General features: G+C 44.1%; 1 protein-coding gene across 2 annotated transcripts; it reads right to left on the bottom strand.

Moving 5' to 3' along the window:
• Positions 1–33,195: 33,195 nt before the first annotated feature.
• Positions 33,196–133,151, bottom strand: cnksr3 (CNKSR family member 3). Of its 2 annotated transcripts, XM_033025037.1 has the most exons (14): positions 132,812–133,151; positions 104,464–104,627; positions 80,524–80,726; positions 79,422–79,509; positions 70,604–70,645; positions 69,110–69,229; positions 58,425–58,484; positions 56,860–56,928; positions 53,647–53,793; positions 52,965–53,089; positions 40,263–40,468; positions 38,364–38,453; positions 35,989–36,224; positions 33,196–33,618 (listed from the first exon to the last, which is right to left on the bottom strand). In XM_033025037.1, exons 1-14 carry the CDS (start codon positions 132,861–132,863, stop codon positions 33,601–33,603), a joined length of 1,620 nt encoding a protein of 539 aa, XP_032880928.1. In that variant the 5' UTR covers positions 132,864–133,151; the 3' UTR covers positions 33,196–33,600. The 2 variants fall into 2 exon arrangements, with proteins under 2 accessions (XP_032880928.1, XP_032880927.1); XM_033025036.1 differs by lacking the exon at positions 33,196–33,618 and having other exon boundaries at positions 35,331–36,224.
• Positions 133,152–144,179: the final 11,028 nt, after the last annotated feature.

Raw genomic sequence — 144,179 nt, 5'->3', positions numbered from 1 at the left:
TTCAGGTTTTGGCTTATTATTGCCACGTGTGTTGATGTACAATGTAAAGCTTTGTTTCGCATGCTATCAGTCAGATAATACTCATCATCATCGGCAGACACTGGAAACAAGTATGACTGTCCTCTCCTGATAATGCCTGTGCGTGACTTTGTTTAACGTGGGGAGACGGGTGCACAGATAGCCACCACACGGTCCTTGACAGATCTGGGTCAGGATCCAGTGGCATGGAGTCCAAGATGACCGGTGACCCTTTTCTGCTGCAGCCTTCATCCGCCTTCCCAGCCGTTGTGACTCTCCACTAAAGTCAGCCATCGTCCTCCTCCGCCTGTTCCACCGTTGAGGTCTTGGTTGGATTGCTCTTTGTCCGAGACCTCCCCCTTGACCTTACCGGTCAAGGCATCGCTCTCAGGACGGCACAAGCTTCTCCACCACGACAAGGTGACAATCCACGGAGATATACATAAACACAACCAAACAGAGCAAAGGGGAAGATAGAGAGCAGGATTTTGTTCTCAGCATTGTAGTGCACCAATATCCAATATAAGCAATGGGGTAGATGTGAATTGGACAGCACCCGGGCTTATGGAAGGACCATTCAAAAGCCTAACAACCGAGGGGAAGAAGCTGTTTGCAAGTCTGGTGGTACATGCTTTCAAGCTACCTTCATCCTGACATGAATCAGGCTGGGACAAGGCTGGTTGCTTTTCCTGAGGAGTAGCAAAGTGTAAATGGAGTCAATGGTGGGGAGTGGTCTGTGTGATGGATTTGGATACATCCACAACACCAGCCCATTGTTAGTGGTCTCAGGCAGAGCTGTTCCCAAAACAAGCTGCAATGTAATCCGACAGCATGCTTGTGTAAAGATTTTTCAAAGGGCATTAGAGATGTGCCTGACTAAATTAGCATTGGTGTGCCTTTAGTGTAGTTTCAAGTCAAGTCAAGTCAAGTTTATTTGTCACATACACATACGAGATGTGCAATGAAAGTGGCAATGCTCGCGGACTTTTGTGCAAAAGACAAACAACCAAACAACCAAACAAACTATAAACACAATCATAACACACCTTTACATAATAAACAATGGAAGGAAAAACGTTCAGTAGAGTTAGTCCCTGGTGAGATAGGCGTTTAGTCCGAATGGCCTCTGGGAAGAAACTCCTTCTCAACCTCTCTGTTCTCACCGCATGGCAACGGAGGCGTTTGCCTGACCGTAGCAGCTGGAACAGTCCGTTGCAGGGGTGGAAGGGGTCTCTCATGATATTGTTGGCTCTGGAGTTGCACCTCCTGATGTATAGTTCCTGCAGGGGGGCAAGTGAAGTTCCCATAGTGCGTTCGGCCGAACGCACTACTCTCTGCAGAGCCTTCTTGTCCTGGGCAGAGCAATTCCCAAACCAGATGGTAATGTTCCCGGACAAGATGCTTTCCACCGCCACTGCGTAGAAGCACTGGAGGATCCTCGGAGACACTCTGAATTTCCTCAATTGCCTGAGGTGGAGGAGTGTCCGGGGGGGGGGGGGGGGTGATTGGCAGTCACCGAGGTATATTGTTGAGTAGTGTGACAGCCGCAGGGAAGAAGCTGTTCCTGGACCTGCTGGTCCGGCAACGGAGAGACCTGTAGCACCTCCCGGATGGTAGGAGGGTAAACAGTCCATGGTTGGGGTGAGAGCAGACCTTGGCGATGCTGAGCGCCCTCCGCAGACAACGCTTGCTTTGGACAGACTCAATGGAGGGGAGCGAGGATTAAGGGGGGTGATGCGTTGGGCAGTTTTCACCACCCTCTGCAGTGCTTTCCGGTCGGAGACAAGAGCAGTTGCCGTACCATACTGTGATGCAGTTGGTATGCAGGATAGTTTTTTGCAGCAATACATAGAGGTACCTACTAGAGGAGGGGCAGTGCTGGACCTCCTGTTAGGAAATGAGACGGGACAGGTGGCGGAGGTATGCGTTGGGGAGCACTTCGGGTCCAGTGATCACAATACCATTAGTTTCAATATAATTATGGAGAAGGTCAGAATTGGACCTAGGGTTGAGATTTTTGATTGGAGAAAGGCTGACTTTGATGAGATGCGAAATGATTTAAAAGGAGTGAACTGGGACATTTTGTTTTATGGGAAAGATGTAGAAGAGAAATGGTGGACATTTAAAGGGGAAATTTTAAGAGTACAGAATCTTTATGTTCCTGTTCGGTTGAAAGGAAACAGTAAAAATTGGAAAGAGCCCTGGTTTTCAAGGGAAATTGGGCATCTTGTTCGGAAAAAGAGGGAGATCTACAATAATTATAGGCAGCATGAAGTAAATGAGGTGCTTGTGGAGTATAAGGAATGTAAAAAGAATCTTAAGAAAGAAATTAGAAAAGCTAAAAGAAGATATGAGGTTGCTTTGGCAAGTAAGGTGAAAGTAAATCCAAAGGGTTTCTACAGCTATATTAATAGCAAAAGGATAACGAGTGATAAAATTGGTCCATTGGAGAAACAGAGTGGGCAGCTATCTGCAGAGCCAAAAGAGATGGGGGAGATATTGAACAATTTATTTTCTTCGGTCTTCACCAAGGAGAAGGATATTGAATTATGTGAGGTAAGGGAAACGAGTAGAGTAGTTATGGATACTATGAGTTTCAAAGTAAAAGAAGTACTGACACTTTTGAAAAATATAAAAGTGGATAAGTCTCCAGGTCCTGACAGGATATTCCCTAGGACATTGAGGGAAGTTAGTGTAGAAATAGCCGGGGCTATGACAGAAATATTTCAAATGTCATTAGAAACGGGAATAGTCCCCGAGGATTGGCGTACTGCGCATGTTGTTCCATTGTTTAAAATAATAATAATATATCTTTTATTGTCATTGCACGTCAGTGCAACGAGATTTAGTGTGCAGCTCCACTGATGTCCAGGAAAGGTAAATAAATACAATACATAAATAAACAAGCTGAATTGATTGACGTGACCATCTGAGGGAGACTGTCCAAAGGGGGTGGGTGGGGGGGCACTCATTAGGGCCGGTTCAGAGCCGCTATAGCTCTTGGGATGAAACTGTTCCTGAGTCTGGAGGTTCGGGCGTAGAAGGCCTTGTAACGTCTGTCAGAGGGAAGTAGTTGAAACAGACCGTGGCAGGGGTGTGATGAGTCCTTATGGATGCTGAGGGCCTTCCTGAGGCACCGCGTGTGGTAGATGCCCTCCAAGGCTGGTAGCTCTGTCCCGATGATCCTCTGCGCTCTGTTGACGACACGCTGAAGAGCTCTCCTCTCCGCCTCCGTGCAGCTGAGATACCACACAGAGATGCCATACGTTAGTATGCTCTCTGTGGTGCAGCGGTAGAACGTTGTCAGCAGCTGTTGGGGCAGACCAGTCTTTTTTAATGTCCTCAGGAAGAACAGTCGTTGCTGTGCCTGCTTGACCAGCGCGGCGGTGTTTGTGGACCATGTGAGGTCTTCTGAAATGTGAGTGCCCAGAAACTTAAAGCTGGGCACTCTCTCCACACTTTCCCCGTAAATGGAGATTGGGTCGTATTCTCCAGAATGGGACCTCCTGAAGTCAATGATCAGCTCCTTGGTCTTGGAGGTGTTTAGTGTCAAGTTGTTATTGGCGCACCAGTCCGCCAGGTTCTGCACCTCCGCTCTGTATTTTGTTTCATCACTGTTGGTGATCAGCCCAATCACTGTTGTGTCGTCTGCAAACTTCACGATGGTGTTGGTGTCGAATGCAGGGACACAGTCGTGAGTGAAGAGGAGTAAAAAGGGTTCTAAGAGTAAACCTAGCAATTATAGACCTGTTAGTTTGACTTCAGTGGTGGGCAAATTAATGGAAAAGATACTTAGAGATAATATATATAAGCATCTGGATAAACAGGGTCTGATTAGGAACAGTCAACATAGATTTGTGCCTGGAAGGTCATGTTTGACTAATCTTCTTGAATTTTTTGAAGAGGTTACTAGGGAAATTGACGAGGGTAAAGCAGTGGATGTTGTCTATATGGACTTTAGTAAGGTCTTTGACAAGGTTCCTCATGGAAGGTTGGTTAAGAAGTTTCAACTGTTGGGTATAAATGCAGGAATAGCAAGATGGATTCAGCAGTGGCTGAATGGGAGAAGCCAGAGGGTAATGGTGGATGGCTGTTTGTCGGGTTGGAGGCAGGTGACTAGTGGGGTGCCTCAGGGATCTGTGTTGGGTCCTTTGTTGTTTGTCATGTACATCAATGATCTGGATGAAGGTGTGGTAAATTGGATTAGTAAGTATGCAGATGATACCAAGATAGGGGGTGTTGTGGATAATGAAGAGGATTTCCAAAGTCTACAGAGTGATTTAGGCCATTTGGAAAAATGGGCTGAAAGATGGCAGATGGAGTTTAATGCTGATAAATGTGAGGTGTTACACCTTGGCAGGACAAATCAAAATAGGACGTACATGATAAATGGTAGGGAATTGAAGAATACAGTTGAACAGAGGGATCTGGGAATAACCGTGCATAGTTCCTTGAAGGTGGAATCTCATATAGATAGGGTGGTAAAGAAAGCTTTTGGTATGCTAGCCTTTATAAATCAGAGCATTGAGTATAGAAGCTGGGATGTAATGTTAAAATTGTACAAGGCATTGGTGAGACCAAATCTGGAGTATGGTGTACAATTTTGGTCGCCCAATTATATGAAGGATGTCAACAAAATAGAGAGAGTACAGAGGAGATTTACTAGAATGTTGCCTGGGTTTCAACAACTAAGTTACAGAGATAGGTTGAATAAGTTAGGTCTTTATTCTCTGGAGCGCAGAAGGTTAGAGGTCTTTAAAATGATGAGAGGGATAGACAGAGTTGATGTGATCAAGCTTTTCCCTTTGAGAATAGGGAAGATTCAAACAAGAGGACATGACTTCAGAATTAAGGGACAGAAGTTTAGGGGTAACATGAGGGGGAACTTCTTTACTCAGAGAGTGGTAGCGGTGTGGAATGAGCTTCCAGTGGAAGTGGTGGCGGCAGGTTCGTTGGTTTCATTTAAAAATAAATTGGATAGGCATATGGATGAGAAGGGAATGGAGGGCTATGGTATGAGTGCAGGCAGGTGGGACTAAGGGAAAAAAGTTGTTCGGCACGGACTTGTAGGGCCGAGATGGCCTGTTTCCGTGCTGTAATTGTTATATGGTTATATGGTTATTAACACCATCCTATGTTGACAGATCTGGGTCAGCTAGGGACAATTTTTACTTGTAGACCAAGCCAATTAACCCACACACCTGTACGTCTTTGGAATATGGGAGGAAACCGAAGATCTTGGAGAAAACCCACGCAGGTCACGGGGAGAACGTACAAACTCCGTACAGATAGCGCCCGCGGTCAGGATCGAACCCGGGTCTCCGGTACTGTACTTGCTGTAAAGGCAGCAACTTTACCTGGGTGGGAGATTGCAACCTTCACGTATCCACCCTGTTTTGACTAATGCAATCAACCCGACGTGCAGAAACAAATAGATGTAGTGTTTTGTTAAGGGGCTGTCCCACTGCGGCGACCTAATTGGCAAGTTTAGAAGAGTTTAGGAGAGTTTGAAAATGTGTCATCTTGAAGACCTCCTTCGACTATGTAGAAGACCTCCTTCGACCTCTTTTGACTATGTTGAAGACTAGCTTCGACTAGCTTCGGGAAAATTGGACACCGAATAGTGGAGAGAGAAGACAACCTCCTTCGATCTCCTTCGACCTCCCTTGTTGAAGACTGTCTACGACTACCTTCGACTGCCCTCGATTACCTACGAATAACATGTCAACTTGCTACGACCTACTTCGACTAAACCTACGAGTAAAAAAATATTAATTTTTTCCATGACGACCTTTCTTTACTCGCTGGCATTTTTCAGCATGTTGGAAAATACGCCGCGACCTAGCTGAGACCTCGAGTACACAGGGACTACTCTCAAGCATGAAGGAGAGTTACAAAGACCTCCTAGGACCTTGTGTCGACCATGCTGAGAGTACGAGACGAGGGCAAACTCTTCTAAACTCTCCAATTATGTCTCCGCAGTGGGACAGCCCCTTTAGGCCGTGCACGCCATACGCAAGAAGAAGAAGCAACTCTACTGCTGCGCCACCATGCCACCTTGACAGATCGCTAGTAATACTATAATCAGAACTGAAACTTCAATCCTGAAGGTAGACAAAAATGCTGGAGTAACTCAGCGGGTGCAGCAGCGTCTACGGAGCGAAGGAAATAGGCAATGTTTTGGGCCAAAACCCTTCTTCAGGCTATGTCCTGAGGTCCTTGAAGTTTTGCGGGACTTCAAACAAACTCCCGAGAACAACACACCGACCAGCAATGCCCCAGCTACACTAGTCCCACTTGCCTGCGCTTGGTCCATATCCCTCCAAACCTGTCCTATCCATATACCTGTCTAATTGTTTCTTAAATTAGTCCCAGCCTCAACTACCTCCTCTGGCAGCTTGTTCCATACACCCACTACCCTTTGTGTAAAAAAGTTACCCCTCAGATTCCTATTAAATCTTTACTCCTTCACCTTGAACCTATGTCCTCTGGTCCTCGATTCTCCTATTCTGGGCAAAAGACTCTATTCCACTCATGATTTTGTACCCCTCATCCTCCTGCGCTCCATGGAATAGAGACCCAGCCTACTCAACCTCTCCCTATAGCTCACACCCTCTAGTCCTGGCAACATCCTCGTAAATCTTTTCTGAACCCTTTCAAGCTTGACAATATCTTTCCTATAACATGGTGCCCAGAACAGAACACAATATTCTAAATGTGATCTCACCAACGTCTTATACAACATGACCTCCCAACTTCCATACTCAATACTCTGACTGATGAAGGCCAATGTGCCAAAAGCCTTTTTGACCAACTTATCTACCTACGACTCGACCTTCAAGGAACCATGCACCTACACTCCTAGATCCCTCTGCTCTACACTACCCAGAGGCTTACCATTCACTGTGTAGATCCTGCCCTTGTTAGACGTCCCAAAATGTAACACCTCACATTTCTCTGTATTAAACTCCATCAACCATTCCTCCGCCCACCTGGCCAATCGATCCAGATCCTGCTGCAATCGTTCACAACCATCTTCACTATCTTCAAAACTACATATTATCAGCAAACTTGATAATCTTGCCATGTATGTTCTCATGCAACTCATTGATGTAGATGACAAACAGTAACGGGCCCAGCACCGAACCCTGAGGCACACCATTAGTCACAGGCCTCCAGTCCGAGAAGCAACCTTCCACCATCACCCCCTGCTTCCTTCCACGGAGCCAATGTTCTATCCATTCAGCTATCTCTCCTTGGATCCCATGCGATCTAACCTTCCAGAACAGCCTACCAAGCGGAACCTTGTTGAACGCCTTACGGAAGTCCATGTACACAACACCTACAGCTCTGCCCTCGTCAACCTTTTTGGTCACGTCTTCAAAAAATCAATAAGATTTGTGAGACATGACCTCCCACATACAAAACCATGCCGACTGTCCCTAATCAGCCCTTGCCCATCCAAATGCCTGTATATCCTATCCCTCAGAATATACTCTCCAGTAACTTACCAGCTACAGATGTTAAGCTCACCGGCCTATAGTTCCCAGCATTTTCCCTGCAGCCTGTCTTGAAAAGAGGCACAGTCTTGCGGCACCTCTCCTGTATTTAAGGACGACTCGTAAATTTCAACCAGGGCTCCCGCAATTTCCTCTCTAGTTTCCCGCAATGTCCTTGGATATATTTGACCAGGCCCTGGAGATTTGTCTACCTTCAAAAACGACAGTACCTTCAGTACTTCCTCGACGGTAACCCTGACTGCTCTCAAGACACTTCCAGCGACTGCTCAAATTTCCTCCGTCCTACTGTCTTTCTCCTCTGTAAATACAGAGGAGAAATACTCATTAGTGAATGCTAAACTTTTAAACCCCAAATCCAATACCACTAAAAGTCAGTAAATAGAACAGCGAGCAAACATATGTGCAGGAGAGGTTTTAATTGTGCAGATGCTGGTTTAAATTGAAGGTAAACACCAAATGCTGGAGTAATCGAAGGTAGACACAAAATGCAAGTCAAAAGAAGGGTCTCAAACCGAAACGTCACCCATTCCTTCTCTCCAGAGATGCTGCCTATCCCATAGGGAGCAAACATATGCTGTTGTCAATGTATTTTACCTTTACAAAGTAGGGGGAGCAGTTGTGACTCATTTTAGAAAAATTAAACCTTTTATGTATAGTAGCACAGATGAATATCCTTATTTTGGGAGGAACCTGTGAATAGCTGACTGTTCACATTGTGTAGAAAGGAACTGCAGATGCTGGTTTAAAACGATAGACACAAAGTGCTGGAGTAACTCAGCGGGACAGGCAGCACCTCTGGATAGAAGGAATGGGTGCCTGTACCACGCGACAGTGAGAGTAGGAATGGAGCGAGGTGGAGGATAAATGCGTGGCTGAAAGACTGGTGCAGAGGGCAGGGATTCAAGTTTCTGGATCATTGGGACTTCTTTTGGGGAAGGTGGGACCTGTACAGAAAGGATGGGTTGCACTTGATCCCGAGGGGGACCAACATCCTGGCGGGGAAATTTGCAAAGGTCACTGGGGAGACTTTAAACTAGAATGGTTGGGGCGAGGGACTCAAATAGAGAAAGCTAGTAGACAGAATGGGAGGCAGGAAGCAGAAAAGGGAAGCACTCGGACACAAGAGGAGAAAGAAAAAAAAGGAAATAAACAGAGAAGAAGAGACAGGGGGTTTCTTAAATGTGCATATTTTAATGCTAGGAGCATTGTAAGAAAGGTGGATGAGCTTAGAGTCTGGATAGACACCTGGAAGTATGATGTTGTGGCGATCAGTGAAACATGGTTGCAGGAGGGCTGTGATTGGAAACTAAATATTCCAGGATTTCGTTGCTTCAGGTGTGATAGAATTGGAGGGGCAAGAGGTGGAGGTGTTGCATTGCTAGTCAGGGAAGATATTACAGCAGTGCTTTGGCAGGATAGATTGGAGGGCTCATCTAGGGAGGCTATTTGGGTGGAACTTAGAAGTGGGAAAGGTGTAGCAACACTTATAGGGGTGTACTATAGACCGCCAAATGGGGAACGAGAATTGGAAGAGCAAATATGTAAGGAGATAGCAGATATTAGTAGTAAGCACAAGGTAGTGATTGTGGGAGATTTCAACTTTCCACACATAGACTGGGAAACACATTCTGTAAATGGGCTGGATGGTTTGGAGTTTGTAAAATGTGTGCAGGATAGTTTTTTGCAGCAATACATAGAGGTACCTACTAGAGGAGGGGCAGTGCTGGACCTCCTGTTAGGAAATGAGACGGGACAGGTGGCGGAGGTATGCGTTGGGGAGCACTTCGGGTCCAGTGATCACAATACCATTAGTTTCAATATAATTATGGAGAAGGTCAGAACTGGACCTAGGGTTGAGATTTTTGATTGGAGAAAGGCTAACTTTGATGAGATGCGAGATGATTTAAAAGGAGTGGACTGGGACATTTTGTTTTATGGGAAAGATGTAGAAGAGAAATGGTGGACATTTAAAGGGGAAATTTTAAGAGTACAGAATCTTTATGTTCCTGTTCGGTTGAAAGGAAACAGTAAAAATTGGAAAGAGCCCTGGTTTTCAAGGGAAATTGGACATCTTGTTCGGAAAAAGAGGGAGATCTACAATAATTATAGGCAGCATGAAGTAAATGAGGTGCTTGTGGAGTATAAGGAATGTAAAAAGAATCTTAAGAAAGAAATTAGAAAAGCTAAAAGAAGATATGAGGTTGCTTTGGCAAGTAAGGTGAAAGTAAATCCAAAGGGTTTCTACAGCTATATTAATAGCAAAAGGATAACGAGGGATAAAATTGGTCCATTGGAGAAACAGAGTGGGCAGCTATCTGCAGAGCCAAAAGAGATGGGGGAGATATTGAACAATTTCTTTTCTTCGGTATTCACCAAGGAGAAGGATATTGAATTATGTGAGGTAAGGGAAACGAGTAGAGTAGTTATGGATACTATGAGTTTCAAAGTAAAAGAAGTACTGACACTTTTGAAAAATATAAAAGTGGATAAGTCTCCAGATCCTGACAGGATATTCCCTAGGACATTGAGGGAAGTTAGTGTAGAAATAGCCGGGGCTATGACAGAAATATTTCAAATGTCATTAGAAACGGGAATAGTCCCCGAGGATTGGCATACTGCGCATGTTGTTCCATTGTTTAAAAAGGGTTCTAAGAGTAAACCTAGCAATTATAGACCTGTTAGTTTGACTTCAGTGGTGGGCAAATTAATGGAAAAGATACTTAGAGATAATGTATATAAGCATCTGGATAAACAGGGTCTGATTAGGAACAGTCAACATGGATTTGTGCCTGGAAGGTCATGTTTGACTAATCTTCTTGAATTTTTTGAAGAGGTTACTAGGGAAATTGACGAGGGTAAAGCAGTGGATGTTGTCTATATGGACTTTAGTAAGGCCTTTGACAAGGTTCCTCATGGAAGGTTGGTTAAGAAGGTTAAACTGTTGGGTATAAATGCAGGAATAGCAAGATGGATTCAGCAGTGGCTGAATGGGAGAAGCCAGAGGGTAATGGTGGATGGCTGTTTGTCGGGTTGGAGGCAGGTGACTAGTGGGGTGCCTCAGGGATCTGTGTTGGGTCCTTTGTTGTTTGTCATGTACATCAATGATCTGGATGAAGGGGTGGTAAATTGGATTAGTAAGTATGCAGATGATACCAAGATAGGGGGTGTTGTGGATAATGAAGAGGATTTCCAAAGTCTACAGAGTGATTTAGGCCATTTGGAAAAATGGGCTGAAAGATGGCAGATGGAGTTTAATGCTGATAAATGTGAGGTGTTACACCTTGGCAGGACAAATCAAAATAGGACGTACATGATAAATGGTAGGGAATTGAAGAATACAGTTGAACAGAGGGATCTGGGAATAACCGTGCATAGTTCCTTGAAGGTGGAATCTCATATAGATAGGGTGGTAAAGAAAGCTTTTGGTATGCTAGCCTTTATAAATCAGAGCATTGAGTATAGAAGCTGGGATGTAATGTTAAAATTGTACAAGGCATTGGTGAGACCAAATCTGGAGTATGGTGTACAATTTTGGTCGCCCAATTATAGGAAGGATGTCAACAAAATAGAGAGAGTACAGAGGAGATTTACTAGAATGTTGCCTGGGTTTCAACAACTAAGTTACAGAGATAGGTTGAATAAGTTAGGTCTTTATTCTCTGGAGCGCAGAAGGTTAAGGGGGGACTTGATAGAGGTCTTTAAAATGATGAGAGGGATAGACAGAGTTGATGTGATCAAGCTTTTCCCTTTGTGAATAGGGAAGATTCAAACAAGAGGACATGACTTCAGAATTAAGGGACAGAAGTTTAGGGGTAACATGAGGGGGAACTTCTTTACTCAGAGAGTGGTAGCGGTGTGGAATGAGCTTCCAGTGGAAGTGGTGGCGGCAGGTTCGTTGGTATCATTTAAGAATAAATTGGATAGGCATATGGATGAGAAGGGAATGGAGGGTTATGGTATGAGTGCACGCAGGTGGGACTAAGGGAAAAAAATTGTTCGGCGCGGACTTGTCGGGCCGAGATGGCCTGTTTCCGTGCTGTAATTGTTATATGGTTATATGGTTATATGGGTGACGTTTCGGGTCGAGACTGAAGGGAGTCTGGAGAAGGGTCTCGACCCGAAACGTCACCTTCTATCCAGAGTTGCTGCCTGTCCTGCTGAGTTACTCCAACATTTTGTGTCTATCTTCTGTTGACTTTGTGTCTTAGCTTCTGCACAGGGGCAGCGAAAAGCGGACGTTAGCGTTGTACAAGATGAACGCCTGTGCATAGGAAGGTCCTGCTCCACAGCTGTAGGTTCACCATCAAGACCAGAGGCAGCACGGTACTGCAAGAGACAACACACGCACTTCACTTTATATCAGGGGCAGCTGACAAACTTTTGAATGGGACTCTGCGGGGAAAAGGCAAGGGCCTTGATATAAGTATGTGATGTGTTAAATTTCTACAATGTAATTCTAATTTAACATTGAAAAATATCAGACTATTCAAAGTTATTTGAATAGTTTTAACATCTACTGGAAGTGTTAAAAAGCATGTTAATATTGGCTGTGCTGGGGAGTCAGGGTATAGGCGCCTCCCAGAGCCCACCCTCTGATCGGCGCCATTGCCACCTCTAAAGTGGCCCGGGACGTGTAGACATTCAGTGTTTCTAGCTCTCTGCATTGGCTACAAGTAACTCCCAGTGGTGGAGAGTGTAGAACACCTGGACCTCTCTACAATAAGGTAAGAAATTGTTGTTCAACACTATCTCTGTGGCGGCGCGGCTCTGGCTGCAGCGGCTCTCCGGCAGTCCTGTTAGTTTTGTGTTTTTTGGTTTGTTTATTTTCGTTTTGGTTAGTCTAGTTTTGGTTTTTAGTTTGTGTTTTGGGGGGGGGGGGGGGTTGAAACGGGGCTTGCTGTCTCTCCCTGCGGGGGAATGCGACTTTTTTGTCGTATTCCCCTTCTCTGCCTCCGTCTGCGCTGAGGCCTAGTGGCGGAGCTGGCGACCTCGAGGCTCAGGAGGCAGAGCCTGCCAGGACTCGCACTGAGCTCGCTCCCGTGAGGACGGCCCGGCTCGGGGCTGGAACAGGGCTTTCGTGAGGGGCTGTGACGGCCGGCCCGAGGAAGGAACGGTGCTCCCGTCGGAGTAGCCGAGCTCGGGGAGGTACAGCGTTCCCAGCCTGAGGGAGGAGTGGCGCCCGGTCGGGGCGGCCTGGCGCGAGGGAGGAGCGGCGCCCGGTCGGGGCGGCCCAGCCCGAGGGAGGAGCGGCGGCCTGGCGCGAGGCTGAGACGGTGGCAGTACTCACGTGAGGGCGATCCGGCTCGGGGCTGGAACGATGCTCCGGGGGCTGGGACGGCAGTTCTGGTGGCGGTGGCCTGAGACCGGGGGTTCGGCCGCGGGCCAGCGGCTGCGTCAGCAGGTTTGGTGAGCGGCAGCTTCGACTACCCCGGGCCGCGGTGTTTGAGCCGCAGGACAGGTTTTAACATCGCCCGGGGGGTATCGCCTCAGCGCAGAAGGAGAAGAGGAGGGAAGAGACTGCAGCCCTAAGACTTTTGCCTCCATCACAGTGAGGAGATGTTGGGTGGACTCACTGTGGTGGATGTTAATATGTGTTTATTGTTGTTTTTTATTGTATTGTATTATATGTAATGACTGCTTAAATTTCGTTCAGACTTCGGTCTGGATGACAAATAAAAGGCAATTCAATTCATCTGCAGCTGTTGAGATTCAAGCATCTGACTGATGAGATTCTAGATCAGTTCTGAATCTTTCATTTAGCACCGTAGTGATGTGTCCATTGAGACTTCAGCTTCATAGGCATTGTGCTGTGGTCATAGACAGAAGCATCTGAGAGATAGAGCTTGTTTCCGTCACAAACTGATGCAAAAGAACCCTGGCAATTATGTTGTTCTGATTAAGCCAGCTCGATCAATTTGTGCTCATGTAACAGGGCACAGCTGACAGACGTCTGGACTGACATCTTCAACCTGTCACTTGCCCAAGCAGTTGTCCCCACGTGCCTTAAAACCACCTCCATCGTGCCGGTGCCAAAACACTCCACTGCGGCAAGCCTCAACGACTTCCGCCCAGTTGCACTTACCCCCATCATCACCAAGTGCTTCGAGAGGCTGGTCCTGGCACACCTCAAAGGCTGCCTACCCCCCACATTGGATCCCTATCAGTTTGCCTACCGCAAGAACAGGAGTATGGAGGATGCCATCTCAACGGCACTTCACTCCGCCCTCTCCCACCTCGACAACAGAGACACTTACGTAAGAATGCTGTTCATCGATTACAGCTCAGCATTCAACACCATTATACCCTCTAAACTGATCACCAAACTCGGTGACCTGGGCATCAACCCCTCCCTCTGCAACTGGATACTGGACTTTCTAACCAACAGACCCCAGTCTGTTAGGTTAGACAAGCACACCTCTTCAACCCTCACCTTGAACACCGGCGTTCCACAGGGCTGTGTGCTGAGCCCCCTCCTCTACTCCCTCTTCACCTACGACTGCACACCTGTAACAACAATAACAATAACAATAACAATACAATTTATTGTCATTTGAGCCTCAGTGAGGCTCAAACGAAATTCTGTTTCCACAGCCATACAAACAAAGACAATTCCTAGACATACACACAATTTAGTTCACACAAACATCCATCACAGTGGACCCACTGTGATGGAAGGCAAAGTCTTTTCTCTCCCCTGTTCTCCATGTCTCTCCCGATGTCCCATGGAATGTCCCGTGGAATGTCCCACGGCCATGAAGCCGCGCCGGGCGATGTATGACCCCGCTCCGGGTCATTCCAACCCCGCGACACGGGCTGGAGAAGTCGCGTTGCGGGAGCTCCGGGAAGCTGTCTCTCCCCCCGGACCCGCGAGCTCCCGATGTCCCAGTCCACCGGACCTGCGGCTGCGTTGCTGGAGCCTCCGAGCCCCAGGAGTCGAGTCGCAGCAGCGAGTCACCACCGCTCCCCACGCTCCGAGGCCGGCCAGCCCCACGATGGTGAGTAGTCCGCAGCTCCGCAGTCTCCCGAGCCCCCGGGTCGTTCAGGTTGGAGGCCGCTCCACGGTGCTAGGCCCCAACGACAACGGAGACCCGACAGGGAAAAGGTCGGGTCTCCCAGACAGGGAAGAGATTTTAAACGGTTTCCCCCTGGCCCCCCCCCGCCCCCCACATATACACATTTAAAACCAGTGTTAAAAAACACCAAACACTACATTTAACTAGACAAAAAATAAAAAAAAGACAGACAGGCTGTAGGGGCCGCTGCAACGGGTGAGTCGCGCCGCCAAAAAAAAATGGTACATGGTACTAACACCATCATCAAGTATGCAGATGATACAACGGTGATTGGCCTCATCAGCAACAACGATGAGTCGGCATATAGGGAGGAGGTCCAGCTCCTAACAGCATGGTGCGCTGACAACAACCTGGCCCTTAACTCCAAGAAGACCAAGGAGCTCATTGTAGACTTCAGGAAGTCTAGGGGCGGCACGCACACCCCCATCCACATTAACGGGGCGGAGGTGGAACGTGTTTCCAGCTTCAGGTTTCTGGGTCAACATCTCCGATGACCTCTCTTGGACCCACAATACCTCAACTCTGGTCAAGAAGGCTCACCAGTGTCTCTTCTTCCTGAGGAGACTGAAGAAGGTCCATCTGTCTCCTCAGATCCTGGTGAACTTCTACCGCTGCACCATCGAGAGCATCCTTACCAACTGTATCACAGTATGGTATGGCAACTGCTCTGTCTCCGACCGGAAAGCACTGCAGAGGGTGGTGAAAATTGCCCAACGCATCACCGGTTCCTCGCTCCCCTCCATTGAGTCTGTCCAAAGCAAGCGTTGTCTGCGGAGGGCGCTCAGCATCGCCAAGGACTGCTCTCACCCCAACCATGGACTGTTTACCCTCCTACCATCCGGGAGGCGCTACAGGTCTCTCCGTTGCCGGACCAGCAGGTCCAGGAACAGCTTCTTCCCTGCGGCTGTCACACTACTCAACAACGTACCTCGGTGACTGCCAATCACCCCCCCCCCCGGACACTCCTCCCACCAGGAAAAAAAAACTATGACTGTTTGCACGTAAATAGATTTATTTATTGCTCATATTCTATGTCGCTCTTCCAGGGAGATGCTAAATGCATTTTGTTGTCTCTCTACTGTACACTGACAATGACAATTAAAGTTGAATCTGAATCTGAATCTGAATCTGAGGGATCTCCTAACTAGAATTCATTGTGCAGGAAGGGGCTGCAGATGCTGGTTTGCACTGAAGATAGACACAAAATGCTGGAGTAACTCAGCGGGACCAGCAGCATCTCCGGAGGGAAGGAATGGGTGACGTTTCGGGTCGAGACCCTTCTTCAGACTGACACTTTGTGTACCTTTACTGAATTCAAAACTTCAAACAAGTGGCGTTCAAGTTGTGGTTGTTCCGATTCAGAGCCAAGGAAGGCTGTGTTCATCCCACAGACTTCCATCATCTCTGGTACCTCCCGGGCCAGAGGCGCCCAGGCGTGGTGACGCAAGGAGGCCTACACTGGCGGCCACAATTGCGGAGCTGCCGAGCGCCCGAGCTCTGTCTGTACCGCATCCTGCGCAAAGCCGCCGGCACGGCCGCGCACCTTCTGTGTCTGGGCTTCACTGTCGGGATCGGGGTTGTCAATAGGCCGGGGACGAGTGAGTGTGAGTATTTGAGCCACTGCCTTCATGATCGTGAGCGCCCGTAACTCGGGGCCAGTGCTATGGATGGCATCCTCGAAGGGGCGTGATCCATGTGAACACGTGATTTGATGCATGCCCTCCGGGGTGGGATCTATGTGAACACGTGGTAGATGTGGCCCGCCATCTGCTCACAGACATGCGTCCTGGCCCCTATGCAGAACAAGGTTGCCCACCCCTGATGGAAACGTTTCAAGTCAATGACCGTTCATCAAAAAAAAATTCAAGCAATCTAATTTGCAGAAAACACATCCTGAATTTGCTTATATGTTCTTAAAATGCCTAAACCTTGCACCCCACAATATGGACATCACATCCCATTTCAGATTGAAGGTTCAGTAAGTTGAATAATAACTGATAATTATTGTTATTCTGGAGGGATTATAGTGTAATGGTTAAACAGACATGTAAAATGTAAAATGGAGTTATCAGCTAAATTGGCAGCCATGCATTTCATAGCTCCTCGAAAACAAGATTCAGACACACCGTTTCGCAGACAAGTGGCAGATAGTTTTCTGCACCTGTCCATGCGTGGGAACGTACAATGCCTGAGAAAGTCTGACTCTTTCTCACACCAACGTAGCTTTTTTCAGGCCTTTCTATGGGAAAGCGTAATGTTGGTGAACAAAACACAACAGCAATAGTTGGGTAAACCATCCGCGCCCCCTGCCACTAGTAGCGCAGTAACGTTGCAGACAAGGGGGAGCTTATGATTGTCTCGGGGAGCGGGCAGTGAGGCAGTCTGCTCTGATAAGAAATGCCATAAAGGATGGTGCCGGGCGCACTTTCGGCAGAGAGAGTCCCAGCTTTAGACCCTGTCGTGAACAGTGCCAGGTGATCGAGAACAGATACATCATGTAGTGTGCTCTGCTGTGTATAAGGGGTATATGGGGATGCATGAGTGTATGTGCCTTATTTAGTTTAGTAGTGTAATAAATCACTTAGTGAATCAAACTCTGTTGTCTGAATCCGGTGATTTATCGAACACAACAGGGATGAGTGTGTAGATCAAATTGGGGATCAGAACATGATTTTTCTCTGAGAACTCTAGCTTTCACCCACATCCCAAAGATGTGCAGGTTTGTAGGTTAATTGGTCTCTGTAAAATTGCCCCCATTGTGTAGAAAATGGATGAGGACATGTGGGATGACATAGAACTAGTGTGAGTGGGTGACTGATGGTCAGCATGGACTGGGTGGGCCGAAGGGCCTGTTTCCATGCTACATCTCTAAACTAAACAAAGTGTGCAGATGGGGGGCAGGGACTGGTGTTGAGATCTGGGATGCAATGGGCTTGGGTAACTGGAGTAGAACTGGGAGTGTGAGCTAGTAGGGGATGGAGGGAGGTAAGGGGCAGGGACTCCTGGGAACGTACGTGTGTGTACACGCCAGTCTAATATCTGCCCTGCAAATTTGTGTTCCTTTTCTCTCTGACATGCACTTTAGCTTTTATGGTTCCCTACTTTCTCACTTTCTGACAATCTGCTTATCTCTGACTAGCGTCAACTCTGATGAAAGGTCATTAACTGTAAATAGTCTGCATTTTCCCTCTATGGTGTTTCCAGTTTAGTAAGTTTAGTAGTTTATCGCGAGTTTAGAAAGCTGTCCTGGAGCTCGCTTAACCAGTAGTTTGTCTACACACGGCTTGATGTCTTTCAACCAATGTGCCAGTCTCTTCTACTTCTGAGAATTGTACGGGCATTAATTGCGCGGGTATTAATGCAATTGGCCAGAAATAGCTGATTATAGAGCAAGGTCGATAGAACAAAGAGAACTCCTCCAATCTTGTCAAAATTAGTTAGTGATTATTGCCACGTGTACCAAGGTACAGTGACAAGCTTTTGTGCTATCCAGTCAGCAAAAAGACAATACACAATTACAATTGAGCCATTTACAATGATAAGGGAATGATGTTTAGTGCAAGGCAGAGCCAGCAAAGTCCGATCAAGGATAGTACGAGGGTCACCAAAGAGATAGCACTACTCTCTGGTTGTGGTAGGATGATTTAGTTGCCTGATAACAGCTGGGAAGAAACTGTCTCTGAATCTGGAGGTGTGTGTTTTCACACTTCTGTACCTTTTGCCTGAAGGGAGAGATCAGGAGTGGCCAGGGTGCGACTCGCCCTTGATTATGCTGCTGGCCTTGCTGAGGCAGCGTGAGGTATAAATGGAATCAATGGAAGGGAGGTTGGTTTGCGTGGCGGTCTGGGCTGCGTCCACAATTCACTGCAATTTCTTGCGGTCTTGGACGGAGCTGTTCCCAAACCAAGATGTGATGCATCCTGATAAATACTTAGTGCATCTCTCAAAGGAGACTGACTGATCCTTCTGCGGGACATCAGTGCCAAGGTGGGAAAAGACACAACCCTCTGGTAGCAATGTTACAAAATTTTGAGATTTAAAAAATCAAGTCTGCAATTTATCCCATCAGATAAAGCATAAACATAAGTTTAATTTGACACCTAATTCACTTTCATATCTTCAGTATTAAAAAAGGTATGGCCATTTTCATACTCGGATTAGCATCTTGTTACCTATTGCTTTTCCATTGACTTAACACAAAAGCTGTGATCGAGAACAGTCAAAAGCCCATAACTTTATTAAAAATTAAGAAAACTGAAAGAAATGTTCAGTTATTATAGATTTAAGCATTCTGAAACAAATATGAAACAATCTTACATGGATGACCTGAAATTAAAGCATATAATTAGTTAGTTACCTAATTGTAGCTAATTACATAATTCAATTACTAGATCTAAACATCTATCCATTTCTTAAGAAAAGATCAACATTTTAAAATAGCATAAGTGTCCAAATAACATACACACAAGAATTCACAATATAACATGATTTTTAAATCTCATTTTCATGGATTTATAGGCCAAATGGAAGGAATTTAGTGTTTAATACCTGCAAATTAATGGCCATTTAAATCATCTTGCGAGTGGGATTTTCTGGAACGCGATCATTTGGAACGTTGCGGTTACGGTGAATTTGAGCCCCATGTCGGCAGGAAAAATACTGCCGGTTCGGAGGGGCTCCAAGTCACCTTCTCGCAACTTAAAATTTTGATTAAAGGGATCTTAAGAAGCACTTTTGAATGTAAAAATAAACAGCCTACCTTGCCTTGTCCCCTACATGAGATCCGTCCCGTTGTCGGCGTTCACGGCTTTAGAAGATGATTTTTAATTTACTATAACAATTAAATTATCTAACTTAGTTTAAAAATAATAGCTGAGTCTCACGTTGCGAGTTGACACAAGAGGTACCCCGAGTTAAAACTCGTGGTAATAACATACGATTAACGTACGGAACTCGTGGACGCAACTTAGAGACTCGTGGCGCTAACGGCAGGTACTCGTGAATCTTGTCAACTCTTGCAAAAAATCAAACATGTTTAAAATTTTCCCTGAGCCAATTTTACTCTTGTGGTTTAGAATTGAAACATTTTAACTCGTTGTAAGAACGTAGTGGCCCGTGCGTTTACCTTAGTGTATCGTGAGTCTACCGTGGGAATTCTTTAACTCAGCTGGCAGGCAGCAGCAGATTGTCGCTCCCTTCAGTTTCCCAGCGACAATCACCTGCCATAACGCAAGAGAGATCATGCACTGTTGTAGGTCTCCTTTGCACGTCTGTGTTTCTGTTTTTCTCCACTCATTGTTGGCCCTATCTGTCACCACCCCCACCTACAGCCCTCTGCTTCCCGGCCAAGTGTCAGGACCAACGGGACACCGACCCCCAGGCCCACCAGGCCCACTGCAAGCACGGAGAACCCAGAGACCCACAGCGGCCCATCGGGGAGCGGGTTCCTCTGGAGTTGGAGCGGGGCTGGGCTGGAGTTGCTGCTGGCTGTGGGTCTCTGGGTTCTCCGTGCTTGCAGTGGGCCTGGGGGTTGGTGTCCCGTTGGTCCTGACGCCTCCGGCCACCCCCCTGGACAGGAGCTGAGACTGGGAACTGTACCGCCCTTGTCCCCTCCCTCTGCAACTGCAAACAACCCCACTCTCCTGCTCACCTAACCCACCCATCCCCCCCCCCCCCCCCCCCTTCCCTCCCAACTCCAGTCCCGTCCCGACCCCCTGGGAAACTGAAGGGGGTGACTGCCCCAGGGCGACTGGCACTGACCTGCTGGCATCGCCGACGTGAAGACAGTGCAAAGCCCACGCGCCCGGTGCAATGGGCGGGGAGCTGGAGAGGGGAGGTAAGGGGTCACACACATGGCCGGGAAGCAGAGGGCTGTAGGTGGGGGTGGTGACAGATAGGGCCAACAATGATTGGAGAAAAACAGAAACACCGACGTGCAAAGGAGACCTACAACAGTGCATGATCTCTCTCGCGTTATGGCAGGTGATTGTCGCCTGCCCGCTGTTCCTGACGCTAAAGCCTTGGGAGCGTTGCCCTTCGTGTTGGCATGGATGGGGAGGGGGGTATTGTGCTGTTTGATCGCCCCTTGCTATCCCAGGGACAGGGAGACACAGCGGCTTTTGAGAATGGTGGGCAATCACTTCCAAAGTGTCTGCCCACACAGTCAGTACACCTCTCCTACACTTGTCTCCCGCACTAAGATCATCCCGCAGAGAATGATCCCAGCCTAACCCAAGAGCCATGTCGCCCCAGACAGATTAATGACGCCCCTCCCAACCTCTCTCCACCTCAACTCACGCCTGGGCACCAAAGCAGCTCAGGAGGCGAACCCTGAGCTCCGTCTCACAACAATCTGATGTGCACATCCGTCCACATTCAAAGATTTAATCTGCCGTCTCCCCGCAGTGTGTAGACATGGCAGTAAATTCAATTAAATATATCAAACCTGTGTGTTTCAAACAAATCATAAGTACAGGTGCACAACCTTTTATCCGAAAGCCTTGGGACCAGACACTTTTCGTAATTCTGAATTTTTCGGCTTTCGGAATGGAAGATTTTTAGCGTAGATTTTAACGGCTGGCTCAGTGGTAGAGTGCTCGGCTCATATCCGCAAGGTCGCGAGTTTGCGCCTCGATCCCGGCAGTTACTCGATCGCGAGTTTGAGTCTTCAATGTAGTTTTTTCTTGCAGAATAGGAGAGAATAGGGAGGGTTAGGCTGGGATCATTCACTGCGAGATGATCTTAGTGCGGGAGACAAGTGTAGGAGAGGTGTACTGACTGTGTGGGCAGAACTTTGGAAGTGATTGCCCACCATTCTCAAAAGCCGCTGTGTCTCCCTGTCCCTGGGATAGCAGGGGGCGATCAAACAGCACAATACCCCCCTCCCCCTCCAACTCCAGAGGAATCCGCTCCCCGATGGGCCGCTACGGCGACAAGTGGCAGTTCGCCCACAGCCCGAGCTGCGCCCCCTCATCCGCCACCCCAAGAACAAGACTACCTTGCACACCATCAGCTTCTGCCCCTACGGGGAGCGTGTTCCTCCGGAGTTGGAGCGGGGCTGGGCTGGAGTTGCTGATCTGGGATCTCCGTGCTTGCAGTGGGCCTGGGGGTCGGTGTCCCGATGAGGGGGCGCAGCTCGGGCTGTGCGCGAACTGCCACTTGTCGCCGTGGCGGCCCATCGGGGAGCGGCTTCTGGTGGTCCTGACGTCTCCGGCCACCCCTCTGTACAGGAGCTGAGACTGGGAACTGTACCGCCTTTGCAGGTGAGCAGGAGAGTGGGGTTGTTTGCAGTTGAGGAGGGAGGGGGCAAGGGCGGTACAGTTCCCAGTCTCAGCTCCTGTCCAGGGGGGTGGCCGGAGACGTCAGGACCAACAGGAACCCGCTCCCCGATGGGCCGCTACAGCGACAAGTGGCAGTTCGCCCACAGCCCGAGCTGCGCCCCCTCTTCCGCAACCCGGGTTCCTCTGGAGTTGGAACGGGGCTGGGCTAGAGTTGCTGCTGGCTGTGAGTCTCTGGGATCTCCGTGCTTGCAGTCGGTGTCCCGTTGGTCCTGACGTCTCCGGCCACCCCCCTGGACAGGAGCTGAGACTGGGAACTGTACCGCCCTTGCACCCTCCCTCTGCAACAGCAAACAACCCCACTCTCCTGCTCACCTGCAAGGGCGGTACAGTTCCCAGTCTCAGCTCCTGTACAGGGGGGTGGCCGGAGACGTCACAGCCCGAGCTGCGCCCCCTCATCCGCAACCCCAAGAACAAGACGCACCTTGCACACCATCAGCTTCTGTCCCTACGGGGAGCGTGTTCCTCTGGAGTTGGAACGGGGCTGGGCTGCTGCTGGCTGTGGGTCTCTGGGATCTCTGTGCTTGCAGTGGGCCTGGGGGTCGGTGTTCCGTTGGTCCTGACGTCTCCGGTGACTGGCACTGACCTGCTGGCATCGCCGACATGAAGACAGTGCAAAGCCCCCGCGCCGGTGCAATGGGCGGGGAGCTGGAGAGGGGAGGGAAGGGGTCACACACATGGCCGGGAAGCAGAGGGGTGTAGGTGGGGTGAAACTGAAGCGAGCGACAATCTGCTGCTGCCTGCCCGCTGAGTTAAAAAGTTCCCACGCAAGACTCACGATACATTGTGTATCGTGAGTCTACCGTGGGAACTTTTTAACTCAGCGGGCAGACAGCAGCAGATTGTCAATTATTAACCCTCCCACGCAATATACCCTCACCTTCTCTTTTATGAATGGGGATTTAGTTCCCCTTTCTTCGAGGACCGACCGGAGGTTCCGCTGTCACCTCTGCGGGCCGCCCTCGGCGAACGTCTTCAAGGACCTTTCTTCAAGGACTGAAAAAATGTCCGCTATTCGGAGCTTTTCGTTATTTGGAATTTCGGATAAAAGGTTGTGCACCTGTATAACTGCTCTGGCACTGGATGGTGCACATTTTCCCTTTGTAGGTCACATCAATAGATGCGGCCGCGCTGAATTCTATCTTTAAAACAAAGCCACAGGATGGAGACGTCATCTTTTACACTGTTGCTTATTAAAACATAACACTGTTGCTTATTAAATCAAACCTTCAATCAGGATTGGCTCAAGAGTAACTCGGGAGACGAACTTGGAACATCGCAGAAATTACAAGTAAACGGGAAACTGCCGTCTACCCGTGGGAACTCGGTTAAACTCTTGATCATACACTTGCAATCTCGTACACAACCACGAGTTTTTCACTCGGGGTACCTCTTGTGTCAACTCGCAACGTGAGACTCAGCTTTAAGTTCAGAGACGGCAGTCGGAGCGATTTTTCTTGAGCAATTAAACAGGTTGATGAACATCGATTTCAACCACCTGGAGGAAACGGCATTTTAAACCCGCCCCCCTCTCAAAGGCGCCAAAGTCGCGCACACGGGCAGTGACGGAACTGCGGCGTCGCTGAAGGTAAGTTTTGCACCATACCTACCTCTGGCAAGTTTGATCAGGAAGGTAGGAGCTAACACCAATTCCACTGGGGTCCATGCCAAACTACGTGGAACACAACCTTGTCATAATGAACATTGTCTCGGACAGTCAAGCATAAGATTTCATAGCGACATTAAATGGAAATCAAAAAGCTGGGACGTTCAAATGCAGAATACACTTACAGGTCAGGGTAGTGGCAGTGTCTGACGAAAGGGAAAGCGTGAACAGTTCAAAGACCCTTTCCTTCTTTGTCCCAGAATATTTGTAAGAATCTGCAAAAAATGCAATGCCCAATGCAATTGGGTAGAAACGTACAAAAATAGATCACACTCCAGCAAAATTAATACCGTCTGTTTGACCCCGCTCGACATTCAAAATTGTGGCTAATCTTCGGTCTCAGGTCCATTTTCCTGCTCTATCCTTGTATCCACTGTTCCCTCAATATTTAAATCAGATTGAAATTTCTGAATGAATTCATTCACTACGGGTGGCACACAGTGCTCATTTTATAGGTGCCGGAGCTGACAAACAGGGGCGTCATTTCAGGTTTTGCTTTGGGTGGGGGGGGGGCAAGCTCGTCTCCCAAGAGGGTCAAACAAGATTATAGCCTATCATTACATCCCAGTGTATAGCTAGTACAGTAAAACATATAATACTTAATTTAATAATATGACAAAATATGCACAGTTGCACTCACTAATTATCATGAAATATAATTATCAAGAAAGTAAAGAAAAAGACGGTGATCATGTATTTTTACAGAGGTGGCGGCCCAGCACCAACTCACTCTGATTCTGCTACAGATCTGGGCTTCACACACACACATGCACACACACATTCACTCACTCACACCCACCCACTCACACACACACACCACCACACACTTAAACACACAACACCCCACACCACAAACACAACACACTCACACCCCACACCACACCACACACCACACACACACACACCACACACCAAACCAACACCACTCACCACACACACACACACACACACACACCCACACACCCACACACACCACACCCACACACACCACACACACACACTGAGCACATCACACACACACACGCACACCACACCACACACACCCACCCACACCACCACCACACACCAACACACCACACCACCCACCACACACACACACACCACCACACACACACACACACCACACACACACCCACACACCACACACACACACACCACACACCCACACACCACACACACACACACACACACCACACACACACCACCACACACCACCACACCCCACCACCCACCACACACCCACCCACCACACACACACCCACCCACCCACACACACCCACTCACACACACACCCACTCACACACACACCCACTCACACACACCCACCCACTCACACACACCCACCCACTCACACACACCCACCCACCCACTCACACACTCACCCACTCACACCCACCCACTCCAGAGTGGTCCCACCACCGACACTCCTCGACTCGACCGCCCACAGGCCAGACAGAGTTCCATCGCTGGCCCGCGGCGCCACCTGCCGACCACCACGAGGCCAAGATGGCCACCACGAGGAGCAGCAACAACATCCACCGCCTCTCTGACCCTCACCGCCTTCCCGGCCAAACCCAGGCCCGGAGTCGGACCACCGAAACTGCCGCCCGCGGCTGCCGACTCTCACCGCCTCCTTGGGCGGGGCCACCGCCGCTGTCGCCGACCTTCACCGTCTCCCCGCACACCGATGCTGCTGCCGCCGACCCATATCTCTACACACGGGCCTCCACCAGCGACTCCGCCGACCCTCGCCGCTCCACCGGCCACCAGCGGGCCAGAGCCGCCTCTCACCTCACCAGAGTTCCAGGCGCAGAACTAGGCCCACAACCTCCACCCTCCACGATGTGGCTGACTCTGCTGGGTCCTAGTGCTGTCTATCTGGTGTTTGCACGTTCTTGCCGTTCTTGGTGGGTTTTCTCCGAGATCTTTGGTTTCCTCCAAAGATGTGCATGTTTGTAGGTCAATTGGCTTGGTGTAAGTGTAAATTGTCGCTAGCATGTGTACGATGGCGTTAATGTGCAGGGATCGCTGGTCGGTGCGGGCTCTGTCTGGTTCCGTGCTGCATCTCTAAACTAAACTAAGCTTCCACAGAAGAGAACATTTTAAAGATTCACCAATCCAAGTATCAACATTTCTCCTCATCTCAATTTTAATGGCTTACTCCTTTGAAACTTTGACCCTGGCTCTAGAATCCCCATTGTAGAGAAACATCCCCACTGTGTGGACTATGTTGAGCCGCAGGCATTCTCTATGTTTCTAAGAGCATCACAGTGGAGCAGCTGCTGGAGCTGCTGCCCTACAGCACGAGACCAGGCTTCGATCATGACCTTGGGTGCTGTCTGTGTGGAGTTTGTACGCTCTCTGTGTCCACATAGGTTTGCTCTGGGTACTCTAGCATTCACTCAACTTGCAAAGATGTGCAGGTCTGTAGGTTTATTGGTCTCTGTAAATACAATACAATACAATTTATTTGTAATTTGAACCCGATTGAGGTTCAAACGAAATGTTGTTTCTGCAGTCATACACACAAGAAAGAACCAAGACACAACACAATTTACACAAACATCCATCACAGCGCATCTCCTCCTCGCTGTGATGGAAGGCAAAGACTTATCTCTCCCCTGCACTCCCCATTCCCCTCCCGATGTCAGAGTCAAAGTCAAAGCCCCCGGCGGGCGATGGTAATTGTCCCGCGGCCATTAATGCCATGCCGGGTGATGCAAGGCCACGCTCCAGGTCTTGGTGTTGGAGCCCCCGGCGGGCGCTAGCAAAGTCCCACAGCCATTCCAAGCCGCGCGGGGCGGTGATGTAAGGCCCCGCTCCAGGCACTCTTCAACCCCGCAACTCGGGCGGGTGAAGTCGCCGTTGCGGAAGCCCCAAAAAGCGATCTCCCAGCAGGGACCCGCGGGCTCCCGGTGTTCCTGTCTGCCAGACCTGCGGTTGGAGCCTCCGAATCCCCGGGGTCAGGTCGCAGCAGCGCGCCACCACCGCTCCTCCCGCTCCGAACTCGGCCAGCTCCACGATGGTGAGTAGGTCCGCAGGCTCTGTGACTGGAGCCCTAGGTCGTTCCTGCTGGAGGCCGCTCCACGGTGCTAGGCCCCAACGACAACGGAGACCCGACAGAGAAAAGGTCGGGTTCTCCGTGCAGGGGGTAGATTTTTAAAAGTTCCCTCCACCCCCCGTCCCCCACACACATACCCACACACATACACACCCACATACACAAAACAAATAATAAAAACTACATTCAAACGAGACAAAAAATAATAAAAATACAGACGGACTGCAGAGGCCGCTGCGACGTGAGTCACGTGGCCATTGTGTGGGAAATGGATGAGAAGATGGGATGACTTAGAACTAGTGTGAATGGGTCAGCATGGACCGGGTGGGCCAAAAGGCCTGTTTACATGCTCTCCAGAGATGCCGAGTTACTCCAGATCTCTAAACTAAACATCACTTTTCCATTCAAAAATGCTTGAAATCCTCAGAAATGCCAGCAGAGGCCACTACAACATCCAGCTTTCGATGGCTTGCAGTTCAGGCAGAAATTGTGAGCCATCAAGTTACTGAAAATAGACACTGGAGAGAAGGAATGGGTGATGTTTCGGGTCACGACCCTTTTTCAGACTAGTCAGGGGAGAGGGAAACGAGAAATATAGACAGTGATGTAGAGAGGCACAGAACAAATTAAATGCAAAAAAGGTAATGATGAGAAGGGAAACAAGCCATTGTTGGCTGTTTGCTAGTAAAACATTTTACCGAAGGTTCTGTTCTCCACATTTACTCTGATGAGAACAAATTTAAACCTGTTAGCAAAACATATCAAAGCACATAGGATTGTCTAATACAAAATGGTAATTGTCAAAGTAAATTGCAAATAAACAATATTATTGTATTGTATTCATATTACAGTTTACCCATTGCACTGAGTATTGATTTCTGCAGATAGACACAAAAAACTGGAGTAACTCAGGCAGCATCTCTGGAGCGAAGGAATGGGTGACGTTTCGGGTCGAGACTGTACATAGGCTTGGGGTTCTCAAAGCATGACCGAGATTGATCAGGATCGGACGGTCCTTCATCTCAAGGGCTCCAGACACTGGAGCAGGGGGTAAATCACCTAGATTCTCCTTACATGTGGAATGTCTAATTGCATACAAGGGCAAGGATCCACAAACTCAATTTTAATGTAGCAAAGGCTGCTTGGAAGGGAGGTTATATATATTTTTTCTCGTTAGGTCTTTGTTTTAATTAAGAGATTAGGTGGTTTTGTTAGGCGATTTAAAAAGTTTTAAAAAAATGAAGATGACTGGTTTGAGAGCAACTGAGTCTGAGACAAGGGAGAATGCATGCAGTGGGCCCCACCTAGTAAAAGCCAGGCGTTTAGTTTAGAGATACAGCACAGAAACAGGCCCTACTGCCCACCGAGTCTACACTAACCAGCGATCCCTGCACACCAACACTATCCTACACACACTAGGGACAATTTACATTTATACCAAGCCAATTGACCTACAAACCTGTACGTCTTTGGAATGTGGGAGAAAACCGAAGATCTCGGAGAAAACCCACGCGGTCACGGGGAGAACGTACAAACTCCGTACAGACAGCACCCATTGAACCCGGGTCTCCAGCGATGCGGCACACTGCTGTCCGTTACACTACAAGGGGCCATTCTGAAAGCACTCTGCTGCTATTGTGCTCCTTCCCCAACAAGGAGATTGAAAGAATTACTCTCATCCTCTCATAATCTAACCACTCAAAATAGCCAAACCTGCAATGAGATATACATACACATAATATCCAGGGCTCTCACTTACCATTTTTCCTGTTTCCAGACGGGCAACCTCGGCAGCTTTTAAGGTTGCCAAATGACAGTTTAGGTGGTCATTTAAGACGGCTTGCATGACACGTGCAATAATGTGCTCGGACGAAGTTACCAGTCAGAATTATGCTCAATGAAGCATTCACTTATTATTTCTGCTTCAAATAAAGTCACAAACTAAACATATTCACCAATCGAGGCATGATATATACCACAATGACATGCAGCAAAATTATAATATAGTATCTCATCTCTTTTTACACGTTGCAATGAATGCAATTTCTTTCTTTCCACTTGCAAACAAAAATGTGGGAGGAAACCCACAGGTTTGCGGGGGAGAATGTGCAGATTCAACACAGATAGTGCCCGATATCTGGCATGTGAGGCAGCAAGTCTACCAGCTGAGCCACTATATTTTGTTTTCCAACACACAAAACATTATACGTTGATAACTTTGGTTATTAAAAAAAAAACTATCAATTTTCAGACTTAAATCTCTAAGTGACGCTATATCCCCCTTTACAGCTACTGTATGTTTTAATTCAATTCAAGACTATGGGGCTGTACATCGCATTGGATTTCTTTGGGTGCTCTTGTTTCCTTTCACATTCGAAAGGTGTGCAGGAACCTTTTTCAGACCCAGCCCAAAAAGTTATATTTTTTCTGTCTGACCTGTTGAGTGACTCCAGCTTTTTATGTCTATCTTCAGTTTAAACCAGCATCTGCAGTTCCTTCCTACACACGATACTATGCAATAGAACTTTATTAAGTGTGTGTGTGTGTGTGTGTGTGTGTGTGTGTGTGTCTTTAAATTAAATTAAAAACACTAAAACTAGAGGGAGTGTAAAGAAGTGTCCCCCCTGAAACGTCACCCAATTTGTGCTATTTAGAGATGCTGGCTGCTCCATGGAGTTCCCCCGCAGAATTAAAGCATGGAATATTCTTCACCCTACCATAGTTACCCAACCAGAAGCAATACATTTTAATGTAGCTCTTTTTCCCCAAGAACCTTTTTTGCTTAAGTCCCAGTCAAGAGTCAAGAGAGGTTTATTGTCATGTGTCCCAGATAGGGCAATGACATTCTTGCTTGCTGCAGCACAACAGAATATGGAAACGTAATACAGAACAGGAGATAAATGTTCAGTATGTCTATATACCATAGACCATATCTACATGCACAATAAATAAACAGATAAAGTGCAATAGGCTGTTATTGTTCAGAGTTTGGAATTTGGTGATGGACCCTTCATCACCTCCAGTTTAAATTCCATTTGGAATATTTTTGGAGGACCAGGAATTCAAAAAGCAAGAGTTACTCCAGGGAGCGACTCCAGCTCTGGGGAGTGATTCTGTGTTGGGTTTCCTGTGTGAGGCAGCGACCGGACAGCAATGGTGGCCAGATCCCCCACAATGCAAAGGGAGGCAGAAAGTGCCCGGCGACGACCAGTTGCCGTGGCAGTGCGCATGTGCTGGCGGATGAGGAGCGTCCGGAGAGCGGGGACCCGGACACGGATGGCGGACGGAGACAGAGAGTGACAGAGAGAGATAGAGAGGGGGCCCTCTCAGAGTTGAACGGCAGATGTGCCAAGCCGGGCAAAATGGCACAGCTTTTAGGTTGCCCGGCAGGACTTTAGGTGGCCATTGGCACCCGGGCAGCCGTTAATTTCGAGCCCTGCATATATATATATATATATACACACACACACATATATATATACACACACACACACACATATATATACACACACACACATATATATAAATACACACACACACACATATAAATACACACACACACACATATATATACACACACACACACACACATATATATATACACACACACACACATATATACACACACACACACACACACACACACACATATAAATACACACACACACACATATATATACACACGCACACACACACACATATATATACACACACACACACATATATAAATACACACACACACACACATATAAATACACACACACACACATATATATACACACACACACATATATAAATACACACACATATATATATATACACACACACACATATAAATACACACACACACACATATATATACACACATATACAAAAAACACATCCACACACACACACACACACACACACACACACACACACACACACACACACACACACACACACACACACACACACACACACACACACACCAGCAAGTGATTTCATAATCCAATACGTACAAATATCTTAGTATCTTCAGTAATAGACACAATAAATAGGTTTGTGAAAAAAAACTGTACTTTTAATTAGTTGTACTTTGTTTCAACACATTTTGAACAAAGGTAAGGCATTCATGATACAATTATTTACAATGAAATTGTTTTTTTTTACATAAAATTTCAAATACTAAACAGTAAACTTTTTTTCAAGATTAAAAAATGTTCATAGATATCAACTCCCCGAGTAGCACTAATAAACTCTCCCATCTAAAAACTGTTGAGAAGTTTATTTAAAAAAAACAGTAGACAACCAGACAAACTGCATAAAAATACTGGTGTGTCTTTCCTGTGCAAATTATGCCAGTTTAAACAAATGGGGATATCATGGATTCAGTGTTTCTATCAATGATATACAATGCTTATACAATGATAGTCAAGTTAGAACTTTTGAATACTGTACATTAATAACAGTAAAAACTCAGAACCGTAAAACATTTCATATAATTAAATACTCTATTAATGTCAGAAGAGTTGCAAATGATTAATCCAGTACTCCAGGTGCTCAATTGTCTAGTTTGGTTAAAAAAAAACTGCCCATGCAGATATGTGTAAGAAAAAAAGTGCTGGAGGAACTCAGCAGGTCAGGCAGCATCTGTGGAAGGAAATGGACAATGTATTGGGTCGGGACAGAAGCTAACGGTCCTACTGAGTTCCTCCAACAGTTTGTTATTTTAACTCAGGATTCCAGCTTGTACGGTCTCTTGTCTACCTATGCAGATTTGTGTCTCATTTCGGAAATGAATTTTCAGACTTAATTCTTCAAGGGCCTATTCCACTATCACGACCTTTACAGGCGACTGCCTCCACCCGGCGACCAGAAAGATGCTACGACTCTTTGGAGACCTCTCACGACCATAGGAGGCCTCTCACGATCATACAGGCTGTATGGTCGTGAGAGGTCACCCGCGACGTGCCGCCAGGGGTCGCCTGTATGGTCGTGAGGGGCCTCCTATGGTTGTGAGAGGTCTCCAAAGAGTCATAGCGTCTTTCTGGTCGCTGATGAATTTTGAACATGTTGAAAATTTCGACGACTTGTCACGGGTGCCGGCAGTCGCCTGTAAAGATTGCAATAGTGGGACAGGCCCTTTAAGCTTGCCATCATTCTAGACGTCCATACAGCCTTCAACGATACAAATTAACAAATGTTTATTTTCTGTACATTGCATAATTATTCCAGTGGGATGCCTGGAGACAGTTGCTTAACTGGTACTTCTAAACTCACTGGCTTCATTAGACAACAAGTTCAATATAGTCACAGCACACTCCATAACATTTGGGATAAAGACCCATCATTTATTTATTTGCCTCTGTACTCCACACTTGAGATTTGTAATAGAAAAAATGACATGTGGTTAAAGTGCACATTGTCAGATTTTATTAAAGGCCATTTTTAAACATTTTGGTTCTACCATGTAGAAATTACAGCAGTGTTCATACATAGTCCCCCCCCCCCCCCCCCCCCCCCCCATTTCAGGGCACCGTAATGTCTTTGTAATTGCTCAGGTGTGTTTAATTACCTCCTTAATGCAGGTATAAGAGAGCTCTCAGCACATAGTCTTTAGTAGTCTAATGACCACTGTCCACAGAAGACTTCATGAACAGAAATACAGAGGCGACACTGCAAGATGCATACCACTGGTTAGCCGCGGAAATAGGATGGCCAGGTTACAGTTTGCCAAGAAGTACTTAAAAGAGCAACCACAGTTCTGGAAAAAGGTCTTGTGGACAGACGAGACAAAGATTAACTTATATTGTATTGTATTGTATTGTAAGAGCAAAGTATGGATGAGAGGAGGAACTGCCCAAGATCCAAAGCATAGCACCTCATCTGTGAAACACGGTGGTGGGGGTGTTATGGTCTGGGCATGTATGGCTGTTGAGGGTACTGGCTCACTTATCTTCATTGATGATACAATTGCTGATGGTGGTAGCATAATGAATTCTGAAGTGTATAGACACATCCTAGCTGCTCAAGTTCAAACAAATGCCTAAAAACTCATTGGCCGGCAGTTCATTCTACAGCAAGACAATGATCCCAAACATACTGCTAAAGCAACAAAGGAGTTTTTCAAAGCTAAAACATGGCCAATTCTTGAGTGGCCAAGTCAATCACCCGATCTGAACCCAATTGAGCATGCCTTTTATATGCTGAAGAGAAAACTGAAGGGGACTAGCCCGCAATAACAAGCATAAGCTAAAGATGGCTGCAATACAGGCCTGGCAGAGCATCACCAGAGAAGACACCCAGCAACTGGTGATGTCCATGAATCGCAGACTTCAAGCAGTCATTGCATGCTACAAAATACTAAACATGACTACTTTCATTTACATGACATTGCTGTGTCCCAAACATTATGGTGCCCTGAAATGGGGGGACTATGTATAAACACTGCTGTAATTTCTACATGGTGAAACCAAAATGTATAAAAATGGCCTTTATTAAAATCTGACAATGTGCACTTTAACCACATGTGATTTTATTTCTATTACAAATCTCAAATTGTGGAGTACAGAGGTAAATAAATAAATGATGGGTCTTTGTCCCAAACATTATGAAGGGCACTGTAGCAAACATTCACAAATCTTTGGTAGTGACAAATGGCTTACATTTTTTTTTGGCATTTATACACTTTAACTACTTGATTAATGAAGTAGCTGTGTTAGAATATTACATTACAACGTTTATTACATTTGGTATAATTGAGGGAAACTAACGTTTTAAATAAAATATGCCTTAAATAATCAGGTATGATAAAACATACTCTTTCCAGAGTAATATTTTGATTGTTGTCTTTTATGAGGTGGAAATGAGCAGTCATTAATCACAACTCAGGACAATCAATAACCTTCAGAGGAATTGAAATTTGGATATGGAATTTCCGTGATCAAAATTCTTCAGGTACCTTTATCCAAAGAAAAAAAAAACGGTCCATGAAATAACTTTGTAATGCCCTTGGTTCATACATCCAAGCAATAATTGTCTACAAAACCTACCAAAGGCAGGGTGACTGAAGGTCCACGTAGACATGAAAGGCAACTCAGCAAATAAACAGTTCAGCACCTGCTGAAATATAGATAATAACAGAAGGGGAAATAGAAAAGTTGACTCTATAAGCAAAATTATTGCAAATTAAAATGATACTAATTTGCACAAACCCAGAGAATAGTTTCAAAATGCGTGGTTTTGAAGTAAGTTTATTTGATAAGGAAATTCAAAGCAAAAAAAATAAAAAAAATTAACTGCAACTTTGTTGGGATTATCAAAATATATTTCCAGCACAACAAAGAATGACCAAAAGGTGGGAGAAAAGTGGAATAAAAATATTCCAAAATACTCCAAAAACCCATGTAACAAAGATATGGAAATTGTTTGTCATTCTGGTAAGTTGTAGAGTTGCAGAGTATAGAAACAGGCCCCCTGGCCCAAGTTGCCTCTACCGACTAAGATGCCCCATCTATTCTAGTCCCACCTGCCCACGTTTAGCCCATACAGTTGCTCAGTAAGACTCTAAGGTAGTCATTAGTAGCTTTGGTTGTATTGCAAGTTCTAAGTTGCAGTGGTGCATCTCTCTGCATTGGTTCCAACTGCTTCCTGCATTTTAGTTGCTGGCTATTTTGATTGTGTAATTTCCTCAGACAATCAGTGAGCTCTTGATCACATCTGCACAGGCTGGGATACCCAATCTACCCAATGAAGATGGCTTCAAGACAAATACCATCTGTGAGGAATGCCGATTACTGTTGGTGGGACTAGTGTAGCTGGGACAAGTTGGGCAGAGTGGGCCAAACGAAATACAGTGGGCGGCCTGTTTCCATGCTGTATTACTCTATGGAAAAAAGGTTTAGCAGTGTTGGACAATCTAATGTGTACATTGCGATGTACCTATACAGATATGTTCTGATAGAATAGTTCTGCCTCAACATCTTTAAATTTGATAGATTAATACTCAACCTATACAGCAGGGTTTGAAACCATGATATAACATTCAGTCTTGATGTCGGATCTCTAGTCCTGATTGTCAAAGAGATTTAAGGGCCTGTCCCACTGTACGAGCTAATTAATTCAAGAGTTCTCCCAAATAAAAAAAAAAATCTACCTCGTGGTAAGCACGTAGAATGTACGTAGCAGCTACGTTGGAGCTCGGGACGTCTCTTAGCGGCTCGTAACGCTAACGGCAGGTACTCGGGAAACGCGGTAAGCTCGTGAAGATTTTTCAACATGTTGAAAAATGTCCACGAGAGCCCCGAGTACCTACGAGCGGCTATTACCGTAATTCTCCGAGTTCGAATCAGGGGAAACTCGGGAGAACTCTTGAATTACCCCGTACAGTGGGACAGGCCCTTAACTGTTGCATGATTCCTATCCTTTATGCCAGCTTTTAAATGGGTTCTTTGGCTTTAGCTGCAATTAACCAAAAAGTGATACAAATATGTAGACACCTTTACAGTGACGAACTTTTGAATACAAGCAAAATTTCATCTCTGGAGGGTTACATACACATGACTGGTTGGGCCCTGGGTAAAAGGATATTTGGCTTTATTGCTGGTTTTAAGAACAGCAGCATCTACTTCTGGTCTCCACCACATCAACAAGACCCCAGCTCTCCTTGGTGTGTGTGTGTGTGTGTGTGTGTGTGTGTGTATGTGCAAGGCTGCACAGTAACTTTCCACAGACAGACCCACCCTCAGGAAGGCAGTTAAATGGGCATGGGTCCCATAAATGCAACAAAGTACAAAAAATGGGTTGCTTGACCAGTGAATTGCATCAAAATCCACCCTAAAATTCCACATGCACTCCTCTGTTGTTCAGTTAACAATCTGCATAACAATCGCATTTTAAATTCCACCTTCAAGAATGTATATAGATCCATAAAGTACCATCAAATTCCTTACTCTCAACCTAAATTAGTTTTGACACAAAGCTTTTTACGCTGCTCAATCCACTCATTCTGTACTCAAATACACTTACAAACCTTGCTTACGGTGCCAAGATGTACCAAGTATTTGTTCTATCGTACTATATTACTGGGTGATTTAAACTTGGAACAAACAGTGAAAACTAGGCTGCATTTGCCACCATTTGCATAGTAGATAAGGCACCATTCAAATGAATTTTTGGTTGTAATGCAAAATTACATAAAGTACTTCTATATCTTTCTCAATTTTTACATGAAATGTGTAGCTTAGTATGCTGCCCTCGGGCCCAATGTGAAATGACTCCAGCGGGAAAATGTTCACTGACTTAATAGTTTAAATCTTGTAATCCAACTGACCGGTGACGAGTGTTCTGGTGAGTTTTTTCTTGGTGAACTGCAGGTTTGCTTGGGCCCATCTTGCTGAACAGGGAATGTCATTCTGGTGAGATGTTCAGGGCTAACAGATTCTTTCCCACTCCTAGCTCTTCCAGGGTACATGCTAACCATTGGTCCAGAAATCGGCGAGGCAACATAATCTTCCTTAATCGGTGGAATTCTATCATTGCTGAAGTACCTATAGAAGCAGTCCTCATCTGAAAGAGAACAAACATCTTTTTAGAGACAGGAACTTAAGGGAAGATTAAATTACAGTTTATTTTATTGTCACATGTACCGAGGTACAGTAAATATTTTTTGTTGCATGCTTTCCAGTCAGTAATTGTATGAATGACAAAATATACAAGCCTTTTGCAGTGGTTAATGTAAAATCAGCACATCGAATATCCGACTTTAAGCATGTCCATTTGAAATTATCAGCAAGTATAATCCAAATTCATACATTTTTTTTGACACAGATTACAATAAAACAAGTGGACATTTCTAGTACAAACTGCACACTGTTAATCAAAGGTTCCTCACTGATTGCTTAATAAGATGCACGGTTGCTTGACCTGTGCATTTATGGATGGTTATCCATTTGCGATAAATGTGTGCACATTTGGCCAAGAAAGGTCCCATTGCAAAAGCCCACAGAAATCCCATGGGAAATGTGCAAGAAACGTTGCTTTGTCATTGTCTGAGGATCTGATCCCTCTCAGATTGTTGAAACTATTGGGACAGAGTTGGCGCCGACCTGTAGGGGGTATGGCTGCCTAGCCTGCAGCTGTCTGTTTTTCATTTCTTTTTTCTTATTTTTAGTTAGTTTAGTGTTTTGTTTTTAAGGAGTTCTAGCTTTTTTATGTGTGGGGAGGGGGGGGGGGGGAAGGGGGAAACTAATTTTCAGGGTCCCTACCTGGTCGGAGATGCAGCTTTTCTCCGGGCTGCACTTTCGACCCGTCCTCGCGGCCTACCAGCGGGCCTGGAGCGGCATTTCCTGAGGGGACCGCCCGGAGCGTCGGCATCGGCGGCGGCGGCTGCGGAGCTGCGGGTCCGAGGAGCGAGGGGACCGCCCGGAGCCTCGGCATCGGCGGCACCGGCATCGGCGGCGGCGGAGCTGCGGGTGTGAGGACGGCGGTGCAGCGCTGGAGCGCCATTGCGGGGCGGGCGGTGCCTTGCCTGGGTCGCCGCGCTGGAACTCCGGTGAGCTGGGACCAGCGTTAAAAACATCGCGGAGCTGCGGGCGGCGGCGCCAAACTTTACACCGGGAGCCTGGGATCTCGCGACGAGATCGCCAGTTGAGCTCCATTCGGCGCGGCCTTGTCGGCTCCGGAAGCCGCGGTCTCGAGTAGGGAGGCGGCCGTTCCAGGGTTCCCATGCCGCTGAGAGGACTCTCCCGACGCCGGAACATCATCACCCGGCGAGGACGGCCTGGAACATCGGGCCTCCGTAGAGGCAACTGTGGAGGCCTCAATAGGCCCGACTATGGGTGGACATTGGGGATGGGACTGGACTTTGTGCCTTCCCCCATAATGGGAACCATTGTGGGGGGATGTTTTTATGTTAAAGCTATTTATTATTGTTATGTTTGTATTCTTTCTTATGTGCTGCATTGGCAAAAGGAATTTCACTACATCTAGGTGTATGTGACAATAAATCAACTTTTGAACCTTTGAACCTTTGAATATGAAGAGAAATGCATCCTGCATAAATGTGTTACACTAAAATCCAATAACATTTAGCGGAATTCAAGCTGGAAAGGGTACAGAGAAGATTTACGAGGATGTTGCCAGGACTAGAGGGTGTGAGCTATAGGGAGAGGTTGAGTAGGCTGGGTCTCTATTCCTTGGAGCGCAGGAGGATGAAGGGTGATCTTATAGAAGGGTATAAAATCATGAGAGGAATAGATCAGGTAGATGCACAGAGTCTATTGCCCAGAGTAGGGGAATCGAGGACCAGAAGACATAGGTTCAAGGTGAAGGGGGAAACATTTAATAGGAATCTGAGGGGTACATTTTTCACACAAATGGTGGAACAAATGCAAGAGGAGGTAGCTAAGGCAGGGACGATAAGAAACAGTTAGATAGGAATATGGATAAGGACATGTATATTTGAAGGATATGGGCCAAACAGATAGATGGGACTAGTGTAGCTGGGACATGTTGGCCCGTGTGTGCAAGTTGGGCCGAAGGGCCTGTTTTACAAAACAATCAAACTTTATTTATCCCAGGAGGGAATTTTCACACTGTATGACTCTTTGACTCTATGAACTGAAAGCCAAAACACAAATGAATTTGAAAACTATGAATATTGCAAACACATAAACGGGTGAAAGATTTGCATAGCTTCTGACAAACCTTGCCTTCCTTGAACTCGGGGCCTTGGACAAACGTCAACTCCTCCCATCCAGCTCCGACCAACAGGCATTGACAAGGGTCGAGGTCTTCCTGTTAATAGCATAAACATTTTTTAAATTTGAGAATTCCACTTTCTGAAAATATCTAACAATTTATTTGAAAATTATCAACGTGAAATTAAGGATTTTAGGAAAATACAAAAATTAAGTGAATATTGATCTTTTGTCACCTGGAATCACAGCACTGAAACAGGCTCTTCGGCGTAATTTGTCCATACCAACCACGATGCCCCATCTAAGCTAGTCCCATTTGTCCAGGTTTGGCCCAATCTTTCCATGTTCCTGTCCAAAAGTCTTAAATATTATTGTACCGGTCCCAATCACCTCCTCTGGCAGCTCGTTCCACACACCTACTGTCAAAGTTGCCCCTCAGGTTCCTATTAAGTCTTTCCCTCTAATCTTAAACCTATGTCCTCTAGATCTCATTTCACCTATCCTGGGAAAAAGGCTGTGCATTTGCCCTATCTCATGATTTTACACAACTCTACAAGATCGCCCCTCAGCCTCCTGCTTGTCCAGAATCTCCCTTTAGCTCGGGTCCTCAAGTCCTGATAACGTCCTTGTAAATCTTATCTGCGCTCTTCTCCAGCTTCGTGGCACATTTTCTATACCAGTGATCAAAACGGAATGTAATATCCCAAGTGCAGCCTCACCAACATCTTGTACAACTGTAACATAATGACCCAAATCAAACCTGCTTCACCTATATCCACCTATCACTTGCCAGGCTTTATCATGCCCCTAGGTCTCTCTCCCCACTACTACAGTCTGAAATGTCCCCACCCAAAACGTCACTTATTCATGTCCTCCAGAAATGGTGCCTGACCCGCTGAGTTACTCGAGCACTGTGTGTTTTGCTTGTGATCCCATATTCTGCAGTTCCTCGTGTTCCAGCTTCGCCGCTGAATTCTTTGACCGATAAATGGCATCATGCTGAAGGCCTCCCTCACCGCCCCATCTGCCTGAGACGGCACATTTCAACAGTTGATTTCTTCTGCTCCCATACAAGTGCCACTGTGATGCACGATTTACAAGAACAATCCCAACAACAATCTCTGCAGGGAGGCACAGCGGTAGGGTTGCTGGCTTACAGCGCCAGAGTCCCTGGTTTGATCCTGACTACGGGTACTGTCTGTGTGGAGCCTGTACGTTCTCCCCGTGACCTGCGTGGGTTTTCTCAAAAACCTTCGGTTTCCTCCCACACTCCAAAGAAGTACAGGTTTGTAGGTTAATTGGCTTGGCATGAATGTAAAATAGTCCCTGGTGTGTGTAGGATCGTGTTAATGTGCGGGGATCGCTGGTCGGCGTGGACTCAGTGGGTCAAAGAGCCGTGCTGTATCTCTAAACTAAACTAATACCTTGATTCAAATAACATTACACCTACTGAAATACTTCACATTGATGCATTTTATTTTCACACCAGGTCACCCTGCCCAATCTGGAGGAATTAGATCACCATGAAACAAACAGACTGTTAGCAGGAACTTAGCAGGTCAAGCAGCATCTGTGGATTCTGCCTGAGTTTCAGTGAAAGTCTATTTTTTATGCTGCAAATTCCAGCATTTGCTATCATTTGTGACCAAAATGCCTCCTTTTCTGGAATTGAAGAACATCTACTTCCGCAGCGAGTTCTTTGGTCACACCCTTGAACCATCCTCCTAAGCTTTGGTGCAGTTGATTCACGATATCCAAATCCTCCACACATGGGAGACATTCTCTGCAGACAGTCGGAATCTTTATAGCAGACATCTACCTACTGCTGGTGTAGTGGGAATTGAAAAAAACGGAGGAAAATAGGCACCTGCAGTGTTCAGAAGAAAACAAAAAATTGGAAACAAACCATATAAGCGTGTTTTGTCTCGTATTCTCGTGGGCATTGGCACTTCAAATGCATATGGAGGCAACTGATCATAATCTGCAATGGTAAACCGCCGTCTCTGGAATTCCTGATCGAGGAAAGAGTTGGGCGACTCTGATCCCTTGGGTACTGGCCTGATCGATCCATGTTTGCTGACCTCTTCATAATCAAGGTCCCCTTGGTCATTCCTGTGTATTAGAACAAAGCATTAATTTGATGTTATTTTTCGATTTGTCAACTAATTATCGCAAAGTAAAATGGTCACAATTATTTCAATTACAGAAACACTGTTCGTTAGTCTAAAGAACTTAATTGAAGGGCGGGGGAAGAACTTGCATTATAATTAGCTTTGTCTAGCTAATGTGTGTTTTATACAGCTCAAATTACATGTTATAAATACCATGTGTAAGAAGGAACTGCAGATGCTGGAAAATCGAAGATACACAAAAATGCTGGAGAAACTCAGCAGGTGCAGCAGCATCTATGGAGCGAAGGAAATGGGCAACGTTTCGGGCCGAAACCCTTCTTCAGACTGAAAATATCATGTTGGGATAACACTTGTGCTCATTGTTTGAATCCTTAATGTACAAAAGGGCAATGAATGGAACTAGTAAACACATCTTTAACATCTGGACCAAGGCTTCCAAATTGAAATGGTGCTACATATATACATATCTACAGCTAATATAATGCAGTAGACGCAGAGTCTCCTTTTTGTGTAAAAACAACAGCCTTTTCAGACAATAAAAACAAATCCTGCACTAATAACAGGACTTGAGGGCCTGAGCTGTAGGGAGAGGTTGAGCAGGCCAGGAGTTTATTCCTTGGAGCGCAGGAGGATGAGGGGTGATCTTATAGAGCTGCACAAAATCATGAGAGGAATAGATTAGCTAAGTGCACAGACTCTTGCCCAGAGTAGGGGAAATCAAGAACCAGGGGACATGGGTTTAAGGTGAGGGGGGTGATTTTTATTGCATAAAGGGTAATGAGTGCATGGAAAAAGCTGCCGGAGTAGATCGTCGAGGCAGGTACGATCGCAATGTTTAACAAACATTTAGACACGTACATGGATAGGGTCAGTGTAGAGGGATATGTGCAAAAGCAGGCGGGTGTGACTCGTGTAGATGCAGCATGTTGGTCGGAGTGGTCAAGTTGGCCAAAGGGACTGCTTCCACGGTGTATGACTCTAATAATAATAAAGTGCTGGAGTAAATCAGCATCTCTGGAGTAAATGGATTGGTAACGTTTTGGATTGGGAGCCTGCTACAAGTTTAGTTTGCTTGTTTTGAAGAGCATAAATCAATATTCTCAAGTTTACACTGTGGGAATTTGCCAAATTAAACCAATTATTCTAGTAACTTCACTGCTGTACAGAAAACATTAAAAAACCTTCAAAATCAAGCCAAACCAAACAATTTGTATTCCCTGCACATGTTAAGGCATCTGATAACATCAATGACAAAACAGATTAACATTATTTGCTATTGTGCTGACTTAGATGGGGATGTACCAAAGTTTCAATTTGAAATGAAAGGCAACCTTCCACTGAGCAAGTACAACTGGAAAAAAAACTTTGAAAGTCCTTGTTAAATCACAATTAAACAGATACTAGTTATAGACTTTATTGAACTATGTATGAATACTCAGCAGAACTAATAAGTATTTTTTATGAACAAGCGATAAATACTAAATTAGGATTCCAGGGATAGACACAAAATGCTGGAGTAACTCAGCGGGACAGACAGCATCTTTGGAGAGAAGGAATGGGTGACGTTTCGGGTCGAGTACACTTCTTCAGACTCGAGTCGGGGAAAGGGAAATTATAGAACAAATAAATGAAAGATATGCAACAAAAAAAAAGTCACGGTGATAAAGGAAACAGGCCATTGTTAGCGGTTTGCTAGGTGAGAACGAGAAACTGGTGCGACTTGGGTGGGGGAGGGATGGAGAGAGAGGGAATGCAGGGGTTACTGGAAGTTAGAGGAATAAATAATTATACCAGGGACACTCTTACTCTGCTTTAAAAGTGTCATAGAGTCGTTGATAGTCACCTCAGCATATAATTGTCTCAAGTTTCAAAATTATCAAATTTATTCTGAACAAATTGATAGCATGAATTGAGTTGGGAAAATTCACGTGACGTTTCCTGCAAGTTGATTAATCGCTCCCAAGTTAAAGATGCTTGCGTTTGAAATATTCTTCAAAAGATTCACTTAGTTTCAGGAAACAATGATGCAACTCATTACATTACGCTTTGCATCCATGGTTGATATTTCATCATCCATTCTTGACCAGTGGTTGCATCACTTTGCCCAACTAAGGCATAAAAATCTATTTTTTTAGGACAAATGTATGGGCAAAATAATTCAAACGTAATCATCCATAAAATGTAACACATCACTGACTCCATTTTCAGATTGCGTGCTTCTTGTCCTTTGCAAAACATGTCCTGTATAACTTAGTGTGTCGGAAAGAACTGCAGATGCTGGTTTAAATCAAAGGTAAACACAAAATGCTGGAGTAACTCAGCGGGACAGGCAGCATCTTTAGAGAGAAGGAATGGGTGACGTTTTGGGACGAGACCCTACTTCAGACTGAAGAAGGGTCTCGACCCGAAACGTCACCCATTCCTTCTCTCTAAAGATGCTGCCTGTCCCGCTGAGTAACTCAGCGGGACAGGCAGCATCTCTGGAGAGAAGGAGTGGGTGACGTTTCGGGTCGAGACCCTATGGGTGACGTTTTGGGACGAGACCCTACTTCAGACTGAAGAAGGGTCTCGACCCGAAACGTCACCCATAGGGTCTCGACCCGAAACGTCACCCACTCCTTCTCTCCAGAGATGCTGCCTGTCCCGCTGAGTTACTCCAGCATTTTGTTTTGACCCTGTACAACTTCATTTTCCTTCTTCTGCTGAACTCAAATTGCCTGATCAACAGAGCCAACCAAGAATATAAGCTCCCTCTCACCGTAATGAATTTTGTTTCCGTAGTATTGAAAAGCTGCATTTAGTCTTACAAAGCATGCCATTTTCAGCAGATAAACAGAAAAAAAAAGCAAGGGCCCAGAAAATAAAGCATTTGCAAAATGGGTATTTTTAAGGTGGATTAAGGGTTATGGGCACATGGCAGGAGAATGTGGTTGAGAGGGAAAGATCGATCAGCCATGATCAGCCACCCATTCAACCCAAAGACCTAATTCTGCTCCTATAACTTATGAAAAGTGACAACAAAACACTTTCATGGTCTTCATCTTCCGATTTAATTGACAGGAATCCAGATCAGATTAAGGTACATGGGAATTTGCCGAGTGAACAAGTCACCAGCATGACTCCATTATTCATTCCAATTTACTAATCAGAAATGCATTTCACATTTGAATACACAAGCTCGCCACGTTTTTACAGTTCTAGACAATACGGTTCTACCAAAACCACCTCGAGGAGTTGGTCCTATAATCTCTACTTTCTCCAGCTTCAGTACAAAGCACCCCAACCATCTTGCCACTAAACACTAGAATTACTCAAATTCTGTTGTCTTAACAACTGCAAAAGATTTGCTTGGCATTATTTACAATTCTGTATCTTGTTAAATCACGATCGGATCCAGCAGTGTAAACTGGGCATTATTTCTAGAATAGAACAGTTCATATCACCAGAATGGCACGCAGAGCAAATTCTAGAATACGAATGGCCTACAGCATTAGTTGAAAATTTCTGCTGTTAACATTGCCAGTTTCCTTTGAGAACATCTTAACATTTCCAGCTTATAAGGGATAAGACCATTCAGTCCATCAAGTCTACTTTGCCATTCAATCATGGCTGATCTATCTCTCCCTCCTAATCCCATTCTCCTGCCTTCTCCCCTCAACCCCTGATACCCGTACTAATCAAGATCTTTTCCCAGGGTAGGGAAATCAAGAATTAGAGGGCAGAGGTTTCTCCCCTCGACACCCATACAAAAACAAGACATTCTCACAAGAAATTCCTACAAATCCAAGCTTCTGAAATCATTAATGGAGTGGAGATGCCAAGCACAACTGAAAGTGAAGGGAATAATGCCAAAGATTCACACTTTGCTTGGTCAGAATGGACTTGTATCCAAACAGCACATGTGCTAGGAATTAACCGGCTGGAAACAATAACATGCTGCAATAATTTCTGCTCGTGTTCGATTATAAGCCCGGAAAAATAAACATTTCCTTCAAAATGCAGCATTCCATAGAAATGCAGCTTCTATATGTATAGTTGAAAGGTTACGTATAATATTGTTTGTCCTACTGAATTAACGTACATCCTCTCCTTGGATCCTTTTTAGTTTATGCACTTGTTTAAAGGATATCCAATAAAACAGTTGGAAATGTCAATATGCCTTGTCAGATAAGAAAGCCCTTGTGGGTCAATGCACAGACTATCAGCTTGCTGGCCTGAGGGTCCATTACAAGGTGTTGTAACTCAAGACATCTTGATAAAAAACTAACATATAAAGAAATGGCTGACAGACTGAAGGTGCCTCAAGGTAAATAGTTTTGAACACATAATTATTAAAATAAATTAGAATTGGTACTTTGAACAAATTTTACACCAGATTAGTAATATACCGCATGTTAAGGCTCAGAAAGTACAGAAATAGACCATCCCAGTTGCCCATGCCGATTGTGATACCCTTCTACAGTAACTTAATTTGCTTGTGTTATCCCCATGTCCCTCTATCCGGTTTCATATCCAAGTACCTATCCAAATGTCTTTTAAATGTGGTAATTGTGCTTGTCCTTGCCACCTTCTCTGGCCATTTGTTCCATACAAGCATACAAGTGTGTGAAAAAAAAATTTGCCCCTTAACCTTTAAATTTCTCCCTTCCCATCTGAAACCTTTGCCCAATAATTTTAAAAACTCCCCTGCATTAGGAAAAAGGCCATCCACTCCATCTTTGCCCCTCAATTTTATGTCTCCATAAGGTCACTCCTCAACCTCCTACATTTCAGTGAGAAAATCCAGTCGATTCCTTTTTTGCCTTATAAGTAAAACTCTCTCGGGCAACATTCACCAGGTTAATCCCCGGGATGGCGGGACTGTCATATGAGAAAACATTGGAAAGACTGGGCTTGTTTGTATTCACTGGAATTTAGGATGAGAGGGTATCTGAAAGAAACGGATAAAATTATAAAAGGACTAGACAAGCGAGATGCAGGAAAAATGATGGGGGAGTCCAGAACCAGGGGCCACAGTCTAAGATTACAAGGGAGGACATTTAAAACTGAGAAGAGAAAAAACTTTTTTGCCCAGCGAGTTGTGAATCTGTGGAATTCTCTGCCACAGAAGGCAGTGGAGGCCAATTCACTGGATGAATTTAAAAGAGAGTTAGATAGAGCTCTAGGGGCTAGCATAGTCAATGGGTATGGGGAGAAGGCAGGCACGGATTACTGATTGTGGACGATCAGCCACGATCACAATGAATTGTGGTGCAGGCGCAAACGGCCAAATGGCCCCCTCTTGCACCTATTCTCTATGCTTTTCTGTAACATTCTGGGTGAATCTCTTCTGGTGCTACCACAGCCTTCTTGCAGTGCCGACTAACATAATACACAATAGTTCAAGTGCACACTGATTAACGTTTTGGTCACCTGCATCAGAAACATCCCAACTGTTATACTCAATTGGCTCAGTCTGTGAAGGCACTCATTAACCTTATTCAACATGATCTTGCACCTCAGGGTCCCTTCGCACAGAGGTCACCGCCATTTACTGTACATGTCCTGTTAATATCCAATGTTGTAAAATGCAACAACATTCATTAAATTCTATCTGCCACTTTTCTGCAGTTTTCCAACTGACCCATATTCCTTTTTCTTCCGTTAAACTAAAATCGGACCACCTGCCTGCTTATACAAGTAATGCAAAAATAGAACAAATAACAATGGTCCCAGCACCAATCCCCATGGAACATTACTGGTCACAGATTTCCAGTCAGAAATACATTCCTTGACTATTACCTTCAGCCTCCTATCAATAGGGTGCCGCAGCAGTAGAGTTGCTGCCTTACAGCGCCAGAGACCCGGTTTCCATCCTGACTACTGGTGCTGTCTGTATGGAGTTTGTACGTTCTCCCCGTGATCTGCGTGGGTTTTCTCCGATATCTTTGTTTCCCTCCCACACTCCAAAGGCGTACAGGTCTGTAGGTTAATATGCTTGGTATAATTGTAAATTGTTCCCAGTGTGTGTCTGGTGGTGGCCCCTTGTAGACGACGATAGCATGGTTGGGCAGTCACATGTCTTGTGGGGTCGAGTGTGGCTCACGAGTCCGATGTGCGAGCCACACACACAGGAGCAGTGGAGGCACATGAAGGGGGGGGGGGGGGGGAGCTTTAGGGTTCCTGTCTTTGACACGAACGAGTCCGCTTCGGTGATTGTCCTCAAAACTGCTGACCGCTTGGTATAAAACTGCTTGGTATAAATGTAAAATTGACGCTAGTGTGTGTAGGATAGTGTTCATGATAGTGTTTATTAATGATCTGGACGAGGGAATTGAATGCAACATCTCCAAGTTCGCGGATGACACATAGCTGTGAGGAGGATGCTAGGAGGCTGCAAAATGACTTGGATAGGCTGGGTGAGTGGGCAAATGCATGGCAGATGCAGTATAATGTGGATAAATGTGAGGTTATCCACTTTGGTGGCAAAAACAGGAAAGTAGACTATTATCTGAATGGTGGCCGATTAGGAAAAGGGGAGATGCAACGAGACCTGGGTGTCATGGTGCACCAGTCATTGAAAGTAGGCATGCAGGTGCAGCAGGCAGTGAAGAAAGCAAATGGGATGTTAGCATTCATAGCAAAAGGATTTGAGTATAGGAGCAGGGAGGTTCTACTGCAGTTGTACAGGGTCTTGGTGAGACCACACCTGGAGTATTGCATACAGTTTTGGTCTCCTAATCTGAGGAAAGACATTCTTGCCATAGAGGAAGTACAGAGAAGGTTCACCAGACTGATTCCTGGGATGTCAGGTCTTTCATATGAAGAAAGACTGGATAGACTCGGCTTGTACTCGCTAGAATTTAGAAAATTGAGGGGGGATCTTATAGAAACGTACAAAATTCTTAAGGGGTTGGACAGGCTAGATGCAGGAAGTTTGTTCCCGATGTTGGGGAAGTCCAGAACAAGGGGTCACAGTTTAAGGATAAGGGGGAAATACTTTAGGACCGAGATGAGGAAAACATTTTTCACACAGAGAGTGGTGAATCTCTGGAATTCTCTGCCACAGAAGGTAGTTGAGGCCAGTTCATTGGCTATATTTAAGAGGGAGTTAGATGTGGCCCTTGTGGCTAAAAGGATCAGGGGGTATGGAGAGAAGGCAGGTACAGGATACTGAGTTGGATGAGCAGCCATGATCATATTGAATGGTGGTGCAGGCTCGAAGGGCCGAATGACCTACTCCTGCACCTATTTTCTATGTTTCTAATGTTTCTAATGTGCAGGGATCGCTGGTTGGTGCAGACTCAGCGGGCCGAAGGGCCTGTTTCCGAGCTATATCTCTAAACTAAACAAGCCAACTTTGAATTGGCTAAAGAAGGATCTTGACCCGAAACGTCACCTATTCCTTTTCTCCAGAGATGCTGTCTGACCCGCTGAGTTACTCCAGCTTTTTGTGTCTATCTTCAAGCCAACTTTGAATCCCATGTGCTGTCAGCTTGTGTGGAAAGTTGTCTAATGTCTTGCTGAAGTCCTACGTAAAGAATGTCCACCACCACATCTTTGTTTGGACAGTCGATGAATTAGGTGCTAAAAATATAATCTGTTCTCCATCTTGTCAGACAAGTACTGCTGTGGTGTGAAACAGCCAGATGTTTCCTTATGCCATATCAGTGACACTTTAGACATAATGGAACAGGCAAATCAACTAAGTGTTACTTTTTTTTTGCACCACACCGTCGTCGATAGGATGATACCATATCACACATATCTGGTGTATAGTGTGACGTGTGATATGGTTTGCATACCTTATATCAAACAACTGCCTCGCCTTTGCTGCAAAGCAGGTCCCACATTCCAGCAATACTGAAGATAATACAAAAAGCAGCGCTCTAAGAATCATGAGAATGAAAACAAGGCTATTCGGCCCAACAAATCCATCAGTCTTTCAGCAAACATGCCAACTCCTATTTCTGCACTTTTTTTTGCTCGATACTAGTTCCCCACACCCATCACGCACTTACCCAATTCACCTTTCAAGTCTTTCTGGGATTGCATTCCAAGTCATAACATACTGCGCAATTAAGTAATTTCATTACTGCTGCCTCTGGTACTTTCGACAATCATCTTACATTGATATCTGCTCGTTTTGAGACGTTTCTGCCACTGGAAACAGATTCTCGTTGTAACAAATCATTCAATTTTCAACCTTTATCCACCCGTCCTGCACGGAAGAAAACCTGCAGCTTCTTCACATTACATCTGTCCACCATTCCAAGTGTTATTCCAGTTAAACTCTACATCTTCTCAAAGTCCGTGACTCACTTTAAGTATCATGCCCACAACATGCCTTAGTGGTTTACATACAGAATAACTTCCTCTAGGATTCTGCTGATAAAGACAAGAATAATTATATGTTTAAGAAGGAACTGCAGATGCTGGAAAATCGAAGGCACACAAAAGAGCTGGAGAAACTCAGCGGGTGCAGCAGCATCTATGGAGCGAAGGAAATAGGCAACGTTTCGGGCCGAAACCCTTCTAAACTAAAAGAATAATTATATGCCTAGGTTAATGAAATGCCTTGAGGGCTATTCCCTCTTTCCCAAGTTGCTCACAAATTCTCCCGAGTTTTCCCCTTAATTCAAACTCGGAGATGCCAGCCGTAGGTACTCGGGGCTATTTTTTTTTACGTGGCTGAAAAAACGTCCCGACTTAATGCCTCGAGTACCTACAGCTGGCATTACGAACCGCTACGAAATATCAACGGACTCGCTACGGACATTCTCCGAGTTTGAATCATGGGGAGAATTTGTGAGCAACTCGGGAAAGTGGGACGGGGGCTTCTTTTAACTTTTACCACTTGGTCTAGGTCACCTCACCATTTTAGCTCAAATAAATCACTTCACACTTTGACAAGTTAAATTTCATCTGCCACAGATCTGCTCATTTTACCAATCACCAAAAAGAGCTGAAAATGTTCGACTCAGCAGTTTCATTCTCTTCCCGATTCCAACCCAAGGTCTTCAGTTTGAAGCATCAACACCGTTTCACTTTCCAGGACAGACACAAAATGCTGGAGTAACTCAGCGGGTCAGGCAGCAACTCTGGAGAAAAGGAACAGTTGACGTTTTGGGTCGAGACCCTTCTTTAGACCGAGTCAGGGGAGCGATAAACGAGAGAGATAGAGCAAATGAAGGAAAAATATGCAAAATAAGTAACAGTGATCAAAGGAAACCGTCCACTGCTGGTTGTGGGTTAGGTGATAATGCGTCGCACAATGAAACTCAACAGGACAACAGTGAAACTAGTATGACAACTAGGGTGGGGGAGGGATGAAGAGAGATGGAAAACAAGGGTTACTTGAAGTTAGAGAAATCAACCTCAACCTCATTTGCCTTTACACTTATTTTCTCCCACTAGTGTTCCTTCCCATCCTCTCTATGCCAGGGGTCACCAACCTTGTTCTGCATAGGGGCCAGGACGCATGTCTGTGAGCGGATGGCGGGCCATATCTATCACGTGTACACATGGATCCCGCCCCCATCCCGCCCCGGATGGCAGGCATCAAATCACGTGTTCACAGAGGGTAGACACAAATGCTGGAGAAACTCGGCGGGTGAGGCAGCCTCATGCAATCCTTGCACGTCTCATCCGCTGAGTTTCCCCAGCAATTTCATCTACTTTAGATTTTTCCAGCATCTGCAGTTCTTTCTTAAACATGTTCACAGAAGGTGCACGGCCAGGCCGGTGGCTTTGCGCAGGATGCGGTACAGCCAGAGCTCGCCAGACCAGATGATTGCGGGGGAAAAAAAAATCCGCCTGCGAGCCGGATGATTTTGGGTTACGGGCCTCATTCGGCTCGGGGAGGGGCGTAGGTTGCTGACCCCTGCTCTATGCCACACTCTGGCTCTGCATTTCAATCCTCATCTCCCCGATCATCAGATGCACCCTTTTATCTCCACTGCACCACCAGCCTTGGTTACCATCTCCACTCATCCCTCCTTAACTTTATCCAGTTCTTGCCCCACTCTTTCCCATCGATGTTGCATAGCTTTCTCCTTCCCCCTTTATTTATCAATCTGAAGAAGACTGCCTTCCAGAAACATCTGTCCTTTTTTCTCTACAGATGTTGCCAGACCCATCGAATTCCTCACTGAGAATCCTTCCCCCATTTTTGCCCTTTTAACAAAAAAACTTGATCATAGTGTTTATCAGAATAAAAGAACATCTATGTACATTGTCAGAGTGATGCCAAACACAAATTGGAGGAACAGCACCTCATATTTCGCTTGGGCAGCTTACAACCCAATGGTATGAATATTGATTCCTCTAATTTCAAGAGGAATTTCGAATTCCTTGCATTCCCTCTCTCTCACCCCACCTCCACCCTGGTTGTTGCAATAGCTTCACTGTAGTCCTGGTGAGTTTAATTGTCTGTATAACTCATTAACATCTAGCTCACAGCCATCAATAGACCCTTTCCTTTGATCACAGTTACTATTTTGCATATCTTTCATTCATTCGTTCCATATCACAGTCAAAACTAGATTACCTTTAGGATCAATGGAAGATGGGAATAAGCTAAACACGTTTCAAAAATCTCTACTTAATTATGGTTTAATAACGGCAAAAATACTTATCCTTAAATATTGGAAAAATGCGCCAATACCAACGCTCAAAATGTGGATTTCAAATATGTTGGAAAAGGTATATCTGGAAGAAATGCGACTCCCTCTAGCAGGTAAAGCAGACCAATTCTTATTGATTTGGTCTCCTTTTATCGACTTCTTATAAGCATATGGTACAACTCAACAATAGAAATAAAATGTTTTAGAATCAGGTGACGAGTGGCCTGGAACATAAAATATGTATATAGCTTTTAATCTCCTTTTTCCTTTTCTCTTTTTCGCCTCTTTCTCTTTCTACTTCTTCTTCTTTCTTCTTCCTTATTTCGGACTATCTTTCTATCTCACGCACCACTTATGTCAATCTCTTCTTTTCTACTCTTTTCTTCCTTATTCCTGTTTTGCTATTAAATTAAAAAATAAGAAGTTGTATATGAAATGTAATATGTCAACAAGTATTAGGTGCTGTGGTACCACATTGTACTTACGTCTAACAAAAATAAAAAATAAATAAAAATAAAATAAAAAAAACTGGATTACCTTTCCCCCCCGACTCAGTCTGAAGAAAGGTCTTGATCTAAAACATTACCTATTCCTTTTCTCCAGAGATGCTGCCTGACTGGCTCAGTTACTCCAGCTTTTTGTGCCTATCTTTGGTTCAAACCAGTATCTGCAGTTCCTTCCTACACATCAATGTCATTACTCTGCCTGCGTAACCTCCGATGCAATAGCACATCTCCGATGTTACCAAACTATCTTCAGCAGCTGGAGCTCCCAATGTCAAAGTTTAACAATGTTTGGAAAAAAGGTGAACAAAGCTACATTCCAAGAGGATTTTCCGGATTTAAGAAGAAACTCGAGTGGTGTTTTGCAAAGCAGCTTGATCAACATTATGCAAATCGGCTTGAAATCAAGATCGGACTTGGAGCGTACAAGTTTAAATGAAGTCAAGTTCTCAAGATGGATGTGCTTATAGATTCAATCAATGATATGTGCAGTGAGATATCACCCCAAGTGTTTTGATTCACTGAAGAAGCGTAACTATCAAGGGAGGAGAGAGTGGGGAAAATACCACAGGGTTTCATTTTGCCATTCGGTACCATTATTAAACATATTAGTTATGCTAGGGTAAAAGGCTTCCAGAATCATAACAGTGTTCTCATTTACTAGTAATATGCTTCTCCTGGTCTGGGTGAAAATACAGTTTTGAACCGTCTCACCAACTTTTCACTATTTAAAAGGTACTAAGGATCGAGCTACAATGCACATCAGGTTTTATCTCTACAATTTAATCAATAGTGAAGGAATTAAAAGCAAAGACCAAGAACCCAACTGGGTAGTTGGCAGTAAATGACAGCAGAGGTAGTAGTAGTGTTGCCATATGCATATTTTAACGCCGATACACCAAATGTTGCACTGACACAAGTGCAGATGTGAAATGCTCATTTTCTCTGTGTGGATTAGAGTCCCTGTGCCAACTTTAATGATAAGAAATGATAATGATAGGTTCCCGATGTCGGGGGAATCCAGAACCAGGGGCCACAGTTTAAGAATAAGGGGTAGGCCATTTAGAATGGAGATGAGGAAAAAACCTTCTCACCCAGAGAGTTGTGAATCTGTGGAATTCTCAGCCTCAGCAGGCAGTGCAGACTGATTCTCTGGATGCTTTCAAGAAAGAGAGTTAGATAGAGCTCTTAAAGATAGTGGTGTCAAGGAATGTGGGGAGAAGGCAGGAACGGGGTACTGATTGTGGATGATCAGTCATGATCACATTGAATGGCGGTGCTGGCTCGAAGGGCCAAATGGCCTACTCCTGTAACTATTGTGTATAAATATAAGAAGCTTTTTGTTCTGCTGGTTCAATGGCTCTCATACCGTGGAGTGTATGGAACAACCGGTGGTGGTGGGATGTACAAATCCTTAATGGCAGGCTTGTCCTTCTTTTGAGTCATCTCCATGGTGCTGGCTGTGGAGGGAGTTGCAGTCTGGGGAGGGCTGGTCTGCAAAAGACAAAATGGAAGACAAATTATTTACTGTGCATTGAGGAGGTGGGGCAGGTCGAGCAAGATATAAGGAGCTTGGTCAAAGTCTACAATGCCACAGAGCTTCTCATCGGTTCCTGACTATTGCAGCTAGTAATAAGAAACACATCATAACTTCCTCCACATCTGTTTAACAGTTTTAGCTTCTACTTATAATATAACAATTACAGCACGGAAACAGGCCATCTCGACCCTTCTAGTCCGTGCCGAACACGTATTCTCCCCTAGTCCCATACACTTCAGAATATAAAACAGGGATCCGCAGACAGCAGCAGAAAATATTGGCAGGATCTGCATAGATCAGTGTCTATGATTAGTACGGGTGTCAGGGGTTATGGGGAGAAGGTAGGAGAATGGGGTTAGGAGGGCGAGATAGATCAGCCATGATCGGATGGCGGAGCAGACTTGATGGGCCAATTGTCTTAATTCTGCTCCCATCACTTATGAGTTGACAATAATGTGAACCCCTGCAAATATCTCCAATGAAATGCCAGAAACCTCGAGTTCTTTGTTACCTGCACAGCTGGTGACTTCCAACGCATGTTCTTCAGAGGAGCTGGAGTCAAGTTGCATGTGTTTGCTGGCCTTTTCTTCAACAAAAGCAACACACCTGCAGGGTCCTCACGAAGTTTGCCAACAAGATTTTTCAGCTGCCACCCAACCTTTTAACAGCAGACAACGAAATAAGGTCTGAATTACTAAAGAGTTACTTTAATAAATGCCAATTTTCCACAGGAAACCCCACATATAGTCTTGCGTTTACATCAAGCACAATGATATTTAAAAAATCTGCATCAGTGACATCCAGTTAATGAAAGTGTGTTATTGGTCACTTCATTCTTTTAATTTATACTTTGCAGGTAAAAATCTAAATGTATCAGAAAACATGAACAGTGAAGTGCTAAGAAACAGAAAACTTCTTAGTGTAATTAAATTTGGATATCCTAAAGCGCTAAGAATTTGCATACAGTGACATTGTGCAGGACCTGGTATGCAGGGGGGGGGGGGGGGGGAACGCTATGAGGTAGTGGGGAGAACAAAGGTGGACCTGGTTGCGGGATATTTTGTAACTTTGGCAGCGCCCTTTATGTGGCGATTATTTGCATACCTTGCATATGAAAACATAAGAATTTCACTGTAACCTCTCACATGTGGCAATAAGCAAATCATTCATTCGTCCCACCCACAAGTTGAGCAAGGAATATAAAAATATCTTAGGAAAGTGCCAACCCATCACACTTATGGGCCTGTCCCACTTAGGTGATTTATTCGGTGACTGCTGGCAACTGTCATAGTAATAGCAGGTCACCGAAAAACCGGCGACTGGGCCCCCCGACGACAAAGTCTCCAACAACCTACCACCTAGTCGACGTCCAGCTACAGCAAGCTACTGACAACCCATTAGGACTACCTACGACCACACCTATGACGACCTATGTCCACCTGCGACAAGTTAAGACAATTGAGTCGCCGGTATCTGTCGCTGGTTGATGCAGGTAGTCTCTAATGGAATTCACCGAAGTCAGCACCAGCGACAACCTATGACAGCACCTACGTCAGGAGAAGTCAAGCTACGCTCATCGGCGTCAAGCCAACTGTCGGCGAAAAGTTTTAAACATTTCAAAATCCAGCGGCGACCAGAAAAACGCTACGATTCTTTGGGCAACTGAGGAGATGACTCACGAACATACAGGTGACACCCTGGTGACAGCCCAGTCGCCTGTAGTCACCTAAACAATTGCCTACGTGGGACAGGGGCATTACAAACAATTACAAAAGTAGCCAGTCCTATGATATATTGTCCAATTTGCATTACAAATCATGAACTTTAGCTGCTAAATGAGCTTATTTTATTTTAATTCTTCATGTACTCCACATTCAGCATGGGTTCCAAAATAATTTGATTTAGGTCCCAATGTAGCTAATTAGCATAAGGACTCCTTTGTCCGACTAGTTATTGACATCTCCAGAGATGCTGCCTGTCCCGCTGAGTTACTCCAGCATTTTGTGTCTATCATCGATTCAAACCAGTATCTGCAGTTCCTTCCTACACTTCCTATTTATTGACTATGGCCCAGCCTTTAATACCATAAACCTAACCAACTCATTTCCAAACTCTTGGACATGGGAGTTAACATGACCCTCTGCAACGTAATCCTCGACTTCCCGAACCACAGATATGATAAGTAAACATGGGTAAGGGTAGATCAATTGGTCAAAGTGGCCTATCCACTAAACACCCAGGAAAACATCCCCGACATAACTTGCCTACAACACTGTAGCACCCACTAGGTCCATCCCCACCAACTTCTACCATTGACTTAAGGGCCTGTCCCACTTTCACGACCTAATTCACAACCTCTGCCGAGTTTGCCCTTGACTCGCAGCATGGTCGTCATGAGGCCGTAGCAGGCCGTGATGCTAGTCGTAGGTACTCGTGGCATCAAGTAGGTCGGGGCGTTTTTCTAGCCTGATGAAAAATGTCCACGAGTAAAAAAGGTTGTGAATTAGGTCGTGAAAGTGGGACTGGCTCTTTAAGATATTGGATATTTTTTAAGGCAGAGATAGAAAGATTCTTGATTAGCACGGGCGTCAGGGGTTTATGGGGAGAAGGCTGGAGAATGGGTTTGAGAGGGAGAGGTAGATCAGCCATGATTGAATGGTGGAGTAGACTTGATGGGCTGAATGGCCTAGTTCTGTTCCTATCACTTATGAACCACTTCCATCAGTGAAATTAAACGAGGGAGTTGAGCATTCCAAGGATGTCCTCCTGTAGGACGACACGTCACTCAAAAACCTGGTCTTCGGCAATATTTGAGAAAATTATACACTGTGCAGAAAGTCAATAATGGTAGAAAGGAAGAGGCGGAGACAGTGGGCTAGTGGGAGAGCTGGGAAGGGGGATGGAAAAGAGGGAGAAAGCAAAGACTATCTGATATTGGAGAAGTCAATGTTCATACCGCTGGGGTGTAATCTACCCAAGTGAACTATGAGGTGCTGCTCCTCCAATTTGCACTGGGCCTCACTCTGGCAATGGAGGAGGCCCAGGACAGAAAGGTCGGATTCGGAATGGGAGGGGGAGTTGAAGTGCTGAGCCACCGGGACAGCAGGTTGGTTAATGCGAACTGAGTGGAGGTGTTGGGCGAAGCGATCGCCAAGCCTGCGCTTGGTCTCACCGATGTAGAGCAGTTGACACCTGGAACCGCGGATACAGTAGATGAGGTTGGAGGAGGTGCAGGTGAACCTCTGCCTCACCTGGAAAGACTTTTTGGATCCTTGGATGGAATTGAGGGGGGGAGGTAAAGCGACAAGTGTAGCATTTCCTGCAGTTGTGAGGGAAAGTATCCCGGGAGGGGGTGGTTTGGGTGGCAAGGGGTGAATTGACCAGGGAGTTATGGTGGGAGCGGTCTCTGCAGAAAGAGGAGGAGATGGGAAGATGTGGCCGGTGGTGGGATCCTGTTGGAGGTGGCGAAAACGTTGGAGGAATGTACATTGTATGCGACAGCTGGTAGGGTGGAAGGTGAGGGCAAGGGGGACTCGTCCTTGTTACGAGTAGGGGGATGGGGAGTAAGAGCGGAGCTACGGGATATAGAGGAGACCCTGAATTATTAAGACAGCAGAGATTCTTTTAGATGTTGCTTAATTGACAATGCAGGCACTAGTTCAAAATGCAGAACTAGTTATTTTAAGCTTCAAGAGATCTAAATCTACGTTTGCTCGGTACTTACAACAGTCTGATGATTAACCTGGATCACTTCATCACCAGCGTGGATCTTTCGTGATCTATCTGCAGGCGACTGCAAACCAGAGTGGAAATGGTTAAAGGATGTATCTATTCACGACTGCCTTTGTGATGCAGCATGTTTACCAACACTAGAATCACAAGCACTATTGGCATGCCAAAGTACTCACATTTTCTTGTTGCGGGTAACTTGATATGCAGTTTCACTCTCCATTACAATTTTGTTAACAAATGTAAAATATGTAGCTTTGAGAACAAAGGACATTGATCTGATGGAAACCATTCAATACGATTGTATTAATGCCCCTCCTGTGCCATGACATTGGTCACCATGCAGACGTCCAACGTGAGAGGCAATACAAGTATTCTGAACTGTCATTTGGCTGTGTGGTTGATATGCTTCTCATTTTCAGACCAATTAATGCATTTCTCCATGGATTATCACCTTGTCGTGGTGGAGAAGCTTGTGTGGACGTGAGATTTTTAGAGCCATGCCGTCTGGAGCTATGCTCCTGGTAAGGCCACCCATGGCAGGAAGGGCGAGGGGGAGCAAAGAGCAATCCAACCAGGACCACAACAGTAGAACAGGCGGAGGATGATGGCTGACTATAGTGAAGCGTCACAACGGCTGGGAAGGCGGATGAGAGGAAACAGCCGTACTGGACGGGCAGATGGGGCTCGTCAGCCTGGGAAGACAGTCCATCTAAGAGAGGGGAAACTGATCTAAAACCTCCACTGCCTTGTGGCCATATAGAGGATGGAAAATGCTCCAGGAGTAAACCTCAAGAAAAATCCGGAGTCGGAGCCCCTAAGGCAGTTCGTCGTTGTCTACAACCTCGCTCTGGCAGCTCCTGCGACAACGCTGGTGCCAAACTGTAACGGCCCTGCTGTTCCTTTGGATCGATCAGCGACGTGGAGAGGGGGGACGTGCTGCATGGGCAACAGCCTGTCCTCCATATGACATCGCCCAGGCTCAGGCACGGAAATCGCTATCAACACATGGGGGGGGAGAGACAATTTCTTGGCAGCCACGCGCGCGCATGTGCACACACGCTAGGCTTCGGCCGTGGGCCCTGTGGACGGTAACATCGGAAGCTGACTTGGTTGGTGACCGACTCCGAACTCCAGCAAGAGAAGCTTCGTCCACACCAAATCGTGGGGCATGAATCGGCCTTTCAAGGGTCGGCGGGGGCTTCAACATCGGGAGCCTCGATCGCCTCGATGCAGCAGTTTGATTTTAAGCCGCGCCGGGCGCTGATAGGCCCCACGAACGGGCCGATCCAACCCTTAGAAAGCGTCTGATGAAGTCCGGATAACAAAACATGGGGTGGATTGTCCCCCACCTCTCAAAGTGGGGGGGGGGGGAGGGGGAAGAGTCCCCGTCCCCCCGTCCCTCCCAGGATTTCCGCCCAAGCCCACGTTTGCATCCGATGCATCACCCATGGTCAGCCATGACCGAAGGGGGCCTATTAATGCATTTATGACTTGTCAAATAAAACTGGAACTAGCACTAATTAGTTGAAGCAGGAAAAAAGTAAATATCTTGCTTACATTTTCAGTTGTACCAGTGACAATGTGTAGTCCGTCATAGGTTGATTTAATATACATGCCCTGGAAAATAATGATAGAAAGATTAAAGTCAACAGCCATTTCAGCATATCAAATCCATCTATCAAATTCAAATCTACATTCCCTATATGAAGCATCATATCTTGAGGCTAAATCTAATTTTTGAGGTATTGCATGTTAACGGCAAAAGTTGCATCGAGAGGAAAAATGTGTGTAGGAAGGAACTGCAGATGCTGGTTTAAACCGTAGACACAAAAAGCTGGAGTAACTCAGCAGGTCAGACAGCATCTTTGGAGAAAAGGAATAGGTGACATTTTGGGTCGAGACCCTTCTTCAGTCAGGGGAAAGGAAAACGAGAGATAGACGGTGATGTAAAGCGATATAGAACAAATGAATGAAAGATATGCAAAAAAGTAACGAAGATAAAGGAAACGGGCCATTTTTAATTGTGGGCTGGGTGAAAACGAGTAACAGACAATGAGACTCAACAAGACGACTTTGAAGCTGCTACGACTTGAATGGGGGAGGGATATAGAGAAGGGGGGGGTGCAAGGGTTACTTAAAGTTAGAAATATATAACAGGGTTAGTCAGTACAAACAGACAAGACTTGCTTGCATTAATTTCAACGGTATGCATTCCTTTAGTCATGACACCCAGTCAAAAAAAAAAACCATGGGGCAAGACAGAAGAGCTGCTTTGTAACTTTGTCAACGCCATTTACATGGCGACCCTTTGTTTGCCTAGATGTGCAAGCAACGCATCTCGCTGTGACATTAAAGGTATCTAATGTCATCTGATTATCATAAGGAAATAAAGCTGAACAAGCAAACTTCACAGTTCAATGCTTTTAGGACAGTAACCAAATAAAGCTCCAAGGCTAAATGGCCTCTGTGATTTTCAATGTAAAAACACAACTTCAGATTCAGTCTAACCAGAGACATGAATCCCTATGTGCCATAAACGCTACATTTGGAGTTTACATTGCAATTATGCAAACTTTATCTTTTACTGTGTTGCCCTATCTCGTTGACCACAGTTACATTGATGCACAAGTGAAAATTGTGCTCAGAGTTTGTTACTGTACGGTGCTGTATCAAAAGCCTCTCTGAAAAACTTCCCAAAAACATCTACTGCTGGAAAAACGTAAGCCTTTGAGATTAGTCTTTCTCCCTCTTAAGTTACAAATTAACGGATTCTATTACGATACTATTGCACTTTATTTCTGTTATCAGATTGCTAACTAGTTACGGTTCTCATCATAAAATCTATTCAACATTATCCATTTCCGGTGCTGAACCACACTGCTACAGGACCTAGCATTAGATAATCTATATTACTAAATCTCGATCTTGACCGCTTTTGGCCCACTGTGCTGCGATTTCCGACAGAACGCCGCCACCTACGGCCGTCATTTTTGGCCACCTCGCTCAGAGCCCCTCTCCGCCTTACGGGTGCGGAGGATTTTTCCCATTGATGACAAATCAGAGATATATTAATGTTTTTAAAAAAATAACCATTCTCTCTGCTGCCCCTGTTGGAGGGAGGGACTATAAAACCAGGAAGTGGTGTGCCTCACTCAATCTCTGCAAGATGGATGAAGCCAAGGGTCACGTCTCTGAGCTCTGAATAACACTGAACAAATGTCTACACAACTGTGAGTACCCTTAATGTGGTTTGAAAATGAAAATATAGTTTGTTTGAAGTAAAAAGGCACTGCCTGCAAATGGTTGTTTGGGTGCTTTGGCTTGAAGTTGCCACCATCAGTCTCCTCTCCGCTGAGCAGGTGCAGAGAATTCTTCCCATCAATGAAAAGTAAATGTGTTATTAGTGTTTAAAAAATGTTGAGAATCTCTTTCCTGTCAATCACGCCCTGAAAGCCACACCTTTTCCGGTGGGAGGGGGAGGGGTTATAACACCCGGAAGTGTGGGTGTGGCTCAGTCTCTGCATGATGGGGGAGGGAGAGGTCATGACTCTGTCTGAGATGTGAATCAACTGAACACACTGAATGTCTACTGAACTGTGGGTTTGGTGTTTTGTGTGGTTTTATGGTGGTTTCACCCTGCATGAAATGGTATGAAGCTGCATTTGAATTTGGTAGCCTTGCACTCTGCTTGAAGTGGAATGAAACTGCACTTGAATTTGGCGGCCTTGCACCCTGCTCATAGTGGTAAGAAACGGCACTTGAATTTGGTGGCCTTGCACCCTGCTTGAAATGGAATTTCAAGGAATAGTCATGAGTCAACTGCCAGCCCACCAGCCGTGAGTGAGCTGCCAGCAGATCAGGCTTGAAGGACTGAGCTGCCACCCCAAGAACCCATACCAGCACTCCAGAAAGCCCCCCCACTGGCCACCGATATTGGAATTGGTGGAGAGGTGGAATATTGCGTCGGGGGACCAGCCCTCCCGTGTGAACATGGGACCCAACGGGACCCACTTAGTCTATGTCTCATTTATAAATCTGTACATTTTACTTTCTTCCAGACTTTAACCCCAGTCACATTGAAGTAATTCCTAGGATATTACCTTCAATGATATCCAGTGTGCCAGAAAATGGAACCTGCCCTATGACCCGTTTGTCATCTATATCAATGATTTGGATGAGAATGCACATGGCAAGATTGGCAAATTTGCAGATTATACAAAAATGGGTGGTATTGTAGATAGTGAAGATGGTTATTAAAAATTGCAGTAAGATCTTGATCGGTTGGGCAGGTGGGCTGAGGAATGGTTGATGGAATTTAATACAGAGAAATGTGAGGAGTTACATTTTGGAGAGTTTAACCAGGGCAGCACCTACAGAATGAATGGTAGGGCTCTGGGGAGTGTTGTGGAGCAGAAGGATCGAGGTGAGCAGGTACACAGTTCCTTGAAGGTTGCATCACAGGTAGATGAGGTGGTTAAAAAGGCTTTTGGCACATTGGCCTTCATTAGTCTGAGTATTGAGTATGGAAGTTGGCATGTCATGTCGCAGTTGTAGAAGACATTGGTGAGGCCGCATTTAGAGTATTAGAGCCATAGTAATAGAGTGATACAGCGTAGAAACAGGCCCTTCAGCCCAACTGGCCCACACCTGCCAACAACGTCCCAGCTACACGTGCCATTTGCCTGCGCTTGGTCCATATCCCTACAAACCTGCCCTATCCATGTACCCATCTAACTGTTTCTTAAACGATGGGATAGTCCCAGCCTCAACTACTTCCTCTGGCAGCTTGTTCCATACATCCACCAACCTCTGTGTGAAAGAGTTACCCCTCGGATTCCTATTAAATCTTTTCCCCTTCACCTTGAACCTGTCCTCTGGTCCTCGATTCCCCTACTCTGGGCAAGAGACTCTGTGCATCTACCCGATCTATTCCTCTCATGATTTTGTATACCTCTATATGATCTCCCCTGGGGGTGGAAGATTGCAACCTTCACATGGTCCGCCCTGTTTCGACTAATGCAATCAACTCGACTTGCAGAAACGGAAGATCAAATAGAACAAGTTGTCCAACAACTTTAGGCTGTGCACGACACACAAAAGAAGAAGCTCTCCCCTCATCCTCCTGCGCTCCATGGAATAGAGGCCCAGCCTATTCAGCCTCTCCCTATAGCTCACACCCTCTAGTCTTGGCAACATCCTCAGAAATCTTTTCAAAGTGCCAAATTCTTTTTTGACCACTTTATCTACCTGTGACTCGACCTTCAAGGAAACGTGCACCTGTACTCCTAGATCCCTCTGCTCTACAACACTACCCAGAGGCTCACCGTTTACTGTGTAGGTCCTGCCCTGGTTCGACGTCCCAAAATGCAACACCTCACACTCTTCTGTAGTAAATTCCATCAACCATTCCTCCGCCCACCTGGGCCAATCGATCCAGATCCTGCTGCCATCACGCACAACCATCTTCACTATCTGCAAAACCAGATGGTGTTCCGTTTTGGGCACCATGTTATGGGAAAGATGTTGTCAAGCTGGAAAGGGCGTAGAGATGATTTACGATGATGTTGCCCGGAATCGAGGGTCTGAGTCGGCTAGGACTCTATTCCTTGGAGTGCTGGAGGATGAGGGGTGATCTCAAAATCATGAGAGGAATAGATCGGGTGGACCCAGAGTCTCTTGCCCAGAGCAGGGGAAATGAGAACCAGAGGGCAAAGGCTTAATGTGAAGGGGAGGGGAGAGAACGATTTTATAGGAATCTGAGGGGTAACATTTTCCATACAAAGAGTGATGGGTGTATGAAATAAGCTGACGGAAGAAGTATTTGAGGCAGGGGCTATTGCAACATTTAAGAAACAATTGGATAGGTCCATTGACAGGACAGATTTAGAGGGATGTGGGCCAAATGCAGGCGTGGGACTAGTGTAGATGGGACATGTTGGTGAGTGTGAGCAAGTTGGGCCGAAGGGTCCGTTTCCACGCCGTATGACTCTGTGACCTGCCAACTAGTCACTCAAACAATCATCATCATCGTTGAAAACATCAACGGGCACGGTGCCTTATGATGCTATGTACGACAGTGATCGCAACTTCTACTGAAGTGTGGATGGCCGTTGGCTCGCTAGGAGCTCGTCCGCCCTTTGACGGGTCTTGTTTTTGGTCCTGCTGGGGGTCCACAGCCCCCTCCTCACCTGGCAAACCAGGTGGGGGAGACGACTATCAGACCATCGGGCAGGTAGCATGGGATTACCTGGTACCCATGGCGTGGGAACCTAGCACAAGGTTAGGTAAATTAGCCTGTTCATAGTAATGCAAAAATTAGCAGAGGCTCCAATTAGCAGATAATATATAGAAGCTTTGCAAACACTAGGTACTGTGACCATCTTCTATTGTCAGCTGTGTTTGTCCCGCCCATTTCCATTTGATCCACTTCACTGTATGCCACTGTTGCAAGACTGTGTAGGCAACACAGCTTCCTGAACTTTCCAGTTGTGTGAAAAGTCTATATCCCTTTACATCATGGCACAATTTTTTTTCTTCCTATTTTGGTATTAATTCCTTTGAACCGTTTTATACTGCCACTTCCTTGCCCACTCTCCCAACTTGTCGAAGTCTGTCTGCAGACTCAATGCTTCCTCTACACTGTGTAAGAAAGAACTGCAGATGCTGGTTTAAATCGAAGGGAGACACAAAATGCTGGAGTAACTCAGCGGGTGAGGCAGCATCTCTGGAGAGAAGGAATGGGCGACGTTTCGGGTTGAGACCCTTCTTCAGACTGATGTCAGTGGAGGGGGCGGGACAAAGATAGAATGTAGGCGGAGACAGTATGACTAGTGGGGGAACTGGGAAGGGGAAGGGGATGGAGAGAGAAAGCAAGGGCTATCACCTTCCCAGTTCTCCCACTAGTCTTACTATGTCCGCTTCCTCTACACTACCTGCCCCCTCAACCTATTTTTTTTATCATCTGCAAACTTGGCCACAAAGCCATCAATTCCATCGTCCAAAACATTAATGTATAATGTGAAAAGTAGTGGACCCAACACTGACCCCTACGGAACATCACTAGTCACCGTATGTTACCTCATTTTTAGTGTTTTTCTCCAAGAACATAATCACTAGGAGCATGACATGATTCGCCATTTAATAACATTATTATAGCAGAACCAATTTGGCATGCCCACCACGGTCTCCATACACCCACTCTTATATTTAAAGTGTCTGTCAATCGCTGCCTTGTATATCTCCAATGCTTCCACCTTCAGAGCTCACTGGAGAAGAGAACTCTTGAGTCATGGTTAAAGACAAAGTTCTCATCTTGATCATAAATAGATGTCCTCTTTTTTCCCCCACACTATCCACCCACTCTTGATGTCCCACCAGGGAAAAGAACCTCCTAGAGTCCATCCTAATGTCTCTTCATAGATTAACCTCTTCAACCTAGGAATGAACCGTGAACCTTCCTCCACACTCCGTGCAATGCAAATATATCCTTCCTTAAATATGGAGACAAAAACGTAACCCTGTAGCTCGAGGTTTCACCAGTATCATGTAATTTTGTATCAAAACTTAATTTACACTCCATACCATGGGTAATAAAAGTCAACAATCTATTAACCGTTTAAATTATTTCTGCACATGTAAGTAGTCTTTTATTTCACTGGCCCTTTCCACTAGAGCATTTTTAAATCCCACTCAATTTAAATTAATACCTTGGCCTTTCATTCCTCCTTCCACAGTGTTTATCCTCCCATTAGGTTCCCTCTGCCAAGTTCTTGCCCATTTACTCAACACATCCATTACAGTATCCTTCAAACCTGCTGTCCCATTGCAAGTATATTTAGCTCAGGTACACCCAGTCCCTTCATTCAAGTCATTAATAACAGACATGAAAGTAGACTCCCAAGCTCTGAACCCTTTAGCAGGCCTGTTTCCACTAATCTTTCCGCCACTATGCCCAAGAATCGCAAGACGCCATTGCATGCAGATGACGCGAAGCATGTTCAGCTCCGGCTGCACAATATCTAATCTTGTGATGTGGACTCGATAAGTAGAAGCACTCCAATAATTACTGACAGCCAATCCAACAAAACTGATTTATCCAGATATTATTTTATTATATATCCCATGCCAATATACCAAAGCTTGTGTAATCTCATCATATGCACTGATTTTTGACATGGTACATTATTCAATGGTTTTTCAACAATAAGACTAGTAAGAATATATTGAACTCTTTGGTACAATGTATTAGCATAATCTCCACCCAGTGAACTATACCTCATTTAAATCCTGCTGTTCAAATGCAAAGATATAAGCTTGCAGATTCCAAAGATTCTTTCCATTTTATAGCTAACAAGCCTAGACAGGTTTCCTTTATAATATGGATTAAGTATTAGCTGGTTTACATCAGGTTTATGACATTCTCAGTGCTGATAGTTACTGTGCCAAAGGATCAATGTTATGACCAAGAATCCTTGCAATTTTCAATCTGGGTGCCAAATATCCACACCAAGCACGTTAGCCTCGAGTAGCATTTATATTTCCGTCTACCTACACTTGACATAGTGGAAAATTATACCCAAAACATTAAAACCAACATATCACTATTGCTGATGCAGTTTAGTGTAGACATTTTTCAGCTCATAGTAAACCTCCCAAATGTTTTAAAACAGACACCTGCAAAACATGGAAGATACTCAACTTGATGTTTTGTGCCTGGAATAGTTGCACATCATCCACCGAACCAAATTTCAGAAGAGGATTACATTTCAACCAGTCATGCTACATACAGGACCATGGACAATATTTCTACCTTGTTGCATTTTACCAACATTTCCACAAGAACACAATTTATCTCAAAATAAACTGATAACGTTCATTTCCCCTTGAAAGGCAAGACTTGTTCACTGCAGTACAATGTAACCAGAAGAAAGTGTTCCTTAAACTGTAACCAGAGATGAAAATATTCCTATACAGTAATGGGCAGACAGATGTAAAGTGTTTGATCCAGTAACAAAATGTTTTCAGTGGGTGATCTGAGATTGTCAATACCACATTGTACAACAGATCATTACATCTGATGGAGGTGATCATTCACTGGAACCTTTGTTCCATATTAGCCGGAGCCTGATGGTACCAAATTTTAATGAACATGTAGACAACCTAATTATTGGATGAATTACAAAGTGAGCTAACTGCGTTCCACTTCTGGCATTACTCGAGAATAGCCATGGATTAGACAGTGATGCACTGAGAAACAACCCTGTTAATTGGTTTACAACACAACTGTTTTTTCTTTTCCTTTCATATTTTGCTGAAAGCCACTTGAGTAACTTTGGACGTCGTTGGGGAAATAGCAGGGTTGCAGTTGCACTGAACCATCTTAGCTATGGGTGTAAAGATTATTGTGCATTTCATCAACACGGGGGGGGGGAGGGGGGAGGGTTAATAAAGGGCCATATCCTTTGTATCCACCGTTAACCTTTTCTTGATATCTCAGTGAATGGCCAAAGTCTGTGGTGAATGACATGGAGACCAGGAAAGATTATCCATTCAGCATTTCTGGCCCTCTGATGAAGAATCATCTCTGCTGATTCTCTTATGACTACCAAGAATGATAGTCCTAAGATAAATACAGTGTGGAACAGGCCCTTCGTCCCATCAAGTCTGTGCTGATCATCAACCACCCATTCACATGGATCCTTTACATTAATTGCATTCTCTATTCTCATCACCTCCCCAGGGGGTGGAAAATTGCACCCTTCACGTGGTCCGCCCTGTTTCGACTAATGCAATCAACTCGACATGGACAAACGGAAGATCAAATAGAACAAGTTGTCCAACAACTTTAGGCTGTGCACGCCTCACGCAAGAAGAAGAAGTTCACCTCCCCAGGACATTTTACATGAACACATGCACACTAGGGACAAGTTAAAGCGGTCAATTAATCTTTGGTTATAAGTATCATCATACTAAATAGGTAATCAATCCAATATTAACAATATTAACCAGTCTGAAGAAGGGTTTCGGCCCGAAACGTTGCCTATCTCCTTCGCTCCATAGATGCTGCTGCACCCGCTAGAGTTTCTCCAGCACTTTTGTCTACCTTCGATTTTCCAGCATCTGCAGTTCCTTCTTAAGCACCGACCCGCACATTAACACTATCCTACACACACTGGGGATAATTTTACATCTCTGCCAAGCCAATTAACTTATAAACCTGTACGTCTTGAGTGTGGGAGGAAAACCGAAGATCTCGTAGAAAACCAGCGTGGTCACGGAGAGAACATACAAACTCCGTACAGGCAGCACCCGTAGTTGGGATCGAACCCGGGTCTCCGGCACTGCAAGCGCTGTAAGGCAGCAACTCCACCACTGTGCCGCCCCTGCCGCCCCTGCCATTTCTTTGGAAAAGTTTATTTGGTTCAGTGCAACAACTTGACTTTGACAAGTGAAACAATTCATGGAGTGACTAGTTTAACATGTAATTTAATGCCTTTAACTCGTGGGCAACACAGAAGAATGTTTCCCAACTTTCCATGTTCAGCTCACTTAATGTTACCAAACCAAATAAAATGGTAATGTTATCAGTATACCTGCCCTGCAAAAGTGACTGAAACAGAAGTCCCATTGAAAATAATGGGAACAATGCAGATGCCCGAAATTCTTTCAGTCTGTAAAGCTGCAATTCCAGACACACAATTTGGACCTCGCCCAAATATCACAATACAATCAGGGTCTATGTGAACGGCAAGCACAGCTGTAAACTAGTTTCTTTCTTTGGCCATGACAAAGAGGCAGAATAAATAACCACACAGTTCTGGAAATATTCATCTTATTCTTCAAACCTTGCAAAACTCGAGGATTAGTCCTTATACATTGAGAGCATAGGAGTGATTGGAAGAAGGTCTATTTAGGTTTGTCTTCTACAAAGCTGGCAGTCAAATGATAGCCAGCATCATAGAATGAGATAGCATACATTGGTGATAGTTCAACACAAATATTCCACAGTAATTGTATGGATATGCCAAAATTTAAGAAAACTAAATAAGTCACTTTTAATACATTTCCCTTTGCCATGGGAATTTCTTGTAAACTATATTCCGGGTGACCCATTAATAATAAGAGAAGCATTTGGTTAAATTTAATAATAGTAACATTTCCGATAGTTATTGCAGTTGCACGATATTTTAGTTTTAGTTTAGGAAATAGGCACTTTGGCGCACTGGGTCCGCGCCGACCAGCGATCACCACACACCAACGCTATCCCATACACACTAGATTTTACATCTATACCAAGCCAATTATCCTACAGACCTGTACGTCTTTGTAGTGTGGGAGGAAACCAAAGATCTCAGAAAACACACGAGGGATACGGGGAGAACATAGAAACTCCGTAAAGACAGCACCCGAAGTCGGGATCGAACCCGGGTCTCTGACGCTGTAAGGCAGCAACTCTACCGCTGTGCCACCGTGCCGTCCTTAATATTGTTGGACTGTCTAACGTCTGCTCCCAAAAAGTTTTAGCGCCGAAACTGCAGTTTGATACTTGCTTATTCAGCAAGGAGGTGAAGCACAAGAACTTTAGACGGTTTGATCTTTTATAAGGTCATAAGGAATAGGTGTAGAATTAGGTCATTCAGACCATAAAGTCTACTCTGCCATTCAATTATGGCTGATCTATCTCTCCCTCCTAACTCCATTCTCCTGCCTTCTCCCCATAACCTGACACCTGTATTAAATCAAGCATCTATCTATGGAGAAAAGGAATGGTGACGTTACCCATTCCTTCTATCCAGAGATGCTGTCTGCCCCACTGAGTTACTCCAGCATTGTGTTTGCATCCAGACGCAGACACACTTTAAAGGCAGGTTGCGATCATAGAACATTTGAACATCTGTAGCAGTAGATTATTTCTTAAGAATGGAATTGCTGGAAAATTCACAGTACCTAAAACAAAATACTACAAGCAACATGAAAATATTTTCCATTGGGGATGTGGGAGGAGAGAAATCAGACAGAGGGGTCAAGGAAGCTAGGTATCCACTTTTCCAGTGCAGCCGATTAGGGACATTAGTTTTTGAGGGACCATGACTGGGATGCAATAGTGGAGCTATGTGAGATAACCGGTGTGATAGATTTGCAAGGGAGACTTGCAGAAAGAAAAAATAATAATTGGGAAACTAAAATCAAATGGAAATTGATGCACTTTCTTGTCTGTTGTAACAAGTAAAAACCCAACTTACCAGTCCATCACTTGGTTTGATGTTCACCAACTGAACCATCTCTAGACAAGCACTCTGGCTTAATAAAGGATCAGATGTTGATCTAATAGTCTGATCACAAATACCATGGAGAACTTTACACTGGAAAAAAAATAGATGGTGTGAAGGCAAGAACAAATTAAAAAAAACACACACATACACACATTCAAAAAAGTAAAAAAAAAAAAAAAAGACAAAGTGCTGGAGTAATTTAGTGGGCCAGGCAGCATCCATTCCCTCCACATATGCTGTCTGACCTGCTGAGTTATTCCAGCACTGTGTTGCTCAAGATTGCAGCATCTGCAATTTCTTGTTGGGTCTCTAGCTTTGTAACACATATTTTCCCAGTAACAGTTTTTTATAACTCCACTTGCTGACAATTTGTTTGCCACCCTGAATAGTATTTTTCAACTAAATAAAGATCGCATTACATGCAAGTATTATAACATGCAGGACCAAATATGTGAGACTTGTGAAACTGTGGGGATACTATAGCCAACATGGAGAGTAATGTGAGCATGTTATCACATTTTAGTCCTGATTCGGGAACAGGAAGATCATGAATTTGAAGATGCACATAAATTTGAATTTGGATAATAATTCTAAATTTAACACTTCAAACTACCTTGCAAGTTTAAAATAAAGCTTTGTTTTGCAAATGCTAAAAGATTGAACTAACAAATCATAGATTTGAAACATGCATGACAATACAATTTTGCAACAATTTTCAAACTACTAACATTGCAAGTTTGGGCTGTATATTTTCAATATATAACATCACACTTGAAGCAACATTAGATAATGCTATGATCTCTTCTTTTCTCGAACTAAATCCGATTGTTTAAGATCCAAATCATTTATTACTTTAAAATTAGCATTTAATTGCAAAACAACCCACGTTAAAAACATCGATTATGCCATTGAAATGTAGTTTAAAGCAAGAATATGGACAGGAATTGTCCTTGGATCAAGCAATAAACTGTTAAAAGAACAGAGATTTGCTGATACCCAGAGGCCTCTGACACAAATATTGCAGATAGATGGGATTGCCAATGGTTACTGCACTAAATGGTAAACTACAAGATTGACAAAATTAAATTGGGAGTTATATTAATACCAAGATCGTAAGCCAAAGTAGTAGATTTGGAAGCAAGTACCACGTAACAATGACCAATTCAACGTTCATGCATCTATCAACTTTTATTTATGTTATAACACATACTGATCATTTTACTTGAATTCTAAATAGAAAATCTGTAATGTTTTTGCAATGTGGGGAATAATTGCTCTTGGTTGTGGAGAGGTTAATGCAGTAGAGATAATATGGGATTACTGGAGTACTTAAAATAGCTAGAACTCATGTTAACATGCCAATTTCCTGCCTTTGTTATTTTTTCAGCTTACGAGGGGAGGGTACATTGATGGCGTTCCCACAACTTAATATCTTAAGCACAAAGAAGCAAAATAAACACTTACAACGTTAATAACACGATCTTCCATTTCAAACACAGTGGAGTCCTGGCATGAAAATCAGCATGAAAAGAGAATCAGTGAAAGTATATTGAAATATAAAAAGTCAGGCATTTTAGACCTCTATAATGTTCCAAACATTTAACAAATAACAGGAGTTAACATATTAAGCAGCTTTTACAGGCATCCTAAGGTAATGCTTCACATGTCCCAACTCTTCTTTCCTATTCCTTAACTTCTTCCTTCAGCTGTCCATTGTAAAAGAAACACAGCAATACAGTAAAGTGTACAAGTGGCAGCAAATAATAGTTGAAGCCAACTTCCAACAATCGATCAGTCTTGAGGGGTCAGGGAAGTAACAAAATACTACTGTGTGCGAAGGTGAGCGAGATGACGAGGGGCACAAACATGATACTGGTGTCCGATGTTTATTATTTTGCTATATCCGTTTTGTGTTTCAAATCAAACTTTCTCATCCTGAAAAAAACAAAACAAAAGTGCTGGAGTAACTCGGCAGGTCAGGCAGCATCTCTGGAGAACATGGATAGAGGATGTTTCGGGTTGGGACCCTTACTTCCTTCCACACCGTCTCATTTCCTTGTTTCTCAACCTGAAGTTTTGTTTAAAAATTACTGGAGTCTACCCCATGAATGATGAAAAGCTGTTCTTGGCACCGGTATCCCAGAAAGATTTTAAAGGCAAAGGGAATGGCGAATGCATAGAGGAATGACTTGACAGTCTCACGTTGAATGGTACCAATGCTTTGTTTGTATAGTTTCACATTCATCACTGATAAAGCAGTCACAATTGTTATCAGTCACGACTGCAAAGAAAGGCTCCATAAACCTCTCCAACTACAGTATGCAACCCAAAACTCCATTCTTGCCATATTCTGCAATCAGAGCCCTTATGAATAAGTCATAAGAGAAAATGCAATATGGTAGTTAGCATTTAAGTGGAAAAAAATAATTTAGTCATGAGAGGAAAAGATCGGGTAGACGCACGGAGTCTCTTGCCCAAGGTAGGCGGATCGAGGATCAGAGGACATAGATTTAACGTGAAAGGGAAAAGATTTAACAGGAATCTGAGGGGTAACGTTTTCCACACAAAATGTGGTGGGTGCATGGAACAAGCCGCCAGTGGAGGTAGTTGAGGCCGGGACTATCCTAATGTTTTAGAAAAGGTAGACAGGTACATGGATAGGCCAAGCTTGGAGGGATATGGACCAAATACAGGCAGGTGGAACTGGGACATGTTGGCAAGTTGGGCCGAAGGGACTGTTTCCACACTAGAAGATGGCTTGGTATGTATTAATTTTAGTTAACACTTATGTTCAGCACTAAATAAACCAAAGAGGGCTGAATATGTTTTTAGATAGCTAATAATGCCAAAGATATGCCTCATTTACATGAAATTTAAATACACTTTATTGCACCACATGAAAAACTGAGCACAAGAAAGGTACTGAGAATAGTTTACATAAAATGCATGGTTTATGGGCCAGTGATGATACACAAATAATGGTGTAAAGAAAATGGGATTAAAGGATGCAAAACCATATTTCGAAACTAATTTACATTAAAATTACGTATAACTGATATAATATTCCTTGCCCGAGAGGTATATAAAGGCACATAATTTATAATGTCGTGGAAATGTTTCTTGAAATGCCCTATACGATTGATTCAATTCCTTGTGCACAAACTCAATTTATTAAATAAATGGTGATGACCAAAAATAACAGTGGTTTCAAAGTTTAAATAGTGATATTTCTCCCTGAAACTGAAAGTATTGGAGGTACCAAGTCAATATTTCAGGTCCATGACTCTTCACCAAATTCCTCTCCCCATGGATGCTGCCTGGCCCATTGCAACTTCAGCTTTTAATTCAGATTTTTAGAATCTGTACTGTAGCCTTTTGTGCTTACATATTTAATGCTCATTTGACTTTTTTTTTTTAAATGCGTGTATTAGGAACAGGATTTATACAAATCAGATTTAATCTGAGGAATTCCATACAAATTGCAGTGCATCTCATCTCTCAAGATGTTAAAATTACACCAGAAAGTTATTAACACCAACCCTCCACCAGTCAGCCTGCATTTTTTCTTTACTAAGTCAAGGGTGTCAGGGGTTATAGGGAGAAGGCAGATGGGTGTATGGTGTCAGGGATTATGGGGAGAAGGCAGGAGAAAGGAGTTGAGAGAGAGAGATAGATCAGCCATGATTGAATGGCAGGGTAGACTTGATGGGCTGAATGGCCTAATTCTGCTCCTCTCACTTATGACCTAAATCACGGCAGCTGCTGGTAGCTGGTAGAACTGCTGCCTAACAGTGCCAGAGACCCAGACTCAATCCCAACCTCAGGTCCTGTTTGTACTGTGTTTACACATTCTCCCTGTAACCGCGTGGTTTATTTCCGGATGCTTCGGTTTTCTCTCCAATCCCAAAGATGAGTGGGGTTGTAGATTAATTGGCCTCTGTAAAATTGCCCCAGATGAGCAGGGAGTGGGATAGAACTAGTGTAAACGGGTAGTCGAAGGGGGACAAATGGCCTGTTGCCATGCTATATCTCTGTACTAAACTAATCATTCACATCCATTCCAAAAACATCTCCGTGAATTATTGTACATTAACATTGCGAATGAACATTGCTGCAGGCAATTTTGACATCCAAACAGAAGATGCATCTATCTGTTGGTATAACTATTCTCATTAGTCACTCAAGGGTTAAAGCTATCCCGATATGCATCCTGGATATTTTGAAGACCCCACGTTTACCCATGAGTGCATCAAATAGACTTCAAAACAGTTCCCGTGTTGGCACATTGCCCAAATGTGGCAGCCTCAGTAATTTTGTTTATGGTTCAATAAATTTAACAAAATGCTTCATGACTCCTTGAAACAACTTCAAAAGATTTTCATGTCCATTTGAGCAAGGTTCATCCGATTATTTCTACCCATTGAATGTTGGCCCATTATAGCAGTTTAAATACTTTCAAAGTCCTTGTGAAAAATAATTCTATAAATCCATGTACATTATTTACATGGTGCATTTCATTTGGAGCAGAATTCTAGAAGCGCCCCATTGAATAAATGTTTGTGTTCTATAAGCAGCCTTTCTTCTGCATTAAAGCTAAATTAGAAACTCGTGCTATAAAGCATTAATGCCAAAAAATACCACAGAAAACTAATGCTCAACAGGGTTCCAGCAATGTGCCAAATGTCTTTGGGTCATTATAACAATGTGCCAAATGCAGGCAAGATGCATTTTCCACTTCAGAGATCAGTACAGACATCTCATGCTTTGATTATTTTTGGCACAGGATTGAGGGATTGCTTTTTAAGATGCATACAAATATAATTATCCTTATACAAAACTCTTCCTGTTATGGCTGTGTTTGGACATACAAGTTTAAGAATTAAACTAACTGATTTTAGATAAAATGTATAAAATAAATATTCCTCTCCTCTGCGCTGTATGAAACATTGAGCATAGGAAAGACATTTAGAAAGATTTATATAAAGACTCAGGCATATAGTTTGAACAGAGAATAGCAAAAAAAGGTATAATGAGAATTGAATAAACTGCTCAGGTTCTCAAATGCTTTGTTCATTGAAGCTAGGCTTTATTACATGACAACTAAATGACATGGGGTAGAAGTTAATGATAACAATTCAGGGAGAACAAAATGAAAAGAATGATCAACCGACTAAACTATAACTGGCTCCAGTGTGCTCTTAAAAAATGCAAGGACAATATTATCACAACAATGACTTGTTGTGTAGGGACAGCATATTGAAGCAGATTTAAACAGTCTTTCTTCATTGTTATTCGAGGAAAACAATTAAATGATGCAGTTCTAAGTGACAAATAACAATCAAAAGTTAGACACAAAAAGATGGAGTAACTCAGTGAGCCAGGCAGCATTTCTGGAGAGAAGGAATGGGTGACGTTTCGGGTCGAGACCCTTCGTCAGACTGGTTAAGGATAAGGGAAACGAGAGATGTAGACGATGATGTAGAGAGATAAAGAACAATGAATTAAAGATATGCAAAAAAGGAAACAGTCTGTTTGTTGGGTGAAAACGAGAAGCTAGTGCGACTTGGGTGGGGGAGGGATAGGGAGGGAGTGCCGTGGCTACCTGAAGTTAGAGAAATCAACATTTATACCAAAGTTATAGTGCAGTGGGATGAGGACCAGAACAACAGGGCAGGAGATAGAAAGACTAATGGAAAGGTAGAGGTACGTCTCAAAGAAAGGACAGGCAGGGAGAAGTTAAGGAATATGATGAAACTCATGGGCGGAACAGTTTACACCTCAACACAGAGAGTATCGTGAATAAAGTGCACTAACTTAGAGCATGGATCAATGTTTGCCTCTATGATGTTGCAGCCATTACGAGAGGGACACAACTAGCAGCTCAATGTTGAGTATCAATGTTTCAGATCTGCTTGAGAGGGAGGTAAAAGAGGTGGTGGAGTTGCTGTACCAGTCAGAAAGTCACGGCAACACTCAAGAGATGACACACTGGAGGCAATATAGGTAGAACTAAAATAGAAGAAAGACCCAATCACTAATGGTATTATACAATAAATCCCATGATAGCCAGTGAGAGATACTCTAATATACATCTGACATGTTGGAGTAACTCAGCGGGACAGGCAGCATCTCTGGAGAGAAGGAATGGGTGACTTTTCGGGTCAAGACCCTTCTCCAGGCAGTTGTTTAAAAGCCAGTTGATCAAAATTCAGGTCCAACATGCTCCAGTGAGGGGGAAGGATCAGCTCAGCAAGATAATAAAACATTGCATGACCAAATACATTCTAAATTTGGTCAAAAAGAAAACAAGCATATGCAAGGTTCACAAAAATGAAATCACACGGAGCCTTGACGAATACAAAGCAAGAAGAAACAAACTCAACCAGGTGATTAGATGGACCAGAAGGGTCCATGAAATAACTTTGTTGAGTCAGATTAAAGAAAATGTGTAATGAAAAAAGGTGATCAGTGATGGTTGGTGGATGTTATCTCTATGGATTTTATTCAGACAGTTGACAAAGTCCCCACATGGTAGCTTGATCATAGAAGATTAAGATTCACAGAGGCTTGGTTGTATGGATTCAAAACTGTCTCACTCATAGAAGACAGAAATATATAATCTGAAGGGCCTCGACCAGAAATGTCACCCATTCCTTCTCTCCAGAGATGCTGCCTGTCCCGCTGAGTTACTCCAGCTTTTTGTGTCTATCTTTGGTTTAAACCAGCATCTGCAGTTCCTTCTTACACACATATATATTATACACACACACACACACACACACACACACACACATATGAGGCTGTTGAAGTACACAGTGGGATATAGATTAGCTAGAGAAATGGTAGAGAAATAGTAGATGGAGTTTAATTCGAGCATGTGCGAGGTGTTGCACTTAGAGAGGTTGAATGCAAAGGGCAAGTTTACAATTAATGGCAAGATCCTTAACAGCACTGATGTATAGAGGGATCTTGGAGCCCAAGTCCATAGCTCCCTGAAAGTGTCAACACAAGTCGGCAGAGTGGTAAAGTAGGTGTATGGTGTGCTTGATTGGTTGGGTCATTGAATATAAAGATCTAGAAGTCATGATGCAGCTCTAAGACACTTTAGTTACGGCACATTTGGAGTATTGCATGCAGTTTTGGTCACCCCATTACAGGAAGGATGTGGAGGCTTTGGAGGTGGTGCAGAAATAGTTCACCAGAGGTTCCCTGGATTAGGGAATATTAGCTAGGAGATGTTCCATAGACTTGGATTGTTTTCTCTGGAGCACCAGAGATTGAGGGGGGGGGGGGGTTCTAATAGAAATATATAAAATGATGAATGGAATAAATAAGATAGAAAGCCAGAATATTTAACCCAGGGTGGAAATGTCAAAGAATAGCTTTAAAATGAGTGGGGAAGATTGAAGAGAGAAAGGGTTTTAAAATTAAAAAGAAGACGCTGAATGTTTGGAATGCGGTGTCAGTAGTGGTGGTGGTGGCAGATAGGATAGTGGCATTTAACTGGTTTTTAAATAACCACATGGATAAGCAGATAATTGAGGGTTATGGATCATGTGCAGACAGAAGAGATTAGTTTATCTTGGCATCTTATTCAGAAGAGACATTGTGGGCCAATTGGCCTGTTACAATGCGACACTGTCCTAGGTTTCACTATTCCATGTTCAAAACCTATAGGTTCACAATAACTACATTCTTTGTGCAAGTAGATACATAGGATAAATTTCAATTGCTAGCAGTCAAATTAGATGTTGGCCAGATTTAGCACATTGTATGATTTCCAAATACATTGAAACACAGAAAATAGGTGCTGGAGTAGGCCATTCAGCCCTTCGAGTCAGCACCACCATTCAATAGACAATAGGTGCAAGAGTAGGCCATTCGGCCCTTCGAGCCAGCACCGCCATTTAATATGATCATGGCTGATCATCCAATTTCAGTATCCCGTTCCTGCCTTCTCGCCATGTCTCCTGACTCCGTTATCTTTAAGAGCTCTATCAAACTCTCTCTTGAAAGCATCCAGAGAATTGGCCTCCATTGCCTTCTGAGGCATAGAATACCACAGATTCACAACTCTCTGGGTGAAAAGGTTTTCCCTCATCTCAGTCCTAAATGGCCTACCCCTTATTCTTAAACTGTGACCCTTGGTTCTGAACTCCCCCCAACATCGGGAACATGTTTCCTGCATCTACCCTGTCTAATCCCTTCAGAATTTTAAATGTTTCTATAAGATCCCCCCTCATCTTTCTGAATTCCAGTGAATATAAGCCCGGTTGATCCATTCTTTCAACGGGTACCAGTCTCTTAGAGAGGCTTGAAAACATGAGATTATTGATCAGTCTTTGCAAGATACTTTAAGATCGCACTGGGCAGAGAGAAACAATAACTTAAAAGACCAGCCACTCCAGAAGGTGATAAAGGAACCCTAGGTACTTGGCCAAGTAGAAATGCTGTAATAAATACAAAAATATGTGGGAACTACAAATGAAGTACAAACACAAGATCATAGTTACTAACTGGTTTGTGATGACATGCTTGGTGACAGGAGAAATGACCAATTATTTCCTCCCTGGCTTGCTGCAGCATCAGCTTTTAAAGGAGGTTGCACACAATGACAGATTCCAGAGCACTAAGTCAAACGTCGCAAATCTTTTAGACAATAGACAAAAGGTGCAGGAGTAGGCCATTCGGCCCAATTTGTCCACACTGGCCAAAAATGTCCCAGCTAAAGTCATTCCACCTGTCCGCGTTTGTTCCATATCGCTCCAAACCCGTCCTATCCATGTATCTGTTTAACTGTCACTTAAATCTTGGGGTAGTCCCTGCCTCAACTACCTCCTTTGGCAGCTTGTTCCATACACCCACCACCCTTTGTGTGAAAAAGTTACCCCTCAGATTCCTATTAAATCTTTTCCCCTTCACCTTAAACCTATGTCCTCTGGTCCTTGAATCGCCCACTGTGGGCAAGAGAGTCTGTGCATCTACCTGATCTATTCCTCTCATGATTTGATACAACTCAATAAGATCACCCCTCATCCTCCTGTTCTCCAAGGAACAGAGTCCCAACCTACTCACCCTCTCCCTAAAGCTCAGACCCTCTAGTCCTGGCAACATACTTGTAAATCTTCTCTGTACCTTTTCCAGCTTGACAACATCTTTCCTATAACATGGTGCCCAGAGCTGAACACAATACTCCAAATGCAGGCCTCACCAACGTCAACATGGACCTCACAACTTATAAACTCAATACTCTGACTGATGAAGGGCAATATGCCTAACAAAGAAATGCCCTGAACACTAGACACTTGCTCAGAACAGCTGAGGAATATTCCGTGGAATTCACTTGCCACCACACATTTAAAAATCTACCTCACCTAGAGTGCAGGTCACAGTTAATGAGTCAATTAAATATTTTGCTCCTAATCACATAAACCCCATTTTGTTATCACCGGTTCTGCGAAAGATAATCCTGACACTGAGAAACCAAGAGCCTTAAACATCACAGGGCACAATAAAGAGGCCTCACAGATGGCGGAAGGCATTCTGTATAACTTTTCTTGGCAACGTCTCTTGAATTTATTAACTTCAATTTACATCAGAGAAGCATTTTGCTAATTTTACTTGTTACCACATTCTGAGCCTGCATACTGATGTTACACAGTATACCAAGAGGAAAGGAATAATATTTGGGCTTTGATTTTGTAGGATAATTGGCCTGGTATAAGGGTAAATTGTTTCTTGGTGAGTGTTAATGTGCTGGTCGGTGCAGATCCGGTGGGCCATAGCAAAGATCCTAGAGATAGACCACTCCTTCTAAATGCAATGGGCTGACGTGTTGTAGGCAACGGAGCGGAACGTGGGCCTTTTTTCATCCATTTCAGTAACCCGACCCGACTAGCAATGTAATCAACGTTGCGGGGGAACAGTTTGTGTTAATAAATAATAATTCTGAAAATGAGGACAAGATTTTTACCAAAGAACTTTTATTTTTACGAGGATGTTTCCGTAACCGGCTTCTGTCTCAGCACTAGTATCTTTGCTCCGCTATGGGATCTTTGGTGTGGAGACGGAAGCCGGTTACGGAAATGGGGTCGAAATTTACCGATGAATCTGTCCATGACCGTACTAGGTCTTTTTCGTCGAGTGATCTATCTTGCTCGCTATAGGATCTTTGGGCCAAAGGGGCTGCTTCCACTGTAAATCTAAACTAAACACTTCCTTTTTCTTCCAGCGTCCACCCCAAATGTAACCCAGTGTAAAGAAGATCACGATTAAATCAGACCTGTTGAACCGTTGTCGTCAGATCCAAACACAACTGTATAATCTTGTTTTTCATCATTGAGTAATCACTGATTCCTGTAAATGGTGATCTGTAATAAATAGGTTTTGTAGAATATATTGCAAATTATGATCCTGATACGAAACGTAAATTGTAAAAGCGTTTACATCAGCAAAGGTTTGAATGTACCAGAATGGGTTACTCTAGCATTTTGTGTCTATATTATGTGTATCGGTGTATACATCACTATGTTGTTTATTATCAGCTGCAGGCTCTATTGATCTCAATCTATTAGTTCAAAATTAATAAAGGCTCTGATCTGATATTAGAGAAAGTGCAGCATTGATTAGCCAAGAAGTAACTCTGGGTTTAGTGTAAAATTATGACGAATAATGATATGATGTAATATAAGGTGGTAAATGTTTTGATCAAAAGTTTCAGGGCCTATAGATGAGGTTTATATCACTGCCAGTTGGGAAACCTGGCCTACCAAGAGTGATAGAAACTTAAAGTTCTTTCACTAGATGGGTGGCATGATGGCGCAGCGGTAGAGTTGCTGCCTTACAGTGCTTACAGTGCCAGAGACCCGGGTTTGATCTTGGCTACGGGTGCAGAGTTGGTATATTCGCCCTGTGACCTGCATGGGTTTCCTCCCACACTCCAAAGACGTGCAGGTTTGTAGGTTAATTGGCTTGGTGTAAATGTAAAAATTGGCTCCAATGTAGGATTGTGTTAGTGTGCGGGGAATGCTGGTCGGTGCCGACTCGGTGGGCCGGAGGGCCTGTTTCCGCGCTGTGTCTCTAAACTAATGTCAGTTGATGTCAAGTTTACTGCTCATCATTAAATCTGAAATTAAATTGGCAGTAATATTAATTTTGATTTATGTATTAAGTCAATACAATCCATGTTCTTGGGGAATTAATAATTGAAGGCCAAAGTGCTTTCTCATTTCTATTATTTATTTTGCAGGGAGGAAATAAAAATAATCTATTGGTTAACTTTATTTTCTACCTATTCCCTAGTTATTGTCGTTTTTGTAGTGTAGTGTAGTGTAGTGTAGTGTAGTGTAGTGTAGGACACTGAATTGCGTCGTTGCTCAACTTACCTGTCCAACCAAGCTAACAAAGCCTTTGCGACAGCAATGAGGTCCACAACTGAAGTAAGGAAGTCATTGGGAGGTTTGTGAGAAATTGCACCATCATACGCAGAACCTTTTCTTCTGACGCTGATAAACTTCTGTAGGCCATTGGTTGCAATCCGCAACTTGAGGGCCAAGTTCTTCATGTTTTCGGTTTCCAATCCAAAATTCTGTAATTGAAAGCAAGATGTCAGAACAGTAAAACGCAAGAAGTATTTCCTCATCCTCCTTGGATACGAGCATCCAGAGGATAGAGGACACATTACAGCTGGTTGAACAACGGGAATACGATCACCTCAGCAACTACAAGGGGAAGCTTTTATTAGAGATAAATCACTAAGTTCTTTGTTATTTGGATATGTATGGTTAATAAATGGTAGCACAGTGGTAGAGTTGCTGCCTCACATCGCCAGAGAACTGGGTTTGATCCTACCGACAGGTACTGTCTGTGTGAAGTTTGTACATTCTCCCTGAGACTGTGTGGGTTTTCACCAGGTGCTCTGGTTTCCTCCCACATTCAAAAGACACGCAAGTTTGTAGGTTAATTGGCTTCTGTGAATTGCTCTTAGCGTGATCGATGTGAAAGTAGGGTGATTGATAGTTGGTGTAAAATCGGTGAGATGAAAGGCCTGCTTCCACGCCATTTCTCAAAAACCAATAAGAAAATAGAATCAATGAATAAGGGTCGGCCTTAGTACAATGGAGTTCTTTGATTAAGCAATGCAGGACATTATGGGCAAGACAATGCTGTTGGTGGGTACTGCTAGTGGGCTTTCATAAAAAACATTTGATAAAAGATCACATTTGGAAGAAATAATTTTAAAACCAGGAAATAATTTTACAAAGCAGTGGTGCTTGCTGTCTCAGTTGGAGCAATATGTATAATTAGTCAGGGTCATACAGCATGAAAACAGGACCTTCGACCCAGCTTGCCCCATCTACACTAGTCCCAGTTGCTTGTGTTTGGCCCGTATCCCTTGAAACCTTTCCTATTCAGGTACCTGCCCAAATATATTTTCAATGTTGCCATCATTTCTGCATCAACTATCTCCTCTGGCAGTTCATTCCATAAACCCACCACCCTCCTTGTGAAAAAGTTGCCCCTCATATATATTCCTATTAAATCTTTCCGCTATCACCTTAAACCTATGTCTTCTGGTTTTTATTCCCCTATTCTGGGTAAAAGACACTGTGCATCAACCCAATTGATTTATCTCATAAACCTCCATAAGATAATCTCTCACCCCCTTATGCCCCTGTCCCACTTAGGAAACCTGAACGGAAACCTCTGGAGACTTTGCGCCCCACCCAAGGTTTCCGTGCAGTTCCCGGAGGTTTTTGCACCCTCTACCTGCAACCTCCAGTCCAGCAACCACCTGCAACCTCCGGGAACACTGTCAATACTCTGCCTATCTGATCAAGATCTTGCTGTAAGCTTTGATAACCATCTTGATTACCTGCAATACCCTCCACTTTAGTACATAGTAGGGGGGAGAAAAGTGTTAAGAGCATTACGAGGCGAACACCAAGAATAATCCCAGCAACCAGGCACCATTTGCAGAAATTGGGAAGGAGTGAAAAAAAAAGTTCTCACTTCCATTACTTTGCTTCTTCCTACGGGCAAGGTTTCTGGCGAGAGTCAGAGACAATTCTCTTCGCCATCTTGCCAAAATGTATTTATTATATCCTGGTGAAGGCCAAAGAGCAAGTAAACCAAATAGGACTGGGGCCTTACACACAATATACGCACAGTGGCACCTTGTGTAATCGTCAAAAACAGTGGCCACGGTGCTGAGATGCTCAGGAATGCTCGTGCTGTGCAGCCAGGTATCTGTGCACCAAATCCTGTTACGTTTACTGAGCATCAGGGAAATTTGATTTATTCAGTACGAGTTATTATTAATCATGTCAGACGCAAGGTGCAAACGTAGACCCTCAAAATTCCCCATTCATGAGCAACATTAAGCACAAGGTGGTCATCAACTGGGTCTTGAAAATTGGTGCCAAATCTGCCGACTCTGTATACGGTCACAGTGTACTACTGCTATACACTTGCAACATATCTTAGCTGCTTTTCTAACATGTATCCAAGTCACCCTTGTAAATTGTAGGAAGGAACTGCAGATGCTGGTTTAAACCGAGGATAGACACAAAAAGCTGGAGTAACACAACGGGTCAGACAGCATCTCTGGAGAGAAGGAATAGGTGATGTTTCGGGTCGAGACTGAGGTGGGTCTCAACCCAAAACCTTTTCTCCAGAGATTTCTTTTCTCCAGATAAGTTATCTGACCCGCTGAGTTACTCCAGCTTTGTGTGCTTGTGTATAGTGATACTTGTACTGAACTGTATACATAAATGAATTTCACTGTACCTAGGTATATGTGACAAATAACGTATCATACCTTATCTAAATTATCAACTCCACTGCTTTTCTGATGTCAGTTTCATTCAGACCATTCACATCATCGCACGGGACCAAACAGGTACGTTTACGTTAATACTACCATTGGCTGGATGGAACTATTTGGTGCTATCTTTGACATGCTTAGCACCAATACTCAGGAGTGGATGCATCAGATAAGACTAATAGTTACAGAAGGCACATCAACAACATGGGCTGCATCTCGCCTTTACATTCTCACTTATGGTTTCAACCTCAAGGCCTTAATTTCAGAGAGGTCATCTCACACCCTCATATCTGCACTCCTATTTCAGCTTCTTGATAATCCACTGATTTAATCAGCTCCCCAATATAGATTGTCCTTTCAGCTGCCAAGGCCTAAGCCTCTTTCGACCTAAGTGTAGGAAGGAATCACAGACGCTGGGTTACACTGAAGATAGACGCAAAATTTCGGGGAAACTCAGCGGGGCAGGCAGCATCTCTGTATAGAAGGAATGGGTGAAATTTCTTCAGACTGAGAGAAGGGTCTCGACCTGAAACGTCACCCATTCCTTCAATTTACTGACAAACCGTTTTTCAAAAAAACGTTATGACAAATCAAGATTATCAGATCCCACAAATCAATTTACATACAGATGCTTAATTTTAGGCAAACATTTCTCCAGATATTAACTCCAAGTACCTGCAGAAATTCTTTTCTGGTAACTGAACAGAAAGATTAGAGGATTCCATGTTACCAATTAACATATATTATTTGCATGTCTAATTCGGTCCAAATGCTACAGACTGTGAAATGTTGTTGTCACGTAATGGATTTCTACTGTTAAACAGTAGATACAAATTGAGAGGCAGCACATCTTATCACAAGATTAATGAAAACGATAGTGGGACAGATATTTAGCTCAATGCGGTCACATCAGGTGACTGCCAACAGAGTTGTTGCCCTGCCCTACATATCCTTCAATAATTCACCTGAAAAAATGTTAAACTTACAATAAAAGCACATTTTATTGCATTGTAAGTTTAACATAAAAACAGCTTTTTTCTCCACAAGCAGTAGCTCTACTCAACAACCAAAAGTATGCAGCCTCCTTTTGCTCTGATATTTTATTTCATTCTTCGCATGTTTAAATTATGTTTTATTTTTATTTGTCTACTGTATATCGTGTTGTTACTTGCGAGCAAAGCACCAATGAAAATTCCTTGTATGTATACATACTTGGCTAATAAAAGTTATTCAATTCAATTCACTTGTTTGCACATGATCTTCTCATACAGGTTCCAAGGATTTTTAATGAGGCCTTTCAAATGCAGTCAAATTTAAATTCCTACACATGCCCGACACCGATAAGAAAACACAACATGCAGATTATTAATAGGGTCAACAGTTTATATTGTCAATTTCAAAGCCGTCATGCACTTATGGAAAGAAGGGATGTGGAGTTAATTTTAAACTCGTGCATCTTTGAGTTAAAGGACATTCGGCCCAACTAGCCAATGCCAACCAAGGTGCATTCATTAGCTTGTTCCATTTGCCTGCACTTGGCCCATATTCCTCCAAGCCTCTTGTACATCCCTGTTCAAATGTCTTATAATGGCAAGGTAACAATGTCTACCTTTTCCTCTGGCAGTTTGTACCATGTTACCATCCCCAGTGTGAGAAAATCTCAGCCTCTCAGGTCCCCTTTAAATCTTTCCCCTCTCACCATAAACCTCTCCACTCTAGTTTTACACACCCCTGCCCTAGGAAAAAGACTGGCCATCCACCTTATCTGTGCCCCTCACACAGCACACAACAGTACAGCACAGAAACAGGTACTGTGGCCCACAACGTCTGTGTGCAGGTGGGGGGGGGGGGGGGGGGGGGGGGGGGGGAGAACAATAGGGGGAGTCGGCGTGCTTTGTAACTTTGTTAGTGCTGTAGGTGACCGCTATTTGCATACACTCACTGTGTCTGCAGCAAAGTATTTCACTGTGCTTCGTCACATGTGCGAATAAAGTATTCAATTCTATTCATACATATTGCCACATTAAACTAATCCCCTCTATCTGCACGGGATCTACATCCATTCATCCCCTTGTACATCTCCATGCCAATCTAAAACACTGTTAAATGTACTATCTTGTCAGCTTTCCCCACCACCACTGACAGAGTACCTCTGGCAACAACCGCTTTGTGTAAAAAAACTTATTCCGCACATCTTTAAGTTTTGCCCCGCTCATCTTAAAACTATGTGCTCGAGTCTGACATTTCCATCTTGATATTCTATCCTGTTCCTATCAGGTCTCCCCAGAGTCTCGGGTGCTCCAGAGAAAACAATCCATTTTTGTTCATTCTCTTGAGCCAACACCCTCTGGCATGATCCAGGCAACATTCTGGTAAACCACTTCTGCAACCACTCCAAAGGCTCCACATCATTCCTGTAATGAGGCGACCAGATCTGCACGCAATACTCAAAATACAGACTAACCCAAGTCTTATAAAGCTGCAACATGACTTCCTGATGCTTATACTTCATGGTTCTGAATGAAGTCAAGCATACCATATGCCTTCTTTACTAGTGTGTTACTACTTTCAAGGAGCTATGGACTTGGAACCCAAAATCCCTCCGTACATCTATGTTACAATATTTTTCTGCCTACTTCTTCAGCTGATCAATGTCCCACTGTATACTTTGACAACTTTCCTCACCTCCACCAATTTTGGTGTTGTCCACACATTTACTAACTGACCCATCTACATTTATGACAAATCATTTATGGTCACAGACCTCCTGCTAGCTGCAAGTATAACACCCTTCTGCCACAACCTGCTGAGAGACAGCCAGTTCTGAATCCAAACGACCAAGTCTCAATGGATTCCCTGCATCTTCATCTTCTGGATAGCTTACCATGATGGACTTCATCAAATGCCTTAATTAAGTCCATATAACACCATCAATCACCTCTTCAAAAAATTCTATTGTGTTCGTAAATTACGACCTGCCGTGGGCAAAGGCATGCTGACAGCCCCAAATTAGCCCAAAATGCGATTATCCCATCTTGAAGAATCCTCGCTAATAGCTTCCACGTCACTGACGTTAGGCCTACCAGTCTAGAATTTGCTGCACTACATTTCTAAAAACAAAGGAACAATATTGACTAATTTCCAATCTTCCAGGACCTTGCCTGTGACTACAGAAGATACAAACGGACTTCATCATGGTCCCTGGTATCCCCCCTCTCAATGACGAGATTGATGCTAATAGGCCCTGGGGAGTATCCATCTTAATGCTTTTCATCAGCCCCAACGCCACTTTCTCTATAACTGCTCCTGCATCTTATACCCCACACTGATCAAAGCTTATGTGCTTGGCATTGCTACTCCTTGGTAAATACTGATGTAATCATTTAATACATCACTTACATCCTCAGACTGTGCATAAATGTCCTCCTTTATTTTTGTGCCCTCTCCCCTTACAAGAATGATAGTGCCACTACCACTCCTGTGTCTCCCAGATCCCCAATAGCCATGCCCATTCCTTTGCTAGAATTGTGAACTGGATACAACGATTCAAAAAGTGCTTCCACTGCATTACATCTCACTGGCATTACCAATAAACACAATTGACTCAAGTCCAATAAACACAATTGACTCAAGTTCAAGTTCAAATGAGTTTATTGTCATGAGTCCCTGCATAGGACAATGAAATTCTTGCTTTGCTTAAGCACACAGAACATAGTAGGCATTTACTACAAAACAGATAAATGTGTCCATATACCATGATATAAATATATACACACATGAATAAATAAACTGATAAAGTGCAAATAATAGAAAGTGGTTATTAATAATCAGAGTTTTGTCCGAGCCAGGTTTAATAGCCTGATGGCTGTGGGGAAGTGGCTATTCCTGAACCTGGTTGTTGCAGTCTTCAGGCTCCTGTACCTTCTACCTGAAGGTAGCAGGGAGATGAGTGTGTGGCCAGGATGGTGTGGGTCTTTGATGATACTGCCAGCCTTTTTGAGGCAGCGACTGCGATAAATCCCCTCGATGGAAGGAAGGTCAGAGCCGATGATGGACTGGGCAGTGTTTACTACTTTTTGTAGTCTTTTCCTCTCCAGGGCGCTCAAGCCCTGATTGCCTGCAGATATGTGGATCCAATGTTACCTTACCACTAACTAATTATTTTTTAAACTAACACAACCCTTACATTATCAGCCCCTTCATTCATCACCCATTTAGTAACGAGCTGAATTTATTACACAGATGCTTTACATTTGAAACATATTTTGTTAAATGCTGTTATATGGTCACCTCATGATACCATACTTGTGCCAACTGTGAGATTGCGTTGCTAACAAGCTCCATCGCTTGAAACTGGTGCCATTTATGCAGAGATCAATTCCCCCTCTCCGCCTGATATGAAAGGTGTTCAAGCTCTCGCAAGGAATCTACAAGATAGCACCAGTTCAGTCACTGAACCACAGAAAGCTCAACAATGAAAATTCAGTTTGCCTTTTGCATATTCAACCTGCTCAGACAGATTGTTGCTGCAGACACTCCTGCCTACCACTTTCTTACTGTTTTCTCTCACACTTGGCTCCATCGGTGATGTGCATGCTACCAGCTATTTTAATTTCACAAGATGGCTCATTTGTTCTAACAAAGTAGCAATGCCAAGCAAAAATTAAAAAAACAAAATCTCTAAACAGCCCAGCTTTGAAAAAAATCAGAGCAAGACTAGCATTTGAAAAACAGTGAAGGCAAGCACACATCACAAATATATTGGATCAGAGAAGTTGAGAATATTAATAAGCATGTGGAATTACAATATTTAAATAGCACCATTTCTAACAGGTGGAAGCTTAAGGTTGAAAATGTCATGAAAATTATGGTCTTGACATTGATTCATAAATACTCATGTCATGATATTCGCAAGCCACTGCATGAGAAAATACATTTAAATGAGAGTATAAACATTGCCTTTTGTTTTGAGCTTTTACACAAAATAATCAGCTGGGCTGGGTGGATGCAGGGAGGTTGGCTGAATCTGGGATCTAAGTCTTACAATAAAGGGTAGGTATATTGGGATCAATTAAGAAACTTCTTCAAACTGGTAAATCTTTGGAATACTCCCAGAGAGATGTGGAGGCTCAGAAATCAACTTCACTCGAAGATTGACACAAAATGCTGGAGTAACTCAGCGGGTCAGACAGCATCTCTGGAGAAAAGGAATAGGTGATGTTTCGGGTCAAGAACCTTTTTTAGACTCAACTTCACTCAATGGCTTTCCGGATATTTAAAGAATTAAGGGTATGGGGAAAATATAGGAAAAGAACACTGTGGAAAGATCAGCCATGATCATTTTGTCCATTGTGATAAAGTACTTTAAGATGGTGGTTATGATGCAAAGTAACTCCTGCCTCATTACTAACCTGGACTCACTTCAATTCACCTACCACCACAATTGATCAACAGAGGATGCGATCTCTTTGGCTCTCCACTGGACTGCTTGAATAACAGGAAAATTGACAGGCTGCTGTTCGATTACAGCTTGATGGTCAACATCTTCAAACTCAGGGAAACTCAGGAAACCGTGTCTCTGCGCCTCCTTGCGAATCCTTGACTTCCCCCATTGATAACCCTCAATCAGCATGGATTGGCAACATCACCTCCTCCATCAGGCTATTAAACTCAACTCAAACAAAACTCTGATCATTAATAGCCCAATGCGCTTTATCTGTTTATTTATGTGTGTATATATATATATATATATATATATATATATATATATTAATTGGTATATGGTCACACTGATCAGTTCTGTTCTGTATTTATTTATGCCTACTTTTTTTCTGTTGTGCTGAAGCAAAGCAAGAATGTCATTGTCCTATCTGGGACACATGACAATAAACTCTCTTGAATCTTAAAGATCACCAGTGCATTGATGCTGCATCTCAGTCTCCTGCTCCACTCTCTATCCTCGTGACTGTTGCCAGACGCAGCTCCGATGCCATCGTTAAATTTGTCGACGATGCCAAGATTGGATTAATTACGGGATATCAATAATCTGGTGAGTGGTGCCAGATCACCATTCTTGCTTTCATTGTTAGGAAGCCATGGAGTTGATTGCTGACTTCAATCAGGAAGGGAAAGCAGAAGCACCATTCACCCATCTTAAGTGGTCGAACTGTGGGATAGATTCAACAGCTTCAAGTTGTATTGTATTGTATTGTATTGTATTGTATTGTATATCTTTATTGTTATTTTCCTGAGTACTCACATACCCAGAGGAAACAAAAAAACGTTACTCAAACCAGTGTCCATTCAGTGTGCAGTAAAAAATAAATAGAAATAGTTCCTGGTCATACACATCCAAGGCTCGAAATTAACAGTTGCCCGGGTGCCATTGACCACTCAAAGCGCCGCCGGGCAACTAAACACAGAGTAATTTTGCCCGGCTTGGCAACCAGATACTGGTTTGTACCGAAGATAGACACAAAAAACTGGAGCAACTCCGCAGGTCAGGCAGCATCTCTGGAGAAAAGGAACGTGACGTTTTGTGTCGGCGGTGACGGCTGTATTGTGTGGGAAAGATACTAGGTCTAGGTGCGGGGTGAGGAAGGGTTGCAGCGAATGACGGGCGCTGAACTGCGAGCGACAGCGGCTCATCTTCTCCTCCTCCCGCACCCCGCCCGACCTGATAAGGGCCGCTGCTTGCAAACCCGCACTTTCAATACAAACCCTCCCGCACGTCGAGGCTGAGAGGAGGGAGGGAGGGGGAGGCAGCGGGGCGATGTTGTCCGAGGAGCGCTGACCCTCCTTCCTCCATACCTCGCCCCCCTTCTCTCTCTCTCTCTTGTACCCCCTGTACTTACCCCTTTCCCATCCATCCTGCACTTCTCTATCCATCCTGTACTGATCCCCCATCCATCCTGTACTAATCCACGCATTCATCCCGTACTGACCCACCCTCCATTTACCCTGCACCTTCCCCTCATTCATCCTGTAGTGATCCCCCATTCATTCTGCACAGACCCTCCGATCCACACTCTACTGACCCCCCCCCCCATTCATCCTGCGCTGATCTCCCCCATCCATCCTGTACTGATCCTCCCATTCAAGAAGAATGGAGGGAACAGTCTGAAGAAGGGTCTCGACCCGTAACGTTGCCTATTTCCTTTGCTCCATAGATGCTGTCTCACCCGCTGAGTTTCTCCAGCACTTTTGTCTACCCCCATCCATCCCGTACTGAACCACCCCATTCAACACCACTGTCAGCCCCCGTGCTCTCCCCTCACAATTTTACCTACTCCAACCAACACGTACTAATTCACCTGCCTCAATCCATCCATTCTGCACCGACTGCCTTCTAACCACCCCCCCCCCCCCCCCCCCCCCATCTATCCACCCCGCACTGATTCACACGCACACACCCCCTTCCCTGACCCTATTGTCCTGGAAATGTCTTCAGAGTGAACATTGACTATGTTTGATAATGGAATGCAATCAAATATGTTTTAATTCCCAATGTTATTATTTGTTTTAATCTATAAAGATGGATTAATTAAATTGTGAACACATGAAACATTAAAACCGCAGTGTTCGATTGTCACTGCTACCATTGACACGTTATTACAGAATTCATTTTAACGGCAAATAAATGCTCTTAATATGGAGTATCAGTTATTTAATGAGCAACATTCACAACTATACGTACGCATATATGTTACCATGGTCCAGGATTTATTGACACAGGTTGACCATACGCTGAATAATTCAACCACATTTTTGTTTGGAAGTGGAAAGAACTAATAAAAATTGCATTAATTGCAATGTGTAAAAAGAGTTGAGATACTGCCTTATAATTTTGCTGCATGTCATTGTGGGATATATCATGTCTTGATTGGTGAATGTTTAGTTTGTGACTTCATTTGAAGCAGAAATAATATGTGAATGTTTCATTGAGTATAATTCCGTCTGGTAACTACGCACTTCGTCCGAGCACATTATCGCACGCGTCATGCAAGCCGTCTTAAATGACCACCTAAACTGTCATTTGGCAACCTAAAATGCTGCCAAGGTTGCCCGGCTGGCAACAGGGAAAACAAGTTAAGCGAGAGCCCTGCATAATCCCTTATGATCTATCCTGGGCCCAACACATTGATTCAATGACAAGGATGACGATGCACCAATGCCTCCAACTCTTTAGATTTGAGGAGATTTGGCTTGTCACCGAATACGCTATCAAATTTCTACACGTGCACAGTGGATAGCATACTGACTGCTTGCATCACAACCCGGTTTGGAAATTTGAACGCTCAAGAATGGTGGAAGCTGTAGAAAATGGTTTAATCACAGGTATTAACCACTCCAGTATCAAAGAGATCTGCAATACTGCCTCAGGAAAGGGCTACCATCAAAGACCCACACCATCCTGACCACCACGGAAGGGTCAACCAAAAAACATCTATTACTTTTCTGACCCGCTGAGTTACTCCAGCTTTGTGTGTCTATTTTCGGTTTAAACCAGCATCTGCAGTTCCTTCGTACACGCTCTCCATCTGCTGCCACCATCTGGAAGTTGGTACAGGAGTCACAGAACATACCTTCAAATAAAAGAATATCATCCTCACAGAAACTAAGAGGCTCGTGAACTACCTGGCAGTAACCATTACTATAGCTCAGCACCGAACCCTTATGTACTTTTTTCACACAGAGAGTGGTGAATCTCTGGAACTCCCTGCCACAGAGGGTAGTCGAGGCCAGTTCTTTGGCTATATTTAAGAGGGAGTTAGATGTGGCCCTTGTGGCTAAGGGGATCAGAGGGTATGGAGAGAAGGCAGGTACGGGATACTGAGTTGGATGATCAGCCATGATCATATTGAATGGCGGTGCAGGCTCGAAGGGCCGAATGGCCTACTCCTGCACCTAATTTCTATGTTTCTATGTACTCCGCTGTACTAAAATAGAGTAACGTTTAGTTTAGAGATACAGCGCGGAAACAAGCCCTTCAGTCCACTGAGTCCGTGCCGACCAGCGATTCCCGCACACTACACACACTGGGGACAATTTTACCCATACAATACAATAATACAATACAATACCTTTTATTTGTCATTTGAACCTCACATGAGGTTCAAACGAAATTTGGTTTCTGCAGCCATACAAGAAAAGAACCAAGACACACACCAACACAATTCACACAAACATCCATCACAGTGAGTCTCCTCCTCACTGTGATGGAAGGCAAAGTCTTATCTCTCCCCTGCTCTCCATTCCTCTCCCGAAGTCGAGGTCAAAGGCCCCGGCGGGCGCTAGCAAGTCCGCGGCCACTCAAAGCCACGCCGGGCGATGTAAGGCCCTGCCCCGGGTCCCGATGTTGGAGCCCCCGGCAGGCAATTTACAGCCGCGCCGGGCGTTGTAAGGCCCCGCTCCAGGTCACTCTCAACCCCGCAATTCGAGCGGGAGAAGTCGCCGCTACCGGTGCCCCGCAAAGCAGTCTCCCAGCAGGGACCCACGAGCTCCTGGTGTCACCATACACCAAGCCAATTAACCTACAAACCTGTACGTCTTTGCAGTGTGGGAGGAAACTGAAGATCTCGGAGAAAACGGTCACGCGGAGAACGTACAAACTGCGTAGAGACAAGCACCTGTAGTCGGGATCGAACACGGGTCTCCGGCGCTGCCAGTGCTGTAAGGCAGCAACTCTACTGCTGTGCCACCATGCCGCCCTGTTCTAGTGTTCTAGTTTCCTTAGAATTACTGATAATTGATCACATATTTATTGTTCATTGCTACATCTAATGTGGGCTTTAAAACGGCAACAAGAATTTCATTGTTCCAGTTTATAATCCAGTGCATATGACAATTAAATACCCCATGATGAATGGCAGAGCTGGGTTAAGTGGGATAAGATGGATTTGTTTGTCCCAAATACTCTTTTTTTCTTGTCGTGTTAAGGGCCTGTCCCACTTATGCGATTTTTTCGGCGACTTTACAGTTACAGTTGCAGCAGGTTGCCGAACATTTTCAGCATGTTGAAAATCCAGTGGCGACCAGATAAAGGTACGACTCTTTGGACGACTACTCACGACCGTACAGGCGTCACATGTCGTGGGGTGACGCCTATATGGTCGGGAGTAGTTGCCCAAAGAGTCATACCTTTTTCTGGTCGCTGGATTTTCAACATTTTTAACATTTTCGGTGACCTCCTGCGACTATAAAGGGTGCCGGCAAGTCACTGAAAAAAACTGCGGAAGTGCGGCAGGCCCTTTAACGATTTAACAAAATACGATACAAGTAGACATCCGGAGGTGCAGTGTTCAGCAACTTCACTATGAGCCGACATATGTCCAAAGAATTGGCTGGAAAGAATGCTAATCTCTAGGCACTCGTACAATCATGTGGGTTTATACTGGCAGAAGAGTGAACCAAAAAGAGGAAAAAGAATCTGCTTGCCAGATCCTGTAAGTGGAATACTGTACCAGGGACAGAATCCAAACAGACAGCTAGATTTGTTTTTAATATAGCATGAAGGAGCCAGAGCTATATTTAGCATGGCTGGTTTTTGTTTTAGTTCAAAGTATGTATTAAAGAAGTGCCTGGTTCTATGATCCCAACTGGAATTCCGCAACAGGGGGGGGAAAAAAATACCAAAGAGCATTCCAGCCAGAATAGTCTGCTTAACGCATCAGCAACAGTGGTTACATAGACAGTAAAATATTTTCCCACAGGATGTGTTTTATAGCCAGTCTCTCCGTCATGTACACAATTATGACTTGGATGCATCCACTTTGTGGATCCTATGATCTAAACTAGCAGAGACTTTGAAATCTATTAACTCCAAATCCAAAGTAGAAATTAATAAGTAGAATTAATGTTTGGAAATCACAGCTATAAAACTACTTTCGTTTCTTCCTAGTTAACCCTATACAGAATACTTTAATAATAACAATATATTCAAGAGCTTCTTGTACAAATATTATTTCACTAAAACCAAATCATCGTTTGGTAGTAATAATTCTCTGAACCGAAATGAACACACCTTAGCAAATGAGGATAAATATCACACACATGCAGAAGGTAACCTGACCCAGAGAGACAGACACTCTGGTCAGTGGGAATGGTCCATAAGATGTGTAGGAAGGAACTGCAGATGAAATAGACACAAAAAGCTGGAGTAGCTCATCGGGTCAGACAGCATCTCTGGAGAAAAGGAATGGGTGACATTTTGGGTCAAGAAGAAGGGTCTCGACCCAAAACGTCACCTATTCCTTTTCTCCAGAGATGCTGCCTGACCCGATGAGTTACTCCAGCTTTTTGTGTCTGTCCACATTTCACTATCACCATCTGCTTTGATCTGTTGATTTTACACCTTTATCTTCCATATTTCTAGACTCCTTATCCCGAATTTCAGTCCGAAGAATAGTCTCGACCCGAAACATCATACATTTGTTTCCTCCAGAGATGTGGTCTAACCCGCCGAGTTACTCCAGCTTTTTGTGTCTATCTTCGATCCACAGAATGCGAGTTGCTTTTAATTCACGAGGATACTTCTAAGTAAATAAAGATACAATCATAGATTGTTCCTTCAGTTATACCATCCTGAATAAAACAAATTCCACTGGGAAACCTGATAAAGATATGAAAATAATACAAACACCCCCACGCCTATTGTCAAACTTCCAGTATAAATAACAGGATATAGTATTGATATGTAGGAAGGATGCTGGTTTAAACAAAAGTTAAGACACAAAAAGCTGGAGTAACTCAGCGGGACAGGCAGCATCTCTGGAGAGAAGGAATGGGTGATGTTTCGGGTCGAGACCCTTCTTCAGAGTCTCAACCGGAAACGTCGCCCATTCCTTCCTTCCAGAGATGCGGCCTGTTGCCCCGCTGAGTTAAGCGGCCTTTTCACGGGGCGACTTGACGCAAGAGTTAACCGGAGTTTAAAATCGTGGGAACCTCGTGCGATAACAGTGCGGCATTCGTGGACCACCGTGGACCACCGTAGCGCTAACGGCAGGTCATCGTGTAACTTGGTCACTCGGGAGAAAATTCAAGAAAGTTTGAATTTCTCCAAGAGTGACTTGTACACTTGTGGTTGAGTATTGCAACATTATATGAACGTAGTGGCCAGTGCGATATCCGTAATAACTCTTGCGGGTACCGTGGGAACTCCTGCGAACGGTGAACCCGGAAGCTGGACAGAGGGGACAGAAGGTGAGTAAAAATTGTCTTCTGTGGGATTGAATTTAAAAAATAAATAAAAATAAAGATTTGCATCCGCATATGGACATCAACTTATTCATGAGTTATGTTAATGAGATTCAAGAAAATAACTATAATCTTTAAAAGGGACTTTACTGAAAGGTTACGCATTTTTATGGTCCGTGAGAAATTTTTCACATGTACTTCTTTGAGAGATACAGGTCGGAGTCCTCGGGTCCAGGGGTCCGGAACGCTACCAATCAATGTTGTACAGAGACCCGTGTAAGGAGTGAACTGCACATGCTGGTTTAAACCGAAGACAGACACAAAAAGCTGGAGTAACTCAGCCAGTCAAGCAGCATCTCTGGAGAAAAAAAGCTGATGTTTCGGGACGAGACACATCTTCAGACTCAATTCCGATTAGGCTGTCTGAAGAAGGGTTCCGGTGTTGGGGGAGTCCAGAACCAGGGTCCCAGTTTTACAGTCTACCGTGGGAACTCTTTAACTCAGTAAAGTAAAGTAGCCTTTATTGTCATATCAGCGCACAGGCAGCAGTTGACTGTTGCTCTATTCAGTTTCCCAGGGGGTCGGGACGGGACTGGAGTTGGGAGAGAAAGGTGGGGGAGTCGAGGGAGAGGAGGGGGAGACAGATGGGGGTGTCTTCATTTACTGGCGGCGGGTGTCTGTCACTGAAACAGGCAGGTGAGATTTCACATCCACCTTGTGTGTGCCTCTCTCTCTCTCTCCCTCCCTCTTACACAGGCTGAGAGACTCTGCCTCTGTGAGTGTACGTCTCTTTCTCCCCCTCTCCCACACACAGTAAGACCGAGGTACTGTGCTCAGTCCATCTGTGTCTCCCACATACACAGTAAAATATGTCTCCAAATGAGCCAATTCAACCAAGGGAGGATATATATAGTGTGTGAAAAAAAAAGTTACATCATTTGTGTCACGTGTAGTTCACGATGTTCATTCAAGATTTAACGGGAAAGCTCGGGAAACGGACAAGTTCACTCGCACAAATAACAGAAATGCCGAGTACCGTGGGAACTCTTTATCTACTGCCGTTATATCGTGCGAGACTCGTGCTGGACCACGACCTCTTCACTCTGGTGACATCTTGCGTCAACTCGCCCCGTGAAAAGGCCGCTTAACTCCAGCTTTGTGTGTCTATCAATAGTATTGACGCAATGTCCAACAGGGTCTGTCAAAACTTAAAACTATATGGCATGAAAGAATTGTCAAGCTAGGCAAATAGTTTCTCTTGCAAAATAAATATAGTCCCAACCTAATAAAAGTAACCATGAGGCAAACTAAAGATACTGAAAGATGATTCCAACCCCAAGTATTTCTGTGTCAATCACTTTCTTTTAATTCAACTACCTTCAATACTTCTTTTTTTTTTTAAATTGGGGTCCCAAACGACTCACACACTGGTACGATATATAGCTTAAACTAATGCTCTGTCCGACAGCCAATTGGCTTCTCAGAAAATAGAAAAACAATAATTAAAATTATATTTCAATATCAGTATTGCCCACAACTCACCACACAATTACACAAGAGTCTGAAGAAGGGTTTTGGCCCAAAACGTTGCCTATTTCCTTCGCTCCATAGATGCTGCCTCACCCGCTGAGTTTCTCCAGCATTTTTGTCTACACACAATTACATAAACTTGGGCTTGAGCCTGCGGCAATTTTATCCACCAACCTTGAAGTTATCTTCAACAGCAGAACAGGTTTTCACCACACCCTGCTGTTAAATATGCAAGAGCTTCCCTCATTCAAAAGCCAGCAACACTACTGTGTCCCCAAAAACAATGATTATCAGGAGATTATCAGCTACAGGACATCCTTCTTCCTTGTGGCTATCAAACCGTACAACTCTGCCCCCCCCCCCCCCATCCCTTCCGAGAGGTAGACCGAGACTGCCCACCGCCCCCCTCCTCAATCTTTGCACATCCCCAATCCTTTCCACTCAGCACTTTAATTTCATGTTCCATGTATTTTGTGTTTTTATGTTGGCAGAGCAAATTTCCCACCTGGGATAAATAAAGTTCTATCGTATCGTAATTTAGGAATTCATCCACTGCAGATACATTCTTGTCTAATTAAACAGCTTTAATTACTGGCGTCCAGTTCATCTTTCCTACACAATTTCCTGCAAGCAGCGAGCAGTCATGTGATAATGTTTAAGGCCAAGCCACATTTTACTGTCCAGTTAGACTGTTCAAGCCACAAGCTTCCTGGAGTAATGACCTCCACATGTCATGCCTTGGCTTTTAACTTGTTGCACGGCATCAACTCCAAGGTCAGTTCCAAAAAAGTGGTGTTTTGCTGTTGAGCATTATCCTCTCAGGAAGCTTCCACACATAATTGCACACGGATGTATTTTTAAAAAAAAGGATTACAATCATTTCTGGAATTCCCTGAACATGAAGGGTGGGGGGTGAGGGGGAGGGAAAGAAAAATATTTACAATCCCTAGTGGGTTGCATTGTGACCATGGGGCTGAACACTAAAAGAGCATTTGTTATTACATTGAACATTTTTGCAGCCTCAGAATGCTCCACAACATGAATAGCCTCTGGGGAGGATTGCAAATATCACTTGACTGCTTGTCCAATGACCGAGATGGCTAGTTGTGCAGATCCACAAGATGGTGGATATCTTTGGCAGTGAAAGCGTTTTTTTTTAAAACATGATTTACTTTTTGCGCAGAACATAATTTAGGAGAAATCTTATAAATTCTTAACACTTGGTAAAAGGACAGGGAAGCACGAAACAAACAGTTCTGCTCCGTCATAATCTCAAATTCTATAAACAGTTTGCACACTGGAAATTCTCCAATTATTCGGGCAGCACAGTGGGCGCAGTGGGAGAGATGCTGCCTCACAGCACTTACAGCACCAGAGACCCGGGTTCGATCCAGACTACGGGTGCCGTCTGCACGGTGTTTGTACGTTCCCCTTGTGACCACGTGGGTTTTCTCCGAGATCTTTTGTTTCCTCCCACACTCCAAAGACGTACAGGTTTGGCAGTTAATTGGCTTGGGTTTGTATACTTGGTATAAGTGTAAATTGTCTCTAGTGTGTTAATGTGCGGGGATCGTTGGTCGGCACGGATTTGGTGGGCCGAAGGGCCTGTATCTCTAAACTAAACTAAACTACAACTGATGGTCTGAAATAAATTACAATGACACCAAGCAGCTGATGATCCAAAGTCCATTTGATGGTTGAGTGAATAATTGCAGAGTGAAAACACTGGAGACTTCAGAGCAAAGGGTGCAATAGATTCCTGGTCCATAACACATGTTCTTGCCTTGCTCTGTCCAGCAGCTAATGATGCATCAGAATAGATGATCAGTGTTTGGTGGGGACGCTGTGAGTCGGCTGCCCTGCCAGCAGCTTGTTCGTCATTTCTTCTTTTTTGTTTTTTTGTGTGTCGAAATGTGTGCTTTAATGTCTCCGGGTGTGTCTTGTGTGGGGTGTGGTGGGGGGTAAGGTGGGGGGGGGGGAAAACCACTTTCGGTCACCTCCTCCACGGAGAGGTGACTTTTACCATGTGGCCTAACACCATGGACTGGTGCGGCCTTTCCCAGAGTTGGGCCAGGAGTTCCAGCAGCGGGTGCAGCGTGGACTTCTCATCGCGGAGCGGGAGAGCCCTTGCCGGGGTCGCCAGAAGGGAGTGCTCCGATCGCTGGCCCGAGGCTTATAACATCCTGAAGCCGCGGTCTGCGGAGCTTCTAGCCACGGGCAAGGCGTGGACTTAACACCCGCAGCGGGATCCCTCGCCGGGCATCCCCGGAGAAGAGCTCCGACCGCCGGCCTGCGGCTTACAACATCCTGAAGCCGCGGTCTCCGGTAGGGAAGCACCGATTCAGGACTTACTGTCCTGAGGGGAGGGCCTGTACATCCAGTCGCCCGCAGCGGTTGTGGATGTTTATGGCCCGGACCACGGGGGAAACAATGGAAACACTGACTGTACCACAGTGAAGGATGCTGTGGTCAATGTTTGTGTTAAATTTTTATTGTGTATTGTGTGTTCTTTTTTCATTGTACCGCTGCTGGCAAATTCATTTCACTGCACTTTATTGTGTATGTGATGAATAAAAACAGATTGATTGATACAGAATGGCTGACTGAAAGAAAAAAGCTTGTTACCCCTTATCGGAATATCATCCACTTTCCCTGTTGTGCTTTTAGTGGTTAATTAGAGACCAGGCTTGTCTCGGTACTAATACATTCCAAAGTTAAATTGTCTACAAACATTCGCAGCCCGATTTGTGCCGACCGTATAATCCCACTTGACGAACTTAACCGTGGGTGGGCGGCGCGACTCACGTGGCAGCGGCCTCTGCAGTCCGTCTGTCTTTTAAAAATATTTTGTCTCGTTTAAATGTAGTTATAATGGGGGGTTTTTAAACTGAGTATGTGTGTGGGTATGTGTGTGAGGGGCAGTGGGTGGGGGGGGGGAAACTTTTTAAATTTTCCCTGCACGGGGAACCCGACCGTTTCTCTGTTGGCTCTCCGTTGTCGTTGGGGCCTAGCACCGTGGGCGGCCTCCAACCGGAACGACCTGGGGCTCCAGTCGTGGAGCCTGTGGACTTACCCACCATCGCGGAGCTGGCCGAGTTCGGAGCGGGAGGAGCGGTGGTGGCGCGCTGCTGAGGCCCGACCCTGGAGGTTCGGAGGCTCCAACCGCAGGTCTGGTGCACAGTGACACGGGAGACCGCGGGTCCCTGGTGGGAGACCGCTTTTCGGGGCTTCCGCAACGGCGACTTTCCCGCGCGAGTTGCGGGGTTGAAGAGTATCTGGAGCAGGGCCTTACATCGCCCGGCGCGGCTTTAACGACCGTGGGACAATTACCATCGCCCGTCGGGGGCTCCAACACCAAGACCCGGAGCGCGGCCTTGCATCGCCCGGCGTGGCTTTAATGGCCGCGGGACACTTACCATCGCCCGCCGGGGGCTTTGACTCTGACATCGGGAGGAGAACGAGGAGTGCAGGGGAGAGATAGGACTTTGCCTTCCATCACAGTGAGGAGGAGATGTTTGTGTAAATTGTGTTGTGTCTTGGTTCTTTTTACTTGTGTGTATGACTGCAGAAACAACATTTTGTTTGAACCTCAAGAGGTTCAAATGATAACAAATAAATTGTATTGTATTGTATTAACATCTTTGGAGAGTGTGTCGGCAGGGAAGAGGAGAGGAGGCTAGCAGGTTAAGGAGAATGAACATTGTGAAGTCTTAAGGTCGTAAAATTTCAAGTATTTCAAGGTCGTAAAATTTCAGGTAATCAAGGATTATCCTGGCAAAATCTAGTTATATATTTTCAGAACTTCTTAAAATTAAATAGCAAAGGATTAAAAAGGTCAACCACAACATGCTATGCATCTAAAGTACAAGCTTACCAAAAAAAGCTAATATATTCAACCGCTAGTATACCATTAGCAATCTACTCTTGCCAAATGAAAAAGCAAAGCAATAAAATATAGATTAGGCAACCATTTGAATCGTATAACCTTGAATTTGCTGTCTAATGTTGCTACTATTGTAGCTAGTGTAATTAGAAGATAGTGTAACTTTGCATTTTAGAAACTAAATATTCTGATCGCTTGAAAAGCTAGCCAAGACCAATTCAACTTCCAAGTTAATGCACATGATTGAACTTCAATTAGTGACAACATTTTGAATTTTGTTCCAATTAAAATGTAGTTTGAATTTGAATTTAAATGCAGTTACATCTGCCCATTAATGAAAACAAGTAACCTTCCGATTTCCCCCTTTAATACAAGGAAAAGAGTGCAGCCTAGTCAACTGGTTATCACCCCATGGAAACAAATAATGTGGGAAGGAATTGCCTATCTGCAGGAGAAACCACTTATTGGGACTCAAGTTTTTTTTCTGCCATAGAAGGCTAATCATTGCAGAAGGTTATCTGCCAACATCAGTATCCGTTTAGATAGACATAAAAAGCTGGAGTAACTCAGCGGGACAGGCAGCATCATTGGAGGGAAAGAATGGATGACGTTTCGTGTCGAGGCCCTTCTTCAGACTGGTTAGGGATAAGGGAAATGAGAGATATAGACTGTGATGTTGAGAGATAAAGAACGGTGAATGAATGATATTCAATAAAGGAAACAGGCCTTTGTTAGCTGTTTGTCGGGTGAAAATGAAGCCGTCAAACAAAGCAGTCTACCCTTGTTATCACAGACCTCTTTACAATGGATTTTGGTTACAGCAGATGTAACATCCCCACAGTAAACACACACCACTGACTCGGAGATCTCAGGCTGCTGGTTACACTGTGGGAGGGCATTGAAATAGACAAGCAATGATATTCTATTACACAAACACACACTTTTAGCTGTGAAAAGGAACTTTATATTTGAAAACAACTTATCGCGTCACGGAGTGGTTGGAGCAAATCCCTTACTCAGTTATAGCGGACAACCAGCAATAATGGACACCATTCCAACCCCCGCCCCCCCAACTACTTGTCCTTTAGATGTGTTTAGAGATACAGCATGGAAACAGGCACTTCGGCCCACTGAGTCCACGCCGCCCCCATTGGTCACCCATTCACACTAGTTATCCCACGGCCCATTAGCTGCAATTTACAGAGGCCAATTAACCCACAAAGCCTCCCGTCTTTGGAATGCGAAAGAAAATTGCAGAACTCAAAGGAAATCCACGCAGTCGCAGGGAGAGTTATGCCCCTGTACCACTTAGGAAACCGGAACAGAAACCTCTGGAGACTTTGTGCCCCACCCAAGGTTTCTGTGCAGTTCCCGGAGGTTCTTGTCAGTCTCCCTATCTGCTTCCACTACCTGCAATCTCCGGCAACCACCTGCAACCTCTGGGAACCACCCGGAAACCTTGGGTGGGGCGCAAAGTCTGCAGAGGTTTCCATTCAGGTTTCCTAAGTGAGACAGGGGCATAACAAACTCCACACAGACAGCTGCTGAGGTCAGGATTGAACCCGGATCTCAGATACTGAGAGGCAGCGGGTCTACCGCTGCTCCACCCCCAGCTGCTTGTCCATCAGCTCGAGCAATATTTATGCTCTACACAAGTTGCCTTTCAACTTGTATCGTCTTCTCTGGTTGGCACATGGCGCAGTTAGCACAGCTGCTGCCTCATAGCGCCAGAGACCCGGGTTTGATCCCGATCTTGGGAGTTTCCACGTTCTGCCTGTGACCATGTGGGTTACCTATTGAGCTTTTGAAGTTCTTGAAGAAATGATACCTAATTTTTGATCTACAAAATAATTGCCTCAGAAATTTTATTTTTTCCATCCTGGTCTTTCTCTGATAAATGGTGAGCAATGGATTGCGTAATGCAATGGAATATCTATATTACTAAATCTCTGTTCTTGACCGCTTTTGGCCTTCTGTGCTGCGATTTCCGAGAGAACGCCGCCACCTACGGCCGTCATTTTTGGCCACCTCGCTCAGAGCCCCCCTCAGCCGCATGTGTGCCGAGGATTTTTCCCGTTGATGAAAAATGACAGAGATATTAATGTTTTTACAAAATTCCCCATTCTCTCTGCTGCCCCTGCTGGAGGGAGGGGAAGGGACTATAAAACCAGGAAGTGGTGTGCCTCAATCAGTCTCTGCAAGTGGTGTGCCTCAATCAGTCTCTGCAAGTGGTGTGCCTCAATCAGAGCTCTGAATAACACTGAACAAATGTCTCCACAGCTGTGAGTACCCATAATGTGGTTTGAAAATGAAAATATGGTTAGTTTGAGGAAAAAAGCACTGCCTGCAAATAGTTGTTTGGGTTGAAGTAAAAAGGCACCCTCTCTCTCTCTCTCTCTCCCCCCTCCTCTCTGTCCCCACCTCTCTCTCTCCCTATCCCTCTCTCTTTCTCTCTCTCCCCGTCTCTCTCCCTGTCTCTCTCCCTTTCCCACTCTCCCCTCCTCTCCCCTTCACCCCCCCCTCCTCTCTCCCCCCTCTCCTCCCTCCCCTCTTTTTCCCCCTCTCCTCCCCTGCATCCCCTCCCCTAAACCCACTCCCCTCCACACACCCCTACCCCCTTCCCTCCACCCTCCCTCCCTCCCCCTCCCTGCTCCCCACCTCTTCCCCTCCCCTCACCTCCCTCTCAGCACACCCTCTCTCCCCCTCCCTCCTCCCCCCCTCCCTCCCCTCCACACCCTACCCTCTTCCTCCACCCTCCCCCTCCCCGCTCCCCACCTCTCTCACCCTCTCTCTCTCCTCCCCCACCTTTCCCCCCTCATCCACCCTCCCTCTTCTCCTCCTCTCCACCCCCCATCCCTCTTGCCCCTCTCTCTGTCTCTGCCCCTTCTCTCTCTGCCCCTTCTCTCTCTGCCCTCACTCTCTACCCCCGCCCCCCCGCATGTGACTGCAAGTTGGGGGCTATGCATCAGTAGATAGGGTGGTTATGGGGTAAAAGGAGCAAATTAATAATATTAATATAATATCAAGGGGGGTAATTAGCGTGAGTGCCGGGGGGGGGGGGGGGGTGGAGATAGTATGTGTGACGCTGCATGCCGCCTCCCCCCCCACAACCGCACGTTGGGGGGGAACAGACCCAACGGGTCTGCACTTGGTCTAGTAGATTCTAAATCTACACGTTTTTACCAATTTTAAATCCCCAAACCAGAATACAAATTAAGCAGAGATCAGGATAGGAAGCAATTTAGCAGATAAGTCCAAAATTATTGTTCACCAATTTGGGAAATGTGAAATCTATCCTTCTGCATTTATATACAAGTATGGAAATGTTTGTAAACGCTTACTGAACTGGACTTCAGTTCACTCCCTTCAAATTTACTGGAATACTTAAATTTGGATATGAAGTGACTCATGCCAAAAGAAAAGTTTCCCACTCGTGTACATTTTAAGCAACCGTTACTCTTGCATCGGTGGTGTAGCAGAAGAGCTACTGCCTTACAGCGCCAGAGACCCGGGTTCAATCCCGGCCACGGGTGCTTGACTGTGCAGTGTTTGTATGTATGTTCTCCCCGTGACCTGTGTGGGTTTTCTCAGGAATTTATGGTTTTCTCCCACACTGCAAAGATGTGCGGGTTTGTTGGTTAATTGGCCTGGTACAAATGTAAAACGATGGTGCAAGTGTGCGGGGATCGCTGGTTAGTGCAGACTTGGTGGTCCGAAGGGCCTGTTTCTATGCTGCATCTCTAAACTAAACTTCTATAATATTCTTAAGTCTGTTTAGATAAAGTCATGATCACTTTGTAGCTTGGGGGTCTTTATTGGTTAGACAACGATCAAACTAATGTACTGCACAATCATTAAAATTTTCTGGGAAAAAAAAAATGTTTAACTTACCAAAGCACAAAGCAGATCCACAGCCTCCAGGATTAGTTCCTGGTGACCAATACGTGTAACTCCTAATTCTTCAAGATCCTGATGGGTAATCTGGAGAAGTTGCTCACCATTTATTTTCTCGCGTTCAAAGCTGTGAATGTAGCACTGCAAGTAATCATCCAAGCCTACACAAGAAGACAAACAACATGAGACATTTAATTTAATTTTTGTTTCATCATTTGTGCAAAAATTCCTTACCTTCAAGGAAAACATTAATAATGTTGATTAACTAACAACATTCTTTGCCACAGAAGGCTGTGGAGGCAGGTTAATTGATATTTTTAAGGCAGAGATAGATAGATTCTTGATTAGTGCTGGTGCCAGGGGTTATGGGGAGAAGGCAGGAGAATGGGGTCGAGGGGGAGAGATAGATCAGCCATGATTGAATGGCGGAGTAGACTTGATGGGCCGAGTGGACTAATTCTACTCGTATCACTTATGACCTTATGAACTAACACAATAACCACTCTATTCCAAAGAATAGTTGGAGGGCCCCAGCATGAACAAGCATTTACTGACAAATATAAAAAAATGTAACATCGTAAAATCTGCAAAATCTTCAGAGGCGAGGTCATCTAATCAAGCTGAAAATCAGCAGTGGTTGCTCGAAATGGTTGACCTAAAGCATAATTAGAGGTAGATTTTAATATGGATGGAGAGGTAGAGAGGCAGTGATATAAAGAATTTTAGATTTTGCTAGCCAGTCAGGTGAAGGCAAAACCCATTACTCGAGCACTGGAGACTAGACCACAAGCAGGAACAAGGCGGAGGCCATTTAGCCTCAAGTATCGGTTTCTGTTATCCTTCTCATACAAGTCTGGCCTGCTGGCAGGTTGTCAAGAAAGTTTTATTGCCATGTGTCCAAGATAGGACAATGAAATTCTTGCTTACTGCAACACAATAGAATATGTAAACATAATACAGAATGGCAGATAAAAGTTCAATGTGTCTATAGACTATAGACCATATACACAATAAATAAACAGATAAAGTGCAATAGTAATAATAGACTGTTACGGTTCAGAGCTTGTTTGATGTCATGTCTGATGGCTGTGGGGAAGAAGCCGTTCCGGAACCTGGATGTTCCAGATTTCAAGCTCCTGTATCTTCTTCCCGATGGCAATGGAGAGATGAGTGTGTGACCAGGATGGTGTGGGTCTTTGATGATGTTGGCAGCCTCTGAGGCAGCGACTGCAATAGATCCCTTCGATGGTGGGGAGGTCAGAGCCGATGATGGAATGGGCAGTGGTCACAACTTTCTGCATTCTTTTCCGCTCCTGAACGTTCAAGTTGCCGAACCAAGCCACGATGCAACCGGTCAGTATGCTCTCTACTGTACACCAGTAGAAGTTCGAGAGAGCCCTCCTTGACATACTGACTCTCTGTAATCGTCTCAGGAAGTAGAGGCGCTGATGTGCCTTCTTTATAATTGCATCAGTGTTCTGGGACCAGGAAAGATCTTTGGAAATATGCACGCCCAGGAATTTGAAGTTTTTTACCCTTTCCACCATCGTTCCGTTGATATAGACGGGATTGTGGGTATCTATCCCACCCCTTCCAAAGTCCACAGTTTACTTTAGAGATACAGCGTGGAAACAGACCCTTTGACCCAACGAGTCCGCACCGACCAACGGTCCCCGCACAGTAACACTATTTTACAATTTTACCAAGACAATTATTCAATTCCTCTCCAACATTTTTCAGTATTACTTGGATGTTCATAGATTCTTCTACTGAAAAGGTAAATTCAAAATATCCATCTAATCTGCCAGGCTGTTTTCTCGTTCCCCATAATTATTTACACACGCTAATTCTTTTAAGGGCTCCATGTTTTTTTACCTACTTCTTTGTCTATTTTTATAGACATTACTGGTTTGTCCTCAGCTTATTTTCCATCGCATTTTTTGGGCTCCTAGGCTCTATTCTGGAGTTTTTTCCTTTCACCTCCTAATGAATTCTCTTTCAAATTAAGGCCTCACCTGTAATCCATTTGTTGGCCATAGTGGTTCATTGCTCCCAAGAATCTCCATCTGTCCTGCTAATACATTGTCCATTCCACTTTGGTCTATTGTAGGTACAGCAGGCAGTGAAGAAAGTGAATGGCATGTTGGCCTTTATAACAAGAGGAATCGAATATAGGAGCAAAGAGTCTGCAAAGCTTCTGCAGTTGTACAGAGCCCAAGTGAGACCACACCTGGAGTATTGTGTGCAGTTTTGGGCCCTTAATTTGAGGAAAGACATTCTTGCTATTGAGGGAATGCAGCGTAGGTTTACAAGGTTAATTCCCGGGATGGTGGGACTGTCATATGCTGAGAGAGTGGAGCAGCTGGGCTTGTACACTCTGGAGTTTAGAAGGATGAGAGGAGATCTCATTGAAATAAAAGATTGTTAAGGGTTTGGACACGCTAGAGGCAGGAAACATGTTCCCGATGTTGGGGGAGTCCAGAACCAGGGGCCACAGTTTAAGAATAAGGAGTAAGCCATTTAGAACGGAGATGAGGAAACACTTTTTCTCACAGAGAGTTGTGAGTCTGTGAAATTCTCTGCCTCAGAGGGTGGTGGAGGCCGGTTCTCTGAATGCTTTCAAGAGAGAGCTAGATAGGGCTCTTAAAAATAGCGGAATCATGGGATATGGGGAGAAGGCAGGAACGGGGTACTGATTGGGGATGATCAGCCATGATCACATTGAATGGCGGTGCTGGCTCGAAGGGCCGGATGGCCTACTCCTGCACCTATTGTCTATTCATTCCACTAAACTAAAGGTCGTAGTTCTGAGTTAAGTTTCTCTCTTAAATGGAATACAGAATTCTACTAGTGCTATGATCGCTATTTTATCAGAGATTCTTTAGTTTAGTTTAGAGATACAGTCTGTGCCAACCAGCGATCCCCGCACATTAACACTATCCTGCACACACTAGGGACAATTTTTACATTTATACCAAGCCAATTAACCTACAAACCTGTACATTTCTGGTGTGTGAGAGAACTGAAGATATCGGAGAAAACCAACGCGGTCACAGGGAAAACGCACAGATTCCGTGCAGACAGCACCTGTAGTCGGAATCGAACCAGGGTCTATGGCACTGTAAGGCAGCAACTCTACCACTGCGGCACTGTGCTGGTGGGACAGGCCCCTTACTCCCATTGCAATCAGGTATCGCCATTACCATTATTAGATCACACCCATTACCTCCTTATGCTGAAGAAAGAGCTGCAGATGCGGGAAAAATCAAAGGTAGACACAAAAAAAAATGCTGGAGAAACTCAGCGGGTGAGGCAGCATCTATGGAGAGAAGGAATAGGCGAAGTTTCGGGTTGAGACCCTTCTTCAGACTGATGTCGGGAAGGGGGGAGGGGGCAGGAAAAAACCGCCCCCCCCCCCAACATCAGTCTGAAGAACGGTCTTGACCCGAAAGGTCGCCTATTCCTTCCCTCCATAGATGCTGCCTCACCCGCTGAATTTCTCCAGCATTTTGTCTACCTTCTACCTTATGCTTATCCTCTGTGTATTTATCTGCGAAGCGTTTAGGCTTGCCTTTTTTGTCATTTTATGATCATTTTACCATCAATTTGTAATGACCCCATCTGCCCCCTCTCTTGCCTCTAATTTACCCACTTTCTGCTTTTGCATTGTATTTCAGTTCTTCCATCTCTGTTCTTGCCTCTCTCCCTGCATTGGTCGGAAGATGCAAACCTTTGTTTGATGCACATGCAGCTAGAATTTGAGGACTTGCACATGATGGGTATCCTATATTTTAGAGGAATTTCTGCTCATCCAGTACTTCACACGGAAAATGTAGGACAATTAAAAATACTGAAGGATATTAAACAGGTGTCCGCTAGATGGACATGAGAAGCTTCAGTGTTTAAGTGGAATCATGCATTTTCTCACAAGATGTTACGTGTAAACTTGAAGGGAGGGATGAAGGGATGAAGACAAAATCTAGCCAACAATGCACAAAGAAATCACTAAAGGAAACATTGATAGAGGGCGGTGAAGATCGATAGTCACAATCACATGGTTTTAGATGTGCACCTGAAACACCACAAGGTAGAGGCTACAGGACAAGTCCTGGAAATTGGATTAATATAGATAGGCTTGCAAGGAAACAGTGGGCCTGAGGGAATGCAGCGTAGGTTCACCTGGTTAATTCCTGGGATGGCAGGACTGTCATATGTTGATAGAATGGGGTGACTGGGCTTATATACTCCGGAGTTTAGAAGGATGAGAGGGTATCTTATTGAAAGATAAGATTATTAAGGGATTGGACACGCTAGAGGCAGGAAACATGTTGGGGGAGTCCAGGACTAGGGGCCACAGTTTAAGAATAAGGGGTGGGCCATTTAGAAAGGAGATGAGGGAAAGCTTTTTCACACAGAGAGTTGTGAGACTGTGGAATTTTCTGCCTCAGAAGGCAGTGGAGGCCAATTCTCCGGATGCTTTCAAGAAAGAGTTAGATAGAGCTCTTAAAGATAGCGGAGTTAAGGGACATGGGGAGAAGCGTTTAAGAAAGAACTGCAGATGCTGGAAAATCGAAGGTACACAAAAATGCTGGAGAAACTCAGCGGGTGCAGCAGCATCTATGGAGCGAAGGAAATAGGCAACGTTTCAGGCCGAAACCCTTCCAGGAATGGGGTACTGATTTTGGATGATCAGTCATGATCACAGTGAATGGCGGTTCTCGCTCGAAGGGCCGAACGGGCCTACTCCTGCACCTATTGTCTAAAGGTTTGTTTCTATGGTGTGAGACTCCAAATTAGCCAATTTCCTAACCGCAACAATACAAATATATTGGTCTCGGTGGTGTGGCAAGAAGGAACTTTCTGAACCAGGATTAGTTTTATGTGATTCCGATGACTCCTGCAACTAATTCAGAAACCATATTTTCATAATTGGGCCAAGTACAGATCGTAAATGCTTCAATTAAAAAAAACATATGGTTTACAATGTCTGCAACAGTAAAACTGCAATCAGGGCAGCCTCTTATGAAGCAATATGAATACAAAGTCTCATCCATGGAGACCAACCAGCAATTGTATGTGTACTCCCGTGGACTAACTTTCGCACAAATGTGCATTCTCTTTGAATTTGTCCAAATAAGCACAAAACAAAATTTAATCAAGTCCTTAATAACAACCAGGTCCAAATTGAATTTTTAGTTTACGCCGCACTTAATGGTCTCACCCAAGCTGTGGAAACGTGGAACAGTAAGTGCAGGTTTACAAAAAATAAATTGTTGGATTAACTCAATGAGTCAGGCAGCATATCTGGAGAACACGCGTCTAGACTCAAAACGTCTCCTATCCATGCTCTCCATCGATGCTGCCTGGCCCACTAAGTTACTCCAGCAATAGGTCTATTTTCCACCCAACCTGTGATAGGAATAGAGAGGAACTAGCCTCTGGATTTGTAAATTGGACAGATGGAGCTATACAAGCTGTTACTCCCATCTGCTATCTAGTTATCTTTGCTAGATAACTATTCAGGTGCTTCTGCATCAAGAAAGGTACACGGCTTGGGCACCAAGTCTCACTAACAGTTAACTGAACATGCAGTTAATTCCAGATCCATCCAAAATGCAATCTATAATGGGTTGTTTAAGAAAGAACTGCAGATGCTGGAAAAATCAAAGGTAGACAAAAATGCTGGAGAAACTCAGCGGGTGAGGCAGCATCTATGGAGAGAAGAAATAGACGATATTTCGGGTCGAGACCCTTCTCCAGACTGATGGAAGGGTCTGAAGATTCTTCAATCTGAAGGAGGGTCTCAACCTGAAACGTCGCATATTCCTTCTCTCCATATAATGGAGTGGATGACCTAATCAATGAGAGAGTTATCAAGTAAAATGAAGATACTGGATGCAGGAGTAATGGCAGTAGTCAGGACAAATCCATCAGATTGTTGAGAAATATATTATTCAACAAGAACCTTGCATTCTTTAGTTTAGACATACAGCGCGGAAACAAACCTTTCGGTCCACCAAGTCTGCTGCGGCCAGCGATCTCCACACATTAACACTATCCTACAATAGGGACAATTTACATTCTATACCAATGCCGATGAACCTCCAAACCTGTACGTCTTTGGAGTGTAGGAGGAATCTGAAGATCTCTTGAACATCGACATGGATCACGGGGAGAATGTACAAACTTCATACAGTTTGATCCATAGTCAGGATCAAACCCACGTCTCTAAATAGCACCAGAGTGAAACATCTGCACAGAGCAATAATAATGCAGTGCTCAACCAATCATTTAACTAATTATTGCTTTGTTTTACGCAGCTTTTTCAGCTTAAAGTGCCGTCTAAAAACAAGCACTTCTGTTCCCACTCTGCCCAATTTTAATTCCCCAACTTCTAACATAGAGAAAACATTAAATATTAAAGGCAACATTAAATATTGTAATTGATTTGTGTGTCATTGAATGAAATTGTGATAATTTTCTGTGCTAATGAAAACATACAATTATATAGATTCGAAGCACAAAATGGTGATTAAGAATCAGAGTTGCAGGAATTCAGCGTTATCCTCGTGCATCTTTTGGGATTTCCATAGATTGGAGGAAAAACCAATGAACTCCACAGAAATCTTTGGAAACAAAAACTGTATTCAATCACTAGAATGTGCATCTTCAGTCCAAGTTCTTCAAGATTATTTTAAGAAAAAAGAGAGAGAGAGAGAGAGAGAGAGACACACACACACACACACACACACACACACACACACACACACACACACACAGACACAAAAGGGTTCTTGGGGAAAAAGAGTTACATTAAATTTAATTGCTTCTGGTTGGGTAAATATGGTAGGGTGAAGACTATTGCATGCTTAAATTGTGCGGGGGTAATCCATTAGAAGAAACTGGGTGACGTTTCGGACACACACACACGCTTCCTTCACTAGCCAATGTGAATTTTGTAGACAGCGCTCCCCCCACTTGCCCGGTCTAAAATATTCACACGGTGCAAAGCCAAGGTGATACAGATACACACCGCGCTGTAAAAAGCCAGCTAAAGCACAGTGTACGGTAAGTCCTTTAAAAGAGGGGGGGGGGGTGAGAAGGAGTGGAGACAACCTTTAAGAAGCCAGAGATACACGGCTGTGAAGCTCGGCGGACATTAACATTATCGGTCGGTTATCCTTGGTTCTGAAAACAACTGCATACCTCTTTTTTCCCCCCAATGAGTCAATAAAATTCACCAGTCAGCACCGGCTACAACCTACGAGAACCTCCGAGAACCTTCGACCTCCTGGCGACTCACCTACCGCTCGAGAATTCTCGCTACTCTCCATGGCGGCTTCATTCTAGTCGCCGCTAATTTTCAACATGCTGAAAAATTTGCAGCGACCATAATGAGGCTGCGACTAGTTCCCAGAATGCGAGAACTCCTCACGACCATGAAGGCGACTCCCCGGCAACCACCCGCAAACATGTGGCAACTGCATAGTCTCCTGCAGTCGCCTAAATAGTCACCTAAGTGGGACAGGCCCGTAACTTAGTTTCCAGAATCTAAATGCAAGTTTCTACAGATCTTATGGCAGGGGTCGGCAACCTTGTTGTGCATAGGGGCCAGGACTCATGTCTGTGAGTGGATGGCGGGCCACATCTATCACGTGTACACATGGATCCCGCCCTTGAACGCGGGCATCAAATCACATGATCACAGAAGGTGCGCGGCCGTGCCGGAGGCTTTGCGCAGAATGCGGTACAGCCGGCGCTCGGCGGGCCGGATGATTACGGGGGAAAAAATCCGCCTGCGGGCCGGATGATTTCGGTTTGTGGGCCGCATTCGGCCCAGGGGCCGTACGTTGCTGACACCCTGTCTTATGGGTTTGAAAAGATGAAAGCAACACAATAGCCTGAAAATGCAACTGGCAAACTGAAAACCATATGGGTGCAACATTTCCTTGTTCAATGTTGACAAGCAGTGCCAAAGCCAAACCTGTGAAATGCATGTATTCATAACCATCAGCAGGATTTTGGTACACTGTTCACCCCCCTATGTTTACTCCATTGCACAATAGAATCACGGCAGATCTGACAGTCCTTCATTATGCCCTTTCGCACAATCCTTGGTTAACCGTTCAATTAGAAATCACTTTACTTTAAGTATTCACAAAGGTCGACTCCGTGGCAAGGAGCCACATGACACACAAGCCGGAAAATAAATTATTTCTCATGTCAGTTTTAATGGTTTTATTTTGAAACAATATAATCTGGTTCTGGGCTCTTCCATGAGAGAAATCATTCTCTCAGCATTTACCCTTCCCAAAGTAGTTGACATATTTATTCTCACGAGTTAACACGGTTAACTTTCCTTAATAAAAGACAATGAGGTGAAATCAAGCACCTTTTCAATAATTAGGTGAGTAAATCTCTCAATGTGATTTTACTGGCACCGTGTTCAGTTGCTATAAGACTTTCCTAACTTTATACCCCAATACCCTGAAAGACCAGCATTCCATTTACCTTTGTTATTAACTGTTCTATATCCATACCCAGGGCTTCAGCTGCGGGCGCAGCGTGGACTCTCGCCACGGAGCGGGTGAGTCCTCACTGGAGGGGAGTGCTCCATTCGCTGGCCTGCGGTAGCCTGAAGCCGGGGTCCGCAGAGCTCCAGCTGGCAGCGTCCTGGGATCCCTCGTTGAGGAGAAGAGCTCCGACCGCCGGCCCGTGGCCTACTTCTATCCGCGGGCGCGGCGTGGACCTACCTTCAGGAGCGGGGTCCCTCGCCGGGGACCCCTGGAGGAGAGCTCTGACCGCCGGCCCTGCGGTCTGTGGTGCTTCCGGCTGCAGCGCGGCGGGGACTTTAGATCTTCGACCGCCGGCCTACACCAACCTGAAGCTGCGGTCTCCGGTGGAGAGGCATAGTTTCAGGATTTACCTGGACTTTACCTTGTCTACTCATCTGGACGCCCGCAGTGGCGACTGCGGAGGGTTGAGGTCTCGACCATGGGGGAAAATGGAGGAGGACTGGCCAAATCTTGTGCCTTCCACTACAGTGATGAATGCTGTGGTGGATGTTTATGTTAATTTTGTTATTGTGTTTTTGTGTGTTGTTTTTCATTGTACCGCTGCTGGCAAATTCATTTCACTTGCACTTTATGTGCAAGTGACGAATAAAACTGATTGTGATTGATTGTATCACTTATCTTATGTGCTGCAGATTTCCTCCACTTAAAGACTGACCTTTTATTCGTCTTTCTGTAGTGGTCAACATCCTCCCACGTTTATAGTAAATTTGCCAATGTTTTGCCCACTCACTTAACCATCAATATCTTGTTGTTTGGTTCCTCCCTCATTGACCTTCCAACCTCATTTCAAGTCATCCGCAAATAATGCCAACATATATTTGCTTCTCTCCATGAAACCCTGAACATATACAGCTTCATTCTCAACATAGATTCCAGTAACACCTCACGGTTGCAGGTTGCCAACTTGGAAAACAATGAAGATAGACACAAAGCTGGAGTAACTCAGCGGGACAGGCAACATCACTGGAGAGAGGGAATGGGTGACGTTTGGGGTCGAGACCCTTCTTCAGAATTTTTTTAAAAGGTTCCCCAGCTGCTTCTTTCTGCAAGCCAACCCTCTTTCTGTGCCTCTATATTAGCTCAGGTCAACACAAAAATGTTGATCTCATTTTTTTTTAAAATCCAATTGTTTTTCTCTATCCACTCTTCAACCCTTACGACAAGAAACGTCATACATATCCAACCCAAGAATAAAACTCCAGTTAGTCATTTTTATAGTGGATGTAGTTCACTTCAATAGAAGAATGCAACATCACCAAAGGAAATGTCAAATATTGTATGGACATATTTGGACATAAATGGACATGCTACATATGGGAGTCATGGGAAGCAAGGTAAGGAAATGTTAAAGGTAGACATAAATGCTGGAGAAACTCAGCGGGTGAAGCAGCATCTATGGAGCGAAGGAAATGGGTCTCGACCCAAAACATTGCCTATTTCCTTCGCTCCATAGATGCTGCCTCACCCGCTGAGTTTCTCCAGCATTTTTGTCTACCTTCGATTTTCCAGCATCTGCAGTTCCTTCTTAAACAAAGGAAAAGTTAATACTTTCTAACCCAGGGTAGAAGAAGAATGTAATTTTCAAGTCGAGGCCAGGTTTACATTTAGAGGAGGCACAAACAATTTCAAATTGATGTGGTGATAATGGATTACAAAGCTGTGCAAACACTACTTAAGTGCTGAAGTCCAACTTACCACTTAATTCATGGCTAATTCATTAAAGCTGCTAATTTGTTTAACATATTTTCTTTAGAAGAAATTTGTTCCAAAGTGCATTCCAATTAGAAGCTGAAGAAGAATTAGATGAAGAATCAAGTCGAGACCAGGTTTACATTTGGATGAGTCCCAAACAATTTAAGGTCCATGTTGTGATAATGGATTAGAATGCTGTGTACACACACACACATACAGGTCCACCACTTCATTCACAGCTAATTCATTATAGCTGCAAATTTATATATCTCCTTTAGATGTACTTGAATATAAATATGTGGAACAAAAAAGTTCCAAAGTGCATTCCATTTAGCAGCTGCAAGTCTGCCACAATTTGGGATATCTATACAATTAGAACCCACTCAATCATCAAAGCAATAAGCTTGGATCTCTCAGTGTAGTTTATTTAGTTCAGTTTAGTTTATTATCACGTGCGGAGGTACAGTGAAAAGCTTCTGTTGCATGCTAACCAGTCAGCAGAAAGACAAGACATGATTACAATCAGGCCATTTACAGTGTATAGATACATGATAAGGGCCAGATTTGAGAGGGGTTTAAGAAAATCATAGTTATAGTAAGAAATGTTGTGGGAGTAGAGCTTTAAGAGTGTGGCGCGATTGTAATATGTGTTTGTAGATCTGCTTCTGTGGCTAGCACGCAAATAGTTGCCTGGGTTGGGCCCCATCTAATACAAATAATTATCCTTATACTGTAAAGTTCCCCAAAGGCAAATTAATGATGGTCAAAAAATGCCAAATCAGAAAAACGCTAATTAGCTTCAGATGACACCTTAATAAAGAAGTAACAAACAATGCTGGTCATAAGATAAGATCATAAGTAATAGGAGCTGAATTAGGCCATTTGGCCCATCAAGTCTACTCCAACATAAAACATCTATCCCTCCCTCCTAACCCCATTCTCCTGCCTTCTCCCCAGAACCTCTGTACTGATCAAGAATCTATCTATCTCCGCTTTAAAAATATCCACTAACGTGGCCTCCACAGCCTTCTGTGGCAAATAATTTCACAGATTCACAACCCTCTGACTAAAGACATTCATCCCATTCTCCTTCCTAATAGAAAGCCCTTTAATTCTGAGGCTATGACCTCTAGTCCTAGTCTCTCCAACTAGTGGAAACATCCTCTCCACATCCACTCTTTCCAAGCCTTTCACTATTCTGTACGTTTCAATAAGACATCCACTCATTCTTCTAAACTCCAGCGAGTATAGGCCTAGTGCTGTCAAACGCTCATCTTATGTGAACCTACTCATTCCTGGGATCTTTCTTGTAAACCTCCTCTGGACCCTCTCCAGAGCCAGCACATCCTTCTTCAGATATGGTGCCCAAAACAGCTCACAATATTCCAAATGCAGCCTTACCAGCATTACATCCCTGTTTTTGTATTCTAGTCCTCTTGAAATAAATGCTAGCATTGCGTTTGCCTTCTTCTTGCCGATATACAACTTGCAGTTTAACCTTATAGGATTCCAGCACCAGCACTCCCAAGTCCCTTTGCATCTCTGATTTCTGGAAAATAGTCTACGCCTTTATTCCTACTACCAATATGCATGACTCCACACTTTGCTATACATGAATAATATCAACATCAATAACATCGAATAGTGAAAGTCTTGGATAGAGTAGATGTGAAACGGATGTTTCCACTAGAGGGAGAGTCCAGGACCAGTAGCCATAGCCTCAAAATAAAAGGACCCTTTTGCCACAGAAGGCTGTGGAGGCCAAGTCAATTGATATTTTTAAGGTGGAAATTGACCGATTCTTGATTTGCATGGGTATCATGGTTGATGGGGAGGAGAATGAGATTAGGTGGGAGAGATACATCAGCCATGATTGAACGGCAGAGTTTGATATTTGAATAGTTAATGTGATTAAACGTTTCGTCCCGAAACGTTGCCTATTTCCTTCGCTCCATAGATGCTGCTGCACCCGCTGAGTTTCTCCAGCACTTTTGTCTATAACGAACATTGAGACTGGAATGTTGCAAGATGGCTCCGGAACGTGACAACTGTTGTCCCAAAAGATGATTGATCTACTTACAAACATTTCACTCTTGTGTACGACAGTACTCAAGTATAATGTGATTTGATTGGATGGTATGGACAAGCTTTTCACTGGATCTCAGCTCAGTACACATGGGGATAATGAACTAAACTAATGCATCAATGATTCATAAGCATCACTGGAAAGGTAGAAAATATCAATTTTGTAGAAAGTAAAGTTTCAAGAAATACATGTTCTAAGATTGAGATGAGGAGAATGGCCAAGATATCTCAATTCCTCCATCTATGCTGCAGCTGCGCAAAGATGAGATGTTCCATCCCAGGACATCTGAGATGACCTCATTCTTTAGCGAACGGGTTTTCCCCTCTCCCATCATAGGTGAAGCGCTCACACTGGTCTCCTAGTTGTCACCTTCCCCTCAGCTAACAATGATCCATTCTACATTTTCCTTGATCTTCATCCCCTTTGCTCATTCATTTCCACACCTTACTCTTCCCATATCTGTACGTCTCCCGACTCATTCAGAAGAAGGGTGTCAACCCGAAATGCCATCCATTCCTCCTATCCATAAGATGCTGCCTATCCTGCTGAGTTACTCCAGCATTTTGTATATCTTCCAAAGGAGTGGTTAAATCACCAGACAAGCAGCCCAAAATCTGGATCCCTGGTCTGAAGAAAGGTCCCGACCTGAAACGCCACCTATCCATGTTCTCCTGAGATATAGCCTGACTTGCTGAGCTACTCCTGCATACAATGTCTTCCCCTGGACCCACGATAAAGTTGGCCATCATGATCATGACAGTCCATTGAAAATACCCAGCTCCTAATTAATGTTTAAGAAAGAACTGCAGGTGCTGGAAAAATCGAAGGTAGACAAAAATGCTGGAGAAACTCAGCGGGTGAATGCTGGAGAAACTCAGCGTCTCGACCCGAAACGTCACCTATTCCTTCGCTCCATAGATGCTGCCTCACCCGCTGAGTTTCTCCAGCATTTTTGTCCACCTCCCAGCTCCTAATTAGTCACTTATTCCAATGCAATGTTAGGCTGCAAAAATGCCAAAGACCACATGTTGGTTAAAGCCAATTATATCCTTGGATCCCCTTCTTCACATGTTTGTTATTAGAGTACTCCCAAAATAGAAGGCACATACAATGGCAGTAATTAATTTAAATACCAGTAAGCAAACATTACCTTTGTCCCCCATTTCCTATTGCATAGAACTTACACTAAAACATTTTAACATCTGGCTTCAACTGAAATAAGGAGCCACAGCTGTGCTGAACCCCCTGTGTACAGGAAGGAATTGCCGGTTTATACCAAAATGCTGGAGTAACTCAGCAGGTCAGGCAGCATCTCTGGAGAGAAGGAATGGGTGACGTTCCAGGCAGAGACTGTTGAGTGATGAAAATGACCCAAAGACATAACATCATGCAAATGCAATTCTAAAATTTAATTGATCAAAACAAGTTCAAATTGAGGACTGTTATCCCGTTATACATGTATGAAATGCATTTATATTCTGCAAAGGTAAATAATGATTTTGACAACATCTCAAATCATTTCTATCGAAAATTGCAGCTGAGCCAGTGTAATGTTTTCACATCCAAATATGCAAGATATTTCATGTATAATATTTACGAGTCTAAAATGATTGTACTTTATCTATGCTTTTAAGATCTTAGTTCAGTTTATTGTCACGTGTACTGAGGTATAAGTGAAAAGCTTTTGTTGCGTGCTATCCAGACACGGAAAGACAATACATGATTACAATCAAGCCATTCGCGGTGTACTGATACATGATGAGGGAATAATCCCTTAGTTCAAGATAAAGCCGGTGAAGTCCGATCAAGGATGGCCCGAGGGTCACCAAAGAGGTAGATAGTAATTCAGGACTGCTCTCTAGCTGTGGTAGGATGATTCAGTTGCTCGATAACAGCTGGGAAGAAACTGACTCTGAATCTGGAGGTGTGCTTCAAGATTCAGCATTGAAAAAAACTGAAATAAAAGCAGAAAAAGCTGGAAACACTACAGAAGCTTCACAGTGCTAGCATCTCCCGTGCACTATATAAGGTCTGTGTGTTTTCACACTTCACATTTGCCTGATGGGAGAGGGGAGAAGAGGGAGTGTCCAGGGTGCGACTCGTCCTTGATTATGCTGCTGGCCTTGCCGAGGCAGCAAGAGGTATAAATGGAGTCAATAGAAGGGAGGTTGGTTTGTGCGATGGTCTAGGCTGCGTCTACAATTCGCTGCAATTTCTTGGATGGAGTTGTTCCTGCAGCTGCGTGCAGTCTCCTGGCATGCGTGCTCTTCTAACCCCCGTAGACTTTTGGGGACCTGTAGTACACTCCCAACAAGCTGATCATTACTTTTTCTTATTTCTCAGCTTCACCAATATAGCCTCACTGGATGAACCATCAGTAATGTCATCTTGGATTATTCTTGTGACAATGGCTCAGATAAACACAAAATGCTGGAGTAACTCAGCAGGACAGGCAGCATCTCTGGAGAGAAGGAATGGGGTAACGTTTTAGGTCGAGACCCTTCTTCAGACTGAGAGTCAGGGGAGTGGGACAGAGATATGGAATGGCAAGGTGTGAAAACGAAAGATCAAAGGGGTTATGGGTCAAGGAAATAGACCATTTTGTTAGCAAAGGGAAGTTGACAACGAGGCATATTAAGATAAAACATAATCAGGAGGACAGTCAGACTGGTCGGAGAACTAGGATGGGGAGGGATGAAGAGAAAGGGAAAGCAAGGGTTACAAAGCTTATGGTCAATACTCATACCGCTCGGATGCAAGCTGCCCAAGCGAAATATGAGATGTTCTACATTGGGTAAAATTTGCATCATTGGTGAAAACAGGAAGTAAATACAATTGATACATACACAGCAGGAAGATACGAACAAGTACGGGGACCTCATTGAAACGTACAGAACAGTGAAAGGCTTGGAGAGAGTGGATGTGGAATGGATAAGAGCCAAACATTTGCCACATTTGTACCTGGATTGTGGGGTTGAGAGGAGAAAAAGTTGACTGTAGATTCTCCCCTCAAAGCTTCTACCTCTTCAGGTACAAAAGTAATAAGTAAGAAAGAGAAGGAACTGCAATGGGCCAGAACTCGAGATAGTGACAATTTAGTCAAGATCCTGTTTGTTGTCCCTGCCCCTATGTGAATCACCTTAGGATGTTTAACTCTCTCAAAATATATTTATGACTCCATGTTTTACCTCTATATCAGATCAACAGAATATCTCCCAAATTTAAAAAAAAGTCGAACCAATTATGCTCCTCAAAGAAGAAGTCTTCAAGTCTGAGGAAGGGTCTCGACCCGAAACATCACCTATTCAGTTTCTCCAGAGATGCCGTCTGACCCGCTGAGTTACTCCAGCATTTTGTGTCTATCTTTGGTTTAAACCAGCATCTGCAGGTCCTTCCAACACATATGCTCCTCAAACAGTGACAGCCTGAATATTCCCCCTGTGGAAATAATATTCACATAGCAGACTGCATTTTAAGATTTCATTGCCAAAACAAATTTCATCACTCTTCCAAGCACGAAGGTTGTGGGGAAAACACCTGCACTTCATCAAGTCTTTGTAACCCAGTTCATAGACGCGGCACTGCAAAATCTAAAATGCACTTTGAAATATATCTCAAATTTCTTCCAAATATACTTGAAATGGAGACGATAAGAGAAAGAAAAAAAAAATTGCAAGCAAAATATGCTGGGATGAAAATCAGACCTGTGAGGATTGAGGTTGGAGGGGTGGGAAGAATAATATAAATTTCAGAGTTGCACTGGAAAAACATGCTTGAAGGTTTTTAGACCTACAAGAAATTTCCAGCAGTGTCTCATTCTTTTGTTTTCTAAAGTTGTTGCCCTAGTCTCTATAGCAGGGAAGACAACGATTTCAGAATGACACCTCCAATTGCATGCAGATCATAAGTTTGATTTACAGCGAAGATTTTGTTGAATTCAAGTAACAGCACACTAATTCACAGCCCAGTATATTGCCATTTCTCCGTTCTATACCAACAGTTATTCAGTCAAACGGATGCATGTGCCAAAATGAAAACTGCATCAATGCAGGGTGTTCCATTCAAAACAAGGTTGTAAAAATTGCTGGAGTAACATTCATATGATGAGCGTTTGTCAGCACTGGGCCTGTATGCGCTGGAGTTTAGAAGAATGAGTGGGGACCTCATTGAAATGTGCAGAACAGTGAAAGGCTTGGACAGAGTGGATGTGGAGAGGACGTTTCCACTAGTGGGAGAGTCTAGGACTAGAGGTCATAGCCTCAGAATTAAAGGACGTCCTTTTAAGAAGGAGATGAGGAGAAATTTCTTTAGTCAATCTTTTTTTGCCACAGAAGGCTGTGGAGGCCAGGTCAATGGATATATTTAAGGCAGAGATAGATGGATTCTTGATTAGTACAGGTGTCAGATGTTATGAGGAGAAGGCAAGAGAATAGGTGGGAGAGATAGATCAGCCATGATTGAATGGCGGAGTAGACTTGATGGGCCAAATGGCCTAATTCTGCTCAGATCAGTATTATCTAATGTAACTCAGCGGGTCAGACAGCAACTGGAGAAAAGAGATAGGTGGCGTTTAAGGTCGAGACCCTTCTTCAGACAGAGAGTCAGGGGAGAAGGCAAACGAGAGATATAGATGGTGATATAGAGAGATAATAGAACAAATGAATGAAAGATATGCAAAATAGTTACGATGAAAAAGGAAACAGGCCATTGTTAGCTATTCGCTAGGTGAGAACAAGAAGTTGGTGCAACTTGTGTGAGAGAGGGACAGAGAGCGTGGGAATTCAGGGGTTAATTGGTTAGAAAAATCGATATTTATACCCCTGGATTGTAAGCTGCCCAAGCAAAATATGAGATGCTGTTCCTCTAATTTGACTTTCTCATTGCACAAACGTTGCCTGACCTACACTGTTTCCAGCATCTGTTGCAATCCCCAGAGTACTAATTCCTTATTAAAAAAAACGTGGCATTCACCAGATCTTGAAATTTAGGATAAGCAGCACAAAGGAAAATATTTAGGCCATTTCAACTGTTTTAAATCCACAGCTAATTCATTTGAGAAATACTTTATTCCAGTTAATGAGCTTCAACACATGATTCAGAATGACTAGTTAGTTCTTAACCTTTACAAGAACCCAAACAAGGTTCCAGAGCATAAAGAATAAAGCACACTTGTATTGTAAATTTTGGTTCCCAAGGTAGACACAAAAAGCTGGAGTAACTCGGCGGGTCAGACAGCATCTCTGGAGAAAAGGAATAGGTGATGTTTCTGTTCGAGACCCTTCTTCAGCATTTTGTGTATCTTCAGTATAAACCAACATCTGCAGTTGCTTCCCACACGCTTGGTTCCCATGATAATCCTTTCACGCTAACACTTTCAGACTTTGAACTTTGATCTTGTATGTCTCACTGTCATGTGAATTCAGTACTGCTAATTTCAACAAGAATCCATACATCAATAGCTCAAGGTTTACCATTGCTCACTTTTGTTGTCAAAGGGGATAACGTCGTGAGATTTCGAGCACCTTTTGCCCCAGTCGCTAACAGTAAAACTAACGTATGCTCATAACTCAATGCTTCATATGAAACTTACAATTCAACAGTTGGTTACCTTCATTTTGTGATTAATAAAACTATTAGCTACAATCTTACGAGTGCGAAGACAGAAAACATACAAAGTTACAGACAACTTTAGATTATAGTTTTACCAGCGTCTTTTCAAATTGTGAACGTTAACTTCCAAAAGCAACAAAGATTCAAATTCCAGTATCGTTTTGCTTGCTAAAGTAAACCCAATGCGGCTGAAACGGGCTGCAATAAGAGCCACACTCCAGCTCATGTGTCCTCTGCATCCTTCCCAATAGACTTACGAAGATGTGTAAGAAAGAACTCAAGATGCTGGTTTAAATCAAAGGTAAACACAAAATGCTGGAGGAACTCAGCAGGTGAGGCAGCAAGGGCTTTCTGAAGTTAGAGAAGTCAATGTTCATACCACTGGGGTGTAAACTACCCAAATGAAATATGAGGTGCTGCTCCTCCAATTTGCACTGGGCCTCACTCTGACAATGGAGGAGGCCCAGGACAGAAAGGTCAGATTGGGAATGGGAGGGGGAGCTGAAGTGCTGAGCCACCGGGAGATCAGGTAGGTTAACGCAGACTGAACGGAGGTGTTCAGTAAAACGATCGCCGAGCCAGCGCTTGGTCTCGCCGATGTAGAAAAGTTGACACCTGGAACAGCGGATACAGTAGATGAGGTTGGAGGAGGTGCAAGTGAACCTCTGCCTCAACTGGAAAGGCTGTTTGGGTCCTTGGATGGAGTCAAGGGGGGAGGTAAAGGGACAGTTGTTGCAGTTTATGAAGATTTTGCCAGAACTAGAGAGTCTGAGCTTGAGTGAGAGTTGTCTGGGACTATTCCCTGGAGCGCAGGAGAATGAGGGGTGATCTTATAGAGGTGTATAAAATAATGAGAAGAGTTTTAAGGCAGAGATTCTTGATTAGTACATGTGTCAGAGGTTGTGGGGGAAAGCAGGAGAATGGTGTTCGTAGAGAGAGAATAATATGCCATGATTGAATGGCTAAATGTACTTAATGGGCCGAATGGCTTATTTCTACTCCTATCACATGACGTTATGACTAGATCGGTTAGATGCACACAGTCTCTTGCCCAGAGTAGGTGAATCGAGGACATAGGTTTAAGGTGAAGGGAAAAAGATTTCTGGATTTGTACATAGTTTTTCTCATTGACTGACTGTATTTGGTTCTGGTATACTAGAACCAAACTGTTCATTGTTAGTTGTTCATAAATAAGTGAAATAACATTGTTATGAGCTATTAAAGTTACCTGGGGTAAACGGGACGAAAAAGGTTGGGAACCCTTGCTCTAGACTCCCACTCCCCTGAATCTCAGTATAAAGCAGGGTCTCGATCCAAAACGTCACCCATTCCTTCTCTCCAGAGATGCTGCCTGTCCTGCTGAGTTACTCCAGCATTTACTATCTATCTTCGGTGTAAACCAGCATTCCTACACAGTTATTTTTACTTCACAAAATAATAACAGTGCATGATTATTTAGCAATCATGTCTTTAAATATGTACCATTATGATATGAAGTCAACACAATTATATTCTTTACAACCCAAACTTTGATTCATCTAACACGTAATAAAAATAATTGTTTGGCACAAGCAATGATTATGTTTGTTAAATCACTCCCTATGATTGTAAATTTTTTGCAAGCAAGAACAAGGCATAGAAATTGGACAGGAGGCCACACAACCCCTCAATTTTGTTTAGCCATCCAATGAGAACACGGGTGAGCAATGCCACGACCTCGTATCCATGTGACACAAAATATATACATTTATAGACCAATGTCTCTAAAACCACTTAAAACTGCATTGGCTACTCTAAAACTACTTAAATCAAATAGAGCAAGGAATTCTAGAATGTGATTTGAGAAATTGGATTAAGAACCATTTATCTAGGCGGCTTTGAAATATTCAGTGAATGAAATTAAGATTTTTTTTTACATCTCACTTCAATCCATGATTTAAATTTTGTTGGTTAAAAATCACAAGTTTTTCCTCTTTTCAAATGCGGCGACCTAATTGGCGAGTTTAGGAGAGTTTGGAAAAGTGTCATGTTGAGGACCTCCTTCGACTATGTAGAAGACCTCGTTAGACTATATTGAAGACTAACTTCGAGAAAATTGGACACTGAATAGTGGAGAGTGAAGTCGACCTCCTTCGACGATGTTGAAGACTATCTACGACTACCTTCACTACCCTGGATTACCTACGACTAACATGCCATCCTACTACGACTTACTTCGACGAAACCTAGGAGAATTTTTTTTTTCCATGGCAACCATTTTTTACTCGCGGGCATTTCCCAGCATGTTGTAAAAAAACGGCATGACATAGCTGAGGCCTCGAGTACACGGGGACTACTCGAGCATGAAGGAGAGTTACAAAAACCTCCCAGGACCTCGTGTTGACCATGCTGCGAGTACGAGTCGAGGGGAAACTCTTCTAAACTCGCCAATTAGGTCGCCGCAGTGGGACAGCCCCTTTAGATGCAACGTTATTTTGCTGGAATTAATTTAAGATCACAACATTTAAAATGGGAGACAAACTAATGAAGAACAGAATCTGTAATTAATTAGCAAAATAAAACTCAAAATCACCCGTTGATTGCACAATACAAATCTGAGCCACCTGCATATAAACAAAGCACAGTATAAACAGAGAACAGGTAGCATCTATGGAAAGAGAGAGCGTTATTATTTCAGGCCAACGACACTTGACTACTTGATTTTTGCAAGAATTTTCAGTGTATATTTCTGATTTCCAGCAACAGTAGGTTTTTTTTTAAAATTTCACCTCAATTGGATGTACTGATTGCCATCAGGCATTATTGCAGTTAAGCAATTACGTTTAACAGACTGTTGTCTACATTCTGTTCTTTTTTGTCTCCCTACACCATATTTCAAATAATAGACAAAGTTACCTCAAGGTGCTACGGTTACATAAATCAAATCTAGTTTGTTTAACTTTGCAGTTATTCAATATTAATCGTAAAACTGCTTCTGTTCACTGTGCATTAATTACAAACTTATTAGTACTGAAGTATCTAGTACCAGAGCAAATCTAAAAAAAGAGTATAAAAGGCACATTGAGAAACACTGCGGTTTTCAGAAACACACCAAACCACATTTCTAATTTGCAGACATGCAGTCGACAAACAAAAATTTTTTGGGACAGAGTACTATTCGAAGCATGTTTATTTAAACCGTACCAACAACATGGGTTTTAATGCCTGTGGAGACAGTAGACTCATTTATTACGCATTGCTGATAAACAGCAGAGTAAATTCAGTATTATTTCTGATTCTTCATACAGCTTCCCAAGAGTCCAAATAGTGGAAGCTCCATCCCAAAGGTTTTATTAGATGGCCTTACATCCACCAGGAACTAACTGGTATGGACAAGGGCTAAAGTTTCTGTTATGAAGCCATTTATGCTGGCTCAATCCACTGCAGTTAAATGTCCCTAGAACAAATATTCAGTTGGCAAATTAATCTGATGCCTATGTCAACCCTAATGCCTATTCACAGTGCCCTCCATAATGTTTGGGACAAAGACCCATCATTTATTTATTTGCCACTGCACTCCACAATTTTACATTTGTAAAGGAAAAAAAAAATTACATATGGTTAAAGTGCACATTTTCAGATTTTAATAAAGGCCATTTTTATACATTTCAGTTTCACCATGTAGAAACTACAGCAGTGTTTATACATGGTCCCCCCATTTCAGGGCACCATGTTTGGGACACAGCAATGTCATGTAAATGAAAGTAGTCTTGTTTAGTATTTTGTTCATGCAATGACTGCTTGAATAAATTGAATTGTATGGTATTGTATTGTATTGAAGTCTGTGATTCGTGGACATCACCAGTTGCTGGGTGTCTTCTCTGGTGATGCTCTGCCAGGCCTGTATTGCAGCCATCTTTAGCTTATGCTTGTTTTGGGGGCTAGTCCCCTTCAATTTTCTCTTCAACATATAAAAGGCATGCTCAATTGGGTTCAGACTGGGTGATTGACTTGGCCACTCATAAATTGACCATTTTTTAGTTTTGAAAAATTCCTTTATTGCTTTAGCAGTATGTTTGGGATCATTGCCTTGCTGTAGAATGAACCGCCGGCCAATGAGTTTTGAGGCATTTGTTTGAATTTGAGCAGATAGGATGTGTCTACACACTTCAGAATTCATTATGCTACTACCATCAGCAGTTGTATTATCAATGAAGTGAGCCAGTACCTTCAGTAGCCATACATGCCCAGGCCATAACACCCCCACCACCGTGTTTCACAGATGAGGTGGTATGCTTTGGATCTTGGACAGTTCCTTCTCCCCTCCATACTTTGCTCTTGCCATCACTCTGATATAAATTAATCTTCATCTCATCTGTCCACAATACCTTTTTCCAGAACTGTGGTTGCTCCTTTAAGTACTTCTTGGCAAACTAACCTGGCCATTTATTTGTGTGGCTAACCAGTGGTTTGCATCTTGCAGTGTAGCCTCTGTATTTCTGTTCATGAAGTCTTCTGCGGACAGTGGTCATTGACAAATCCACACCCGACTCCTGAAGAATGTTTCTGATCTGTCGGACTGGTGTTTGGGGATTTTTCTTTATTATAGAGAGAATTCTTCTGTCATCAGCTGTGGAGTCCCATTGCAATTAGTATGCTCAGCAGTGCTCTCTTTCTTCTTAATGATATTCCAAACAGTTGGTTTTGGTAAGCCTAAGGTTTGGCTGATGTCTCTAACAGTTTTATTCTTGTTTCTCAGTCTCATAATGGCTTCTTTGATTTTCATTGGCACAACTTTGGTCCTCATGTTGATAAACAGCAATAAAAGTTTCCAAAGGTGATGGAAAGACTGGAGGAAAGACTAGGTGCTGAGAGCTCTCTTATACCTGCATTAAGGAGGCAATTAAACACACCTGAGCAATTACAAACACCTGTGAAGCCATGTGTCCCAAACATCATGGTGCCCTGAAATGGGGGGACTATATATAAACGCAGCTGTAATTTATACATGGTGAAACCAAAATGTGTAAAAATACCCTTTAATAAAATCTGACAATGTGCACTTTAACCACGTGACTTTTTCTATTACAAATCACAAATTGTGTAGTACATAGGCAAATAAATAAATGATGGTCATTGTACCAAACATTATGGAGGGCACGGTATACTAACCCTTTCTATTTGCATGTGATTCATGTCCCTCCAACCCCTAAGCATATGTGTCTATCCCAAATCTTCATAAACACCACTAACGTATCTGCTTCTACCACCACCCCAGGCACTTTGTAGCTTAGCCCACCCATCTCCCAATCAACCACCCTCACCTGTATCCACCCATCACTTTTGTAGGAAGGAACTGCAGATGCTGGTTTAAATCAAAGATGGACACAAAATGCTGGATTAACTCAGCAGGGCAGGCAGCATCTCTGGAGAGGAATGGGTGACTTTTCGGGTCGAGACCCTTCTTCCGATTGTGTCTGTCCACCTATCACTTGCCAGGCTTTGTCCTACCCTCACCTCACTTTCCCAGCTATTCCCCCCCCCCCTCCCCCACCCCACATCCCCCAATTCTTATCAACTATAACTCAGCTGTTATCAGACAACTGAGTCATCCTCTCATTGTCTAGAGTGCGGTCCTGACCACCCATCTCCTTATTGGAAACCTTCAACCTATTTTTAATCCGACTTTAATGTTATACCTTTGCACCAAATGTTGTGCTGTTTATCCTTTATCTGTTCTTTGCAAAGGGCTTGATTGTATTCATGTGTAGTCTTTTCCTTGACTGGAGAGCATGCAAAGAAAAGCTGTACACTGTAGCTCGGTACACATGGCAATCATAAACTAAATTATCAGTCTGAAGAAGGATCCCGACCCGAAACATCGCCGGTCTATTCGTTCCACAGATGCTGCCTAACCCACACTTGCACTCTGCTCCACTGGGTATTGCAGTTGCTCACCATTCTAACATCCTTTCCCACACCGGCCTTTCTGTCATTGGCCTCCTCCATTGCCAGAGTGGGGCTACACAGAAACGGGAAGAACAGCAGCTTGAACTTGAGTAGCTTAATGATATCAACATTGAATTATCCAATTGTAAATAATATTAGCTCTTTCTTTGGGTAAGAGGTAACTGCAGATGCTGGTTTAAACCAAAGACAGAGACAAAAAGCTGGAGTGACTCAGCGGGACAGGCAGCATCTCTGGAGGGAAGAAATGGGTGACGTTTCGGGCTTCAGACTGGTTACCTCTTTCTTTCCCACTCCCAGCCCCCCTCCCTAGTGAGTAGCAAGCTCTCCCACTGTCTTCCACCCACCCCATCACCCTGCTCATTTAGGCTTTCTTTCCCTTCTTTCTCCTCGAAGGGCCAAATGGCCTACTCCTGCACCTATTGGCTCCTTCCACCCATATCCCACCCTTCATCTCTTCATTTCTTTCCTCTCAACTATCTAATTTTCACCTCCAGCCTTTGTCGCTTTTCTCCAACCATTTGACAATTAAACACCCCTCAACTGTGTCCATATAACACTTGCAAGGGTTTGTCCTACTCCCATTTCTTTTTTCTAGCTTTCCCCTCCCCCCCCCACATTCCTCTTCGTCTGAAGAGCCCCAACCCAAAATGTTATCTGTCTATTCCCTCCACAGATTGTCTATTTCCTCCACAGATTCTGCCCGACTGTCAGGGCAGCATAGCAGAGCAGCATCAGAGTTGCTGCCTTACAGCGCCAGAGACCCTGGTTCGATCCCGACTACGGGCGCTGACTGTACGGAGTTTGTACGTTCTCCCCATGACCTGCGTGATTTTTCTTGGAGATCTTCGGTCTCCTCCACACTCCAAAGACGTACAGGTGTGAAGGCCAATTGGTTTGGTATAAATGTAAAGTTGTCCCTAGTGCATGTAGTTTAGGGTTAGTGTGCGGGGATCGCTGGTCGGTGCAGACTCAGTGGGCTGAAGAGCCAGTTTCCACGCTGTATCTCTAAACTAAACCAAAACAGCCGAGTTCCTCCAGCACTTTTCTTTGCCAAGGACATTTCACGGAATTCTTTTTGTTCTCCTAATTTCTTTAAATTGTCTTTGGTACTATATTTCTTGTGCTTCCCTCGATCCCAGCTGCCTATTCATGGCATTTGTTGCATTTACCCGTTTTATTCCTCTCATGATTGTATACACTTTATTTTGCCATCTTAGCCTTTCACTCTTACTATAACATGGTGGCCTGGAAAATTCTACAATAATGAAAGTGACAATTAGGGACAGATGCAGCAATCACAGCACAGAGGCACATGAGAAACAATTAACCACATGAGATAAAACCAGAAATAAATAATACAAAGATACATACAAAATATTTGGAAGGTATTGGCCAGCATTTTTTAAACTATGACCACAATACTAAGCCTACACTTTTATACAAAGATTAAGCAGCCTTTCATTATACTAGAAAAAAATCTATGTTGTGCCTCTAGCATATATAAGCCTCTATAAGCATATGTTGTAAAATTCCGTTAATTATTTTTCAGATTTTATATCGTGAGAGTTCACTTTCTTTCCAAACTGTGGGTGGTGAATTAATTTACACAAAGCTCAATGAGCCTACTGAAGCAGGCCCAAGTCTGAAGAATTGCAGCAAATTGTAGACACAGCCCAGACCATCACACAAACCAACCCTCCCTTCCATCGACTCCATTTATACTTCACGCTGGCTTGGCAAGGCCAGCAGCAAAATCAATGACGAGTCGCACCCTGGCCACTCCCTCTTCTCCCCTCTCTCCCATCAAGCAAAAGGTATAGAAGTGTGAAAACACACACCTCCAGATTCAGGGACAGTTTCTTCCCAGCTGTTATCAGGCAACTGAATCATCCTACCACAACCAGAGAGCAGTGCTGAACTACTATCTACCTAATTGATGACCCTCAGACTATCCTCGATCGGACTTTGCTGGCTTTACTTAGCACAAAACTTTATTCCCTTATCATGTATCTATACACAGTAAATGGATCGATTGTAATCATGTATTGTCTATCTGCTGACTGGATAGTACGCAACAAAAGGTTTTCACTGTACCTCAGTACACGTGATAATAAACTAACCTGACACTGGACCACTTGTTACTGTCAATGGCATCACTGAGATTAGTGTGTAATGAAACATTTCAGCAACTGATATTAAAGCAACAAGGAAGAAGACCAGCTGTAGATATGACCATTTAACTCAGAACCTATTATGATTTAACATCACATGCTACAGGATGGTAATGTGTTTTCAAATGTCAGATTGTATTGTATTGTATTGTACAGATGACGGGGGTGCAATGTGAATTCAAGGGAAAAAAAATTCTCCAGAAATTCTGCCTGTCCTGCTGAGTTACTCCAGCATTTTGTCTATCCTCGGTGTAAACCAGCATCTGCAGTTCCTTCCTACACACTCCTTCCTTCATTTGATTGTATTTCCACTGATGTTACAAGATCTGCTGAGCATTCAGAATTATTTTTTTTTCCTTAGGCTTTTATTACTTTCTGAAAATTCTGACAGGTCATTTCTCATAAAAGATTATTTCCCCCTTTACTCATCCTAAACTTGACTGAAGCTTGTGGCTGATACTTCAGTACAATCGCAGCATCTCTCACAAGTGATCACACTCAAGATTGAGCGCCAAATGGACCAGATATAATTTAATCAAACAAAGCAGAACATAAACAGCAGATGTTGTCAGTCATTTTACCACCCTCCCTCAATGCCTGTGCGTGCACATTTCCCAACAGGAGGTGCCAGATTGCAGTAAATGGTGGATCACACGGACGATTCCCCTTTGGCTCCAGATTGCCAAGATCCCAAGAACAGGAACAGTCCCTTTCCACCCTCAGGCCATCTGACTCACCACAGGGACTGCAACTGTGTGACTCACAATAAAATAAATAGGCAAAATTATAACCGGTCTTCAAAACTTATTGTGTTTAGAACTAATACCTACCAGTGGGCGGGTTTTAATATGTTGACAATACTGGGCGTTTGGTGACTGACCGGGCTGTGACTACATTAGACAGTTACAATTCTTAATAAAATGACACACGCTCGAAAACTCTGAAACCCAAAGACAATTCAGCCAACCAGCAGTTTATTCCATATTTAAGCGAATATGCAATGGTGACAACATGTATGCTTTCAGTAAATTATTTTCATAAAATAGGATAAAGTTGTGTTGATTCCACAAGGGGCCACCCACTAAACGCGACAGGTTGGCAACTTCACCCACAATATAGACTCTGTACTGAATACCCCCAACAGGGAGGGTGATCACCAGTTATCTTTAGTCAGAGGGCGGTGAATCTGTGGGATTCTTTGCTGTGGAGACCAAGTCAGTGGATATTTTTTAAGGCAGAGATAGATTCTTGATTAGTACGGGTGTCAGGGGTTATGGGGAGAAGGCAGGAGAATGGGGTTAGGAGGGAGAGATAGATCAGCCGGTAAACTTTCCTTCGCTCCATAGAAGCTGCTGCACCCGCTGAGTTTCTCAAGCTTTTTTGTGTACCTTCGATTTTCCAGCATCTGCAGTTCCTTCTTAAACAACCGGTAAACTTGATGGGCCGAATGGCCTGATTCTACTCTTATTCCTTATGACCAATAATTCCCATCAAGTACAAACTAATTAAAACGAGCGATCGCTTTAAGACCCTGCTCCATCAAAACAATTGAACCAGAACAAGTTTTGTAATCTGAAGAAAGTGGGAGCAAAGGAACTGAACCGCCTTCGGTTAGAGTCACAAGAAAATAGTAACAACATTGCCCAGCACTCGCTGTGGGACACTAATTGAAAACACAATGAAGCGAATTTAAATTCCAAGGCAAAACACGACACACTCATTTTAAAAGACATGCAAGGTCAGTTTAAAGACTTCTACCAGCGTATACTGAATAATCAGCTGGTGGGAACAACAAAGACACTATCTTAGACAGACACAATGTGCTGGAGTAACTCAGCGGGACAGGCAGCATCTCTGGAGAGAAGGAATGGGCGACGTTTCGGGTCGAGACCCTTCTTCAGTCGCCCTGTTGTAAGAGAACAGTGCTAATTCCTGACATCTGACCCCAGTTTTTCCCAAAGGAACCAGTTGTCAAGAAGCGCCGCATGCAACGGCAGCAGCTCGAAAGTTAATCCCATCCTTCTCCCCGGAGATAGACCCCAAAATGCCGGAGTAACTCGGCGGGTCAGGCAGCATCTCTGGAGAGAAGGGGCGGGTGACGTTTCGGGTCGAGACCCCTTTTCTCTCCAGAGTTGCTGCCCGTCCCACCGAGTTACTCCAGCACTTTGTGTCTGTGTAAGATAGTGTCTTTATTGTTCCCACACAGCCACATACACACACTTTGCAACCCAGCCTGTGCAAATCTGTATCTATTCATTTACCTTTAATCCACTCAACCACTTGCATCGGCGTCCACTTCGTGATGGGTTCCATTGGAAGAGGGGAAACAAATGCAAAGTTTCTGCGCTGCGTCTGCACAAAGGCGGAGAGGAATGGGTGAGAGTGAGAGAGAGAGAGAGCGCCCGGTCCGGGTGCGAGTGTTGTTGCTGCTGCCGCCCGCTCCCCGGCTCACATGTTGCTAGAACGTTGCCCGGGCCGCCTTCCACCCTGTCCGTCGCTGGCCGTCGCTGCACTGCAGCCCCGCTCGCAAACACCACCCCCACCTCCTCTCAGCTCCGCTCAGCTCAGCTCAGCGCCGCTTTAGGCTGCAATCGCCCACACTCTCCCAATCGAAACTGCTTAAAGGCAAAGCGCTCGCTGCACCCAGAGTGCTTTGCTTATTTATTATGATCCACATCCTCCGACTTAAAAAGGAGGAGAAAGGAAGGGAAAATACACAGACACAAATATATACACACAGATACATAAATATACACACATAGATACATAAATATACACACATAGATACATAAATATACACACAGATACATAAATATACACGCAAAAATACATACACACAAACACACATACATATACACACACACGCATATACACACACACATATATACACACACACATATATACACACACGCATATACACACACGCATATACACACACGCATATATACACACAGACATACATACACACACAGATACATACACACACAGATACATACACACACACACATATAAACACACACATATAAACACACACATATATATATACACACATATACACACAGACACAGGTACACAAAATGCTGTAGTAACTCAGCGGGACAGCCAGCGTCTCTGGAGAGAAACAATGGGCGACGTTTCGGGTCGAGACCCTTCTTCAGACTGAGAGTCAGGGGAGAGGGAGTTACAGAGATATGGAAGTGTAAGAGTTACTCCAGCTTGGTTGTAAACCAGCATCTGCAGCTCCTTCCTACGAAAGAAAAATACAGATCCTTACTGCAGCCTCTCTAAATATCAGTGTAAAGGGATCCATCTAGCCTACAAAAGGGATCCATCTAGCCATCTGCTTACAAAAAGCACCTATTTTTTTCTCCAGATATGCTATCTGCCCCACTGAGTTACTCCAGCTTTTTGTGTTTATCTTTACAAAAAGCATGCCTAAAGTCAGATCCCCACGCTACTCTATTACATGGAGTTACCCCAGCATTTATGTCTAAACCCACTCCCTTGCACAGGCTGTTAGTTTGGTGAATTTACTTTCCTCACTTAAAGGCGCATGATACCACGTGTAAATAGGACAGCGTCCATAATAAATATGTAAACACTGATTACGTTGTTCACAGTACAGAAACTAATTATGGGAGCCGAAACCATTAGTCACTTCACAGTACATGTTTTATATATCCTTTTGACTGCATAGTACCTGTGTTAGTCACAGAGTGTGAAAACAGCCCCTTCGGCCCAACTTGCCCACACCGGCCAACATGCCCCAGGCACACTAGTCCTACCTGCCCACATTTGGTCCATATCCCTCCAAACTTGTACTATCCATGTGCTTGTCTGAAGAAAGGTCTCGACCTGAAACGTCACCCATTCTTTCTCAAGTCAAGTATCAAGTATCCTAACATCACCCATTCCTTCTCTCCAGAGATGCTGCCTGTCCCGCTGAATTACTCCAATTTTTTGTGTCTATCATCTTTGTTTTAAATGCTGGGATAGTCCCAGTCTCAACTACCTCCTCTGGCAACTTGTTTCATACATCCACCACCCTTTGTGTGAAAAAGCTACCCCTCAGATTTCTATTAAATCTTTTCCCCTTCACCTTAAACTTATGTTATCTGGTTGTCGATTCACCTACTCTGGGCAAGAGACTCTGTGCATCTACCTGATCTATTCCTCTCATGATCATGGACATCTCTATAAGATCGCCTCTATAAGAGCATCTGTTGAAAGAATGGACAGACGATGTTTCAGGTTGAGACCCCTCTTCAGACTGGAGAAGGTCTGGATACTTTTTGGATATCTGGAACATTAATTACCCTTCCCTTTCCACAATTGTTACCTAGTCCACTGAGTGTTTACATATCTTTTCTTTGTTTCAGATTTTAAACTCCCTGCACACAGAATATTCTACTTTTGACACTGCGTACTCGAGGCATAACAGCCCATGCTGAAGTCTGAAGAAGGGCCCCAACCCAAAATATCGTCTATCTATTCCTTCCAGAGATGCTGCCTGATGTGTCACGGTGGCTCAGCGGTAGAGTTGCTGCCTTACAGCGCCAGTAGACCCGGGTTCGATCCTGACTACGGGTGCTGTCTGTATGGAGTTTGTACGTCCACCCCGTGACTGCGTGGGTTTTCTTCGGTTATCTCCCACACTCGAAAGACGTGCAGCTTTGCAGGTTACTTGGCTTGGTATAAGTGTAAATTGTCCCCCAGAGTGTGTAGGACAGTTAATGTGTGGGGATCACTGATCGGAGTGGACTCGGTGGGCTGAAGGGCCTGTTTCCGCGCTGTTTCTCCTAACTTAACCAAACACGCTGAGTTCCGCCAACCCTTTGTATGTTCAAGATTCCAATATCTGCCTTTCATGTTCAAGATTCCAATATCTGCCAATATCATTTCTTCTGCCTCCAGCCAATACTGCTATAGTGTTCCAGTCAGGGGTGGAAATCCAAGGGGGGACAGGGGGGACATGTCCCCCCCCCCCATGTTTTGATAGCGATTTCCGTGCCGGGTGCTCCTTGCTCACAGAAGATCATCTCAAATCAGTTTAGCAGTATTTGAAAGGGATATCAAGGAATGATGTTTGATGATGGATCATCTACAGCTAAATTAACAGATTGTTTTGTAGCATACTTCGCATCACATGTAATATATAGCAAATGTCGATGTGAATAGCAGCAGGCAGGAAAATCAAGATGAATTTATTGCAGGGGAGGGGGATAATTAATTTTACTAATTTCCATCCTGCACTCAAATTCACTGGGACCATCTCCGACATTTCTCCTCTCCTCCCTCGGCCCACCGGAATTTTAACTAACCTACAAACCCCACCCCTCACTTCACCCCACTTGGATGTGCACCCACTTCTCCCCTTCTACCCGCATTCCTTGCTCTGGTTTTCACAATTCACATTTTTATTCATATCTCACACCTTCTCTGGCCTTTGTCGAACCATTTGCCTATCAAGCCCCCACTCCTTCACCTATATCTACTCAAATTACTCCATTACTATCTATCGTTTTTTGAGCTTATTGTCGTATGCACAAGTACAATGAGTTACGGATATAATGAACATCTCGTTTGCAGCGTAAACACGGATTCAGATAACACACAGAAACATAAATGATGCATTTATTTTGCAAGGCAAGGCAGTAAAAAGAAAAGTGCATAAAAAGTAAGACAATAGTGCAAACCACTTGGAGAAAATAAGCCCAATGTACACAAAGATGTGGTATATGGTTTTCCATTCGTAGGATTAAGGGCCTGTCCCACTTGGACGACCTAATCCACGAGTTTAGAAGACCCTAGCCGAATTGAAAAAAATATCACGGTCGTGTTGACTCGCCGAAGTAAAAGACCTGCTACGACTATGTCTACGACCTCCTATGACTATGTCTACGACCTCCTACGACTATCTCTACGACCTCCTACGACTATGTCTACGACCTTCTACGACTATGTCTACGACCTTCTACGACTATGTCTACGACCTCCTACGACCCCCCTCGACCTCAGTCTTCCACACCTAAGACCAGCTACGACTAGCTATGAGTGGAAAATTATCACATGATAAAATGATGTCATGTTTGCATTTTTTTCTTGGGCCAGTTACCGACCTACGACTATCTACGACTACCATCACGACCTACCTACGACCTACCTACGAGTAAAAAGTATCAATTTTTTCCAAGCCGACCTTTTTTTTACTCGTGGACATTTTTTATGGGGCTGGAAAAAAACGCCGCGACCTACTTGAGGCCACGAGTATGCGGAGACTACTCATGAACATGAGGAAGAGTGACCTACGATCTCGTGGCGACCATGCTGCGAGTATGAGTCAAGGGCAAACTCACAGAGGTTGCCAATGAGGTCGTGAAAGTGGGACAGGGGCTTTAGGATTGCGCAGGTCAGTTCAAAAATCTGATCATTTAGAGAAACAGCATGGAAACAGGCTCATCAGCTCACTGAGTTAACAACATTCACTACACTAGTTCTCTGTTATCTCACTTTCCCCATCCACTTCCTACATGCTAGGGGCAATTCATGAGCCAATTAATCTACAATTAATTCTGCATGTCTTTGGAATGTTGGGGAAAACGAGGGAACCGGTGGAAACCCACACCATCACAGGGAGAACAAGCAAACTCCACACAGGCAGCAGCTGAGATCAGGATCGAACCTGGGACTCTGGCACTGAGGCAGGGGTTCTACCAGCTGTGCCACTGCACCACTGTGAGCCCGCGGGTCCCTGCTGGGAGACCGCTTTTCGGGGCTTCCGCAACGGCGACTTCTCCCGCCCAAGTTGCGGGGTTGAGGATGACCTGGAGCGGGGCCTTACATTGCCCTGCGCGGCTTTAAATGGCTGCGGGACTTGTTAGCGCACGTCGGGGGCTCCAACACCAAGACCCAGAGCGCGGCCTTGCATCACCCGGCGCGGCTTTATAATTGCCGTGGGACATTTACCATCGCCCGCCGGGGGCTTTGACTCTGATATCGGGAGGAGAACGAGGAGTGCAGGGGAGAGATAAGAATTTGCCTTCCATCACAGTGAGGAGGAGATTCACTGTGATGGATGTTTGTGTAAATTGTGTTGTGTCTTGGTTCTTCTTCTTGTGTGTATGACTGCAGAAACCACATTTTATTTGAACCTCTGGGTTCAAATGACAACAAATAAATTGTATTGTATTGTATTGTATTGTATTGTATTGTATTGTATTGTATTGTATTGTATTGTATTGTATTGTATTGTATTGTATTGTATTGTATTGTATTGTATTGTATTGTATTGTAGGAAAGCAGCTGTTCCTGAACCTGATGGTTCTACACCGGGCTTCTGTACCTTCTGCCCAACAGTAGTAGTGAGAAGAGGGCCTCATTCTTTACTCAGCCTGAGACGTCACTGAGGTGCCTTGAATATCACAATATCCAGTTCCAGGCACCATCCCTCAGAAGTCAACCCAATTTTAGTTTGTTATCATATGCGCAAGTACGGTGTGGGGCCGGTACAATGAGAATCTTGCTTGCAGCAGCATCATAGGTAAAAATAAGTTGAAATAAAATCACACAGTAGAGTGGCACAGTGGTAGAGTTGCTGCCTTACAGCATCAGGGACCCAGGTTCGATCAAGACTTCGGGTACTGTCTGTAAGGAGTTTGTACATTCCCCACATGACCCTCGTGGGTTTTCTCCATTCAATAAATATAATGAAATTCTTCTGCAAGATAACATTGTAGACAATGCCAGCGATCATTATGCGGTTGAGTTCATGACAACATCCGATACTTAACACCGCATTGTAAGATGGGGAGAAGGCTGTGGTCTACCAATTCAAAAAGAAGATGTGTCAAGCAATATAATTGATACTCAAATATAACAAAGCGGGACTTAGGAAGGATATCGATCCCAGTAAGCCCAACATTGAAATGTTGTTCATCTCCATTCGTTATCATGATATTCAATACTGTTAGATGCGTTTGGAAAAGTGGATCAGATTTCTTTTAATGTGAAGCCAAGGATTTGAGGTATCAAGGCACCGAACATTTCTTTTCAGCAAAGACAGCCACTGGAGTAACTCAGCGGGACAGGCAGCATCTCTGGAGAGAAGGAATGGGTGACGTTTCTTCAGATTGAAGAAGCGTCTTGACCCAAAACATCACCCATTCCTTCTTCGGTGTAAACCAGCATCTGCAGTTCCTTCCTACACATTTATTTTCAGTGTTTATGTTATGTGCGTGTGTGCCAAAAGACAGATGTTGTTGATACAATGAAACACTGTACGTCTGGGACTTTAATGCTGCAAATTGGCAGATATGCAATTTGTTTGCCTGTTATTCCTATTAATATACCAGCACAATTCACCTTTTCTATCACTTTTTCACTATTTCTCTCTCCTTAAGACATCGCAGTGGTATAATAAATTTGACATTGAATCAGATGATTAGATTAGATTAGATTAGATTAGATTAGATTATTTAATGACCACACAGTCAAGATGGTGGAATTCAGGTTCAGTACAGGATGTTACAAGGTAGGCTGATTCCCGTCAAACATAACATAAAACACAACATCATACAATATACAGTACATGCATGGGGAGGATATGTGCTGTTATCATAGTGTGTTCAGAATTCGGATTGCGTGTGGGTAAAAACTGTTTTTAAATCGAGATGTCTTGGCGGACAGTGAGCTGTAGCGCCTTCCTGATGGCAGCAGGTGGAAGATGTGGTGAGCTGGGTGGGAGGGATCAGAGATGATTTTCTTCACCCTTGACACATACTGCAGGAAACATCACCCAGTGAGGCTGATGCTGGACAATCAGGGTTCCAAATAAATAAATAGTGAATTAGTTTCATTTATTTTATGTCATATGCATCTTGTTCGCATGAAGCTCAGGTAGGAAACAGTTTACATGGTTATGATAAATCAAACGGACACGGTGGTACAGGTTCACGGTGACACTAGGCCCTGGTTCAATCCCAACTACGGTTGCTGTCTGTACTGATTTTGTACGTTCTCCCCGTGACCGCGTGGGTTTTCTCTGAGATCTTCGGTTTCCTCCCACACCCCAAAGACGTACAGATCTGTAGGTTAATTGGCTTGGTGCATGTGTAAAATTGCCCCTAGTGTGTGTAGGATAGTGTAAATGCGTGGGTATCGCTGGTTAGTGTGTACTCGGTGGGCTGACGGGCCTGTTGCCGTGCTGTATCTCTAAACTAAATAAACAAAAACAATATATACAACCACGAGTATAAAACAGCAGAATGGTGCAATGCAAAGCAGTACAAAAATAACACAGAAGTTTAATAACAGAATAAGGTAGAATTAAGAATAAACATAAGAATTATGTGGCAGCACCTTTGGGAAGGATTTGTGACAGTGGTAATTAGTTTTTGATGGCAGTGAGAACGTTCATAAGTGATAGGAGCAGACTTTGGTTATTCAGCCCATCATGTCTACGCCACCATTCAATCATGGCTGATCTAACTCTCCCTCAACCCCATTCTTCTGCCTTCTCCCCATAACCCCTGACACCCATAGGTTGGAATGAATGGGTAACACAGTGGTGCAGTGGTCGAGTTGCTGCCCTAAGTGCCAGAAACCCAGGTTCGATGCTGACTACAGGTGCTGTCTGTTCGGGGTTTGCATGTTCTCTGTGATCGGGTGGGGGGTTTTTCTCCGGGTGCTCCGGGTTCATAAAGCCATAAGTGATAGGAGTAGAATTAGGCCATTCAGCCCGTTAAGTCTTTTCCACCATTCAATCATGGCTGATCCAACTCTCCCCCTCAACCCCATTCTCCTGCTTTCTCCCCATAATCCCTGACACCCATACGGAAGAAGCTGATTGTAAACGGCAGTTTGTAAGAGTTTTATTACTGTTCATCGGTAAATTGGACAAGATTTGCTGCAATTCATCGTGTTCATTTTGAATAAATTCAGCGACAGTTCATGTCTAGAATATCTTTGTAGCGATTGATACAATACTACCCAGCAGGATATGAGCAAATTATTCCCGACATAGATTTTAGGGTTTGTTTTCAAATGCTGCACAAACTCAGGTTCCAAATTCTGCAAGATTTAAAATTTCCACCATAGCCCTATTATTAGCTGCAAACTACTGTTCAGTTCCATATTTGTGCAGATTTGGTGAATTTTACCTATGCTCTGTGGGTGGAAATCGAACAAGACTTGTATTCCTTGACTTGTAATTTAATCATTATCCTTTGACTTCTCTTAGATAATATAGATGCTGAGTGGGAGAGCAATGGTAACATTGTCTTCTGTTTGTTTGTAAAATATAAGCTATTACCTTCCCTTTGGTTTGTTTTATCATTATTGCACCATTAGATTATAATTCATGGTCTACCAAGAAAGTGATGTGATAAACCAAATAATTATAGATCAGGTAGTTACATTTTGGTGTTGGGGAAAATATTGGAATACATTTTGAAAGATAGTATAAATCATGATTTAGAAAGATCAAACGTAGACTGGGCGATCGTTTTGCTGAACACCTTCGCTCAGTCCGCCTGAACCTACCTGATCTCCCGGTTACTAAATACTTTCATTCTCCTTCCCATTCACACACTGACCTTTCTGTCCTGGGCCTCCTCCATTGTCAGAGTGAGGCTAAATGCAAATTGGAGGAACAGCATCTCATATTTCTCTTGGGCAGCTTACAGCCCAGTGGTATGAATATTGACTTCACTAGCTTCAAATAACCCTGGTATTTAAGAACTTCCCCCCCCCCCCCCCCCACTCTCCATCAGTCTGAAGAAGGGGTTTGGCCCAAAACTTTGCCTATCTCCTTCGCTCCATAGATGCTGCTGCACCCGCTGAGTTTCTGCGGCACTTTTGTCAACCCTCTTTCTCTATCCCTCTCCCACCCAAGTCACACCAGCTTCTTGTTTTCACGCAACAAACAGCTAACAATGGCCTGTTTCCTCTATCTTTGTTACTTTTTTGTATATCTTTCATTCATTGTTCTTTATCTCTCGACATCATCGTCTATATCTATCGTTTCCCTTTTCCCTAACCAGTCTGAAGAAGGGTCTCGACCCGAAACGTCACCCATTCCTTCTCTCCAGAGATGCTGCCTGCACTGCTGAGTAATTCCAGCATTTTGTGTCTACCTTCCATTCATTGACTCCATTTACACCTCACTCTGCCTCAGCAAGGCCAGCAGCATAATCAAGGACAAGTTGCATCCTGTCCACTCCCTCTTCTCCTCTCTCCCATCAGGCAAAAGGTATAGAAGTGTGAAAACACACACCTCCAGTTTCAGAGACAGTTTCTTCCCAGCTGATATCAGGCAACTGAACTATCCTACCACAACCAGAGAGCAGTCCTAAACTATTATTTACCTCATCGGGGACCCTCGGACTATCCTTGAACGGACTTTACTGGCTTTACCTTGCACTAAATGTATTTTTACACTGCGAATGGCTCGATTGTAATCACGTATTGTCTTTCCGCTGGCTGGTTAGCACGCAGCAAAAGCTTTTCACTGCACCTCGGTACACGTGACAATAAACTAAACCGAACAGAACCAGCTGCAGTAAACAGTGGATTACATGGATGACTCCCCACTGGCTCCATGTTGCCATGATCTTGAGAACAGGGCCAGTCCCTCTCCACCCTCAGGTTAGTTGACTCAGCAAGGAAATGGGTATTGTATGTGCGACTCAGAATAAAATTAATATGCAGAATTATTTTTCAAAACATCTAGCATTATAACTAATACCTACAAGTGGGTAAGTTTTAATCTGTTGGATAATGCTGGGCATTTGGTGTCCGAACGAGCTGGGTTGGGACATCTCTTTGAATACGTTGGCTGCTTTTCCAGGTAGCATGAAGTATGCATGAAGTCCATGGTGGCGAATCTAATCTGTGTGATCAACTGGGCGACATCCTGAACTCTCTGCAATTTCCTGCAGTCTTGGGAAGAGTTGATCCTAAACCTAGTTGTTATGCAGCCTGAGAGTCTGCTTTCTATGGTGCATCTATGGAAGTCTGTAAGAGGCCTTGGAGACATGCCAAATTTCCACAGTCTCCTGAAGTTGTTGTGCCTGCCAAGACAGCTCATTGGTAATATTATAGTTAAGGAACTTGAAACTCTTAAGGGGACCACATTGAAACTGCACCTAATGCTGGAAGGAGTGATCACCTACAAACTAGCTACGTGTCTGTCCCATCCACCATCTCTTGCTCCCTCCATCTGTAGAAGAGTCTGGGGTTCCACATTGGCCTCATTGAGTACTTCAGCGCCTGCAAAAATGGAACGCAAGCAAGTCATCCTTGATGCCACGGGGCTGGCTGGCTTGGGGAAAATATATCTCCATTCTGATCATGACCTGTGGCTAAGTTTCCTCTTGATAGAGGGTCATTTACTCTAAGGGGGTCAAGGAAAGAATGTTCACGCCACGGCCCTGTTTCCACCAATCTTTCCACCACCGAAGCACAAGAAGCAACAAGACAGACACCATTGTTTGCCGATGCCGTGACGTGTGTTCAGTTCTGGCTGAAAAACTTCCAATCTTGTGTGTGAACTCGATAAGAAGAAGATTTGCTCTAAACACCATCCTCTTTACTATTTCTGCTCACCTTTTTGGCTCCATTTCAGTGTTTCAAGGGGTTATCTCTGTAAAAATAAAAACCTCAGCTTCCAGTTGTTATTGTCTTAGTTGTCTTTAAGGATTCAAAACCTGCTTTTCAGGCTATGTGCAGGAAGAAACTGCAGATGCTGATTTAAACCGAAGATAGACACAACAAGCTGGAGTAATTCAGCGGGTCAGGCAGCATCTATGGAGAAGGAATGGGTGACATTTCAGGTCAAGTCCCTTCTTCAGACTATGTGTTTTCCTATTACTCCTTGGTACCCAGTAAGATGTCCACAAGGTAGTTTGGCATATTCATAATATTAAAGACAGATTTTTGCTTTACATTCAACCACCAATCTCCTATATTCGTAAGTGCTAACCTGAGAGTTGATTTAGTCAATCTTAGAGCAATGAATCTCTTCACAGATCTATTCTAAATTGTATGTTCCTGGGCAATTACTCTATTTCAGGGCACTAACTTTGAAATAATATTTGAGCAGCCTGTGATTAATTTTCAGTTTACCAATCAACATCTTTAAACCAGATGGTTAAAAGTGTATGTTATTAATTTATTTTTTCAGCATCATGAAATTTAAGAGTGAATTATACATTTTAAACAGTACAAATATTAGGGGACAATGATGCTAGTTACTATTTTAGAATAATGGGTTGGATAACAGGTTTGTATATATTTAAGCACAATGATATCACGTACTCCTTTGCCTCTGGGAATAAAGTTTTTATTAGTTTCTGTCAAATCTCAAGGACTCCAAGAGAGGGTGTGGGAAATAAGTTTCTTAACAACACTTTCTACATATAGACCTGTAATCTGCAAACTCAATAAAGAGTCACAATAAATAGTAGCACTGAACAAAACGAAATATTAGTGATATTCCCAAAAGATTTAACAATAAATATGGTTGATAACCACTGGATGCCAAAACATTGTTCTCCGATTCTACTTAACGTAATCTGTGCTGTTTGCCTCACTTTCCCATTGTGGTAGCTATCGGCACTCTATGTAATTGTC

The sequence above is a fragment of the Amblyraja radiata genome, chromosome 8 (genome assembly GCF_010909765.2).
Source record: "Amblyraja radiata isolate CabotCenter1 chromosome 8, sAmbRad1.1.pri, whole genome shotgun sequence".
NCBI lineage: Eukaryota > Metazoa > Chordata > Chondrichthyes > Rajiformes > Rajidae > Amblyraja > Amblyraja radiata.
The sequence above is the reverse complement of the archived record's forward strand: the minus strand, read 5'-3'. Positions and strand labels throughout refer to the sequence as shown.

Bases quoted from the DNA above. Each gene is read 5' to 3' on its own strand.
- cnksr3 (XM_033025036.1), bottom strand. From the start codon at position 132,863: ATGGAACCCATCACGAAGTGGACGCCGATGCAAGTGGTTGAGTGGATT. The intron at 56,929-58,424 runs GTAAGCAAGATA...TCTGGTTTGCAG, and splicing joins TCACTGGTACAACTGAAAAT to TCGCCTGCAGATAGATCACG. The intron at 40,469-52,964 runs GTATGAGAGCCA...TCTAATACACAG, and splicing joins GTTGTTCCATACACTCCACG to GAATGACCAAGGGGACCTTG.